Source organism: Misgurnus anguillicaudatus, chromosome 2, assembly GCF_027580225.2.
Source record: "Misgurnus anguillicaudatus chromosome 2, ASM2758022v2, whole genome shotgun sequence".
In the NCBI taxonomy this organism is placed as follows: Eukaryota; Metazoa; Chordata; class Actinopteri; order Cypriniformes; family Cobitidae; genus Misgurnus; species Misgurnus anguillicaudatus.
Window position 1 is genome coordinate 51,419,412 of NC_073338.2, and position 109,999 is coordinate 51,529,410.

Consider the following 109,999-nt stretch of genomic DNA (forward strand, 5'->3'; position numbering starts at 1 on the left):
CTCTCTCCAGTATTTCTCTTTAAAACATTTAAATTGGTGGTTACATTTAAATACTTATTTATCCTTATCCTTGCTATGATATATATTCACGAATGACGCTTTCTTAAAGCATGCCAAGAAGATATGAATGATTTATCATATATCATTAAAGCGCATTGCTCATTTAAACTACAATAGATGTCGCTTTTCATCATATTAATCTTTGTGAATCATTAGAGAGTCGCGCGTCATTTCACCTGCTCGCGTCCGAAGGGGCGTACGGAGAAACAGTCATGCTTCGGTTTATTTAAATAAGACTCAAACATGGAGAATTACCTTCAGCTATTATTGTGCTATTAAGTACATGTCTTTCCTTTGGCTTGTTACACCTCGTTTTGAGGATTATTAACATCTGTGCGCGTGAACATAACGCGCGCCCCCTCCTGCGTACAGTAGATGGTTTGCGCTGCTCTGCAGGTTTTTATCTCTTGTTTAAATCGGAAGTGCCGCGAGCGCGCAGACAGGCCGATGATGGAGTGATACGGTGGAATGATACAATGTTGATGGAGTGATACAATGTTGCACGAATGGTGGGAGTTGACATCGCGCACCGCTTCTGTCTATATCCGGGAATGAATCCGCGCGTCGCGTTGCACAGCTCGCACATTGTACAGTGAAACAGCAGGACGCGTTTCTTCACGGAGACGCGCGGAATGGCGCGTTTGTCTTCGTCTTGGTGATATTTGTGTCAGCACACAGCCTGAGGATGAGCACTCCTGTCAAATACATGGATTGTTATACAGTATATCTAAGAGCATGACTCTCAATCAGTCAGTATATTTATATGCATATGTTTGATTTTTTTAAACCTCTGCTATTGATAGGAATTAAACTCTTTTTTTAATGTAAATTTTCTATGAAATGACAGCAGTATCACAATTAAAGTTAAAAGCTACTAGTTGAGTGAACATGAGGGAGGTGTGTCGCATCTGTGCCCGCGAGCTGTGTGGTAACCAGAGGAGATGGATCTTTCATCCAGCTGGCAAACTGAAGCTGCAGGTGCTCTTGTCCCAAGCTCTGGGCTGCGACTTGCAAAGAGATGGCCGCTGCGAATTCATCTGCAGCAAGTGTGCTTTTATGCTGGAGCGCATGTACCGCTTTGACACAGTCATCGCCCGTGTGGAGGCTCTGTCCATCGAGCGCCTCCACAGACTCCTGCAGGAGAAAGAGCACCTGCGCCAGTGCATTGGCCTGCTTTATCGCAAAAACAATATACGTGGGACGTCCCCGGCGGACACATCTGACATCCGTGATGCAAAGTATCTCACGCTTCTGCAGGATGACATGGTGTACTCCATGTACGAGTCCTGGGCGGACGATGAGAACCAGACGCTGGAGTGTATCCACTATACTCAGTCCTCAACTTGCCGCCGTTCACGAAGTTGCAGAGGTTGCAGAACGTTACGCGTTGCCGACTCGGACTACGAGGCCGTGTGTAAGGTGCCCAGGAAGGTGGCGAGGAGCATGTCCTGTGGCCCATCCACACGTTACTCCGCGAGCGACACGGGAAGTGCATGCGGTGAGGATCGGACTGTGACTTCGAGATCTTCGGATGGAGATCAGACGCTCCGAGACTCGGTGGAATCTCTGGATAAGACCTTGGATGCTTCACCCACCACCACACTTCCCCAGGAATACGGAGAAACGGACGGAAGGAGCAAAGACAACCAAAGCTCAAGCTTTGTTTCAGAGGATCACATTGGGGTTGTCGGACGTCCATCAGAGCTCGAGCTGGTGTCACTACTTCAGAAATGTGCGTACAGACCAATTCAGAGCCCTCGTGGCAGTAAACTTCCTGTTTTGATAAAGACTGGGGTTTTCAGTGGACGAATTAAGCTGGACAGTACACAACTGTTTCATGATGGGACAGAAGAGACGGATCTTCCACATATTCAGCTGGATCCAGGGGTGAATCTGACTCAGCTTGAGGAGTTGTGGGGGGATTTACAAGATGAGTACATGCCCTTCTACGTCCAGAAAGTTCCAAAGGTGACGTGCTTTTTATATCATGGCCATAAATTTCATCTTCTTCAGGTTCACAAGACAACATTAAAGATGCAGTCAGTACCCACCAGAGTGTCTGCTTGTGTCTGACACGGATACAACCAGCTGGTTGACTCTTTAAACACAAGTTTATTTAACTAAGTTCGGGAGAAGCATGGTCATGGCCACCAGTCAGTGCAAAGAGTCCTCTTTATACACCTCTGTCCTGTGCTATCACGACATGTCTTTCCTTTGGCTTATTACACCTCGTTGTGAGGATTATTTACATCTGTGCGCGTGAACATAACGCGCCCACCTCCCGTGTACAGTAGATGGTTTGTGCTGCTCTGCAGGTTTTATCTCTTGAAGTGCCGTGAGCGTGCAGACAGGCAAATGATGGAGGGGAGTGATACAACAATGATATAGCCGTCCCTCACTTCTGTCCCGTACAGTTTTTTGCAGCATCCCATCGCCTCACTTTCAGCTGGTTTATCTATCCCAGTTAAGAAGGGAGGAGTACTCTGGGTTCGGGTTAATATTCAGAGCTCAAAGCCATCCCCTCGGACAGCACGCCAAATCTGCTTTATTTCATATTTGATTATATCTTAATGCAAACTCTTGAACTAGCTGCCAGCCTGCTTTGTGTAAAATTGCTATAAGACAGTCACCGTATTTAGGCTTTAGCTCATGGTGCAGTCACAAGAATCTCTGATTCATTTTAAAGCTTTAAACTTCAACTGTATCCACACAGATTGACAGATGAATGAAGGTGTTGTTGAGCTTTTCCAACACTAAATCAATGAACGCTTGTGTTTCTCTTCGCATCAGTCGGTGACATTCACTATATCCCTGAATTCTTCCTCATTTAACCCAAACCATGTTTTTCTAGTTAAATAGGTTAACATGGTGAATGTGGATATACTGTTGGCCTAGTTCTGTCACAAAGCCCTGGGGGAACAAACATACAAAGACAGACACGCACACACACACACACACACACGTTTATTACTTAGTTAATGGAGCTGAGATGCTTAAGAGGATTTTGAAGACAAACACTGTCAGATGTTTCACAGTATTTAGTAGGTCCTTTTACTGCCAAGGTTTCTAAAATTATGAACCTTGAATTGTATTAAATTAATTCAGTTATGTCCACACAAACACATGTATTTTTAAAACCACATCTTTTTTATGTGGTTTGGCCATTCGTCCACACATGAATGCAGTATCAGGTTACTGAAACAAACTTTTTGATTGGCCAACATGGCTTTATGGTTAGGTTTATATCACCACCTGTTGGTTTGGCATGCTATGCACAGTGCTTTATAGCTTGTTATTGCATTTTCAGATATGTGCACTGATATTTAGTTTTTTAAACCACACTTGTGTAGACAAGAATTTTTTAAACACCCGTGTACATGTGGCTTAGGCCTTAAAAAGTTTTTGCGCTGGCTGGAGGTGGTTTTTGACCTATGGGAAAAAGAGTAAATGTGAATAATTTGAGATGGAAACGCATTTGCCGAATAAATTCTGACATAGGGAACATTAAACCCATGTGACTGATCATCTAGCTGTATCAGCTGAAGTTGTCTTTACCATATATGGAGCTTGACATCATCATAATGCCCTTGCTGTTAGTGCCCGCATCAAAAATTCTTCATTCCTTCTTCTGTGCACAGCATTCAATTTGGCAATTACTGTACAAGCTGCACTGCTAATAAATTTAGAAAAATTTTGCCCAATCATAACTAAATGCAGTCCTTTCTCCATTTTCTAAGCATGCCTTGTTTTATTTTCTATTGGCTACCAATACCACCGTCATTCACTCAAATAACTTGATGGAAATGCACCTAAATGAAGTTTGTTTTTGTTTTTTTGCAAATTTTAAAAAGATTCACTTCACATTTCAATGGAAACCACTATGAGAATTTTTTATCATGTGTAGTCAATATTTATTTGAAGCAGGTAATGTAAAGCAGTTTTAGCCTCCTCTCTTTTTAATATTCAAATGTTTGTAGTGCATCACTGATGTCTTCGTCACATGAATGCAACACAGCTCATGCACATAAGAGATTCTTAGCAGCTGCAATGAGACAAACTCATCATGAATCAGTGCCATGAGACAACAAACATGTTGTGTGTTTTAGAGTCTGATGGAGGAGCAGCAGTCGCAGCTGAATCAGTACGAATGCGCAGCTGGACAGTGTGTCAGTGAACTGCAGAAAGCGCAGCTCCAGGTTCAGTCGCTGCAGCAGAAGATCCATGAAAGCGAAGCCGGCAACAAGGTAAGAGAACTGCATGAACATTTATTTCTGTATTTCTACAAACTAATAGAGGTTTTTTATATTTTCTGAGGAAATGAAAAAACATTGTGTTCTTAACCCTTTTCACTGCAAGACCCACAACAATATTTAAACAACAGTAATGCATTTAATGCACTGTCCCACAATCAATGTATTTTGATTATCTCACATTCAAATAACTTGCCATAACTAGACAAAATATCAGAAAACACTAAGAAATTGCTTGATTTATGGTTGTATTAGCTTATTTTATTGCTTGTTTTGTCTAATTAACTCTTTCCCTGCCAGTGTTTTTAAAAAGAAGTTGCCAGCCAGCGCCAGCATTTTTCATGATTTTCACAAAAGTTTAATGCCTTCCAGAAAATGTTCTTCTTAAAATATATAAACAAACAATATATCAAATGAAAGAACAGACTGTCTGCTTTCAAAAGATAACCTTCATTAGTTATCTTTTTATCACCTCTCAAATATGTTTCAAATAGGTTTCTTCAAAAACACCCAATCTGAGATAATTCCATTTTTGTGAAGGACTTTTGATAGAGATCAGATGCAGAGCGATCTTTAAAACATACACAGAGTTCTTTCTCTTTCACGTGAGGCGCTACTTCCGGGTTGTATAAGTTGCGTAAGTGCGCCGCCTGGTGAATAATAGCTGTATTGCGGAAAGCCGGAAATTCTCGTCATTGGCAGGGAAGCGTTTTCTCTTAATTGATGAGTTATCTCAGTAGGAAGCCCTTATCAATGTAAAATCATTGAGTCGGAGTCGTTTAAAATGTGCATTTAAAAAAAGCAACACTCATTAAACACAATATTCTTTATTATCATATAAATACCTGAAACAGTTTGAAGAACAGCGATATAAATATTCTTATAGACATTTCCTGGAATAGCGCTAGTAATGCTGCTACTTCTTCTGTGGCACAAAGGGAGTTCCTGGACGAGAGCGCCTGGTTTGGGATGTGCCGGGATTTCACCGTAATTCATTAAAATTAATTTATTGAGAAAACGCACATTTGCACGATTAATCGTTGTAGCCCTAGACATGCGTGTCTCTTTTATCATAAACCCTTCGAAGCGTCTGCAGCAGGCACTTCTTTTGACAAGACACATAATGCACATTGGCCTGGTCCAACCAGACTCTCGTACATTCATTCGAAATGAATGTACAGAGAGTCTGGCCACGCTCCATTGCAAAGCATTACTTCTGTTAAGGAGGGTCCTCTGTTGAAGTTTAAAACTATTGGATCTGCCCAGAGTCACTCAGGATCTGCCATAACCAATCGCTAACGTGTGGTCGTGACGTATATCTTGCACCGAAACCGGCTGGAAACAACAAGTCAGAATAATCAGACAAACAAAACCTAGCAAACCTGGTTCTTGCTCCGGCTTTAACTTCTGTATATTCGGCAGTTTTGCAACAACGGACCGAATAGCTTTTCTCACGTCTTTCTCCGCTGCCATTACTGAACTACAACTCAAACTGACGCACGAGCTCAACGTCATCGTTCTTAGCCACCCCCATCTGTTTGCTGATTGGCCTGCAGATTTTTGCAGGAGAAAACAAAACTTTACAGAGCAGTCCCAGACGTAGTACTGAAGCGAAATGAAAATTAAGCGGAAGCACGTAGGAGGGCGGAGCCAGGCTAGATGCACATAGGTTCACATGACGCAACAAACACATATTTTGAATTTGCGCCCCTCGGAAGAGAAGTCACCAGCCGCCACTGATTACAAATAATTTGAAGTCATCTTGAGAACCAGTGGTCATTAAAGTAAAGTTGCATTTAGCGTGAAATGTTCTTTTAAAGGACTTAAACTTTGATGCTAGTTCTTATTTAAGCAAACATAAAGCTCAAAACTCTTTTAGCTCTAGAAACATTTATATTTAGTGTTAACTGTGTGTGTTGTGTTGTACAGAAACTGCAAGAGAAACTGTGTGAGATGGAAACAGAGCTTCAGTCCATCAGGCAGGCGGCACAAGACCAAGAGAGAACCATCCAGAACCTGACAGACAGTTTGAGCACTAAAGACTATGAGGTGCTTATGAGGTCGCATGGTTTAAGAAGCGGATGAATATATGAAATATGGCACTTTAGTCACTTATGTAAAAGATACAAAGCACAATAGCATAAAAATAAAGAGCAGCGTTCTTGCCTTCAGTTTGTGTATGTGTGTTGTTCTAGACTCAGGAGTTGCATCATGTGATTGAAGTTCAGAACCAAACAATGCAGCACATGCAGGTAAACATGCACACATGAGTCTGACTGCTGTTCTTATTTTCACGTTATGTCGATAGAAGGTGACCTGACATTATTTCACTATGTTTGTGTCTCTCTGCAGACTCCAGTGGACTCGGTGGACTCAGTTATGGGGTTGCAGAGCTCTCTGTTCTTGTGTCAGCTGCAGTTAGAGGCGAGCCAGCGAGATCACAGACTCGATCAGAGACGCATGGAGGATCTGATGCGCTCTCGAGACCGACTGCAGGCTGACCTGCGAGACGCTCTTCAGCACAGAGAAACCACTGAGCAACACAATCAGGATCTGCATAAAAAACACATCCCCGTGTGTGAAACCTTTAGCTTCAGGCTTTGATGTGGGTTTACGTGCTGCTCGCAGGATCTGCGTAAGACGCTCGCGTGGTTGCGGTCTGAGCTGGAGGAGAAAACACGCGAGCTGAGAAATCACGAGATGAACGCTCGCTCAGAGATCACAAACAGAGACAAAGTCATCTCAGGACTCCAGCAGCGCCTGCATCACAAACATGCGCTGCTGCAGGTAACACGCATGCTTTCTGTTTCTGTCACTGGAGTAACGGATCGAAGTCGCCTGACAAACTGTGATTGTGTTTTATTGGCAGGAGTATTCAGAGCTGTTGGATCGCTCACACGAATCGACCGCAGCACCGAAGAGAGACGCATTACTGGACGCGCTGAGGAGTCGCATTAAAGACAGAGACAGCGCGCTAGAGGTGTGTGTTACAATCACAGTATTAAGGGCCGTTCACACTATAACAATAAATAGGGATGCGCCGAAATGAAAATTCTTGTCCAAAAACAGAAAAAGAGGAAACCAAGGCCGAAAACCGAAACGGAAACACCAAAAGAAATGATTATGGCAATTATAGGTACAATTGCATTTATGGTTATCACTGTGTACAAACTTTACTAGGGGTGTGTGACAGATCACAAATCTCACGGTTCGGATCACATTACAGTTTTGAAACTCGTCTCTCGTATGTGCACTATTGAGGGCACTTAAACGCGAGCACACACAGAGACAGAGGGTGAATCCCAAACAGCGCAGTATAAACAGTCGCTCCACATAAAAACGTTACGTTGTTTTTCATTGCTTTATTCGGCAAATGTATGTTAATGGATTACAGTATGAGACACATTTGTGCGACTCTCTCTTTAAGTTTACACATCAAGAGTTGATCTTTGAAGGGCATACTGTGATGATCACATCTGGACTGGACACATTCAACAGAAAGCTGCTCAGTTTATCACCTTTTTGCGGTTAAATATGTCCACAACGCAGACATGTTGATTTAGACAAGCACGTGCAGGTCGCGTTTTTTGTTTCGTCATCACAACATTTCAGCCGTATTGTTTCGGTGATAAAAGTCTTTCGGGCGAATTTTCGGTGGCTTGAATATTCGGTGCATCCCTAACTATAAAAATATACTTATAAAAATCTTTTTGCAGTAAAGAGAATAGCGGAGTTCACATTACAACTGTAACAATAAAGGTACAAGGAAAGATATCATTGGAATCCCTTTGGAGCCATTTTTTCCCAACTGATGAACGAAATTTATTGACAGGCAATCTATTTAAAGTCACTATTAAATAGAAGTATCGATTGTCATCTTTTCTGTATCGTGATGTTTATCCGAGTGAAACGGCTTCTGAAATGAGAGAAAAAATGCTTGATTTTGTCCATTGAGAATTAATTGGATCATTGGAAGTTGTTAATCGCTAATTGCTAATCGCTAATTGCTAATTGCTGCGATCTTTTCCCCGTCAGAAACAAGTTTCCGATAGCCCTGTCCTCGCGCTATAGGAAGTAAAGATAGGTCATTTCAACGCGTCTTTACATTGACTTAAAATTGAAATCACTTGCACTTGACGCCTCTAACACGGCTGGTCTGAACGCAGCATAACAACCGTAAAGCATTATAGCAACATCCTAATAACTAGATAACCACACCCTAGCAACCACACTCTAGCTTTTTGAGTTTAATTTAGTCACATTGTGTGTTTGTCTAGAATTCAATCGATGAGAAGTTTCGCTGTCTGGAAGAGAAAGACTGTGAGGTGCGTCGACTGCAACTGGCCCTCCGTGAAAAAGACCGAGATCTGGAGAGACTGAACAACATCCTGAACAATAACAACGACACGATCACGGTGTGTGTTGTCATGTTTCATAATACACAAACAAACCGTCTGTTTATCTGTGATTAAACCTGTTGAAATGTGTGTGTGTGAAGAGTTTGGACGGTCTGGTGCGCAGTAAAGAGCTGGATCTGGAGAGAACGCAGGAATCCTGCCAAAAACTCAAGAGTTTGAAACAACAGAGCGATGAGAAACATGCGCACGCAATACGAGAGCGAGACAGCATCATACACCAGCTACAGACGGCTTTACACACACACAGCAAACAGACCGAGGTAAACACACACAAACATGTTTGTCAAGCTGTATGATGTGTTGGCCAAAAGTCACTGTGTGTATTTCTGGATGTATTTTGTGTAGGAACTGAGGTCAGCGTTGTTAAAGAAGGCGTTGCCCGGCCCTGCTGACATCCTACACGACCTGCAATCTCATCTGTCTGTGAAAGAGCGTCTGTTTCAGGAAGTGATGTCAGAACGCAGCAGACAGGTGCAGGAACACCACAGACAGATCACAGAGCTGCTAGACATCATCAGCAGCAGAGATCAAGACACGCAGGTACAGACCACCAAAACAAAACATTCACAAAACTTTAAATGAACTTTTATGATTCAGATTTTTTGATTGAAAAAATTAAAATGCCATGAGTGGTTTGTTTCTTATTTCAGTCTTTGTCTGTCTCTCAGGATTATGGGATGCGGTTGGGACAGGTGATATCGGAGCGTTCGGATCAGGTGCAGGAATTGCGCCGGCAGCTTTTGTCACGTGAACAGGAGCTGAATGAAGCGAACCGAGAGCGTGAAAGAGATGCAGCTGTTCCTGTGACGAGAGAGATACAGACCCTAAAGAGTCTTCTTAAAGAGAAAGAAAACTTCATACAGGTAACACAAACACACACCTGACACCTCATTTATACCTCGTTTACATTTCAGGCGTTTTGGTGCATTTCTCAGATCACAGATTCATTTTATAAAACTGCTTTTGATTTCTCATTCTTTTGTAAAGTTTGCAGTTGATTATGTCCAATGTTCTGCTGTTTCTTACATTGTTATACTGGTTCTCTGTTGAATTGTCTTACCACCCAAAACATCTGGGCATTAATTTATTGTAAAAGTCATCCAATGCAGTATGATTAATCTATTTATTATCATCTGTCAATCATCATATCTATGAGACTTTACTGTAAGAATCTCAAATCATTCAACATACAGCATCTGTTCGTGTTCATAGAGATCCTGTATAAGGATGATTCTGATTATTGTGTTTTATTATTGCATTGAAAGAGGAATACATCCCAACAGACCGGGACAGGTCGAGCCGGATCTTGTCCAATCTCTCTCTTAAATGCGTCAATATCCCACAATTAATAATCTTATAAGTTTATACTTTTGAGGAATGAACGAAGGATTTACAGGCGTTACAGACGTCTGCAGGTGATCCATCATGTTGTGTTTTGAGAAATGCACCTACAGATTTGTGTAGTTTTAAGAAAAACTGTAAGATGCGCCATCTGAAGTGATGAGTGATCTTTCCATCAGATTTTATTTTATTATTTACTTCATTTTTATTTTATTGTTTAGTTTAGATTTTATTTTAATTTCATCTTTTTTTGTTTATTGCTTAGAAATGTTTCTTATTTGTTTTTTTTGTTATTTCATTTACTTAGTTTTTTATTTTATATGTATATTTCATTATTTTATGTTATTTTATTATATATATTTATTTTATTTTATTTTAATTGTATTGTTATTTTATGTATTTCGTTTATTGTTATTTTATTATTTTATTATTATTTTATGTCTTGATAAAGTCTCTGTGTTTGTGTTTGTAGGAGCTTTTGCAGGTTCAAAGTGAGGTGATAATAAGCTCAACACCAGCAGATACAGCACAGGGTGAGTTTTACTACGGTAAATTTACACTTTACTGTCATTGATTCGGTTCATTGTAAAACTCTTGTGTGTGTTTCTGATGAGCAGCAGTTTGTACGAGTGCCAGAGATGATCCTGAAATACAAACCATTAAAGAAGAATTACAGCTGACTCTAAAGAAATACAAACAGACTGAGGTAACACACACACACACACACACACACACACACACACACACAATATTTATATAAATTTAGTGCTATTTTATTGATGTGAAGTCTTTCTGTATTATTAATAAGAGTGTGTGTGTGTGTGTGTGTGTGTGTGTGTCTGTGTGTGTGTGTGTGTGTGTGTGTGTGTCTGTGTGTGTGTGTGTGTGTGTCTGTGTGTGTGTGTGTGTGTGTGTAGGTGGAAGTGTTAGAGTTGCGCTCTGCGCTGGCGGCAGCACATGATGGCACCTTGACTTCAGATTATCAGGTAACATCCCTCACACACGTGAAAGACATGAGAAAAACCACAGCCGGCCCGTGTACGTCCTCCGCTCGCAACAGAAATTGAAAAAAAAAAACGTGATCGGCTAAAGTATTGAAAATTAATATAACGTTGATTTTTACGAGCCACACACACGCCGTAATCACATGTGCTGCTACATCATGCTCTGAAAGCATATGCAAATTGAATTTGTGGGCACTGAAGGCTGTTTTTTGAAAAAACACAGAAAAATCGACAGACAACATAAGTAGGAAAATACAGCGGTTGAGATTAAACTGAACAAGCGAGCGTAGTAATATGTTATGTATAGAAATGGGTGCTAGGTTAAGCCAAAGTCGGCTGACTCCCAGGGGTGGAAAAAACCCTAGGAGAAAAACCCAATGGGAAAAGTCCTAGGGGGAAAAACCCAGATAAGGAGAATGGACGGGTTCAGCTGGTGGTGGTTTGGCAGACATCACGCTTAAAGGACGGCCATTGTGCCCTGCTTCTGAACCAAACTTAACCTTACCAGCGAGAGCACCTCTGCAAGAGTACAGGGGTACGGTTGAGACTCTAAATACTTAAATTAGTTTGCGATCTCAAATTAATTTTCATGTATATTTTACATTAAAGGTCCACAATGTTTGAAAAGCACTTTGGAAAAGGAGACGGGCCGACTATCAAAACACACTTGTAGCCAATCAGCAGTAAGGAGCGTGTCTACTAACCGACATCCTTGCCGGGTTGCGTATGTGTGAGGCGGGTCTATCAACAGAAGGTCCAGATTCTATTGGGGTAGGGGCGTGTTTGTTTAGGTGATTTCAAATATCAACATTGGCTTTTAAACATCATGGACTCCGCCTTTAAAGTCTTTAAAAGACAGTACAGGTAAGGTGAAAAAGCATTTAATGTGCAGTAGCATTAACCCTGCGTTGGCACAAACATTCGAAAAGCATTTTTTCTATTCAAATTATTATCGCAGACCCAATATTCAACCATTCGTGCACATCCCTAGTTGAGAGTACCGCATCACGGTACGGTACAGAACGATCACACTAGTCAAATGAACCAGACTTTAGGGGTCAGACGTTCTCGTGTGCGTGCAGTGGGAAAATGGGCTTTTATATAAACATGTTATGATTTTCACAAATCAGACATTTTTTATGTGATTAAAGCATCTAAAATGGTACAGATACTTGATGTTTTGTAGATGTGTGTTAAGATATGTGTGTCTGTTAGTGTTTCCTACAGCAACTCATGTCTGAACAGAAGATCCTGAACGAATCTTTAAGGTCCGAGACGACTCTTTATCAGAACCTCAGACGCATTCAGTGTGAGGGAGACAGGTCAGAACCCAGCAACAGCTGTCTCACAATCCCACACTGCATGATTCAGTATCAGATATAATAGATGTGTTGATCGGTGCTTCTGCAGGGAATGAAGTTGTGAATTTATCATTGTGTTTTAACCTGTGTGATGTGTCGACAGCGATGATCTGCATGAGGAACTGAAGTCACTTCAGGCACTTCGAGGGCAACTGGAAGAAGTTCTGGCGAGGACCCGAGCGACGGCTCTGGCTATAGACCGGGCCGCTAGTCTGACACAGACGGATTATGGAGGTGGGACACAGCGGCAGAGTTGGGGTTAACTCTTTATGAACTAATAACTGAAGCATGAACAGAGCTGTCGTTCAGTGTACTGTATGTTTCTGTGTGTGTGTTTGATATTTCTTAAACTTGTTTGCCTTGTTTTGTGTAACGATTGTTTTTGTTTTTAAGTGATTTCATCCATGATTTTCAGACGATTCAGACATGCTTGCAATTATATAGACATCATCTCTCCTTTATAAAGATCTGAGCTGATGTAAACTGTGCTCCATCTTTACACTAAAGCAGGGGTTCACAAACTTTTTGCAGCCAGGGACCCCAAACTTTCCAAGGACCTCCTTAAAATTCAAACAGTTACTAAGCATATTCTAACTAAGAAGCATATTTTTACACTTGTTTCATAATGTTTAAATGCATGTGTTTTTTAGAGTAGTTGTTTTGCTAGGGCCCGAGCATTGAGGTGCGAGGACTCTATTGTTATTCATGAAGTTATTATTATTATTAACAGTAATACTTTTAAAATGCTCTTAAAACAGTGGCATGATTCTTTAATGTAAATATCCCCTTCCTAATAATACAACACAACTATATAATTTATAACAAATGACTTTATGAACCCCCTGGATAAGCATTAAGGACCACTGGGGTCCCTGGATACCTTTTTGAGAACCTCTCACTAAATCAACATGTCATATTTTAACTGTGTAATTACTAAAGCAGTTTGCATGATGAAGGGTTAGTTCACCCAGGAATGATTTTTTTTGTCATTACTTTCTCACCCTCATGTCCTTCCACACCCATAAGACTTTCGTTCATCTTCACAACACAAATGAAGACACTTCTCATTAAATCTGAGATCTTTCTGAGCCTAAATACACTGCAATGCAACTCAATGCCCAGAAACGCAAGTCTTCGACACATTTTTACAAAAGCAGGATAAAATATATCTTACTTTGTGTGTTATGGGTGTGTAACTAGTTTTTGAATGGGGGGGGGGGGGGCGGGGTGGTCCCGGACCCCCTCTAAAAAACAAAAAATTATGGGGCTGCCCTGGTTTTATTCAAATTCAAATACTACATGAATTAAAAATTATCGTGCTGCGCTGCCACAAAACAATTCTGTCCATTATTTGTCACAATAAACTAAATTTAGAAAATTTCTGTCTGAAATAAATGTAAACTCTTAAGTGCACCTCACACAGTTTTCTGGAAGATTTGACAGATTGTTAGATTTAGGATTGGGGGCTTTTAAAAAAACATTCTTCTCAAACTATTATTTCACACTAATTTAAGGGGTTATAATGGTTAGGGTTTGAGTTGAGGGTAATTTGGGGTTTCTTTAATTAAAACATTGATCCAGGATCACATCTGACGGGGGGCTTGGCTGAGGCACCCCCATAATCTTTCACATAATTCAAACACTGTTTGGAACGACATGAGGGTGAGTAATGAATGTTAAAAACGATTTGTTCTGGAGTGAACTAACGCTTTTAAGAGTTGAACAAACATTCCTTAATATCACAGCTGGTTACGCTTCACCATTTCATTTGTTTCATTTCTGTTAATGGATAATATAACTCATCTATTTAATGTATATTCAAAAGAAAAGAAATAAATCTAAACATTTCTTCCATGGCACCCACTTTTGTATTTTTTCATTGTTTATTATTGTCTGTATAAGTCAGTTTTCATTATTATTGAACACACAATAGATTACTACTGGAGGACACACACTTTTCTTTTGCATATTTTTTTAGAAAACAAGCTAAAAATGCATTTGACATGAAAACACAACAGTAAGTGAAGTTTAAATTAATTTTATATTTTAAAATTATTAATATAAATTTTATATTAAATTACTTTGCAACACTGAAATATTTTATAGTATATACATTATAATCCATGTCTCTTTAAAATGTTAAATTCAGTCAGTATACTTTTCAGTACACTGCAAAAAATGACTTTCTTACTTAGTATTTTTGTCTTGTTTTCAGTAGAAATATCTAAAAATTCTTAAATCAAGATGTATTTTCTTAATGAGCAAAATGACCTGAGAAAATAATACTAGTTTTTAGACAAAAAATATACAATTTAAGTGAATTTCTGCTCAAAACAAGCTAAATTATCTGCCAATGGGGTGAGAAAATTTTACATGACTTAAGTGTTTAAGAAAAAAGAAATCTTGTTTCACAATTTTTTTTCTCACCCCATTGGCAGTTAATTTTGGTTGTTTTTAGGACAATTTCACTTAAATTGTGTATTATTTGTCTTAAAACTAGACTTATTTACTCATTTTGCTCATCAAGAAAAAGCATCTCAATTTAAGAATTTTTAGATATTTCTACTGAAAACAAGACAAAAATACTAAGTAAGAAAGTGATATTTTGCAGTGTAATCAAATGTATTTAGGATTGAAACAAATCAGATTAATTCTGTTGATGTATTGAATCTGTCTGTGAATCACACATGCATGAAGAGTTCTTGCATTGCAAATGTCTGCATGACTGTTACTGTGTGTCAGTTTCAGATAAAGATTACAAACACGATTACATTAAACTACAAAGAAAATATCCATTAACTGTTAAACCAGTACTGACTAATAGCCTTTCAGTGATCTGTCATTTTCATGAAAGCACCAGGTCAGCAAAACTTAAAGAATCATTATTTAGTCCATAGTTACTTAGCAGAGGGTTTGTACAATGTATATATTGCATATTAAATATAAAATGATTTATATCAAATAGTGCTGTTCTATCTGTTGAGTACATGTGAGAGAAAAGTTTAATCCTAAACTATAATAACATCCTAATCTGTATTAGTAAAACCAAGGTGATTTATAAAGCTTTAAACACATGTGGTGGTTTCCCACACAGGGATTAGACTAGTCATAGACTAAAATAAGTGTAAGAGCTGTCCAAACTGAAAACAACTTGTACTGACATATCTTAAAATACATCAGTGCCCTTTGTTTGCCTCAAAATGCACGCCAGTTTTTTTTTACTAAGGCATGTTTGTTCAAACTTGTTATATTTCATATTTAAACTAAGGTCTAGTCCTGGTTTAAGGTAATCCCTGTCCGGGAAACAACTCATTGATGTTTTTACTTGTAAATAATTTATCATTGAGAAGCAACTGACACAACATACATCTATACAGTTTATCACATTATGTCATTTATTCATGTTTTTTTTATGAAATAAGGAAAGTTTATTTTTAAATAACCCTATTGAGACGACCACAGTTAATGCTGTAGTTACTTGTGTGTTAATGTGTTAGCATTACTATAGTGAATTTAATTAGAACCTATTATGGAAACTCACAGTAAATGACAAACTGTGGAGAAAATGTAACTACAAATGATTCATGCTTTCATGTAGAGAGAGTGAGAGAGAGACAAAGATGAAGGAGGAGAATACGATGAAATGAAGAAAAATAATGAAAATATGTGAGACTTCATGACCTTCTGTTGTGTTTCCTCTAGAATCCAGCAGTGATGAAGATGAAGATGAGGAAGAGCATGAGAGCAGCAGTGAGGCATTCACAGACAGCATCGAGGATGAGGATGAGGATGATGTCGGACTCACAGCTCAGAGTTTGAGCGATCCAACGGTAACATGAAATATTTCATTCAGCTGCTGTTTGCTCATGGAAGCCATTTTTAATCACACAAAACTACTAAAACTTTATTATCAATAGTTATTTTTTGTAAGCAAGGGTTTATTTAGCAAACCTTTAATCTGGGCATAAATTTAACCCTTTGACCAACCCATATGTTTTACCGCTTCAGCAGGCTTTACATGTTGCACTTTAATTTAAATGTTTGTGGGTCTAGTTCAGGTCTCTTAGATTGGAGGTCTTCTATATGACTTTGTATTGGGGTCCTGTGACCTCTAATCTACTCTACATCTATCTCTGTGCTATTATGGATAAAACTCAATTTTTCTAGAGAGAAATGAGCACAAAATAAAGTTTCATGAGAAAAACAATGAAAATTCACTCAAACATACATGTTTCATGACAAATCAGTTAATTTTTGATGCTTTTCTTACAGAATGCCGGGATGTTTAGTGGACCAATGAATGTAGGGTTGTTGTCCCAAAATACAAAAGAAGGGGGACAATGTGAAGATGTAGAGGCGGCAGATGTGATGAATCGGGCCGAATGCTCTTCACACACTAACTGCAGGTACCCACATCCATCGCATACAACCTCAATTGTAGTTCATTTGCCATCAGTTGTAGTTTTGATGTGTTTTGGTATCATGGTTCTCGTAGAAACACTCAACCCAGTCTGCATGAAAGAAGAGCTGCGCCAAATCAAAGTGAAACTGGATTACAACTGAGATGTGAATTAAAATCTGGGTCAGAATTAAGAGCAGTGGATGAAGTATCTGTCAAGTGTCACAATGAAACAGATCGGATGAACTCCCATGAGCTTCAGAGAGGCTACCAGGAGGAGGAGGAGGAAGATGAGGAAGATGATGATGAAGGCCAAGATGATCAGATTCCTCTGGGCAAGCGCAGACCTCCGTGGATAAAGCTGAAGGAGGGGAGGTGGAAGAGGAGGTGCACCAGACCACATTCTCTGGACCTCGGAGCGCTGCTGTCACACAAACCTACAGATCATTGCAAAGCTCAGGTGATCATTCTCCAGCCGTGGTTATATTCACAATAGATGTGATACACCCACAGCATCAGTGTAAATGAATATTCCGCGGGTTTGTATTTGTTAATCAGGATGAGGTCGAGGGGGACTGCAAGGATTCAGGTGCTGGAGGTGGAGCCAATGGGTTCTGGCAGCACGTGGAGGCGGGGCTTCGGGAGCAGGCTGAACATCTTCGTAGTGACCTCGCCGTGAGTCGTCAGGAGAGTCGTGATCTACAGGAGAGACTGATGGTGTCTGAGGCGACGGTTCATGCGCTCAATGAACAACTGAAAGACTACAGGGAACTCCTGAGTGAGAACACACACCAACATTTAATCATTTAACATGATAGATGAAGGGTATCATGTCAGATCATCTAAAACTACTACTCACACAAATCTATGGACAGATTTAAAGTAAAACATGAATACATTTTTTATACAGTAAGGTCCACTTCAAATGCTTATTCACTATTTTTATTGAAATGATTGACAGTCCTTTACAACAAACATGTCTGTGTTTCAGCGGAAAGTGCCGTTCAGAGGGACAGTAAACAGGTTCAGGTGGATCTTCAAGATTTGGGTTATGAGACGAGTGGTCGAAGTGAGAATGAAGCTGAGAGAGAAAACACCAGCAGCCCAGGTAAATAACACACATATTAACTCTTTCCCCGCCAGCTTTTTAAAAAAAAAAGTTGCCAGGGAGCACCAGGATTTTTTGTGATTTTCACAAAAGTTTAATGCTTTCCAAAACATTTTTTCTAATTTAAATATACAGTATAAACATACAATATATCAAATGAGAGAACAGATCCCCTTCATTTGTTGTCTTTTATCATGTCTCAAATATGGGAAGATTTCTTCAAAAATACCACATTTTGAACCAAATGTTGAGATAATTGCGTTTTAGTAAAGATACAGAGCTATGATCAAAACATACACAGAGTTTTTACTGTTTTTGGATCAGTGGATCCTTAACCGTGGGTTCACACAAGCCGCGTTTGAGGCGTCAAATTTGCATCTACTGCATCTAGTTTGCCGCTTGAACATTTTGAGTTTACTGGCTTCATTCACGTGTGAAAGCCGTGCGTGAAATTCTAGTCATCGAGACATTCACACGGACATTCTCGTCATGGGAGGGGGTTCTGTGACTCTGCTAGCTTCCTGTAATCACGTCACTACTAGAGCAAGCTCCTGATTGGTTAACGTGGCGCGTTTTTCCGCAAAAAGTTACATTTTTCAATTGCACTAAACGCCTCATTCACGCCCACGAGACCTCCAGACGCGCGTCAACGCATCTTTACATTGACTTAACATTGAAATCACTCGCGCTTGACGCCTTCTAGCGCAGCTGGTCTGAATGCAGCATAAGTGTTTTTTTATAAGTTGTGTAAGAGCACCACCTAGTGGATAAAAGCTGAAGTATGAATTGCCATAAAAACTCGTCATTGGCAGGGAAGTGTTTTCTTTTAATTGACGAAGCGACAACAAAATACAGTGCTACAGTAATATATCTGCTGCAAACATCAAACGTGCATCTGCATCATCTGTACTGTATCTGCACTTCATTTTTTCTCCGGCAGAACTGGACGAGTCTGAGATGTGCATCTCACTCTCGGGTGTGGGGAGCAGATGGCGTGGATGGCATAGTACTTCGATGGATGATGACCCCGCTTCTCTGAAGTGTTTGGTGCAGGACCTGCGTGCACAGCTCTCTCGCTGCCACAAAGTCATCCGCAGCCTTCAACTGCGCGTGCGCTCGCTCTCGTCGACCTCAGACTACGCATCAAGTCTGGAGCGCACGCCACGTAAGGTAATCTTGCGTGAAATAAACATTAAAAGGGTTTTGTCCACCAGATATATTTTGTAATATTATGTTAATTAATCCGGCAGGTGAACTGGGAGTTTCAGGCCTCGACTGTTGTCAGTGCTGTAGATGAAGATGAGGGATGGCAGTCTGACGGGCCGATGAAGCCCAGTAAAGAGCTTCAGGAGCTGGTGAGTCGTGTGGCCCTGCTGGAGACCCAAATGAAAAGCTCGAAACTGGACGGGGAGAGTCGATCGGAAGAGGGCAAATGTGCCACTTGGCCCGGGTGAGTCCGTGCAAAGATATTTAATATTAACAAGATGCATCACTGCTATTGCTATGAATGGGGGAGATCCCAACGGTCAACACGGTCCCGCCTTCGAGTAAAAAGAGCCAATCATCAACCGTTAAAGAATGACATCCTCTGGGGGAGGGACTTTGCACACATTTAACTAAAAAAAACATTCCTAATTTGTATAATTTGATATAATCCGCACATGCACATAGCCGAGGTTGCCAGATCCACATAACAAAATCGCCCAATGGCCATTCAAAGCTAGCCCAAAAGCATCCCAAATATCAACATTATTAATGAATAACTCAGACTTGAATAAATAATAATAAAAATAACTTCCTGTTTTAACAGGAAGTACAACACACTGATCCAGGCTCAGGCGAGGGAACTGTCACATCTGCGTCAGAGGATGAGAGAGGGGCGGGGCATCTGTCACATCCTCACGCAACACCTGAGCGACACCACCAAAGGCTTTGAAGAGCTGCTGCGTGCCAATGACATCGATTATTACATGGGTCAAAGCTTTAGAGAGCAGCTTTCACAGAGTTCCTCTCTCGCTCAGAGAGTCAGCAGCAAGATCAGCGGATGTAAGCATGCAAACACCACACAACGTGATTTATACAGACACATTCAGATTCATCATTTATTCACAGCTGTGAATGTGTGCTGATTTATTACAACACTTTTGTTCAGGTGATCTTTCTGAGCAGCAAGAGGAGAAAGCACGTCGACATGAGCTTCTAGCATTGAGGTGAGCATCTTCTCTTGAATAAGAGTCATTATTTTGATGGCTGTTAAGAGTTGATCTTCATGTTCTCTGTGACATCAGCAGGTTGAGTAAGGAGCTTCAACAGAAAGACCAAATCATCGAGTCTCTCCACACCAAGCTTCGACGACGACCTGACACACCCTGCAGCAGCCACGCCCCCTCTGAGACTACAGACCAATCAGATCACGCTTCGTATGTGTCTGATGAAAGAGTCTCCACCAATGAGGATCTGGATCTGTGTTCAGACATGGATGTGACCAGTGAGTTTGTACAGGAAGAGGTGGAGCCTAGACAAAAAGATACAGGTACAGCAACCTTTACATCTGTTTAAACACACAAACACTGCAGCTTTGTGTATATTTTGTTATTTTGAAGGCATGTAGACACAAAATTAATGTTGTACAGCCAACTCATGTAACTTATTAATAAAGTTAATCATTAATACTCTTTATAATGTATATAATTAACATCCACTGTAAACTTCAAAGAGTAACAATGCAATACAATATTATATCATATAACTGAACTTTATATCAAACCCACATTTTTTTCTGCAACTTAAACATTTTTTTAAATTTAACTCTTTATGGTAAAAAAACTTTACACTAGCAAATGTTTTAAACTTTATCTCTTTACAGTAAAAATGTTTTAAACTTTAACTCTTTATGGTAAAAAAAACTTTACACTAGCAAATGTTTTAAACTTTAACTCTTTACGTCACTTTTTTTTTTTTAAACTATTTACACTGTTTTTTAAACTTTAACTCTTTATGGTAACATTTTTAAAAACTTTAACTCTTTACAGTGAAAATGTTTTAAAATTAAACTCTTTACGTTACTTTTTTAATTCTTTACGGTATTTTTTTAAAACTTTAACTCTTTAGGGTAAAAAATCTTTACACTAGGAAATGTTTAAAGCTGTAACTCTTTATGGTACATTTTTTTAACTTTAACTTTTTACTGTACTTTTTTAAACCTTTACAGTCATTTTTTCAACTTTAACTCTTTACAGTAAAAATTGTTCAAACTTTATCTCTTTATGGTAAAAATGTTTTTTAAAAGTTTAACTCTTTACAATAAAAATGTTTTAAACTTTAACTCTTTACAGTAAAAATCTTTACAGTAGAAAATGTTTTAAACTTTATCTCTTTACGTCACTTTTTTAACTCTTCACAGTAAAAATGTTTTAAACTTTAACTCTGTACGTTACCTTTTAACTCTTTACAGTATTTTTAACTGTGTTTTTAACTCTTTATGGTAAAATTTTTGTAAACTTTAACTCTTTACGGTAAAAAGTCTTTACACTAGGAAATGTTTTAAGCTGTAACTCTTTATGGTACGTTTTTTTTAAACTTTAACTTTTTACTGTACTTTTTTAAACTCCTTACGGTAATTTTTTAAAAACTTTAACTCTTTACAGTAAAAATGTTTCAAGCTTTAACACTTTACGGTAAAGATGTTTTTTAAAAGTTTAACTCTTTACAACAAAAATGTTTCAAACTTTAACACTTTACGGTAATTTTTAAAAAAAAAATTTAACTCTTTACAATAAAAATGTTTTAAACTTTAACTCTTTACGTTACTTTTTTACTCTTTATGGTATTCTTTTAACTTTAACTCTTTATGGTAATTTTTTTTAAACTTTAACTCTATGGTAATTTTTTTAAAGGTTTAACTCTTTACAATAATTTTTTTAAAACTTTAACCCTTTATGGTAAAAAAGTTTTAAACTTTAATTCTTTATGGTAAAAAATCTTTACTCTAGCAAATGTTTTAAACTTTAACTCCTTTACCGGACAGGGTTTCAAATAAGCTTCAATCTTTATTAGTTAGTCATGTCTTAAACATTCTCTAAAAACACATATTACTGTAGATACAGACTACTAACTCCTGAATTAGAATATACAGGATTAATTTAAACCACCTGTGCAAATCAGAATGAGCCAGATTGAGGTTCAGAAGGTGGTGTTAGTATTTAAAGTTCTGTTAAAACTTACTGTTTGCTGTAATATCTACAGGTTTATTTTTCGGACCCATGTCCAGTTACCAGCCCCTGACCCCAAACCAGTACTGGTCTGCTAACCTGACCTCTGACCCCATCTCCTGTCTTGCTCTAGAGGGCAGGACTGTGAACGGTCACAGGCCACCAATGAGAAGTGAGCACACATGTTTGAGCATGTGTGTGTGATAGTGTGTGTTTTTATTTTACCTGACTGATTAACACACACCTGTGTTGTGTGTAAATTACTGCATAACCAGCCCTCAAACACAGCTATATATAAATTGTACTTGCTAGTTATGAGAGCTTAATTTAACAGTCATTTAACAGATTGTCTTTGATTTTCACCCTGAATATTGATAAACATGAATGACAGCAGCTGCCTGTGAAGACACAGTGGTGTTGTGATGTGGGTCACTGACCGTTTCAATTCGCAGAGTCTGTGCGTGGCTCTCCTGAATTTGCCAAGTGGTTTTACATTATGTTGACCCTGGAACAACATTTCAATCAACCAATGAGATTTCAGAAAATATGTTTAGAGTTTCAAGTTTAAGCTTACAACCAGAATTAGGTGCTTGTTTTTCATTTATCAGGTCCCTCGGATTTTAGGGTTCAGTTATGGTTAGGGTTTGGGGTGGTTTTAGGTTTTATTTACAAAAATGTTGTCCTTGGATCAACACAATATGTTGACTTGAGGACATCTCTCACTTGGCAAAATCAAGTCGAGTGTCTGCGCATCTCTTTAAACTGAATTCCTTCTTTGTCCTTCAGCTTTCAGCGCCCCTCATTCACTCTACAGCTATCAGCACCCAGCGCACAGCCCTCATTCCTTCAGTTATACCCCACCAGTACCCCATCATGCACTGGGACATAGTGGTGGCTCATCTCTACAGACACACACAAACTTGATGGACAGCAGTGCATTGTGGGGCTTGGGAAATATACAAGGCTTTGATGGATCATATTATTTACAGCCTGGGAACAGCCAATCAGGTGTGTGTGTGTCATCCACGTGTAGCTCATTTAAGTGTATGATAAAAAGAAGGAACAACCAAAAATTAAATTGAATTGAGTTAAATTCTGTCACATAGATGGTCAAAGTCTCTGTGTTTATAGACATAAAGGTTTCTTATAATGGTCACCAGATGTGATGTTGTTGACAGGTGTGGATGTGATTGAGGAACATCTGCGAGAGATTCGTTCTCTTCGTCAGCGTCTGGAAGACTCCATCAGAACCAATGAGAGACTGAGACAACAGTTAGAGGGACGTCTGTCCACGGTTGCACGAGAGACAGGTGTGTGTGTACAGTATGTACAGTATTAAAAACATTATGTCTATGGAATGTCCTCATATAACAAGGAAACACAATATGCCATAGACATAAAGTGCTATGGAAAAAACATAAAGTGCTATGATTGTCGTATCAATCAGTAATAAATATACAAGCGTATTGTTTCTTATGATTGGAATTCACGAAATGGATTTAAACCACCTCTGTGCAGCAATTAAGTCTTGCAAGGTATGTGAGCCTTCTTACGTGTAGTAAAATCTATCTAAATGAGTCAAATTAAACCATAATTTAAAGTCCCTTGTAGTTGATAATTTTATCCCTAAAAATTCATCTTTAAGCTTTATAATAGCATAGGGCTGAGCGATATATATCGGGGATTGCCATGCGCATCTCATTAGTAAAGCCGGTTCCTTGATTAATATAAATCGCCATCAGCTGCTTTTAGATGGAGCGGCATTTACTACACAGAGTCATAGTTCGCTGACAGTCGGGGCAATTTTGCATTAATTATCGACCCTTACACCCTTGCCTGACTTAGTATATGCGGAACCGTAAATATGCAAATGAGTCCCCACCTCTATTTAATCGCACCAGATCAGACATAGATATAAATGTACACAGATCCTGGATTTTTGCAGTTCCATTCATGTGGCGTTTGCAGCACAATTTTTTTAGCGCTGATGTAAAGCATTCACCCTGCATGTGTGCGCATTGCACGCTCGCATCACAGAAGTCGAGCTGAAACAGCAGTGCTGTGATCGTTTCAGTGCCGAGTCTATGCAGCATGCATACATAAAATCTATGACTCAATCCACTCGTTCAGCAGTGATAATGTGATTGGTTGCATGTTTGTGAGGCCATTTCCAACAGTTGTCTGTCTTTGGGAAAACTTTAATTGTATGGAGAAAATACTCAGCAATGTTGTTGATTGATGAATTTGCACATGTTTTTTTCTTGAACCATATAAAAAACACAACATAGACAAATAAACAACAATAAAAAAAAACTCATTCAAGTGGACTATAAAACTTGATTTTCACCACATGGGGTCTTTAACAATATCTCTTAACATCTTATAATGTGGTCCTTATGCTAGTGCATACACATATTCACTGAGGGGCAACCTTCCGATCTCTTTGGTGAAGTCAACAGGAAAGTGACTTAAACTGCAATTTATCGACTGGCCACTAGAGGCTCCAAAAGAGAGTCAATTCCCATAGACCTCCATGTTAAAAATGCCCAACTTTACAGTAGAAAATAATATGTTTACAGCCTGGTACAACATTTTTTTTTTTTGGTCGGTATAGCTAATGTTGCCCTTCATGACAACTGTGAGAGGGTTGATTTTTTTTGTAACTCATTCATTTAAATTATATTAAGCCTTAAACTTCTGCATAATTAAGGGCGTTTTTCGTGAGATGGCGACGGCAGGCAATGCCTACTTTAAGCTTCAAAAAAACGATTTTCACAAACCATTGGGTGACGTCACAGACACTACGTCCATATTTTTTACAGTCTATGATATTCACTCATCATTCTGAGGCCTTTCCATGGACCTAAAGGCTAGGGCTCATGTTATAATTTCAACTAATAGTATCATCTGGTATTATAGTGAGCAGTGAAGAGGTGGAGCAACTTCGTGAGGCTGTGCTGTCTGGCCGTGCTCGACTCAAGCAGGCGGAGTTAGAGGCGGAGCAATGGAAGGAGGAGTTAAGGAGGCTGCAGACGCACAACTGTGATCAAAGTCAGCAAATACAACAGCTGCGACAGGAGCGACAAAACACTCAGGAGCAAAGCAATAGGTCTAAAAACCACACACAACAGAAATACAGACTGTGCTTATACACACAACAGAACAAAACACAGTATGATTGGATGAGTACTGAGATGAGTCAAACTCTTTTGTTTTATGGCAGGCTGCAGCATGAGGTGAGTTTACTTCAACAGCAGCTCTCAGAGAGCAGACAGCTCTTACGATCTCTACAATGTGAACTCCAGCTGTATGAACGCGTGTGTGGAGGAAGAAAGAGCGCCCCCGCAGGTAATGCACTGAAACTGCATCATCATCAGCTTGAAAAGATGTTTTTTTGTAATTAATCTGAATCATTCTTTTGATTTTGTGGTTAGGGTGCGTGTGTGAGGTGCAGTACCCGTCAGTGGAATTGCGGGAGTTGTTAGTGGAGATTCGGGCTCTAAGGGTCCAGCTGGAGCACAGCGTACAGGAGAACAGCGCTCTCCGCTCTCAGCTACAGAAACAGTTGGATCAGTCCATCGAACAGCGTCCGTCTCCCATCATTCCTGCCAGCCCGCTGAGAGATGCACTTTACCGCAGACAGTTACTGCACGGTAACATGCATACAAGCTCTTTTTTCTTCATCTGTCTTGCTGTGAACACTGTGATTCATGTTGTAGTCTGAGAAAGTATTTAAAAATATAAAGTTTCACAATAAAGTGTCTGATTTGCACGTTTTGAAGTGTGTATGTTGGATGTGTGTGATCTCCACAGACCCGTCTCCTTCTCCTCCAGTCAGAGATGTTGGTCCGTTTCCAGCTGGACCTCTGTATTCACCATACTCAGAGCTGGAGGAGAACACACTTAACACTAACGGTGTGTGCAAATATATCATAACAGTTCTCACTAAAACAGGCTGATGAATGAATGTAGATCAGTGTTACACTTCAGTACTTTACAAGAGTGACAACCGCATTTTACTACAGAATTAATTCCTGCATCTTTGCTACAGAATGCAACTAAACACACTCGTACACACTGCAGCTAAATTAAATTCTCACTTCACCTTTTAATGCTTATTCCTGTTCTGTTCTCTCACACACACACACACACACACACACACACACACACACACACACACACACACACACACACACACACACACACACACACACACACACACACGCACTTCAGTCCTTTACAGGAGTGACAACTACATTCCACTACAGAATTAACTTCAAACTGAACAACTAGTTGTTGATGAAGTATTTAAACGTGCATCATGGACTCTTCTGAAAAATTAAATGCCTAGAAGATGAAAATGTCTTCTGTATGTGCTTTGCAGAAACAAAAATCCCAAGATAAACCGAAATAAATTAAAATGCTTTACCTCAAAGATCAAAATATTGGGACAAGCACCTTCACACTTTAATTCTTTCCCCGCCATTGACAAGTTATCTTGTCTTTGACAGGGATACGTTTTCTCTTAAAGTGGACATATCATGAAACTTTTTCCATGTTTAAGTGATATAATTGGGTCCCCAGTGCTTCCATCAACCTAGAAAATGTGAAAAAGATCAACCCAGTAACTTGTGGCTCCCCTTGTGATGTCAGAAGGGGATCTTATTATAATAATACCACCCCTTAATCTGCACTATCCATCCACGCACTGCCATTTAGTGCAGAGATCAGCTCATTTGCATTTAAAAGGACACACCCAAAAACAGCTAATTTTTGCTCACACCTACAAAGTGCAATTATAACATGTATAATAAATGATCTAAGGCCTCATACACACCGCAAACTTTCGGGAGTGACAACTGCATTTAAATGCGGGAGTGAATCCCCTAAATGTTCGTTTCATGTTTGTACAGAACAAGACTCACTCCCAAAATTGTGATGATTGTCACAGAGATAACCATAGCAACGCTCTGCCGTCTTGCTTGCTTATCACTCACAGCTTTGACCAAAATTTTTAAACAGCGTTATGTTTTGCAGTAAACCTCCAGCTTGACTTTGTGTATTGTACGCATTTGTGAGGCTGCTCCACGCTGTCTGTAACGTTGCCAGGTCCTCGTCTTTTTTGTACTTGCATACCGTTTTGGCGCTTAACTGTTTATGGCTTTTGGCTCATGAAGCGATCAAGTTTTTGATGTTATTAAAGTGTAAAGATTCCGGTCACAATATTTTGATCTTTGAGGTAAAGCATTTGGATTTATTTCGATTTATTATTGGATTTTTTTGCGGGAGTTAATTCAGTTGTAGAATGCGGTTGTCAGTCCCGTAAATTACTAAAGTGTGTGTGTACAGAACAGCAATAAGTATTAAAAGGTGAAGTGACAACCGAATTAATATGCATTGTGTACGGGACCTAAATGTACTTTTGAGCTAAAACTTCGCATATGTACTCTGGGGACACCAAATATTTATTTTACATCTTAAAAAAGTCTTCTGAAATGTCCCCTTTAATTGATGAGTTTTTACAGCAATCTATATTTCTGCTGTTATCCACTAGGTGGCACTCTTACCCAACTTATAAAACACTGAAGCATCCACTGATCTAAAAAACAGTTCAAATTCTGATCTCTAACAAAAATCCTTCACAAAAATGCAATTATTTCAGCACAAAATTTTGTATTTTTAAAGAAACCTACCCATATTTGAGAGGTGATAAAAAGATAGGATGAAAGTTTATTTTTTGTTTAAGGCCAGTTGGACCCGTTAACAAGCATTCAAAATAAATCATCCAAATTGTAAGGAATCAACCATTGAAATTGACCATGTAAAATCAAGATTGGTGTAATAAAAAATAAAGGCGACTTGACTTCAACAAGACTTGTTAAAATCCATGTAAAGTCATTTCAGAGAATTATTTGTAAACACATTATAAATGTTAGAAATGTATTGCTAAAACACGTTACAGACTCAACTATGTAGTACTCAAATTGGGAGTCAAAACAGCTTTTCCAGATTTCTGTGTTCAGGATAATTTGGGCGGGGCTAAAGCGGTGGCTCGATGATGCACTGGAGCCACCATGCATGGCCCCACCCCTAACACAATCACGAGCATCCATTCAGGTTGTAGAGCTATTTAAAAAATTAAGAAAGACGGCAGCTTTTGCGCAGGGAGCAGAAAAAATGGTCTGGTTTTTTATATTTTAAAAACTTTATTTGGCGTTTTTAATCATTCTAACCTGTGAATCAGCTGTTGGTGTTGTTGTTTGATGACGTTTACAGCTGTGACAACATGAAAATGAATCTTTCCCTCAGATTCTCTGGAACCTCACAGCGATCTGGAAGGAGAAGCTCCGGACGGCTCGTTCGCCAACCGTAACGGGCGTCACGCGATCGGGCACGTGGACGATTACAGCGCGCTGCGGCAGCAGGTGTTGGAGGGAAGCGGTCTGACACGGCGGATGGAGGCAGCGCTACAGTCCTGTCTTAACAGTGCACTGCTGGAGATCAACACTGGGAAGGTGATGCTGATGAACGGCCTCTGATGAATGAAGCACTCTGAACAAACAGCAGATATATCACATGTTCTGTGTCTCTTTAAGGCACTGGAATACAACACAGTGAAGACGCTGCTCTCAGACACCAAGACTTTACGTCAGATTCTGGACGAGGCCACATCTTTACTCAAGATGTTCTGGCGGGCGGCGCTACCGAGCGGTGACGGCCCCGCCCATCTCATCCAGAAGGTTCGAAGCTCAAACTTATTTTAAAATGATTGCCACATTCACTAAACAGTTAAAGCAAAATGCAATGTAAATGTGGTTTGACACAGGAACAGACCATGCGCAGCGAGATCCAGTCATTACATCTGAGGATCGCTGAACAGGAGGAAGTTCTGCAGGGAACCGTCCAGCGTTTGCGGAGTACCAACCGCACTAAAGAAAGCATGGAGACATTTATTGTTAACCAGTGTGAGTTTGAGTTTCTAGACCGAGATCAATCCAGTTCTTCTTTGTAGTTATATTGTAGGTTTTGGGTGTTTAAGCTTTAATGATGCATTTGTTTTGTAGTGTCCAGGACTCGAGATGTGTTGAAAAAAGCCAGAGCCAACCTTGAGGTGAGATGAATCTCTGTCAGCTAGTGCTTCACCAGTATATGTCGCTGTTAACCCAGTTACAGTCATTTCTTTGTGATTTAATGTTATATATCTTAAATATTGACTGAGAAAGGTCATGTCAAAGATTAAAATCAAACTCCTCTTTAGATTATGAGACTTTAGCCTAAATTTCACAGAGAGGGTGCGTGTGTATATTTCAGGGATTTCACATATATGGGCTTTTAAAGATGAGCTGGTGTCATTATATGAATGGAGGATTCATTGATGATATCAGTTTGTATTTGTCCTTGATTTTTGTGTGTTGATTTTTTTCTCTGAATGTTTTTAGAAGAATGAGCTCAGGATCTCCTCTCTAAGCTCCTCCTCTTCCTCTCATTGCCATGGTAACATTCTGTCTCGTGCCATGTGCATATCTGTGCTTAGCTCATGCTGCTTATGAGACTATCAGGTTACATTATTATGGGATGGATTACATTGTTGTATAATTGTTTTGACATGGTTATGATAAGGGTGAATGAATACAGGAAGACTGTTTAAACACATGTCCACTTTTCTATCTGTATTTATAGTGGTTGTGTTGAGGTTCTTACCGTATAGATCTTAAGTTCCTATTGAGTTTTTGTTATATATGACCCAGTCTGTGTAAACCCAGGTAAAGTCATTTATTTATGGCAAAAAATAAATTTCTCTGGCTAAAAATATGTTTTAAATAAATGCTAAATACATTTTGTAGAATGTAAAGCTTTTTAAATTTGAAAATATATTTAGTTTTATTCTTCAAACATTATATTTCAAAATGTATTTCAGGGGCAATAAATACATTTCAAATTTTTACAAACTGTAGAGCAAAAAATATATTGTATATTATATATTTATAGTATATTTTTGCAGTTGAGTATTTAAATGAAATGTTTACAGGTTTGTAACATACAAAGTTTTTTTTTCCAATGCGATGCTAATATAAATGCCTTAAAATATATTTATTTTTAATATATATATCAAAATGTACAAAAAAACTGCCAAAACATAATTCAAAAAATATTTTAGCACACATATTTTTTGGCAATTTTTTGTATATTTTGAAATAGTATTTTTACTAATATTTCAAATTATATTTCAAAATATTTTGTTGCTGTACAGTATGGGTGTGATTTACATAATACTTTGTTTTCTACATAAAATCATAAAGTAAAGAACATTCTGTGACAATATTACCTTGATAGTTTTAATATTGACTGAGTAAGATCCTATCAAAGATCACTGTTGGGGAAAGTTACTTTTAAAAGTAATGCATTACAATATTAAGTTACTCCCCAAAAAAGTAACTAATTGCATTACTTAGTTACTTTTCATAGAAAGTAATGCTTATATTACTTTTTAGTTACTTTTTCTTGGCTGAGGCTTGATCTCTTTCAGGCCTTGCAGTTGTTTTTTATGACTGAGAAGTTCTGCATTCAGAAATTGCATATTTCCATCGCAAAAATGTCGAACTCTGGCCTGCCATCTCAGTTTCTGACTCAAACTGTTCCCACACAGGCGTATACGTATAGAGTGCATAATGTGACTACGCTTAGTTTAAATCAGTAATCTTTTTTTAATAGAATTAATTAAACTAAAAAAGTAACTTGCATTACTTTTTTTAAAAAGTAACTCAAATATTAATGTGTACATTTATAAAGTAATGCGTTACTTTACTCGTAACTTCAGAAAAGTTATATTATTACGTAATGCAAGTTAATGTAATGCGTTACCCCCAACACTGTCAAAGATTAAAATCGAACTTTGATGCTTTAAATTTAGTCATTAGATTATCAAGACTTGGATTTCAGAGACATGGTGTTATTTCGTGTGAGCGTACAGTAAAGAGTTCATCCTAACCTTAAGCGTTTCAAGATGTTGACCAGTTCTTATAATACAATTGCTTAACAAATGCAAACATTTCCGATGATTTAAGGATATTCGACTGAAAACACTAAATGCTGCAGTTGTTTAAGTTTATTTATAATCTCATGACTCTAAACCTTCAGACCTTTAACTGTCATGCACATTTACTGTACACACATGCTGCTTACTATCATTCTGCATTTCACATAAGCACTAACAGAGAAATCATCTGAATCCATTCTGAATTAATTTAAGATTAACTTATTTATTACTTATAAACTTAAACTAACTTATTAACACTTACATTTATGCATTTGGCAGGCACTTTTATCCAAAGCGACTTTACAAGTTATCAGCATGTGTGAGCTCGAACCCTTGAGATTTGTGCTGCTAACGCAATGCTTAAGCAATGAGCTTTACAGGAGCACATATCAAGTCACTATAGGTATGTTTACATGCAACCAAATAACCCGTTTGTTGATGGCTCAATCGGATTAAAAAGTCTTCAAACACCTTAATCAATACGATTGAGGTCGATCGGATGCAAATTTGGAACGTATTGAAGGGGGTGATGTAATCTGATCTGTGATCCGATCATCAGAAGAAAAGTACGCATGTAAACGCGTGAATTGTAGTATTTACTCAGTAAGATACAAAAATACCTTCTGCACATGCGCAGAAGAATTGTGCTCGGGTTCACATTTTCGGATTAAATCCAGAGATAAAGCTTGAACACAAAAAGAGATGCTGTGCGTTGCCAAGTCTTTTGCTTTTTGCAGACTTCAGATTTGGGCTACTTTTCAACTGTTTCAGAGAGTTGATTTTGTTCTGCGGTTTAAAGATGAAAGGATTTTGTTTATTGGTTATTGGTATTTGGGTTGTGAGTAGTCATTGGAATGTTGTTGGGCTAGTTTTGAATGTCCATTGGGCTGGTTTTGATACGCGAATCTGGCAACCCTGGCTGTACGCTTGCGCAGACGTTTGGTTCGGATTATATAGAATGTAAATTTTAATCAGTTTAAGGTGCATGTAAACTGTATTGTCGTGACCTGCAATCGGATTAAATTCAGTCAGATTGACAAAATTTTGTGCATGTAAACACAGCTAATGCGTGTGAATGCAATTAAAAAAATCATTTTAGTCTGGCTGGCTGTTAAAGTAGTATTGACTTTATATAAATAATAGAAAATATTGATTTTAATCATGTTTATTTCACTTTGTTACGCAGGAAAAATCCTCACAGGACCTTCTGATAGGGGTCATGTGACCCACTCTCGTTCTGCGATCACCATGACAACAGCCAATCACCGCCGCCTGTGAAGAAGTGCAGCACGGTAAACCAGCAGCCTCACCTCCTTCATCGTGACTTCTCTGTCCCTGATCTCACAGACTGCCGCTAAATTCCCTCCAGTATCTGAGGGGATTCATGCAAAAACAAAAGGACAGGCACAGTTAAAGCAAAAGCTTTTGAGTTCTGTCTCTGATAAATAACGTTCTGCTTTCGCACGCTTGTTATAAAGATTATTGTAGTTGGCATTATTTAATGCTATTGACTGAAATGGTATGTGTAGTATTTGCATGTCATCATAAAAGTTATAAAACTAAACTAGCGCCAGATTTCGTGAGGTGAGCTTCACCGGAACGTGCCAAATTTTTGGATTTAGTTTTTTTACATTTTGCCTTAACAGTGACAATGCTCAAGGTGTCAATGTAATGATAAACACTAACATCATATTATCAACTTTGTTAGATTGCTGAAAATAACCTTCAGGTGTATTGGCCATTGTATATGCATGCCGCCTTAAGTGAATAACTGAAATCATTAGAAATGTAAGTGGCCATTAATGAATGTAAATGGCAACCCTTATTCAAATCTCTGCATTTCTTATTAAGATGACAAACTTTGGCAAGATGTTGGTCAAACAAAACAGTCTAGCCAATCATAGCCAAGATGTGTTCGATTCATGCTGTGTAACGTTACTGCTTACACAGATAATGTACATACGTTATGCGATTGTTGTATTAGTTTCGTGGTTCACATATTCATGCGATATAGCAGGTTTTTAAAACATGGGAAACTGTGCAATAGCCATTTGAAACATTGACTGCTGATTGTACTGAATGCATCAATCCAAGTATTAATTGTAGTATTTGCCTGAAACATTATGGAGTTGCCTTGAAAACCTAAAGCTTGCAAGTGTCATTCCTAGTGATTCTGTTTTGCCTTTCACCAGCCATCTACGCAAGCAAAAACTCTTCAGTGAGAAATGCAATAACAAATTTAGGCCTTGTGTCTGTGCCATAGCATTCGTAATTTGCCAAATGGTTTTAAAAGTATTATCTTACTGAATGGAGAAAGGCCAAAGCTAAAACAGGGGAAAATACTATAAAGGTCATGTCGGTTCGGAAACTAGAATGTATAGTATGTATATAATGCTTAAATGCTCCGTTGTTGGTATAGTTATATATGACTGTGTAATGTAATAAAATGTGCCGACACATGAGACAAAACAACTCTGTGTCTGAAGCTGAAATCTGCCTTTTGAAATTAAAACATGAATAAACAACTGAAACGCATTCATGCTTTTCATTTTGTGTGCAAGCTCAGGTAAAAAAGTATACTTGAATACTAAAAATATACTTCAATATATATATACTTCAAACCAACAAGTACATTTTTAGTACAATTGTTATTTTTCTGCTAAATAGTGTAAAAGTTATACACTAAAATGTACTGATTTAAAGTATACTTCTACTTCAGTAGTAATTCAGTGCACTTGAAATGAGTCCCAGTTAGCAAGCAACCATTGAAACAATGTTAAAATTGTTGATTTGTCAATGTTAATCCTATTGAATTAATATCACGTTTGCACCCTCCATTAATACTGAAAAATATTGATATATTAACAAACCACCATTGTGGTGATCAGTGTTTGCTTTAGCTGGGTCCTTGACTCTTGTTTTTAATGTTAAGTTTTCTTTGCAATAGCAGGTGTATTTTAAAACACTGCTTCAAAAGCCAAAGAAAACTAAGATATATTATGATCAAGTAATTTCATCATTGTATATTCTCCTAAAATATATTTCTTGTGTGCTGGGTTCATAACGTGTAAAAATGTAATAATATTTTAGCGCTAGTTCAGCAAGGTCAGGGGCCTCATTTATAAAGCATCCGTACACACGGATTTGATCGTAAAGTGTGCATATACGCAAAAATTTACGGCAAAGTCCATATTTACAAAAACTGTCTTTGACATGGAAAAGTGCCACTGCCAAAAGTAAGAGCAGACATACTTACTTTTGCTTGTCCGATTGCTGCAGGTTTTTGGCAATATAGCAGCATGCATACCAGTTAATTATTCTATCTGAATTAGTTTGATGATTGTCACCATTATTGAGATTTTCAGAATGAGTAATGATGTCTGAATGTGTCAGTAATGCTTTTGGTTTACGTTGTCCCAGTGCATTTACAAACCAGAACAATTATAACCAGGGCCTGAAGTTAACTTTTTTGACCACCAGCCACTGTGGCAGGTGGATTTAGAAATCCACCTGCCACAGAGACTTTTTACCAGCCAGTTTTTTTTTGCCTGAATAGTGAATTATAACGCTGTCTTTATTGTATGAATTAAAAATGATTTTTTTCAGAGCTACAAAAGTGAATTTCTCTTTGTCTTAGGTTGTTTGATTAACATTAATGACACAGACTTAAGTAGGTTAATTGAGGTTACTGTCTCTTTAAGACCAGCACAGAATGGTTTTTGACTCTCTATACACTTAAGACATAAAGAAATGTTTTATTAGAAAATTAATACTGTTGAGATCATTTTGTTTATATGTGCCCCGTCAAGAGCAGAATACGTTGTTTTTCATTACTATATTCGCAAAATGTATGTTAATGTACTACAGTATAAGGCATAGTAGCGCAACTCTCTCTAAAGTTTACACATCAAGAGTTCTGATCCGTCACAGCAGCACTACACATCTGTGCAACTGTGATTGTACTGTAGCCTGTCATCCAAAAATATTTTAATGATATTCATGCCGCGGTCAGTCGGTCGAGTTTAAAAACTATTTTGAACAATTGCGGGCGGGTTATAGTGACGGGTCGTTCGCGAACGAGGCGGCTCTAAGAGCTGATTCTTTGTAGCGAACCAGCAGAGCCGAATCTTCAAACGCAGGCTTGGGTGGGAACGTAAGAGGCCAGAAGAGCCGAATCTATGAAAAGAGCCGGACTGCCATCACTAAAATGTAGAGCCGGAGCTGGAGCCGAAAGAGCCGAATCTATGGAAAGAGCCGGACTGCCCATCACTAGCGGGTTAGTTGAAAATGTCGGTCGGGAGTGGGTTGTTCATACAATGACCCGCGCATCACTGATTTGCATTGGCTACCCGCCAATGTGGCTGGTAGATTGACAGTGTTACCCGCCAATTGCAAAATCCACCCGCATTTGGCGCGTGGTCGGGTGTTAATTTCATGCCCTGATTATAACAGTCAAAAAACAATCAACCTCATCATAAGGAGCTTCATACCCATCTTGACATCTTCATAAAAAGCAACCAATTTTAACTTAACTTTGAAACCATTTCAAACACAGTTGTCTTTCTACTTAAACACATACAAACAATGAAAAAAGAAAGATTTGACTAAGTGAAAGTCAAGAGCTTAATTAAAGCAAATATTGATCACCATAACGGTGGTTTGTTGCATTTCAATCTTTTTTCAATATTAATGGGGGTGCAAACAAGATATTGATTCAATGGGAGTTAAACTGACAAATCAACTATTTGTTAGCATTGTTTTAATGTTAGCTTGCTATCTGGTATACTACCAGTAATACTTCAGTTTTAGTGCATTCGATTCAATGGTGCCTCAAAATAGCACACTTGAATACACTTAAATGTTCTTAAATTTATCTTAAGACGTACTAAAGATTCATTTTATTTGTACAGTATAGGCCAAAGGTTTGGACACACTCACTCATTCTTTATTTATATATTTTTCCACATAACAGAATAATAATAAACTCGTCCAAACTATGCATAACACAAATGCAACTATGGGAATTATGTTGGAGACTGAAAGCATCCAAAATAAATCAATTCTCTGTTATATTTTATCATCTGAAGTGCAGTCACCCTCTGCCTAGAAATTGCAAAACCTACTCGTCATTTTATCAAGAAGCTTCTTGAAGTTTTACTTTAGACTGAATGTTAAAGAATATTGAAGGACTTCATATTTAATCTGGGCTCTTATTGACAGATTTTTCTTAAATATTCAATGCAAGTCATCTATTTAAAAAATAATATTTTAAAATAAAATTTTAGTTTTCTAATAACAGAAATTAATCTGTTTGGCACAGGTTTAGTTTTTTTCTAAACGTAATTTCGTGCATTTAACAATACGCCTTCAAATTAAAAGATTTTTAAAATCATAGTTAACATTTTAGTCAAGTGTGTCCAAACTTTTGGCCTGTACTGTATATGTTGTGCAAAATTAGTGCATGACAATAGCACTTTTAATAAGGGTCCTTTGTTACTTGGGATGTTGCATGGATATAAGAATTAAACAATTTGTAATTTGTCATACATTAAAAAAATGTAAATCAGAAAATCTGAATGCATTTTTTTTATTTTAAGAAGTATCGCCCATCTTTTAAAATGCATAACTGCTCAAACATTTCTTCAGTGCATATATAAAAATCACACAAATTAAATTCAAGTTTGTGGATTTTTCCTCAAAAACTATTTGGTGTTTTGGCACTGCTCTTTCATGAGGACGTGACTATATTTCATTTGGGCTACAGTGCAACTCACACCAGTGAATAAATATAACAGCACACTATTTCAGCTCGCAGCATCAAAAAACATCAGCAGCAAATAAAAACAAACTCAAAACAGACAAATATATCTTGAATTAAATATAAAATATATATGTAACAGACAAAAAATTCATTGCTACATGAGAAAATGCAAACGTGTTCATCTACATGTTTGTCTGATTATTCGTTGTCTTAACACAGTTAAAGCACATCAGAGTAAAAGACAAAAAGTCACACAGTAAAACTCATAGCATCATTCCGTCATGCTCTTGATAAAGGTTTCTTTAAAAATATTTCATTCATATTTCACAAACCCTTAAAATATAACAAGTTAAGATAAATAACCGCGGTTCACCTTAAGATTGTATTCGCATTATGACCTAAGAGGACAAACTCGGTTGTTTAAAAACAAAATGGGTAAAAGATGTGCAACGAGAAATGACTAGTTGACAAATCTGCTGTATGTTTCAAGTGTTTGAAAGTGCAATCTGAGCTCTGATGGATGATGACTGAGCTCATTAAATGGGTTTGTACAGCAGAGAAGTCACGTATTTCTTCTTATAGCGGTGGGTTGCACTGAGGACCATCACACCATCCTGAAAGAAACAATCAAATAATGGCTGTTAGAGGCAGATAACTGGCTGTGATGCTTGTTTATTTATCATAACATTATATACTAGTCAATACATCAGCATATCGTCGCTGCCTTAGTTAAATACGCTTACTTTATTTAATATTAATTATACATTTATTAAATGTCTCTTGCAAACCATTAAGGGACAATGAATCAATACACTGACATGGTAATTCTACACAACAGGGGCGTCAGTTTGTGTTGAAGTGGGGACAAAAGATCTTATAAAAACATTACTGCAGGACGGGAAAAATATTGAATAATGAGCATCAAAAATGGGCATAGCGTAGGCCAGTCAACAACAAGAAAATACTCAGCATAAAACCCTCAACAATGTCGACTGCACACATCACACATATAACAGTCCCTGCAACACCAGCTCAACCGAACAATGCCAAAGCACCATACCGTAGAAAACAGCAGCGCGTTTAATAAATGATTACAATGAATTTCATTACAAATGTACAAGAAAACACACCATAAGCATACAACACAACATATGTGACACTAGACCACAAAACCAGTCTTAAGCATCGCTTGATTTTTCAGAACATTTTAACCAAATGTTTTCAAAAAGTGGTGGGGAAATCCCCAGCGTAAATATCACCAATGCTCGACAGATACTTTGTTTGCACAGTCCTACCGTAATTAAGTAACTCCTAGATGTTAGTCTGGCGTCCGGGGGAAACGTTTACCTCGATGAAGGAAAGTCATTGTCATGTTTATTCGGCTATATCCAGTGCTGAGCTTCGATGAAACTTTACGAGACCGGCGAGATGCTTCACAGGCGGAAGATATACGGCGTGATTGACAGCTTTGACACAAACGGGTACGTGAAAATCAGATGACATGATTTCACAAGTTTTCATTGGCTATTTAGGTATGTGACGCATACTGTATATGGAAATGAACCTGGACATTCAATCTGTCGAAAAATCTCAAAATCGGCAAAATGAACATACGTGAGTTTCATCGGACAGCGACGATATGTAACTTATGTAATGTTTAAGAGCACACTGCTGGTAAAGAGATGTATAACCTTTATTGAGAGCGCATACAGATGGTTCAGCATGACATGGTTTGGTTCAGGCAGCAGGGCCGGATCACACTGACACAGAGAAAACACAAAGAATCAATGCACAATGATCAGTTTATCAACTGTCACACACACAATACACATCTGTCCGCAATTATTGCATAAAGACATTCATATTTTTAAGGGTAAAAGATAGAGCAAGAGAGAACGTGTGTTTGTAACTTTTATACCCTACCTTTCAAAAATTAGGGTCACAAACTCATTTCTATTTTTCATACATAAACTGCAGCATTGATCTGTACAATCTACACATATATTTATTTACACTTTATTTATTCTACCTTTCATGTACCTCTCTTCAAAATGTAAACATTATTAAACTGAGTGAAAGAGAGAGACAGACACACAGGGGCTGTGTCAGAAATAGCCCCCGTCCCCTTATACACCTACAATAGTCCACTAATATAGTTCACTTGAATGACTAAATCAAAATGATTGAGTAAATTTGGACACTTCAGCTACAGCACGGGCACCATCATCTGCCGAGAAGTAAAAATGCATTCGCCGCGAGCTTTACATCAGTTGATCACTCATTATTATGGAAGCCCTGAAGCGCAACGTTAAAAAATTGCTCAAGTTCTTCCTTCCTGTACAGAGCCAAGTCTAAGATTTTCTCTTTCAAAAGTTTTTTCCCTCTTTCAATTTTTTTTCTCTTTCAACTTTTTTTCTTTTTTTTTAAATCTTTTAAATAAAGCTTTTTCTCTGTCAATTCTGTTCTATTACATTTTTTTCTATTTCAAATATTAAGGTGTTTCTCATAGATTTTTTCTCTTTCAATTTTTTTTTCTCTTTTAAAGTTTTTTTTCTCTTTTAAAAGGTTTTTCTTCTTAAAATTTTTTGAAAGATAACAAAATGAAAGAGAAAAAAATGTGAAAAAGAAAAAAATTAAAGAGAAAAAAATCGTATGAATTATTGCGGTGCATATGCCATATTCAGTTCGCTCAAGTTCTGCCTTGCTGTATAGACTAAGTCCTAAGATTTTTCTCTTTCAAAATTTCTTATCTTTCAAAAACAATTTGTCTTTCAATTTTCTTTCTCTTTAACATTTTTTCCTCTTTGCAAAAAAAATGTTCTCTTCAAAAAAATTCTCTATATATTAACTTTTTTATATATTCAATAAAGCTTCTTCTCTTTCATTTTTTTTCTCTTTAAAAATGTTTCTCTTTCAAATTTTTTTTTTCTCTATTAACATTTTGTTTCTCTTTAAAAAAAAGTTTAATTTTCTCTTCAAAAATATTTTTTGCTCTTTCAAAATACATTTTCCCTTCAAAAAAGTTTCTCTTATAAAATGTTTTTTTCTTAGATTTTTTTCTCTTTAAATATTTTTTTTTCTCTTTCAAAAGTTTTTTTCTCTTTCAAAGTTTTTTTTATCTATCAAAGATGTTTATCTTTCAAAAAATTCTCTTTCAAACATTTTTCCACATTTTTTTCTTCTCTCAATATTTTTGTGATGTCACCTGGTGGCCAAGTTGGTAGCCTATTGGATGCAAAATTTTTAGCTAGTAAGCATTTTTCCTTGTGTGGTCTTTTGAAGAGAAAAAACTTTTGAAAGAGAAAATAGGGAGACAAAAAAGAGAAAAAAATTAAAAGAAAAAATGTTTAGGACTTGTTTTTCTTCCTCATGTTTTTTTTTATCGTTTTGCTTCAGGGCTTCCGTACATTTTTGCGGTGTATACGCTATATTCAGTCTGCCGCCATGTTGAATCCAAACCGAGGCTGAATAAGGCGTATTGTGAGGTTGAATGAGTGCACTCAATAATGTCTATTATGATTTTGGATATCACAAAAAATTCCCATTCCCTCATATATTGCACTATTTAAGTGTAGGGGGCTATTTCGGACACAGAGAGTGACAGAGAACGAGTGATGTTCTTACTGATATGTTGGTGTCTTTGTTGAGGATGACTTGTAGGAGGTGAGGCGGGAGTATGGGTGGAGCTTTGAAGCGTTCCTCAGGTTTAAACATATGCACGTTCTGTCCGTATGGACCGGGCGGTGAACTAGACAGGTCTAAACAAATGTACAACACATAACACTATGCTGCATGAACATTCACTATTGAGCTTTGACATCTCAATTTTATCTTTATCACAATACAATAAAGTTTCAAGCTGTGTGACAGACAGATCTCACCTGATGTGTCCGAGCACTCCAGCGAGTCCACCTGCAGCGCGTCAAACACCTCAAAGTCTGATTTCTTCACATGCATCAGATTATTAATGGTGCCCATCTGACTGGTGACAACAGGCTGAAGAGACAAAATCTCTATCAGTTTTCTTCAGAATTAGTTGGAAACATTTGGAATAATGTAAACACACAAGTCAACAATTGTTCCAGGTTTTTTTTTCAGTTTCATCTTTCCAGTGCTTGTATTAACCTAGAAAATGTGATATTTAGTGCAGAGAAAAAAAAATAACTGACAGCACAATTGAGTTTCAATTTCAACAAACCACTATTATGGTGATCAGTGTTTGCATTAAATTAGCTCACTTGCATTTTAAAGGACACACCCAAAAACAGCAAATTTTTGCCCGCACCTACAAAGTGCCAATTTTAACATGCTGTAAAAAATGATGTGTGCGGTAGTTTAAGATAAATACGCACTCTGGGGACACCAAAGATTTATTTTACATCTTTACAAAAATCTCATAATATGACCCCTTTACAAGTCAAATAACATGCAGATGATTTTACCTCAGAGGGGTCATGAAGCCACTGTCCATCTACAAAGAATTTGTACTGATGTTCACCCTCAGGTAGATCCAATACTGCTACAAAATCATTATGGCTTAAGAGACAAAACAAGAGATTATAAATATTTTAAGAATGATGTGTGACATCACACTGATATGAGGAGAAAGCTGTAGGACCTTTTATTAAGTGGGATCTTGGTGCTCCAGTTATTAAAGGACCCTGTGATGTAGACCTCTTTCCCTCCTCCTGCCCAGCGGATCACAGTGGGTCGGGCCTGAGGACTCGTCTTTACCATGTCATCTAAATCTGGAGGATCCTTCTCACCTGAAGCCTGACAGCACAATTTTAAATAACAAATGCCATCTAATATTAACACTGCAAAAAATGACTTTCTTACTTTGTATTTTTGTCTTGTTTTCAGTACAAATATTTAAAAATGCTTAAATCAAGATTTATTTTCTTGATAAGCAAAATGACCTAAGAAAGTAAGTCTAGTTTTTAGATAAAAACAAAAGTTTAGTGAATTACGTACAGAAAGATGGCATGAGGGTGTAAAATATGGGATCATCTTCAGTTCGGGTTTAACTATTCATTTAAAGCTTTAAAGTTGTATTCAACAGTAGATTTAATCATTTATGTTTAATGAAAATGTACCTGATGTAGTGTCAGTGGAATAACAACACTATTATGATTTATTTCATTAGTAAAATTTGATATAAACAGAAACTTATTGAATACTTTAGATTCTGGTCCACGTGTGTTAAAGATGTTGGGGTCGTCAGTGCTGTCCATCATTTTGCTGGGCTCAAGATCTTTGTGTCCACCTCCACTCTCTGAACGATGAGGTTTTGATCCATGCCGATCAGCAGACATTCGATCACTTGTGTTCCCCATGACTGATGGATCCTGATTTACAATCTGTTAAGGAGACATTTATTAGGATCTACAAATATTATGAAGACATGTTGTCTCATAATCCTGAGTTTTATGAGACGTACTTGTTACGTATACAACCACAATCATGGGCGTTTTATTAAGAAGATAACAAGTATGATCAGTAAACATGATATCACATCATCCAGTGAAGCCAAGGTGATCTTTATGGCTGAATAACAAGTGTGTAGATTTCGGTCAAATACTGAAAGAAATGGCTACTGTAATGTGATGGGTAGGCTGTGACATTTTCTGTGTCAGGTGGTACAACCAAAGTAAAACTAGACAGAATGCCATTTTATCAAACACATTTTAATTGTATTTAAAAAAGTACATTTATGAATTTGATATCACATGCAAAAACTTATACAAGCATCCAAGTAGAAGTCAGAGGTCAGGCGGTGCAACCAGAAAGTCAAACTGCTGTGAATGCCCCAAGAAATAAAAACATTAAGCTAAATACTTGTATTAATCTAATAATTTCTCTAATAATTTTCGTTTAATAAATGCAAGCTAAGGTTTGTAGTATTAGGTTATTTACGGTAGTTTTGGAATACACAGGAAACGGTAGTGACATATACTGTGTGTGTTACGGTACTGGATATATAATAAAGAGCTATCAGAAGTTATGGCTGGTTGTCGCGTCGTCCTCCATCACAAAGGCTGTCGTTGTGCCTATTAAACAACAGAACATGGTGTCAGAAGTGCAGAAAAGCAACTTTTAAGTGAGTTATTGAAGTCGGGACATTGGTTTCGTTTCAGTTTCGTTTTGTCCTGTCGGCCGAAGGGGGGCTGTCTGGACAAGTTCACGGCATCATCATGAATCAGTTTCAGGTTTCTCCGCCTGAGAAATTCACATTTAAAGCGGATGATTGGTTGAAATGGATAAAACGCTTCGAAAGATTTCGGATTGCGTCTGGATTGGAGACGCAGGCGGACGAAAATCAGGTGAATGCTCTGATTTACGTGATGGGTGAAGAAGCAGACGACATATTAACTTCCATGCATTTAAGTCCCGAGGATGCGGCTGATTATGAAGTTGTTAAGCAAAGACTGAATGATAATTTCATCGCTCGCAGAAATGTGATTTTTGAGAGAGCTAAATTTAATCAGCGACAGCAAGCCGTGGGTGAGTCTGTAGATAGCTTTATAACGGAACTGCACGGTGAGATGGTAAGAGATCAACTCGTCGTGGGTCTGACAGACAAAAGGCTGTCAGAACAATTACAACTAGACCCTGAATTGACACTTGAGAAAGCTGTTGTACGAGTTCAACAAAGTGAACTAGTAAAAAAACAACAAGAATTGCTCAAGTCCAACTTTAAAGGGGAAATCATAAACGAACAGTTAGACAGCGTGCAGGCTAAACAGTACAGCAATGTGAAATCAAAACAAGTGAAGCCACATTATGTACAATTTGCAAAGAAACCACCTCATGAAAAATATAAAAAGGGGATTCAGTGTTCTAGATGCGGAGACACAAGAGGCCATAACCTGCAGCTATGCCCAGCAAGAGATGCAATATGCAAACGGTGTCATAAGACAGGACATTATGCAAAAATGTGCAAGTCAAAGAAAGTGCGCGAGGTAAATATTGCCACAATAACTGAGGATGCAGATGGAGACATTGCATTCCTAGGCTCAGTAACAACAAATCTGGCTGGAAGCCCATGGATGACTGAGATAAAAATTGACGATTTGGATATAGTGTTCAAAATTGACACTGGAGCAGATGTTACAGTTGTTCCTGTGACGTTGTACAACCAGGGCCGGTTCAACAAACTGAAACATGCTGGTAAAATTCTCCAGGGGCCAGGTGGAACGTCATTAAATGTAAAAGGGAAATTTACAGCCACCCTCAGTAAAAACAACAAATGCACAAAACAGGACGTATATGTTGTTGACGGATTGTACATGCCATTGCTAGGCAGGCCAGCGGTCGCTGCACTTCAAATAGTAGCCAGGCTGGATGATGTCAGCTTAAGCTCAAAAGAAAGAGTGGAGCAGGAGTTTCCAAAACTCTTCAGCGGCTTAGGCAAAATGGAGGGGGAGTACAGCATCGTGCTAAAGCCTGGGGCAAAACCTTTTTCTCTGTCAACACCTAGACGCATTTCCCTCCCTCTTTTACCAAAAGTGAAGGAAGAATTAACCCGAATGGAACAGCAGGGGGTTATATCAAAGGTCGAAAAACCGACAGAGTGGTGTGCTCCCATGGTCGTAGTGCCGAAGCCGACTGGGAAAGTGAGAATCTGCACAGATCTCACTGAACTGAACAGATCAGTTATGAGGGAAAAACATCCTTTGCCTTCGGTGGAGCACACGTTGGGACAACTTGCTGGAGCCAAAGTGTTTTCCAAGTTGGACGCCAATGCTGGCTTTTGGCAGGTTCCACTTTCTAAGGAATCCTCTTTGCTCACCACCTTTATTACTCCATTTGGACGATACTGTTATAACCGTCTATGCTTTGGAATCTCTTCAGCTCCTAAGCATTTCCAAAAACGCATGTCCAGAATACTTGAGGGTCTGGAAGGTGTCGTCTGTCAAATGGATGACGTGCTTGTCTGGGGGTCCACTCAAAGTGAACATGACGAGAGGCTGCGACGGACGCTCTCAAGACTTCAGGAAGCAGGTGTCACTCTCAATGAGAAATGTGAGTTTTCCAGGAGTAAAATCAAGTTTCTTGGACAAATCATTGAGGAGACGGGGGTGAGTGCAGACCCAGATAAGGTGGAAGCAATAAAAGCCATGAAACAACCATGTAATGTCAGCGAAACAAGGCGGTTTTTGGGAATGGTCAACCACCTTGGTAAATTCTTGCCACATTTGACGGAGAAAACACAACCACTCAGAGACTTGTTGAGAAAGTCCAATATGTGGGTCTGGGGATCACCTCAGCAGGTGGCTTTTGAGGAAATCAAAGAGGAACTGACAAAACCTCCCGGTTTGGCGCTATATGATACAAACAAGGATACAGTAGTTTCTGCGGATGCCTCTTCATATGGGCTGGGTGCTGTTCTCCTACAGAAGCAAGCAGAGAATGTGTGGAAACCTGTTGCGTATGCTTCAAAGTCTCTCAGTGATACAGAGAAACGGTATGCGCAAATAGAGGAGGCGCTGGCCACCACATGGGCTTGTGAGAGGTTTGCCAAGTTTCTCATTCGGAAACTTTTCCACATCGAGACTGATCATAAACCTTTGGTTCCTCTGCTTACCTCAAAGAAATTGGATGAACTCCCTCCACGCATTCAGCGGCTTCGCATGCGGTTGTTGACATTTTCGTACACCAAAAAACATCACATGTGGCGGGTAAAAACATAGCAACGGCGGATGTGTTGTCTAGAGCTCCCATTAGCGATACAGCAGAAGGGCTCTCTGAAGAGGACATCAATCTGTATGCTGATTCTGTCATGTCGAGTTTGCCGGCTACAGAAAAAAGACTCAGAGAGATCCAGAAACATCAAGATGATGATTCTACACTCCTGCAAATAAAGAAATATTGTGTGTCAGGATGCCCAAGTAAATTCTCAATTGAAAAAGTTTTTCAGCCTTACCTGTCATTTGCAGGGGACCTTTCTGTGCAAAATGGACTTTTGTTGAATGGTATCAGGATTGTGATTCCAGCGTCACTCCAAGCCGAGATGCTACAGAAACTGCATGAAGGTCATCTGGGCATCACAAAGTGCAGGGAGAGAGCTAAACAATCGGTTTGGTGGCCAGGTCTTAGTAAAGAGCTGACGAAAATGATTGAGAACTGTGACACATGTGCACGAGAGAGAACTAACCTCAGAGAACCAATGTTGCCTACTGATTTTCCGTCGAGGCCATGGTCCACAGTTGGAGCAGATCTGTTTCATAAAGACGGCAAGGTGTACTTGGTCGTTGTGGACTACTTTTCTAGGTTCTTTGAGGTTGCAAAACTGACGTCGACAACTTCAGAGGCTGTGGTTGAACACTTTAAATCCATCTTTGCACGTCATGGAATCCCTGAGGTTGTGCGCTCTGACAATGGACCACAGTTTGCTTCAGAGTGTTTTCGTGTATTTGCACTGGACTGGGGTTTCAGCCATGTAACATCGAGTCCTCATTTTCCGCAAAGCAATGGACAGGCGGAGCGTGCGGTGAGGACGATTAAAAATCTTCTCAAAAAGGCAACTGATCCCTACCTCGCACTTATGGCTTACCGTGCATCTCCTTTGGCTAATGGTTATAGTCCTGCTGAGCTCCTCATGGGGAGGAAGATAAGAACGCGGGTTCCTTTGATCCCTTCTCAGCTTAATCCAAAGTGTCCAGATGTGAAAAAGCTGGTGACGAAGGAGCTGATATACAAATGTAAACAGAAACAAAATTTCGACAGAAGACACAAAGCACATAACATGACACACTTGCAGCCTGGGGAACATGTTTGGGTCAGAGACATGTCAGAAAGGGGTACTGTGGTGTCTGCGGCTGGCACACCCAGATCTTATCTTATAGAGACACCAGGAGAAACAGGTTTCACCTCTCACCAACTCCGACTGCTCCTGTGGTCTCTTCTGATCTTCCTGACCTGACAGAGAGCCAGGTATCTCCACACTCTTCAGATTTAATGGTCACGCCAGAAAGTCCGAAGGTTCACCAGCCGACGGCACAAGCTGCCAGAAGATAGCCTACCAGGATTAGAGCACCTCCTGGGTATCTGAAGGACTTTGAATGTAGTTAGCGATACCCTGGATAAACACTGAGTGGCCAATGGGGCAGAATAATCCCCACACTCGGTTGAAGGTTTTGGGCAGTCCACCCCATCCTTCTAGTTAGGAAAAAAAGTTGTATTGTTCAAAATGTAGAATTTGTTATTTAAACCGTAATGTTTGAGAATGTTTATTGTTTATTGAAAAGATAAATATTTCTTTATTTCAAGTTTATGTTGCATCCCTAAAGGATTAAAAGAAAAGTATCCTTATTTGGAAAGGGGGATGTAGTATTAGGTTATTTACGGTAGTTTTGGAATACACAGGAAACGGTAGTGACATATACTGTGTGTGTTACGGTACTGGATATATAATAAAGAGTTATCAGAAGTTATGGCTGGTTGTCGCGTCGTCCTCCATTACAAAGGCTGTCGTTGTGCCTATTAAACAACAGAACAAGGTTCTCTATAAAATTGTTATTAAACTTTTATTTAAATTATTGTTCTTAAATTTATAGCTGTCAAAGTTAGTTTTATGTTAAGTTTTTTACACTTTGAAACTATTTTCAGGTTATTCATTATCAAAATAAACAAAAAATCATCATGACAACACAGGGAGCGCATTAAAACTTTTCTGACGAATAGACAATAATTGTACCATTTTATTAAATAGGGATATCAAAAATATTATGAAAACAAAACTTTTTAAACACATTGGTCCTGGGTCCGATTTATGCATTACATCTAGTTTTTACAAAGATTTTTTTTAATACGTTTATATACGTTTATATCTTGTCATTGACCCCTAATCTTTTTGTTACTAAATATACAGCGACACCCTAGAGCAGGCAACATGAACATAAAAACCACATGAAATAAAGAAAAAACTACACTTTTGGGGGGTAACGTTAGATGGTGGTTTTTTTTTTTTTAAATAGCTCTTAAAAAAGTGTCTTAGTTTACATTTTATATAAAATCTTGATGTTGCATAGAAAGTTTCCCCGCTACGATGCGTCATGTTAATCACACATCTAAAGCAAAAACACACTGTGTTATATTTCGATGTGTTATTTAGTAAGCATGTAAACTAAATCATTGTTATTGCTGAGTAGCTTGAGTCTCCGTAGCTGTTAGCATGCCGAGTGTTTCTGTCAAACTCAAACTGTCTTTCGCTCACATTCACAACATATCGTCACATCATGGACAACAAATATTCAAGCGTTTACTCTAAGTGGTTAAAAAAAGGAAGTGAAATAATGTAATCAGTACCACATATGAAGAGTTTTATTTCCGCTCCTGAGATACTTAAACAACATACTGCAGCTGTCTGCGCTACGGCGAGCCGGAAGGTCCTAAAGACCACAGCATTCCGAAACGCGCTGTAGCAAATCCCTGAACGGTGAATTTTAAACGGAACTATAAGGGTACTTAAGGGCACGCCGTATGAAGTTTTAATTTTATTATACAAATTCATAAAAAATGTTTTTGCCACAAAACAACGAACACATAGCAGTTATTCAGGTCGTTGATTTCAGCTTTGTTTTTAAAGATATGGAAACTTTCACAGTGATGCCAAATAACTATTTTTGGTTCCTCAAAGAACCATGCAGTCAAAAGTTCTTCAAATACATTTCTTTTATACCCTTTTATAATCTAAAGTACCCTTTATAAAGAACCTCTCTGATTCTCCGGATGTTAAGGTTCTTCATTAGATGTCATGAACTTTAGAAGAAATATACATTAAGGGCAACACTGGTATATTTTCTGAGATCTGGGATCTCTTCATTGTTTTTCTTTCTGAATATGTCAGTACTTATTCTTAGTGTGTGTCAGCCTAAGTATTTATTAATGAGTCATGGCCTGATTCTGGTAAGGAGTGTGTGATGTGCGGTGGTGGATACATGTATGCATATGCATAGATCCTTTTACTGTTTGTACACAATGATGACGTGGCAACGTATGTGTGCGCATTTAGGCAACAGAAGTATAGCAAGAATCAGCAGTGAACAACACAGACAGAGAAAGTTATTTTAAAAAGTTGACTTTATCAACTTTTTCAACACACGTTAGCGGATGACCAAAAATAAAGTTGCCAGATACATATATACGTATATTAGTATATTATATTAGTGCAAGCAAACACAACAACCAGACATTTTGATGCTGGGAAACCGTTTTAATAAATTAGGTTTTATAAACAAGGTTTAGGAGGAAGACTTTCAGGTAATCAAACACAGGTGGAAGCACTCAGCAATCAACCATAAGAGGGTACATATAAGCCGTTTCTCAATACCAAGTACGCCAAACTCGGACTTGTGTCCTTCGTAGTTCGAACTTGCAAGTTCAGACTCGGAAGAACGAACTCCTGACGCGAAATGCATTCTGGGAAACTTCGCTGTCATAAGTCCACACAAGTCTCCTCTGATGCATCCTCGATAAAATGGGCGGATCAGTACAGACAAGAACGCATATTGAGAAACGGCTATAGACTGTGGCTGAATCCCAAACCGCCTACTTCCACACTATATATGTGGCATGACGAGGGGGGAGAGTTTAGCTTCAGTACGGAAGCAAAGATCTTACATAAAATTCCGACTACGCCACCCTGGGACTTACACCCAGGGAAATATTCATTACACCCAAAAAGGGCAGTAAGGCACACAAGTTCGTTCCTCTTAAAAAGGAAGAGTGAGCAAGAGACGTGGGTATAGTACAAAAATAGACTTTTATTTACACATAACCCCTTTAAAATAAGCACTCCCAACATACATCAGTCACTCCACTTCAAAATGCATCACAATCACACACACACTCAAAATTAAGGTTAAATGGAAACAAAACAAACATATAATAACCAGCAGGGCTGAGGTTCCCAGCGGGAAGAATCACTTAATCACGACTGGTGTTTACAAAAAGGCACACACACACACACACACACACACACACACACACACACACCCCACTGTGCATTCAGATTACACAACCACACACTTCAAGTGTTACACAGCACCCACTGAGGAGGAAGCACCACCACCACCGGACAGATCCATCCACCCGTGGGACCCCAGCACCTGCAACAAATCAAAACAAAATGAATAATTGGGTCACACAAAACAAAATGGCGACGACCAGCCTTATTTCACAAAGCCGACGACCACCACACACACACACACACACACACACACACACACACACACACACACACACACACACACACACACACACACACACACACACACACACACACACACACACACACACACACACACACACACACACACACACACACACACACACACACACACACACACACACACACACACACACACATATGTGGTTTACGAGGTCAATGTGACTTTTTGGTGGTTTACGGGGACACACCTTTCCCAACATCCAATCGACATGAGAGTTATGTCAAAAAATTTCATTTGATCTACAAAAGACAAAACATGCTTCAAAATAGCAAATTCATTTTTACAACACACAAATAATAATTATGTGACATTTTACAGGCTTATGGGGTCTGAGCCAAATTGTGGTTTATGAGGACAATGTGACTTTTTAGTGGTTTACGGGGACACACCTTTCCCAACATCCAATCGACATGAGAGTTATGTAAAAGTGTTTCATTTGACCTACAAAAGACAAACCATGCTTCAAAACAGCAATTTCACTTTTACAACACACTAATAATAAGTATGTGATATTTCACAGGCTTATGGGGTCCGAGCCAAATGGTGGTTTATGAGGACACTCAAAGTTTATGAGGTTTCTCTACACACAAACCTAGCCCAGTGGCCGTTCTAGACAAAACCAAGGAGGTGCACATTAAAAAAGGGCAACAAATGATATTTCAAGATTATAGGGGTGGTTACAGGGATTAGTTTAAGCCAGGACTACACCTTTATTTAGTTATATTTAGGAAGTATAACTAGTTTTAACAAACATGCCTTACTAAAAACATTACTTGTGTGCATTTTAAAGCAAAACAAAGAGCACTGATGTATTTTAAGATTTGTCAGTGCAAGTTGGACAGCTCTTACATTTATTTTAGTCTAGGACTAGTCTAATCCCTGTCTTGGAAACCGCTCCTTAAACTTTATTAGGGCCCGAGCACCAAGGAGGTGCAAAGCCCCATTGTTTTTGTCCGGTTTCTTCTTTTTTTTCTCCGAAATGAATCGCATTTTTGGAGGTCTAAACATGCTCAAAAACTCATGAAACTTTGCACACAAGTAAGAAGTGACGAAAATGTACATGTGGTATAGGCATCAGAAGTTGGCGTGTAGAAATGACTCTATAGCTAACCTGCAAAATTTCAAGAGAACAGCCCTCCCGCTACGAAAAACAAAGGTGGCCAGAGACATGTCTACACAGGCACGGGCCACCCTTGGCCTCTGCATAGAACCGCCACTGACCTAGCCTCATCCTGGTTTAAGGGGACTGACAAACACAGCTCAATTTCACAAGTGGTCAAAGGTTTTCATTGCTTTTAAAACAAGTCTCTTCTATATATATATATATATATATATATATTTTTTTTTTTTTTTTTTTTTGATTGGTAATATATTATGGCTTCCACAAAAAATATGACCGTGAGTAATGATGCTGAAAATTTGACTTTCAATCATAGAAACAAATTATAATTTAATATATATTCACATAAAAAACAGTTATTATGAATTGAAAATATTTCACAAATTAGTTTTTATTGTATTTTTGACAATTAATTCATTTTGACAATAATGTAATGATGATAATCTTGGATAATTAACTCTTTCCCCGCCATTGATGAGATAACTCGTCAATTAAGAGAAAACGCTTCCCTGCCAATGACGAGAATTTCCGGCTTTCCGCAATACCGCAACTTATACAACCCGTAAGAAATGCCTCACATGAAAGAACTCCGTGTATGTTTTAAAGATCACTCTGCATCTGATCTCTATAAAAAGTCCTTCACAAAAATGGAATTATCTCAGCTTTTTGCTCAAAATTGGGTGTTTTTGAAGAAACCTTCCCATATTTGAGAGGTGATAAAAAGAGAACGAATGAAGGTATGATGAAACAGGTTTTTTTGTTTGAAAGCAGAGGGTCTGTTCTTTCATTTGATATATTGTTTGTGTATATATTTAAAGAAGAACATTTTCTGGAGGGCATTAAACTTTTGTGAAAATCATGAAAAATGCTGGCGCTGGCTGGCAACTTTTTTAAAACGCTGGCAGGGAAAGAGTTAAGAGAGTAAAAACGTTTAATAAAAAAATCATTTTTTGAATTTAAAAACTGTCAACATTACAATCTAGTGCTGCCAAATGATTAATCACGATTACATTCAGAACATTTTTACTTTGTGACGGGAATTTAAAAAACATTACTTTCAACAGCAATAACATTACAATCAGAAAAATTTTACTTAAAGGAACACACCCACATTTTAGCTTATTCACAGTATCCCCCAGAGTTAAATAAGTCCCTACATATTATTCTTATCTCCGTGCGTGCTCTGTCTGATGCAGCCCCCGCTAGCTTAGCTAAGCACAACGACTGGAAGTGAATGGCTCCAGCTAGCATACTGCTCCAAATAAGTGACAAAATAATGCGAACATTTTCCTATTTATGTGTCGTGATTTGTATAGTCACACCGTGTACAAATATCAAGGTCATATGAGACAGCCATCTTTTAACAGTATACAGTAGGGGTGTAACGGTACGTGTATTCATACCTGACCGTTTCGGTACAGGGCTTTCTGCACGATGCACATGTGCACCGAATGGCGAATGCAATCTTTTGTGTGCGGAACATAGGTGTAACATAATATGTTGTGTGCGTTTCCACACAAACATATTAAGTTGGCGGAAGTCTCCGCGTTCAGCGCAAGTCTTCTGTCAAACATATAACATAATTTGGCCCGCAGAAAGATTTTTATTTACTTAGTTGTATATTCGTTTGAGTATTGATTTAAACGTTTACGTGTCGCGTCTAAAAGTGCATGTTAAACGCGTGTTGCTGCGCTGTTTTGTTCTTTTTGTTCTTTCGTTGCTACGCAATCATGAGTCGCGCTTTCTGTGACACGCGAGAATAACGGAATGCGTGATCAGATTTTTCATCTGCACCTCACGTCAATCATATCATTGTCACAATGTGATCAGCTGGTCGGGACAGAGAAGAGCTGTAACCCGGGCTTACTCAGCTGTTACTCAGCTGCGGAGGGGTTCGTTAGTTCAAGTCACAGCTTACATTGGCAACACAAGCAAAGATTAGGAGAAACGTGCAAAAGGTAAAAGAAGGCTATGTATGCAACTCACCCATCTTAATATGAGTGTATAATAACTATATCATCATGTTGCTTGCTGTGCAGTTACACATAGAGAAGTAATATTATTTTTATACAGAGATGGTACATAACCAATTCAATACTGTGACTTAAAAAATCCAAAATAATTCAAAACAAAAACATTTTTGGTGGCAAAAATGTAGGCTAATCGTTCATAAATGTATTTTACTTTACTGTACCGAAAATGAACCGAACCGTGGCCTCAAAACCGAGGTACGCACGAACCATGATTTTTGCGTACCGTTACACCCCTAGTATACAGGGCTCAAAATAAACCCTTTTATTTGGTAGCACTGATGCTCCCAACTTTAAAGAGTTAGAAGCACCAAATTTTGAAGCACCACAATATGTATAGGTTTAGATTTATTTTATTAAAAATAAACACAACTGGGCTTTACACATCCTATGGCCAGGATTTGAATTTTTTTTTTGCAGATTCCTAAAATAGTACCCAAATGCTGTTTAAATAATAAAGCCGCAATAATAATTAAACAATTATAGGTAACATAATTATGATGACAATAAAAAATCTAGCAAACACGTAAAACACTGATTAATTGTGACATTACAAAAGGATGTTTGTCGGATGTCCCTCAAGCAGGATGCGCTCATACATCATCAAACACTATTTGATTTGATAGACAGGTCAGTGTCTCCTTCAATAATGAACACATTTGTCATGACACTTTTTGTGTTTTTGGCACTTTCGCCATGTTCAAGCAAGGTCTCGCGCTTAAAATGTGTGGATTCCGCCACCAACGCCGTTTTACCTGCAACCTCCATTAATACAGTAGTAAGATTGGCTGTAGTCGTCTCGTTCTCTTCATTCTCGTGGTTCGTTTTTTCACATTTTCGCGCTTTGCGTACCAACGTAGCACGGCAACAAGGAATGATTGACATTCATATTAACCAATCTGTGCTCTTCATTAAACGCAAAAACTTAATGGTGAAATTTGATTGGTTATGTAATGCTGGAGAGAACGCTGAACCTGGAACAGCACACAACATACACTATCTAAATCAAGTCACACCACAACAAAATAGGCAGTCGCAAAAATGCTCCCAAATATTTTTTAAGGTTGCACAGATTTAATTTTGGTCGCATATGCGACCAAAACAGTCGCAATTTCGAGCCCTGGTATACATACTGGGAACTATATTCTCAGAAGACGAAGCACTGCTACTTGGGCGGAGTGATTTGCACAACTCTGACCGAACTCTCTGCTCCTCACCAGGGGGCTTCTCGGGGGCTGCGAGCAAATCACTACGCCCAAGTAGCAGTGCTTTGCCTTCTGAGAATATAGTTCCCAGTATGTATTCGTTAAAAGATGGCTGTGTCTCATATCACCTTGTTATTTGTACATGGTGCGACTGTACAAATCACAACACATAAATGGGAAAATGTTTGTGTTATTTTGTCACGTATTGGGAGCAGTATGCTTGCTGGAGCCATTCACTTCCAGTCTTTGTGCTAAGCTAAGCTAGCAGGGGCTGCGTCAGACAGGGTTACAGCAGGCACAGAAAAATATGTATGGACTTATTTAACTCTGGGGAATACGGTGAATAAGCTAAATTCCCAAAATGTTGGCGTGTTCCTTCAATGACGGCAATTACAAAACGTTACTTTAAAATCAACAGCATTACATTCTGAACATTTTGACTCACTTTTCCATGCGCTTAAAGGTAAGCCCTCGGTTTCAAACAAACTCTCTGAGATTTTGCTCTGTCCTATTTTGTAGCACTGGATGCTCACATCTTTTACAGACCTCACATTCTCTCACTGACGCCAAGTGACCTTTGCTGATGTGAGATCTGAAGTGTCACATTACAGCGTTCACTGGGGCGGCAGTGGCTCAGTGGTTCATGTAGGTTGTCCACAAACCGGAAGGTTGGTGGTTTAATCCCCGGCTCCACCTGATCAAGTGTCGAGGTGTCTTTGAGCAAGACATCTAACCCCAGCTGCTCCTGATGAGCTGGATGGCCCCTTGCATGGCTCACACCACCGTCGGTGTATGAATGAGAGAGTGAATGGGTGAATGTGAGGCAAATTGTAAAGCGCTTTGGATGGCCATAGGTCTGTTAAAAGCGCTATATAAAATGCAGTCCATTTACCACTCACTTCAGCTTTTGTCCAGGGTTTTTTGAGCGTACCCTTTCCTCTGCCAGAGACTGAAAACAAACAAGATGATAAATTGTTAACATATCTGACTACCATTTTTTTACCTTTTAACCAGAACTGGTTCCCTGCCTGAACTAATATAAAGATTTGTTTAAGTAATGTTTACTCAAATTAAGCATGACAGTGTTCAAAGTTAAGAACAGGTAAGCCAACTCATTACATGAATGAAATAAAACCCAAATTTACCACACCATTGTTTTGAGAGACATTTATGACAAGTGTTTGTTCCTTCAGATGGGTACTTCAGGCATGGTTTCCTCCTTTTCAAAGGCTCTATGGAAATGGATAGGCAAATAATTGTTTTACAATGCTTTGTCTACATATAGAAATATTATTATTATACAATTTAAGTTCTCTGAAAAAGAGAGTATAAAACTCAAATGTCTGTAGACCTTTCACGACTGTTTTAAACACAGCTAATTATTTCCATTCGGGACGAAACAAATGATTGGCTTGCGCAACTATCACTCTCTCTAGCGACCATGGCACCACCCCTGTTGCTACGGGATCTGCCCACACATGCGCAAACCCGATTGATTATCCAGTGCACGGGGCACAAAATCTATGAAGAGCAAAAGTACTGCAGTGAAAGAGCATTAACTCACAGTACCTGAATATCCAGTCAACGAAGGCAAACGAGGCAAAAAAAGGAATAAACGAAGAAATCAAACGAGAGTAAATATCGCGTGGCTTTTCCTCGAGTCGACGATGCAGTAGTGGTATTGTCTCCGGAGTGTAGTCCTCATCAGAGTCAACAATGCTTTCATCACGGAAACTCTTACATGCAAACATTGTTTATGTTATGAATCTTCCACGAAATTCACCTTTATTACAGTGTAACTGATGGTAATGAAAAAACTTGTATCAATGCAACCTATTTTTAGATGTCTTATAGGCTAAATATAACTAACTTGTTCGTTACCGAATCAAACTAAATATATTTTAAACTTTTCCAGTATCGATATGCTTGCTTAATAGTGAGTACTAAAAGGCATCCTATTTGTTTATATTCATAGTGATAAAGTTAGGTGTATTATTACATGTGATTCTGACGTGATGTTACTACATGCACCGTGCTCCTTCCTCTCCGCTCGTCTGAGGTAAATGATGGTTCTCCCAGCAAAGCAGTCGCGCGTTCATGTGTTTTGGGGGCGTGGCTTTAGAAGAAACCCAGGAGGGAGGAGGTGGAGTGAATGGAAAAATGAGTCGTGAGAGGTCTACAGACACTCGATTTTATACTCTCTTTTTCTGGGTACTTACATTTTACTTATGTATTGAAATATAAAGACAGTTCAAACAAATTTGGTAAAAAGTATTTTAGACTTTTTAGACTTAAACCTGCCTACTCTGCCTTTAAGTGAAGAGGAAAGTATTTGTTGTTAAGTTTATTTATTGAACATTTTGACTTCAACGGAATTTTTTACTGTATACTGCCAGGTTTCCTAAAAAAAAGTAGAATAAAAAACTAACTTAATTTTTTTTTAAGTCTAGTAATTCAGGGCTCCAGACTAACTTTTTTGTTATTAGGAGTACTTAAAAGAAGTATTTTAAAATTTTAAAATGCCTAGAAGGGGAAAAAGTCTTCTTTATGCGCGTTGCAGAAAATGACAAAGGCACGAGCGTTTGCTGACTAGTGTTGCCAGATCTTACAGGAAAAAAAAGAAAAACAGCAAACAAGAAAAATCCAATAATAAACCAAAATAAATCCAAATGCTTTATTTCAAAGATCAAAATATTCGTACAGGCATGTTTACACTTTAATAACACCAAAATCTTGATCGCTTCATGTGCCAAAAGCCATAAACGGTTAAGCACCAAAACGGTATATAAGTACAAAAAAGACGAGGACCTTGCAACACCTCAAGATGTTGGGCGCTGTGAACACAAATGCATGCAGTACACAACGCCAAGACGGAGGTTTATTGCAAAACATAATCCTGTTAAATTATTTTGGTCAAAGCTGTGAGTGTTAAGCACGCGAGGCGGCAGAAGGTGGCTATTGTTATCTCTTTGTCAATCATCACATTTTCCTGAGTTTGCAGTGTTTTCGAGGCCAATGAAACAAGTCTGACAATGTTCTGCTCTGTATGTTCTGCTTTTATATTTCACATATAAGAAATTCAACCAATGGTGAGGCTTAACGACAAAGGGTGAGGTGGTAGCCAGGAAGTATAACGCTATCTAAAATATTGCCAAAGACGGTGTTACAGGGACGCAGGAAGTATGACAAGGGAGACGCAGCGTCTCGTTCCCTTCTCAGGGAACAACAGTTACATACGTAACCCAACACGTTTTCATGTGTCAAACACAACTATGCAAAAAAGCATTTTAGAATGAATCAACAGCTTACCATCTACTTGCCAAATTGCCGATGTTGCACGCCCTCTGTGAAGCCTAATGTGCAAACAGTACTGTTGTTTAAGATGCAGTTTCTGTTTTACATTGCCTAATGCAATTTTGTGTTTGGGAACTTATAGCATAGCACAGATGACAACATGTTTGCTTGAGACAGCGCAAGCTAACACAGGTAAAGCTAAGCTACATTATAGCGATGACGCTGTAGTGAATATTCTCTCAGACCAATCAGTGACCTACAGTGTTTTCGCGTCATGTTTGGTATCAGCTCGAGTCGCTTGGTACCCAAACCGAGGTGGTACGAAAAAAGTATTGGGTACTGTGTACTGCACCCAGTGGAAAAGCTCTCAAAAGTAAGCTGACCCGACCCAAACTAAACCAAACCGTGGAGTACTATGCAATGGAAAAGCGCCATAAGTATATCTTCTGTAAGGGGGTTTTCACACCTGCCTTGTTTAGTTCGATTGAATCGTACCAGAGTTCGATTGCTCAGTTGGTGCAGTTCGTTTGGGCAGGTGAGAATGCAGCAATCGAACTCTGGTGCGCACCAAAAGCGGACCAAACAAGCGGACCGAGACCAGCTTGCAGAGGTGGTCTCGGTACGCTTTCAAACGAACTCTAGAGCGGTTCGTTTGTGGTGAGAACAAGATCCGAGATCGAACCGACCTAACTGCAAAAGTACTGCGCATTTTGGACTAAACCAGCTGCCGTAGGCAACTGCGCAGTGCATTATCGGATGAGGAAGTGTTTGTTGACCCTCTCTGTTAGCAATATTAGCAAAATGACAAATCGCGGACATACCTGTAGTTGCAAGGAGGTGCGGGCGGAGCCTCGGATTTTTTTTGTCTTCGCCGTTTGTAGTGCATTAAACCTTTGTTTTCAAGCCGCGTCCGCGATTCATTCTGAAAATGAACAGTTTGTCTAGAGTGCTGTATACAAATGTATAACAACCACGGAGACATATTCACAGCGCGCAGCCGTTTGTCCATGGTGTCTGCTGTATTATCCTTCTTTTGTTTACTTCCGGGGGTTCCGTTGGAATTTCCCGCACGTTGTTCTGACCAATCGTGAAGCCGTTTAGGAAATACGTTCAAATACATGTGGCCAATGAGTGATGTTGATCTTATCACATGACAGAATTTTGGTTCGTTTCAATTGGTGCGGATCAGAGCAATCAGTGTGGTGTGAAATGGAACCAAATCTGCTAAAAAAGTTACAATGTATCATTTTTTGCTTTTGGTCCGGACCAAATGAACCGAATTACAGATGTGAAAACGCCCTTAGTCACACTTTCGGAAGGTTGGTCTGGACCATTCGTAAGCTCTCTCTTAGCATTGCTTGAGCGCAAAACGCTATCGCCGCCACTGTGCAGCAGTCTTTAGACATCAGCGCAGCGCAGTACAAGTCAAACTATGGTATGTTGACAATGATTTTATGTTATGGACATTTTAGGACTTATAATAATATATGTTTGCATTAGATACAGGACTTTTTATGCAGTTGACTTTATTTGGTATCAGAACTAATGAATCGAAGACGGCGCTGGTGTTGTTTCGAAGGTTGTTCCCCATTGAAGTCTGTTCCCTCTGTTTATAGCGTTTTCATCACGTTACATTTATAATTTATTTAGAAAGATTAAAGATTTGAATTGGTTATACTAAAAAGCAATAATATCATGTATTCTATTATACAATTTATTAAATATTTCATACATTTCACAGTTTTATATTATGGTATGTCTTTATTACATTATACTGTTTGTTTTAATACGTGCATACATAATAAATTTATATATTATACATATAATATGATTCATACTATAAAAATAACTGACTTACCATTAAGAACAATAAATGAAGAGTTTTGTTGCAAAACGAGATAACCACCGTTTTTTTAATTGTCCAGAAATCTCGTTTTTTGGTTGTGCATTCCAATTAATATCAATTCAACTGCAGTTAATTTGTTTTGATTTAAACCTTCATAACTTAAAAAATACAGCTAAGTAGCCCCATAAAACAAAATAATAACATGATAACATAATAATAAACATGTTTTGACAAAAATGTAAAAAAATGGATATCTCGTTTTGCAACGAAACTCTTCAAATATAGAAATGCACACATACATCTCAGTAGCCATTAAAGCCATTTCTTGTTGTAAAGTACCTATTAGTATTAAAATGTATTACATAATTTTTAAAAGTCATTAAAGTCATTAAACCCATGTCAAGAAGCAGCACAAGTGACAAGTGGTTCGTCTACCCGTATTACTGATAATTTAATTAATAGTCTATATTTTACGGATAACTTAAACTAAGTTAAAATATATGTTACTGGAATAATTTGAGTAATGTTCCATTTCTATAGAGCGTGTTGTCTTTTATAGCGCCGTAATGCACATAAAGTGGAAAATCAATCCCTGAGTGATCAATTCAAATAATTCAGCACCTTCACTTGGGACAGCGGCATCTTTAGGTCCAACTTAGAGGCAGCATGTTAAGAAGCTTCCTAAGGGACACTTCGGGGAACACACTTAGGAACATAAACAACTTTGGTAAGATATATCTTTTTGAGTCTTCTTAGGGCGCTAAGAGTGAGCGTTATTGGGGAACCGCGCCCTGAAATCTGAAAATATTTCACTTTTTTTATATGGTTAATGAACTTAAACTGAATCAACACTGAACTGAATTAAAGGGTCATGAAACCCCAGACTACTTTGCACATCATAGAAGACAATGTTAGCATCTGAAAGCTGGTTAATTTTGAGCTTTCTGTGCTATTTTCATCTTCTGGGTTTAAAATCTACATTGTGTTGACGTCACATGTGGCAAAGAACTAGTACATTGATAACGCTTCAGTGTCTATAAAATTATTCATGAGACTGCGTGTTCTTATCCTATGAGAAGGCCCTTAGCTTAAAGGGGCGGTGAAGTTGTCGATTTTATTGTTTTATACTGTTGTCTGATGTCTACTTATGATGTTTGCGTGGTTTTTACATTTAAAAACATCAAAAGCAATAAGTAATAGGCTATTTTGTAACATGGATTAGTGGCTGTCTGGAGAAATGGTTTGTTTGAAGGGGCAGGCCGCACTGAAGACCTGGACGTAACACCCACTGCTATGATTGGACAGCTTCATTCCCCGTCATTACATGTGGGGAAATGTTTTAAAAACGTTAATGTGTAAAAATAACAGCCGAACACAAATATGTTTGAGCCACAAAAGATTCTGGGTGCTAAAAATGATACACATAAATGACAATACGTATAGTAAAGTAGAAACAAAAATTTAAACTCGACGTGACTAAATTACCGTATATAACACAGTAAGCGTGCATTAGAATCTAAACTGCGGCTGATAAATCCTTCAATCCATCAATAACTTTGCATATTTCTTGTGTGCTTGTGAGGTTGCTCTGACATACACGTAACGTTACATACCACAGTTATATGATAAAAAAGCTTTGTGGAGTGTTTGACCTTTCAAACGCAACTCGCCTAAATTACCGTATACAACACAGTAAGCGGGCATCAGAAACTGCGGCTGATAAATCCTTCTTTATCACTAACTTTGTATATTTCTACCGTTAAATTACAGTCGTGTTGTTAAGTGTTGTACCTTTATTAATCGTTTAATGTTTTTAGTACATTAAAACAGTCAAACATACGTGTTTAGACACGAATGTTACAACAGACATATCAAGCGATCTCTTCTAACAAAGCAATAGTGAAACGCAGTAACTTAAATAAACTTAGTGTATACTGCTGTGTCATTTTTGTCAGATCCAATATTAGTGGTGTTTTTAATCACAGTCTCTCTGCAAATCCAGCATCGACTTCTTTACAAATGAATCCGTGTACACAACAAACACTCCCCACGCGAGCTGGAACTTCTTCAAAAACAAACTTTATCCACGCATTCCTAATGTTGAGCCTCCGTTATCCAGCGTCTGTGTTATTCCCATAGACGGTTCTTCCACAACCGAAAATGCGTTTCCATGGTTACTTTAGATCACCGTGTCAAAATAAAAGTCTCTAAGAAAAAATGTATTTAACCCTCTGGGGTCTAAGGGGTTTTTAGGGCCCTGGGGAAGTTTTGACATGCACTGACATTTGTGCTTTTTTCAGTTGCTTAAAAACATATTAATGGCAAAAGTCTCATAACACTGCGTTCAGCACAAACTGGGCTACAATATCATATAATCAACATGTATGTACATGTTTGTATTTTTGAGAGAAAAATGTTTATGCGTGGTTTTTGAAAAAGCAAAAATTTTAAGTCACTGATATAAGTCCACAAAACTAATTCTAAACATGTTTTCCCAAGACTTTCCAAAACAGGATCTAGTAGTCTAGAGTTTTTTCTTCAAAATGATGTGAAAATCATTCGGCCTACTCGTTCACATAAAGCAAGATATTGATTTACAATTTCTAAGACACTTTTGCTTGGGAAAGGCTGTATGCGTGGAGGCGGGAATGCTCCTGAATAATCAGTGATTGACAGCTGAGAGACAAAAGGGTTGCATAATGAGCCACATGAGCCTTGTGGGGATGTTCAACAGGAATGTAACTTTCTCTGTAGTAAAACCATGATGGTTTACTTTTCAATTTAAATGTAAATACACACACACACACAATATATATATATATATATATATATATATATATATATATATATATATATATATATATATATATATATATATATATATATATTAATTTCACATGTAGGCTATAAGTTACCTTTAAAAACCATAGTAGCCTAATCAAAGTGAACACAGGGTTTGTGTGTGGCAAAAAGCTCAAAAGAACAACTGCCTGTCGTTGTTTGGACTCTTAGTTGTGTTTTTGTAATCATTATATCATTATAGTAGAAACACAACAAGGGACAAGCATGATAAACTTGCTCAATGTTTGTTTACAGCCGCCGCCATTACCTCACGTGTTGCTCATGAAAGCAGTCGGCTTGTTCGACTTCATGCGGCGCTGCAGGGATCGACAGCCGGGTGACGTCAAACTACCGCGAGAGTGATCCGCGAAATTATATGGAAGAGGTTGCTTTTAAATCGCTCTCGCGAGACTCTGACGTCATTCGGCTGCCGGTTCTTGTGGCGCCGCATTAAGTCGAACAAGCCTATTAACTTATGTGTGCACATGCGAGTGATCCTGTGTTTAATAAACGTGCTGTACGGAGATATATGCTTAGACGCAACTAAATAAGGATTGTACTGTTTGCAGTCGCGTATTTTATAAGAATACCAAAAACCGCGTCGATTTCCTGACTCGCGTGTTTGTGCATGCGTTTCCCATCGCGTAAACTGTTTGACGGAAGACAAAGAAAACACTCGCGTCTGGAGATAGTGACACACATACGCAAGTAAATAAGGATTGTACTGTTTTCAATCGCGTATTTTATAAGAATACCAAAAACCGCGTCGAGTTTCCTGACTCGTGTGTTTGTTTACGTGTGTTCCCCTCGCGTGAAATGTTTGACGGAAGAACAATGAAAACACTCGCGTCTGGAGATACTGACACACATACGCAAGTAAGTAAGGATTTAGATGTCATGTTTTGGTGCAATCGGATGAAACAACAAGGAATAGAGAGACTGGGTTGTGGACTGGATTGCGTATCCATTGACTGCAGGAGGCACAAGTTATGCATATGGATGTCTCTGCTCATTCACTTCAATGGCGCGGGGGCGTGGCGATCTCTTCTCATTACAGATAATCAGGTAACATTAAAAAGACGGTCCCTCTCCTATTTCTCATACAGTTTACACCGAATGACAATATATGTTTTCGATCTCACTTACATCATTTAAAAGCTGACATTCCAAGCATTATGTAGACATTTATCTTTTGTTTATATGACATGTATTCGTGAAGTTACAGTTAATTTTCTGACGCGTTTCTGAAATGACTTCACTGAGGGAGAGAGAACAAAACGCGCATCATGTTTATTTTCTTAATTTTGCGAAAAGCACAACATTCTGTTTTTATTGGGAGTGGACAGAAAAAAACTAGACACTTTAACGTTTTAAATGATGTATAAATCATATCTGTATGTCCAAAATCAGCAGAGTTATCTAAGTCTCTTTACGGAGTGATTGAAAAATAATCATTTTGGTTACATTTGGCAATCTTTAAAGACATGTTTACTTATTGTTGAGACACACGTGTCACGCGAAGCTGTGGGAGGGGCTACAAAAGTGTATTTGGCTATGGGGAGGTGCTTCAATTCTACTTTGACGTCATATTTTTTGGAATTCCACACTCGCTTGTAATACTGGCTTGGTGCCAAAAACTGTTATATTTCAGTAGCACATTTCAGTTCTGAAACTTGCAGAATGTTCATTTAAGTATGATGACCTCTTATATAACAAATTATCAAGTTAAAATTAAGTATTTGATTCACCGCTCCTTTAATTATTCACAACAGCATGTTATGACAGACGCTTTAGACTGTGAGATCACATACATTAACTGAGAGAAACGTTCATGAATCGAAAGAGAATGTTTGTTTTTGCTTTGTAATAAGAGTTCGGCACAAATGTTATTCATTCATTTTAGTGAGTGATTTTTACAACTCCTTGACACAACCCGTCAAAAGGCTTATATAAATGCCACAGAATAAGCCTTAGATTATCAAACTGCAACAGTGGTTTTATCTATACGTTTTCAATGCAGAGTGCCAATGGCTGTGCATTTATTGTGTTTTTAACTCAATGGAAGCGAATTGAAACTGTCTGAATCCTAAGTTGTCTGTCTGTCTCCCCTCTTTCCCCTCCTTTCTGCATGGCACCACGTCCACTTTTTAGTTTTTTTAGCATAGCTTAGCATAATCCATTGAATCTGAACAGACCATTTAGCATCGCGCTAAAAATAACCAAAGAGTTTCAATATTCAATATTTTTCCTTAAAAATTAACTAAGTATTTTAATTTAGACTTCGTGGACTCTGTTTTATTTTTTTTAAAAGGAATTTTCTTACCATCATTGCCACTGCCTGGCCTTCTAGCTTCCTGCTGGGATCTTACCATTATTACCTTGAGGGGAAAAAACAAGTTCATGAAAGACATAGAGGATAAAGATATTAGTGATGAGCTAATTTTCAAAACCAGTATTGAAGTCGCTTTTGAATGAGCTGGGAAACTGATTGAGATAAACCAGAATTCTATTTTTTGACATAAATCATTTACACAAATTCAGGCACTGCACAAAAGCCTGTCAAGTGCTTTTTAGAGAATAGCGCAGACGTGCTTCACATCGTGAGCAGGCACGCGTGCCACACGGCTGAAGTGAGAGAAAGACGTGGTTCTTGCAAATGTAATGCAAGTTAGCTGGTGCAGGGCTTGACATTAACTTTTTGAGGAACTTGTTCTTCGGAATAAATTTATGTTTCACTTGTCAATGCACAAAAGTCACTTGTCCGGGTAAAGATTTGTAATATAATGTATTTTTTGTGTTTTGCTAATCAGTGGCGGAGCCAGGGATTTTTCATAGGGCTGGCCAGGCAGGTGCCAGTTACTCTGGGGTGGCACATAAAATCTCTATCATGCAACCTTAAAATACTATTAAGTATTATAGATGCAATAATCACAATGATGTATAACATACAATTTCTACTTTCTACAATTTTAATTAAAATGAATTGAGATTAACATACAATTTATAGTCATAATTCAACCTATTTTTTTTTACTATTTAATCAAATAAAACTTTTGAAATTTACTTTGAAACCAGAATTTATATCTCCAATTGCTGAAAAAACAATAGAGACCAGAAAATCACGTGAATTTTGTAGGCCACTGAAATGTATTTTACTAAGATTCATTTGGCTGCTTCTTGGTACTCTTTCTGAAGAATGATGCTATATCTGCTGCTGCCTTTCTCTTCATTTTTTCCCACATTTCAATGATCTGACATTAAAACACTAAAGCAAAACATTAAAACATTACCATGTTTTAAAAAACTTATTAGGGTAAATGTATCTAGATTATCTGTTATATATAAAATAAATTTTAAACCTAGCATTTACGCTGTAATGTTTGTGTGGGATTTTTAATGTACAGTGACGAACTCTGTCAGATTCAAATCAGCTGTCGCGCAGCACACACACATAGGCGCACTGAAAGAGAGATTCTCATTATAAAACAGATTCTTAAACAAGATTTCAAGCCCATTATGTGTTTTTACCAAACTTTAGAAGAGATAAAATACGGACTTAAATCGGCTTTTTTGACACACAGTGATGAAAATGCGGTTTCAAAATCATTTATATTCACACCGGAGCCTGAAGAAACATCACTCTCCACTCCATGCCGTCTCGCTCCTCCATGTTCGGTGATCAGGTTTCATGCGCGTGCAGCTTTTTAGTAACAACATAAGGTGTAAACGTGCGTTTGTGTGTTTGTCGGTGCACTGTGCTCTCTGTTCAATATTCCGCTCTGTGTTTGCGCTGCGCGTTCTGCTCTGTCGTTAACGGCACATAACGTTAAGTAACATTGTTTGAAATTTAACTTCTCCAGTCGGACAACTAATTTTCTCTTACACTTGTCCTTCAAAAAATCCACTTGTCCCAGACAAGCCTTAATGTCGAGCCCTGTGGTGATTTTGTTGTTTGAGCAACCTAGCTAGGCGGCACGTGCCTGATTCGCTCTTGCTCACGTTATTTATGTGCATTATTTACATGCTACAGTAGCTACACTCCTTTAAGATAATATAATGTTCTACAAAATCTGCTTCAGTTTGTGTTTATTAACCCTTAAGTTTCACTTCATCACGCAGCTATTCCCGTTAGAGGTATCTGTTAAAAACATTTAATTCATTAATAATCTAGTATGTGTTCATTTTCTGTCAGTTTCTTCAAAATTAAGTTTTATTTTCCTTTTCATCATGACGTGTACCCTTTGATTACCACGTCCATGGAATTCTACACCTCTGCTAATTTGGCTGGTGACACTTGATTTTGATGGTACACTTTGGACATTTTACCAATTATGAGTAGCTTTGAAACTACTTATCAACTACCAATCTTTAGAGAATTAGTAGACTGTCTGCTTAATATCTACTAACACTTTATTGTGATTAAATCTCCTCAGACATTTAACTGTCTACAACAGGGGTTTTCAAACCTGTCCTGGAGGACCACAAGTACTGCACATTTTGTGTGTTTACCTTTTGTGACACACCTCATTCAGTTACCTTACACACCCAGTTCAGGTCTTACAGTCTCTACTAATGAGCTGAAGATTTAAACCAGGTGTGTCTAATGACGGAGACATGCAAATTGTGCAGTACTACTGGTCCTCCAGGACAGGTTTGAAAACCCCTGGTCTACAAGTATCTTTGCAGGTGCATGTCAACTTATTCCACTAACCCTAACATCTTTCCTAACCCTTACAGTCTACTAATACTTTAATGACAGTTAGTTGATGTATAGTTGCAAATTAATGAAAGTTAGTTGACATGAAGTTGCAAAGTTATTTATACAGTTGAAAGAAAAAGTATGTGAACCCTTTGGGCTTACTTGGATTTCTTCATAAATTGGTCATAAAATGTGTTCTGATCTTCATCTAAGTCACAACAATAGAGAAAAACAGTCTGCTTAAACTAATACCGCACAAACATTATATGTTTTCATAGTGCAGGGTGGAAAAAGTATGTGAAACCCTAGGCTAATGAGTTCTCCAAGAGCTAATTGGAGCCAGGAGTCAGCCAACCTGGGGTCCAATCAATGTGATGAGATTGGATGTGCTGATTAAAGCTGCCCTGTCCAATAAAAAACACACACCAGTTTTGAGTTTGCTGTTCTGAAGAAGCATTGGCTGTTTCTCAATATGCGTTCTTCAGCGATCTTGCGTCCTCGTGTCCTCGCTCTACGTCATCATTAACGGTCGAAGTTCATTCCAATTCTCAAGAACGCAAGGACAGAGGACGCATGAAAATACCCGGATGTGTTCTTGATATCGAGGATGCATCGAGTGCAGACTTGCTGAAATCGCTTTACGCCCCAGAAGTCATTGCGGCAAAACTTCCGAGTTCGTTCTTCCAAGGTCGCCTGGCAAGACCGATCTCCACGAGGACGCAAGTCCGTTCTTTGCGTTCTTGGAATTGAGAAACAGCCATTGTCTGATGTGAACCATGCCTCGCACAAAAGAGCTCTCAGAAGACCTACGATCAAGATTTGTTGACTTACATAAAGCTGGAAAGGGCTACAAAAGTATATCTAAAAGCCTTGATGTCCATGTGTCCACGGTAAGACAGATCGTCTACAAATGGAGAAAGTTCAGCACTGTTGCTACACTCCCTAGGCGTGGTCATCCTGTAAAGATGACTGCAAGAGCACAGCACAGAATGCTCAATGAGGTGAAGAAGAATCCTTGAGTGTCAGCTAAAGACTTACAGAAATCTCTGGCACATGCTAACATTTTTGTTGACAAATCTACAATAAGGAAAACATTAAACAAGAATGGACTTCATGGGAGGACACCACGGAGGAAGCCACTGCTGTCCAAAAAAACATTGCAGCACGTTTGAAGTTTGCAAAAGAGCACCTGGATGTTCCACAGCACTACTGGCAAAACATTCTGTGGACAGATGAAACCAAAATTGAGTTGTTTGGAAAGAACACACAATGCTATGTGTGGAGAACAAAAGGCACAGCACACCAACATCAAAACCTCATCCCAACTGTGAAATATAATGGAGGGGCCATCATGGTTTGGGGCTGCTTTGCTGCCTCAGGCCCTGGACAGAGTACTGTCATCGATGGAAAAATGAATTCCAAAGTTTATCAAGACATTTTGCAGAAAAACTTAAGACCAACTGAAGCTTAACAGAGGATGGACGATGCAACAGGACAACGACGCAAAGCATAGAAGTAAATCAACAACAGAATGGCTTCAACAGATGAAAGTACGCCTTCTGGAGTGGCCCAGTCAGAGTCCTGACCTCAACCCCATTGAGATGCTGTGGCATGACCTCAAGAGAGCGATTCACACCAGACATCCCAAGAATATTGCTGAACTGAAACACTTTTGTAAAAAGGAATGGTCCAAAACTTCTCCTGACCGTTGTGCAGGTCTGATCTGCAACTATAGGAAATGTTTGGTTGAGGTTATTGCTGCCAAAGGAGGGTCAACCAGTTATTAAACCCAAAGGTTCACATACTTTTTCCACCCTGCACTATGAATGTTTACATGTTGTGTTCAATAAAAACATGAAAACGTATAATTTTTGTGCGGTATTAGTTTAAGCAGACTGTGTTTCTCTATTGTTGTGACTTAGATGAAGATCAGAACACATTTTATGACCAATTTATGAAGAAATCCAAGTAAGCTCAAAGGGTTCATAAACCTTTTCTTTCAACTGTACTTAGTAAAATAAAGTGTAACCATTTGGTTAATTATCTGAACCTGCTCCTCCTTAACTTTGTTAATAAAACATCATAAAGTAATTCCTCAAATAAAGACCGGTATTCAAATAAACGCCGGGCCTCTGATGGTGGCCGGGGGCGTGGACATCGTGGACAAATAAATCCCAGTCTCAAATTAATGCCAGGGACAAATTAGTGTGAATACCTGCAATCTCCTAAATGCATTCAAGTTCATCATTATGCACAGCTGCTAATAGATGGCAGTAGCTAAATTGGATGGGTCTTATTTAATGCTAGTGAAGGAGTTTTTAAAGGACAAGTTCGGTATTTTACACTTAAAGCCCTGTTTTCAGATTGTTTATGATGAAATAGAACGGTTTTGACTGAAATTTGGACATATGATGCTGGGCCGAGAATTTTAGGGTGCTTTTGTATCATGATCCCCACCTCTACAATGGCTGCATAGGTGGACTGGAACAATCCTTCCTAAAATGCATTAAATGAAAGTAAACGAAAGTTTAATGCATTTTAGGAAGGATTGTTCCTGTGCACCTTTACACCCATTGTAGAGGTGGGGGTGATACAACAAACACCCGAAAATTCTCGGCCCAGCATCATATCTCCAAATTTCAGTCAAAACCGTTCTATTTCATCATAAACAATCTGAAAACAGGGCTTTAAGTGTAAAATACCGAACTTGTGGAGCATGGCACCCAGAAGAAAATTTGTTTTTAAATTTAAACAAACTTGTGTGTGTTTACAAGTGTTTTAAGTTTGGTATTTTACACTTAAAGCCCTGTTTTCATATTGTTTATGATGAAATAGAACGATTTTGACTAAAATTTGGACATATGGGGCTGCCCCGAGATTTTTTGGGTGTTTGTGTTTCACTTCCCACCTTTACAATGGGTTTAATGGTGCACTGGAACAATCCTTCCTAAAATGCATTAAACTTTCGTTTACAAAGACGTGACAATCACCGAGTGGTCAGGGGTGTTCACTGATATGCTCACACAAAAATCCTTTTAGGAAGGATTGTTCCAGTGCACCATTAAAGGCGGAGTCCACGATGTTTGAAAAACGCTTTGGAAAAGAAGACGGGCCGACTACCAAAACACACTTATAGCCAATCAAATCAAATCAAATGCCGGGTTGCGTATGTGTGGGGCGGGTCTATCAACAGAAGGTCCAGATTCTATTGGGGTAGGGGCGTGTTTGTTTAGGTGATTTCAAATATCAACATTGGCTTTCAAACATCATGGACTCCGCCTTTAAACCCATTGTAAAGGTGGGAGGTGAAACACAAACACCCAAAAATTCTCGGGGCAGCCGCATATCTCCAAATTTCAGTCAAAACCGTTCTATTTCATCATAAACAATCTGAAAACAGGGCTTGAAGTAGGGCTGCACGATTCAGAGAAAAAATCTAATTGCGATTTTTCTGATCAAAATTGCGATTCGCGATTTAAAGTGCGATTCATTAGTATATAATAAAAGAGGTACATCCAGGTTTGTTGTGGTGGTTTTAATAGCACCAAAGAAAGATGCTGTGCTACTGTTTATTTAAAACCTCTTAAACATTGTACCAAGTTGTCTGCAGGACTTCTAAGAACATTAAAAAAATACAATTTAAATTTTTTTTTTTGAAAGTTTTATTTAAAATAACATATAGGCCAATGTATTTTGGCTGTCACTACAACAATGCATCTGACAAGCAAATGTTTAGTTTTTCTTTTAATCATAAGACTATACTCATCTTGTTTTACTTTTCAGGCATCTGTAATAAATGTAAATATATTAGTTATTTGAATCTATGATTTAACATAAGCAAAAAATACAAATAAAAGACTGCACAGTCCTCACTGTAGGATTTTAAATGAGGATCTGCAGAAGCGTGTTCAGTAAAAAGTAAGGAGTGATATTAAATTTTGGTGAGTAATAAACATTAATTACACAGAAAGCAACAGGCTACTCTCACTTTACTGCACAAGACAGCTTGAAAACTGCACTGTTTCAATATAGCCTACTGATAAACATCCAGCTGTTTATGTTCACTTAGACAAGAAAGAAAACTTAAGTTTAGTGATCACGCGTGTGCTTACTGCTCTCTGTGTGCGCGCTTCATGAACCCTCATGCATGTAAATATTCAAAGCGGTGCAGATGTGTGCGTGCAAGAAAGTATAATGTACCTGTTTCGTCTGCTGTGTTCCGGGCTTTAATGAAACCTGCTTATAGTCTGATGAGGCGCTTGTCATTGTTTGCGTTGCATGACGAGAAACGGACGTATATACACCTTTCTTTAAGTCCAACATTACACAAAAGGGAAATGTTTTCGCGCATTTCTGTCCTTTCATTTGCCGGTTAATGAGTTATAATGGCTTTTTAAAATGACTGAATCCAAAAACTGCCAACTTCATGACATTCCGCGTTGTGGAGTTAATTCCATTTGTATTCATTTCGCTATTCTGTATGTGTTTTCCGCATCGTGGAAATCATATGGCCGTACACTTTGTTGAGGAGTTGAACTGCTGCTCGCGCTCATGTTTTCCAAATGGTGTGATGACGTGTAGTCAGCACCTCAGTGTTCATGCACTCTATTGGTCTAAACTGCATCAAACGTAAAATGCGCATGAAGCGAACTGTCAAAAACTGCGTACTAGATGATTGTTATATTTAATAGTTTTGAATCGAAATAATCGCATTTCTTGCGATTCAAAAATCGCATCCATTCACATCGCGATTTCGGTTTAAAAACGATTAATCGTGCAGCCCTAGCTTGAAGTGTAAAATACCAAACGTGTCCGTTAATTAACAAGTTAACTGCTGAATCACATTTAGTAGGAATTAGAAAATTTCACTTCAGATCAAATTATAACACGTGTGACACAAATTTGACAAAATTATTAACAAACCTCTTTAAGAGATGTGACTTCACTTCCTGAAGCGACAGGCTCATGGACGAGCTGGAAGACCGAAAAAAAGAGAAATTAGCTATAATGTGACTTAGCGGTAGACTATAAGTTTACAACATTTGTGTGTGTTCACTCATGGTTTATGAGGACACATGTGACTTTTGTACATGACTCAGCAAGTGGACTATAACTTTACAAACTTGTGTGTGTTTACTCATGGTTTATGAGGACACATGTGACTATTGTACGTGACTCAGCAGTAGACTATAACTTTACAAGACTTGTGTGTGTTTACTCATGGTTTATGAGGACACATGTGACTATTGTACTTGACTCAGCAGTAGACTGTAACTTTACAACACTTGTGTGTGTTTACTCATGGTTTATGAGGACACATGTGACTATTGTACTTGACTCAGCGGTAGACTATAACTTTACAACACTTGTGTTTGTTTACTCATGGTTTATGAGGACACATGTGACTATTGTACTTGACTCAGCAGTAGACTATAACTTTACAACAATTGTGTTTGTTTACTCATGGTTTATGAGGACACATGTGACTATTGTACTTGACTCAGCAGTAGACTTTAACTTTACAACACTTGTGTTTGTTTACTCATGGTTTATGAGGACACATGTGACTATTGTACTTGACTCAGCAGTAGACTGTAACTTTACAACACTTGTGTGTGTTTACTCATGGTTTATGAGGACACATGTGACTATTGTACTTGACTCAGCGGTAGACTATAACTTTACAACACTTGTGTTTGTTTACTCATGGTTTATGAGGACACATGTGACTATTGTACTTGACTCAGCAGTAGACTATAACTTTACAACAATTGTGTTTGTTTACTCATGGTTTATGAGGACACATGTGACTATTGTACTTGACTCAGCAGTAGACTATAACTTTACAACACTTGTGTGTGTTTACTCATGGTTTATGAGGACACATGTGACTATTGTACATGACTCAGCAAGTAGACTATAACTTTACAAACTTGTGTGTGTTTACTCATGGTTTATGAGGACACATGTGACTATTGTACTTGACTCAGCAGTAGACTATAACTTTACAACACTTGTGTGTGTTTACTCATGATTTATGAGGACACATGTGACTATTGTACTTGACTCAGCAGTAGACTTTAACTTTACAACACTTGTGCGTGTTTACTCATGGTTTATGAGGACACATGTGACTATTCTACGTGTGTGTTTACTCATGGTTTATGAGGACACAAGCCTTTCCGTATACTGTTAACACACAGGTGTTTTAGGATGTTAACTGCAGAATCACATTTAGTAGAAATTACAATTTCACTTCAGATCAAATTATAACACGTGTGACACAAATTTGACAAAATTATTAACAAACCTCTTTAGGAGATGTGACTTCATTTCCTGAAGCGACAGGCTCATGGACGAGCTGGAAGACAGAAAAAAAGAAAAAATGAGCTATAATGTGACTCAGCGGTAGACTATAACTTTACAAACTTGTGTATGTTTACTCATAGTTTATGAGGACACATGTGACTATTGTACGTGTGTGTTTACTCCTGGTTTATGAGGACACATGTGATTATTGTACGTGACTCAGCAGTAGACTATAACTTTACAACCCTTGTGTGTGTTGACTCATGGTTTATGAGGACACATGTGACTATTGTACTTGACTCAGCAGTAGACTATAAGTTTACAACACTTGTGTGTGTTGACTCATGGTTTATGAGGACACATGTGACTATTGTACTTGACTCAGCAGTAGACCATAACTTTACAACACTTGTGTGTGTTTACTCATGGTTTATGAGGACACATGTGACTATTGTACGTGTGTGTTTACTCATGGTTTATGAGGACACAAGCCTTTCCGTATACTGTTAACACACAGGTGTTTTAACATGTTAACTGCGGAATCACATTTAGTAGGAATTAGAAAATTTCACTTCAGATCAAATTATAACACGTGTGTCACAAATTTGACAAAATTATTAACAAACCTCTTTAGGAGATGTGACTTCACTTCCTGAAGCGACAGGCTCATGGACGAGCTGGAAGACAGAAAAAAAGAGAAATGAGCTATAATGTGACTCAGCGGTAGACTATAACTTTACAAGACTTTTGTGTGTTTACTCATAGTTTATGAGGACACATGTGACTATTGTACGTGTGTGTTTACTCATGGTTTATGAGGACACATGTGACTATTGAACGTGACTCAGCAGTAGACTATAACTTTACAACACTTGTGTGTGTTTACTCATGGTTTATGAGGACACATGTGACTATTGTACGTGTGTGTTTACTCCTGGTTTATGAGGACACATGTGACTATTGTACGTGTGTGTTTACTCATGGTTTATGAGGACACATGTGACTATTGAACGTGACTCAGCAGTAGACTATAACTTTAAAACACTTGTGTGTGTTTACTCCTGGTTTATGAGGACACATGTGACTATTGTACGTGTGTGTTTACTCATGGTTTATGAGGACACATGTGACTATTGTACGTGTGTGTTTACTCCTGGTTTATGAGGACACATGTGACTATTGTACGTGTGTGTTTACTCAAGGTTTATGAGGACACAAGCCTTTCCGTATACTGTTAACACACAGGTGTTTTAGGATGTTAACTGCAGAATCACATTTAGTAGGAATTAGAAATTTCACTTCAGATCAAATTATAACACGTGTGACACAAATTTGACAAAATTATTAACAAACCTCTTTAGGAGATGTGACTTCACTTCCTGAAACGACAGGCTCATGGACAACCTGGAAGACAGAAAAAAAAGAGAAATGAGCTATAATGTGACTCAGCGGTAGACTATGGGGTGGTTTCCCAGACAGGGATTAGCTTAATCCAGGACTAGGCCTTAGTTTAATTAGGAAATATAACTAGTTTTAACAAACATGCCTTACTAAAAACATTACCTGTGTGCATTTTGAGGAAAACAAAAGGCACTGATGTATTTTAAGTAATGTCAGTGCAAGTTGTTTTCAGTTTGGACAGCTCTTAAAAATGTTTTAGTCTAGGACTAGTCTAATCCCTGTCCGGGAAACCGGCCCTATAAGTTTACAACACTTGTGTGTGTTTCCTCATGGTTTATGAGGACACATTTGACTATTGTACATGACTCAGCAAGTAGACTATAACTTTACAACACGTGTGTGTTTACTCATGGTTTATGAGGACACATGTGACTATTGTACTTGACTCAGCGGTAGACTATAACTTTACAAGACTTGTGTGTGTTTACTCATGGTTTATGAGGACACATTTGACTATTGTACTTGACTCAGCGGTAGACTTTACCTTTACAACACTTGTGTGTGTTTACTCATGGTTTATGAGGACACATTTGACTATTGTACTTGACTCAGCGGTAGACTATAACTTTACAAGACTTGTGTGTGTTTACTCATGGTTTATGAGGACACATTTGACTATTGTACTTGACTCAGCGGTAGACTTTACCTTTACAACACTTGTGTGTGTTTACTCATGGTTTATGAGGACACATTTGACTATTGTATGCGACTCAGCGGTAGACTTTACCTTTACAACACTTGTGTGTGTTTACTCATGGTTTATGAGGACACATGTGACTATTGTATGCGACTCAGCGGTAGACTTTACCTTTACAACTCTTGTGTGTGTTTACTCATGGTTTATGAGGACACATGTGACTATTGTACATGAATCAGCTGTAGACTTTACCTTTACAACTCTTTTGTGTGTTTACTCATGGTTTATGAGGACACATGTGACTATTGTATGCGACTCAGCGGTAGACTTTAACTTTACAACTCTTGTGTGTGTTTACTCATGGTTTATGAGGACACATGTGACTATTGTATGTGACTCAGCGGTAGACTTTACCTTTACAACACTTGTGTTTGTTTACTCATGGTTTATGAGGACACATGTGACTATTGTACTTGAATCAGCGGTAGACTATAACTTTACAAGACTTGTGTGTGTTTACTCATGGTTTATGAGGACACATGTGACTATTGTACTTGACTCAGCGGTAGACTATAAGTTTACAACACTTGTGTGTGTGTACTCATGGTTTATGAGGACACATGTGACTATTGTACGTGACTCAGCAGTAGACTATAACTTTACAAGACTTGTGTGTGTTTACTCATGGTTTATGAGGACACATTTGACTATTGTACTTGACTCAGCGGTAGACTTTACCTTTACAACACTTGTGTGTGTTTACTCATGGTTTATGAGGACACATTTGACTATTGTACTTGACTCAGCGGTAGACTATAACTTTACAAGACTTGTGTGTGTTTACTCATGGTTTATGAGGACACATTTGACTATTGTACTTGACTCAGCGGTAGACTTTACCTTTACAACACTTGTGTGTGTTTACTCATGGTTTATGAGGACACATTTGACTATTGTATGCGACTCAGCGGTAGACTTTACCTTTACAACACTTGTGTGTGTTTACTCATGGTTTATGAGGACACATGTGACTATTGTATGCGACTCAGCGGTAGACTTTACCTTTACAACTCTTGTGTGTGTTTACTCATGGTTTATGAGGACACATGTGACTATTGTACATGAATCAGCTGTAGACTTTACCTTTACAACTCTTTTGTGTGTTTACTCATGGTTTATGAGGACACATGTGACTATTGTATGCGACTCAGCGGTAGACTTTACCTTTACAACTCTTGTGTGTGTTTACTCATGGTTTATGAGGACACATGTGACTATTGTATGTGACTCAGCGGTAGACTTTACCTTTACAACACTTGTGTTTGTTTACTCATGGTTTATGAGGACACATGTGACTATTGTACTTGAATCAGCGGTAGACTATAACTTTACAAGACTTGTGTGTGTTTACTCATGGTTTATGAGGACACATGTGACTATTGTACTTGACTCAGCGGTAGACTATAACTTTACAACACTTGTGTGTGTTTACTCATGGTTTATGAGGACACATGTGACTATTGTACGTGACTCAGCAGTAGACTATAACTTTACAAGACTTGTGTGTGTTTACTCATGGTTTATGAGGACACATGTGACTATTGTACTTGAATCAGCGGTAGACTATAACTTTACAAGACTTGTGTGTGTTTACTCATGGTTTATGAGGACACATGTGACTATTGTACTTGACTCAGCGGTAGACTATAAGTTTACAACACTTGTGTGTGTGTACTCATGGTTTATGAGGACACATGTGACTATTGTACGTGTGTGTTTACTCATGGTTTATGAGGACACATGTGACTATTGAACGTGTGTGTTTACTCATGGTTTATGAGGACACATGTGACTATTGAACGTGACTTAGCAGTAGACTATAACTTTACAACACTTGTGTTTGTTTACTCATGGTTTATGAGGACACATGTGACTATTGAACGTGACTCAGCAGTAGACTATAACTTTAAAACACTTGTGTGTGTTTACTCATGGTTTATGAGGACACATGTGACTATTGTACGTGTGTGTTTACTCATGGTTTATGAGGACACATGTGACTATTGTATGCGACTCAGCGGTAGACTTTACCTTTACAACTCTTGTGTGTGTTTAGTCATGGTTTATGAGGACACATGTGACTATTGTACATGAATCAGCTGTAGACTTTACCTTTACAACTCTTGTGTGTGTTTACTCATGGTTTATGAGGACACATGTGACTATTGTATGTGACTCAGCGGTAGACTTTACCTTTACAACACTTGTGTGTGTTTACTCATGGTTTATGAGGACACATGTGACTATTGTACGTGTGTGTTTACTCATGGTTTATGAGGTCACAAGCCTTTCCGTATACTGTTAACACACAGGTGTTTTAACATGTTAACTGCGGAATCACATTTAGTAGGAATTACAATTTCACTTCAGATCAAATTATAACACGTGTGACACAAATTTGACAAAATTATTAACAAACCTCTTTAGGAGATGTGACTTCACTTCCTGAAACGACAGGCTCATGGACGAGCTGGAAGACAGAAAAAAAACAGAAATGAGCTATAATTTGACTTAGCGGTAGACTACAACTTTACAACATTTGTGTGTGTTTACTCATGGTTTATGAGGACACATGTGACTATTGTACGTGACTCAGCAGTAGACTATAACTTTACAAGACTTGTGTGTGTTTACTCATGGTTTATGAGGACACATGTGACTATTGTACTTGACTCAGCGGTAGACTATAACTTTACAAGACTTGTGTGTGTTTACTCATGGTTTATGAGGACACATGTGACTATTGTACTTGACTCAGCGGTAGACTATAAGTTTACAACACTTGTGTGTGTGTACTCATGGTTTATGAGGACACATGTGACTATTGTACTTGACTCAGCGGTAGACTATAAGTTTACAACACTTGTGTGTGTTTACTCATGGTTTATGAGGACACATGTGACTATTGAACGTGACTCAGCAGTAGACTTTAACTTTAAAACACTTGTGTGTGTTTACTCATGGTTTATGAGGACACATGTGACTATTGTACTTGACTCAGCAGTAGACTATAAGTTTACAACACTTGTGTGTGTTTACTCATGGTTTATGAGGACACATGTGACTATTGTACTTGACTCAGCAGTAGACTTTAACTTTAAAACACTTGTGTGTGTTTACTCATGGTTTATGAGGACACATGTGACTATTGTACGTGACACATCAGTAGACTACAACTATAAAACATTATAGTGTGTTTACTCATGGTTTATGAGGACACATGTGACTATTGTACGTGTGTGTTTAGCCATGGTTTATGAGGACACATGTGACTATTGTACGTGACTCAGCGGTAGACTTTAACTTTAAAACACTTGTATGTGTTTACTCATGGTTTATGAGGACACATGTGACTATTGTACTTGACTCAGCAGTAGACTTTAACTTTAAAACACTTGTGTGTGTTTACTCATGGTTTATGAGGACACATGTGACTATTGTACGTGACTGAGCAGTAGAGTATATCTTTACAAGTCTTGTGTGTGTTTACTCATTGTTTATGAGGACACATGTTAATATTCTAGGTGTGTGTTTACTCATGGTTTATGAGGACTCATGTGAATATTGTACTTGACTCAGCGGTAGACTTTAACTTTAAAACACTTGTATGTGTTTACTCATGGTTTATGAGGACACATGTGACTATTGTACGTGTGTGTTTACTCATGGTTTATGAGGACACATGTGACTATTGTACGTGACTCAGCGGTAGACTATAACTTTACAACACTTGTGTGTGTTTACTCATGGTTTATGAGGACACATGTGACTATTGTACTTGACTCAGCGGTAGACTATAACTTTACAACACTTGTGTGTGTTTACTCATGGTTTATGAGGACACATGTGACTATTGTACGTGACTCAGCAGTAGACTGTAACTTTACAACACTTGTGTGTGTTTACTCATGGTTTATGAGGACACATGTGACTATTGTACTTGACTCAGCGGTAGACTATAACTTTACAACACTTGTGTGTGTTTACTCATGGTTTATGAGGACACATGTGACTATTGTACTTGACTCAGCGGTAGACTATAACTTTACAACACTTGTGTGTGTTTACTCATGGTTTATGAGGACACATGTGACTATTGTACTTGACTCAGTGGTAGACTATAACTTTACAACACTTGTGTGTGTTTACTCATGGTTTATGAGGACACATGTGACTATTGTACTTGACTCAGCGGTAGACTATAACTTTACAACACTTGTGTGTGTTTACTCATGGTTTATGAGGACACATGTGACTATTGTACGTGACTCAGCAGTAGACTATAACTTTACAAACACTTGTGTGTGTTTACTCATGGTTTATGAGGACACATGTGACTATTGTACATGACTCAGCAGTAGACTATAACTTTACAAGACTTGTGTGTGTTTACTCATGGTTTATGAGGACACATGTGACTATTGTACTTGACTCAGCGGTAGACTATAACTTTACAACACTTGTGTGTGTTTACTCATGGTTTATGAGGACACATGTGACTATTGTACGTGACTCAGCGGTAGACTATAACTTTAAAACACTTGTGTGTGTTTACTCATGGTTTATGAGGACACATGTGACTATTGTACTTGACTCAGCAGTAGACTATAACTTTACAACACTTGTGTTTGTTTACTCATGGTTTATGAGGACACATGTGACTATTGTACGTGTGTGTTTACTCATGATTTATGAGGACACATGTGACTATTGAACGTGACTCAGCAGTAGACTATAACTTTACAACACTTGTGTGTGTTTACTCATGGTTTATGAGGACACATGTGACTATTGTACTTGACTCAGCGGTAGACTTTAACTTTACAACACTTGTGTGTGTTTACTCATGGTTTATGAGGACACATGTGACTATTGTACTTGACTCAGCAGTAGACTATAACTTTACAACACTTGTGTGTGTTTACTCATGGTTTATGAGGACACATGTGACTATTGTACTTGACTCAGCGGTAGACTATAACTTTACAAGACTTGTGTGTGTTTACTCATGGTTTATGAGGACACATGTGACTATTGTACGTGACTCAGCGGTAGACTATAACTTTACAACACTTGTGTGTGTTTACTCATGGTTTATGAGGACACATGTGACTATTGTACGTGACTCAGCGGTAGACTATAACTTTACAACACTTGTGTGTGTTTACTCATGGTTTATGAGGACACATGTGACTATTGTACGTGACTCAGCGGTAGACTATAACTTTACAACACTTGTGTGTGTTTACTCATGGTTTATGAGGACACATGTGACTATTGTACTTGACTCAGCGGTAGACTATAACTTTAAAACACTTGTGTGTGTTTACTCATGGTTTATGAGGACACATGTGACTATTGTACTTGACTCAGCGGTAGACTATAACTTTACAACACTTGTGTGTGTTTACTCATGGTTTATGAGGACACATGTGACTATTGTACGTGACTCAGCAGTAGACTATAACTTTACAAGACTTGTGTGTGTTTACTCATGGTTTATGAGGACACATGTGACTATTGTACTTGACTCAGCGGTAGACTATAACTTTACAACACTTGTGTGTGTTTACTCATGGTTTATGAGGACACATGTGACTATTGTACGTGACTCAGCAGTAGACTGTAACTTTACAAGACTTGTGTGTGTTTACTCATGGTTTATGAGGACACATGTGACTATTGTACGTGACTCAGCGGTAGACTATAACTTTAAAACACTTGTGTGTGTTTACTCATGGTTTATGAGGACACATGTGACTATTGTACTTGACTCAGCGGTAGACTATAACTTTACAACACTTGTGTGTGTGTAATCATGGTTTATGAGGACACATGTGACTATTGTACTTGACTCAGCGGTAGACTATACGTTTACAACACTTGTGTGTGTTAACTCATGGTTTATGAGGACACATGTGACTATTGTACGTGTGTGTTTACTCATGGTTTATGAGGACACAAGCCTTTCCGTATACTGTTAACACACAGGTGTTTTAACATGTTAACTGCGGAATCACATTTAGTAGGAATTACAATTTCACTTCAGATCAAATTATAACACGTGTGACACAAATTTGACAAAATTATTAACAAACCTCTTTAGGAGATGTGACTTCACTTCCTGAAACGACAGGCTCATGGACGAGCTGGAAGACAGAAAAAAAACAGAAATGAGCTATAATTTGACTTAGCGGTAGACTACAACTTTACAACACTTGTGTGTGTTTTCTCATGGTTTATGAGGACACATGTGACTATTGTATGCGACTCAGCGGTAGACTGTAACTTTACAACACTTGTGTGTGTTTACTCATGGTTTATGAGGACACATGTGACTATTGGATGTGACTCAGCAGTAGACTATAACTTTACAAGACTTGTGTGTGTTTACTCATGGTTTATGAGGACACATGTGACTATTGTACGTGACTCAGCAGTAGACTATAACTTTACAACACTTGTGTGTGTTTACTCATGATTTATGAGGACACATGTGACTATTGTACTTGACTCAGCAGTAGACTATAACTTTACAACACTTGTGTGTGTTTACTCGTGGTTTATGAGGACACATGTGACTATTGTATGCGACTCAGCAGTAGACTATAACTTTACAACACTTGTGTGTGTTTACTCATGGTTTATGAGGACACATGTGACTATTGTACGTGACTCAGCAGTAGACTATAACTTTACAACACTTGTGTGTGTTTACTCATGGTTTATGAGGACACATGTGACTATTGTACTTGACTCAGCAGTAGACTATAACTTTACAACACTTGTGTGTGTTTACTCATGGTTTATGAGGACACATGTGACTATTGTACGTGACTCAGCAGTAGACTATAACTTTACAACACTTGTGTGTGTTTACTCATGGTTTATGAGGACACATGTGACTATTGTACGTGACTCAGCAGTAGACTATAACTTTACAACACTTGTGTGTGTTTACTCATGGTTTATGAGGACACATGTGACTATTGTACGTGACTCAGCAGTAGACTATAACTTTACAACACTTGTGTGTGTTTACTCATGGTTTATGAGGACACATGTGACTATTGGATGTGACTCAGCAGTAGACTATAACTTTACAAGACTTGTGTGTGTTTACTCATGGTTTATGAGGACACATGTGACTATTGTACGTGACTCAGCAGTAGACTATAACTTTACAACACTTGTGTGTGTTTACTCATGGTTTATGAGGACACATGTGACTATTGTACGTGACTCAGCAGTAGACTATAACTTTAAAACACTTGTGTGTGTTTACTCATGGTTTATGAGGACACATGTGACTATTGTACTTGACTCAGCAGTACTCAACGAAGTAAGAGAGATTTATGGGTAGGGCTGGGTATTGGCAAGGGCCTCCCGATACAATACGTATCATGATACATGGGCAGTGTTGTAATGTAACAAAGTAAAAATACTTCGTTACTGTACTTAAGTAGAAATTTCACGTATCTGTACTTTACTTCGCTATTTAAATTTATGTCTACTTTCACTTTTACTCCACTACATTTTCTAGATAAAATGTATACTTTTACTCCGATATATTTTCACTAAGCATATTCGTTACTCGTTACTACAAAATAAAATCAGAACAAATGTGTGCGACCTAAATAAAGGAGGTTTTAGCGAATCAGTGCTTCTAGATTGATTTACGCATGCTCCGCACACTCAATAAGGGAGGTTTTGGCGAATCAGTGCTTCTAGATTGATTTACGCACGCTCCGCACACTCTATTTCACGCACACTCTTTTTTAGCGTAGTGTTGCCAAAGGATGAGGAAGCACAACTGTAAGTGCAACGAAAGCACCTACTGGAGGACCTCCCGTTATCGTAAACGATAGGGATGCTCCGATCAGGATTTTTGCAGGCCGATACCGATCACCGATTTGTTGTCTTCGTGATCGGCCGATACCAATGCCGATACCGATTTTTCAAGCTGATATGCAAGCTCTTTGATGATTGTAACTTTTAAAAAAATTTCTAGATAAAGTAAAACCACAGATGTTGTCTTTGTTATATTACTTGCAGTAATTAGGTATATTATTGTTTTATTATACCACGGGTCTGTTGAATGCTGCATTCTGATTGGCTGAGAAGTGTTCTATGGGTGTTGATTATTTTTCTGTAAACCGCACACCCAACTTTTCAAATGTCTTAAAAATAGGCACCAGAGCAATGTTTGTGGTAACCGTGGTATAAGCGGAATAATTGACTCCGGTCCTTTGAATTATTTGAAAATAATGCACACCTGCCGTGTAACAGCACTCCGCTTCGCGTCGTGCCGCATTACCACCTTGGTGTGCATTATTTTCTTATAATTCAATGGCCCGTCGTCAATTAGTCCTTACATAGAGAATCAAATAAATTAGCACAACAAATATTTCTTCTGCAAAGATAAATTTAATATGCCTTTAAAAAGGCTTATGTCTGTAAAAACTAATGAAAATAAAACAGTTAACAGTCTTTACTGTATGAATTAAATATACACGCATTCGTATGAAGTACAACAGTTCTTTAGTGAAGAGCAGAGAGTGATTTTATTGAGAGATGAATTAGGTTACTGTAGCTTTAAGACTTGACAGAGATCGCTCTGTTCACGTGCACTGATGACAGGCTGCTGTGTGTGCGCGCGGCGGGTGTATGCAGACGAGAGCAGCTGTGAGGAAAATTAAAGTTTAAACGCTCAAAACTTTAAAACACATGCAAATAATAAACTTTTGACATGAGGATGCAATTGTCTGCGATAGATATGTGTTGTATACGCTGTTTGATGGGGATGTGAAGACGGGTCGCGATGTTAGGACCGGACCGCGTCCGCGTCCTCATAGAAAATACACATATCTCTGTAAAGGCAAAGAGAGAAATGCAAATCTACACGTCGCTCATCAGCCACGGGTTATAAAAATGCTCTCACTGCGTAAAAATTGTCTCTACGTGCAGCCGCATTGAGGAGCCATATCATGACAGACAAAAGTAAACAGAAAGATCGGTTCACGAGATCGGCAAATTTAACGAGGACCAATCGAGTCATTTAATGCCATTATCGGCCGATACCGATCTGCGGCCGATCGATCGGAGCATCCCTAGTAAACGACCACCCCGACGATGAACAGGGTGAGAAAGCTAACGTTATACATCCGTGGCCGTATTTGTAAGAAATGTTTTTGTACATTGGAATTAAAGATTCCCGATTACTGAATAAAGTGCCTCTTATGCCTAGCGAAAATCACTTACATTTTGTCATTTAAAAACTCCCCGTCCAACCTGAAGAATCACATCAAGGTACGTTAAAATAATAGTTATTAAGTAAAGCCACAATGTCAATGTGATTAAACATTAGTTATCATAAGCCGTATTAGATAATTATCTGTCTAATGTGATGGCCAGGCGCACATGTTTAATAAACGTTAACATTACACCGCTGATTTCCCATGGATTTATTTAATTCACAGAGAACTCTCAACTGAAACACGCTTAACGTTAACTGTTTATGGTAACATTATAGCATAACTGCCAGCCAAATATTCCCTCCGGTAGGCTAATGTTAGATTGTTAAAAACATGTTAATCAGTGGCAGGTTAGATAGAAAGTGTTAAGGACTATATTCACGTCTTTAAAAGCATCATACGTTTTGTCAAACTTGAGATTTCCTTTATGTTAATTAACTTAAAACTCAGTGGTTATAGGATAATGTTGTGCTAATGTTATACATTGTGAATGTACGCTTGCATTGTATCAAAGTCACAGTGCTTTCATTGCCACACAACGAGTTGGCATTTTTTTCTTAGTAGAGCAGCTAACTTAAAGGGATACTCCACTTTTTTCAAAAATATGCTCATGTTTTGAAAGAAATAAGTTATAATGTATTTTTCATTTTTACCTTAAGTTCATACAAAAGTGAAATTTCTGCTTTTTTATTTGATGTCAGCTCTAAAAATATGCTGTTTGCTCTTTGAACTTAAGAGAATTGTGCCTAAAAAGTGCTGAAAAAAAGACAGATTTTTATTTGATGATTGAGATTAAGAAGATAATGGGAACCCTGAATATGCTTTACCATAAGAAAGCCACAATAAAGTTCACAATCAAAGTTCTAACTGCTTGGTTTAAAAAAAAAACTTTTTACTTTTACTTCAAATACTTAAGTACATTAAATATCAGAAAATTACTTTTGATACTTAAGTACAGTTTATATCAGATACTTTAAGACTTTTACTTAAGTAATATTTTAAAAGTCAACTTTCACTTCTACCAAAGTCTTTTTCTAGTACAATACTTGTACTTTTACTCAAGTACTGCTTTCTAGTACTTTATACAACACTGTACATGGGTCATGATACGATACGTATCACGATACAATACAATACGTTGCATGTTGCGATACATTGCAATACTTTTTCAAGCTGAACAGCTCTTTGAAAGCTGCAGGTATTTTTAAATTTTCTGCCATTTTCTCACTCCCTAACTTCTGAGACATTGGCTGAATGGCCGTATATGGCATACGATACGTATCACGATACAATACAATACGTTGCATGTTGCGATACATTGCAATACTTTTTCAAGCTGAACAGCTCTTTGAAAGCTGCAGGTATTTTTAAATTTTCTGCCATTTTCTCACTCCCTCTAACTTCTGAGACATCACGATAGTTAGCTGTATCGATATTTTTGCACAGCCCTATTTATGGCCAACACACACACAAAGAAAAACTTACCTTTGATGGGATTAATATATTTTCTGGTTATGTTGTCTTTGTCCTTGCCCTTTTGTTCATGGATTTCTGCATCTTTCAGAGGATTTGGTCCTCTTCTCCGATGACTCCGAATCACTACAAAATATCATGTCAAGTAAATCTTTACAGATAAACAGTATAATATTAATAAGTGCTTAAGTTGAGAGAATTTGGTAATGCTTTGTTTCAAAATGGCTGCTTTTTCATATTCATAGTTACTAATATAAAAGATTTCATCATTAGCTATACGTTATTCTAACTGAAATTGACACTGCATATATTTATTTAGTTGAATCAGTAGGGCTGTGCCGGTTTCAGAATTGGTGATGATGACGGTTATGACGCGAGTCAAATGTGACGGTTCGTCACATAACCGTCTGGGGGGGGGTTTGCTTGTTTAAATGCTCGTGGATTGACGCGAAAGTGTCATTTTACCATAAAATCATGAATGTCATGCCAAGTGTGTTTTAAACAGTAATGAAATTTAACAGAAAGCAATTAAATATTTAAAAAACACTGTTGCCAGAAGACTGCGCTGTCACTCTCTGCCCAGCATAAATGAATCCTCTATCTATCATTATCTTAATAATCTTCAGAGAAACAGATTTGTGCCATGGGCTTTTAATGTCTATTATTGTGTCTATATCTGTCATTACACGGACCAGAACAGCACGAAAACAATGTGGATTAAAAAGCGTCTTGAAGAGGTTTTGCTCATAAATGCATGTAAAATAAAGTAATGTGAACTTGAGATTGTTATACTGTTATTAACTGCGCAGTATGCGCTGCAAACGCAGCCGGTGTAAAAGCACAATGGCCACGCGCGGCAAACGTTCTCCGCATACGCGCTGCTCAGTGCTCATGCTTGCGATGTGAAACCAGCATTTGAATAAACTAAACACTGATTAGCTACTTGTTCTACGTTTATTTACAATTAACAGCAAGACAACTAGCAGTGAATGTGCTTTCAGGAGAGTTCGTAGATTAACATGGGAGGATTTGAACTTGAAAAGCGGGCGGAGCCTTTCTGCGGTTAAAACATATTATGGTCGTTCATGTTTATTTGAATAATTATTTATTGTTTATTTAAATAGAAGGAAGAGATGATTTGAAAGGTATATATATTTAATATTTTAATAACACGGTTTTGTCGGTTATAGCGTTTTAATGACGGTGTTCAACTAGACCCGTCGGTCTCACGGTTATGTAATAACCGTCACACCCCTATGAATCAGTGTTTGTGAATTCACAATAGCATTATGCATTATTATAATTTTTAATTAGGGCTGCAATAAACTATTATTTTGATAATCGAATAATCTATCGATTATTAGACCATCAACTGATCATCGATTATTTTGATGACTAATCAGTGCGTTTTGAACTATTATTCAGCTTTTTTAATCAGTTAAAGTTACGTTTTACATATTCTTACTAATAATAAATGAAAAAGAAAATCACTTCAGCATATGAAATAGTTGTTTTAATGAATTTTGGGCAGGTCATTCTCTTAAGTTTTCAGATTTCTGTCTAGATCAAATTATACACAAATGCTTTCTAAGCATTGTTTAAATATATTTAAAAATTAAAATAAACAAAAACTGAGCAGCATTACAGACAAAATATTTTTTAACCCAAACATCTCTTGTCAGCAGTATTAAGAACCTATTTTCTAAAACAGACTATAGTATCTAAAAGAGTTACTACAATAACACTATTTATTATCACTATCCAAACTCCTAGGCTCGATAAAGGCTTTAATCTTTGGAAAATAAATCATCACATTACTGTAATTATATTGGTAACATTTTATAATAAGGATCCATGAATCATGAACTGATGTAAATGAATTCTCACTGAAATATGAAGTAATGCTGAGCATGTACTAGTTATAAACTAATAATGAGTCATCATTAACTATAACATAACTCAACACATAAATTCATTGTTTATTAATTCATTAACTAACAACTAAAAAACATGTTATGTTGTACTTAATGACGAATCCTTATTAATTTATAATTAGTACATGCATTACTCAGCATTAGTTCAGGCTGAAGTAAAAATAAGTTCATTATGATTCATGGACCCTTATTATAAAGTGTAACCATTATATTATTAATGTTATTATTATTATAGGTAGTACTGCATTCTCATTTATCTAATAAAGAGATTTAGGGTATTACCTCCCACCTAAGTGCTCCAACATGCACCATGTGCTCCCGTGAAAGGCAATATCTGTCTTTTATGTATTACACACGACAGCATTCTTGGTTTTTAAGTGTTGTAAAACTTTCATTTGCACTTCGCCATAACCTGCGCTGTGTTTTTTCATCCATCTTCTTCTATCGCAGATTTGTTAGGGCTGCATTACACTCTAGCGCTACAGCGTCGTAGCGGTCAAATCACGATATTACATGCATTTATATTTGTTTAAGTCTAAATGAGATGAAAACGACCACTCGACAACAAAGATATGTGTCGACAATTTTAATCGTTTCATGGTTTTAACATATAATGCAGCCTTGGAAAACCGTCTCATAATGCTTAATGTTTTCTCATCCTTGAAATTCGCCATATTCGCCATGTTTTATGGTTACTGCCACGGGCAAAATCATGCAATCAATGTTTTTTTAATCGAGGTCTCAAATCAAATACAGAAATCGTGACATGGTGAGAAAATCGCACGCTCCGTGCCCAGGGGAGCGAGAGACAATTGCCCCGTGTAGAGTTCACCTCAGCCAGCTTCGCTCAAACCGCGTGAACTGCGACATTAGAGAAAATTGTGCTTACTCAGATGTCAAACTACTGTATTATTAGGAGTTTGTTAAATTATCAAATAAAAAAATATATCGCAGCATTGTTTTTTTTTAGGCCCCGTGACAGTCTGCTGTGCCCAAGGCCACTTTATTTTACAACGATATACTGTATTTCATTCAAATTGTATTTCTTAATGATTAATTTACCACATTAGTTGAGATCTACATCATCTTTGCGTCTGAGAGCTTATTATACATTAACGTTACAGTGCTACACGCCATTGCTAGAGTTTTAAGTTATTAAATAACATCAAATGAACATTTGACAATTGAAACTAACTACGAGTTTCAACTATTTGTAAAAAATAAAAGATATTACTTACTTTTATCCCCACAGATCCAGCTGCTGCGTTTGTTCTGCTGCAAATCTCCTTGACTGTTCCGTCAATGGCACTTGGCGCGAATTTGTGTGTAATCTGGCGCGAATATGTGTGTAATATGGCGCGAATGTGTATACCACGCAATACCAATTCCCACCTACAGGGGCACTGTTCCGAGTTCACACAGACACATCATGGTTTAAGAGGACCATGTTTATAAACGTCATAAAAAAGGTAGGGAGTGTCATAACAGTAAAATAGCGACAATACTTAATAAAAGTATTAATATAGTAAACATACAAGCATTAATAATTTTTAGAATTATTATTAGTCATTAATTATAACAATTCAAATTTCCAGAATTACGAGACCACACAAAATGGTCTCATAAACCGAATGGTCTTGTAATGCTGGTATGTAAACCTGAAAATTGGTCTCATAAACCACATATGCCTACACACACACACACACACACACACACACACACACACACACACACACAATAAGAGAAAATCAATTTATAACAATTAATAAAAGTAATTATACTAGTCCAAACCACAGGGAAATAGTAAGGCAGTACAGAAGATGTATACAATTAACAATGTTTTAGATCACAATTATGGACAAGCAAGTTTCTCGGGAACCAGCTATAATGAGCAGTCCAGAATGTCAAAAGCATTGCTCATAACCCAAAAACAGGTTTACAAACACAAATAATAATCCCCAAAAATAAGGAGAAACAAACAAAAAAACCACAATTGATGCATTAAAAGTAGGGCCAATGTAAAGCGCCTCGTTTCTCTCACACCGAGAGCGAACCACGGCTCTGAGATAGTAACGTCTCACGTGGAGCATAAACGCTAGGCTCACAACAGAACCAGACAGTACACAGTCCAGTGTGCAATGGCACAGATAATGACGTCGGTAACAGCGGTGCAACACTGCAGCACGAGAATCAAAAGACAGCGCAACGGGAGACGCAGCGTAGAACAAAAGGGAAAACCCTAGAACAAACAAATATAATATTAAAACTAATCGCTACACCATACACTCACACATTGACTTTGTGCTAGACACTTACCGAACAGTGGTATCACCCCAGACAATTTACTGTTTTATGGCGCAGGAAACAGCAGGAAAACCCATAGCCAACTGAGGGTACACCATCACGTACACCACTAACAGCACAAGGGCACCAGCACAACAGACACACTAAAACCAACACAACATTACTTTTAAATGACAAACATAGATTAAAACTGCTAGCCATAGCATGTTAGCAAGAACTCACCTGCCGCTAATGTTGCAAACCCCCAGGGGGAAGTCGGACATGACGCATTCAAAGCAACAGCCAATCACCGCTTAAAAGGGGACTGCCACTCTCTGATAGGCGATACCAGCTGTCAGTCACAGCTCACCTAATCCTGCTACATATAGTATGTAAAAAGCGCTACTTTGCGTACTATATAGTATGGAAGTAGGCGGTTTGGGATTCAGCCTGTTTCTCAATATGCGTTATTCAGCGATCTTGCGTCCTCGCTGTACGTCATCATTAACAGTCGAAGTTCAATTCCAATTCTCAAGAACACAAGTACAGAGGACGGGTAAAAATACCCGGATGAGTTCGTGATATCAAGGATGCATCGAGTGCAGACTTGCGCGCTGAAATCTGGGGAGGTCACGTGACCAGCAGGAAGATCGCTCACATCTTAATTCTCTGTGTTCTCGCGACCTTCTGAGTTCGTTCTTCCGAGGTCGCCTGGCAAGACCAGTCTCCACGAGAACACTAGTCTGTTCTTTGCATTCTTGGACTTGAGAAACAGCCATAGACTCAGCAGTCTTACCTCGATCTGTTGACAGTTTGCAGCATTAGTAGACTCCTTGGATCAGCTACTAGGTCTCAATCTAGCTCTTCATCAGACGAAGACGTAAACATCCCCAGGGATGCATTTTCGCATGTCGCCAGTAGTGATGGCCAAACGAGGCTTTCTGAACCACTGAGGCTTTCCAGCCCATTGGTTCGCCAAAAGGTTCATTTGCCCGAAGCCTCATGAAACAGTGTGCTCTCTAGTGACACCTGCTGTTCAAAGCAATGAATCACACACAAATCTATTCATTTTGAGCAACCAAATTGTCATGGTGTGGGCTTTTGAATAAAGTATATTAAATAAATTATTTCTGCTTGTGTTAACCCATGTACACACAACTCACACATACACAACTTTGTGTTCAACTATTCAGTAGTTCTTTGGGTTAGTGATAACAGTGTCACAAGTCGGGGCGGACCCAAATGCTATGGAGTCACGCCCCTTCTACTTTCCACCTCGAGGAGGTTCCCAAAGCCACCCCAATGACCAGACACACAAGGTAAGAATGTAATTTAAATTAAGACTTTATTAAATTATTTAAAATCGTAGGTTGGGGAGGGAAAAGGGGAGATTATAATTAAAGGCCTCTTCTGGCCTCCAGGCAAAGCTCTCTATAAAAGGGGAGGGGACGGGACTTTTCAGGGTTTCCTCTTGGAATCCGTGGCGCCCTCCGTGATCCTGGAGGCAGAACTTCAAGCGGAGCAACTGCAGCTATGGTCAGTACTTTTCGTTGGCCCGTTCACTTCTGCAACACCGTATGGTTAACTTGTAAATGATTGTGACTCTTACTCTCCCTCTCTCTTACTTGCAGGTAGCTGGCAGCAACGGATGTGGTAAATGTTATTACAGGTGTCGGTTTCGTGGTTTTCTTCTTCTAGAGGGCTCAGGGCTGCAACCCCAGATCACACTGCACCTTTAACAGCGACTTTCCTACTTGCAGGCAGCTAGTGGCGGTGGATACGGTAAGCACTTTTCAGGTAACTGGTCTGCAGCTTTCCTTCTTGACAGGGCTGTAACACAAGAGCACACTTCACCTTTAACGGTAGCTTCCTCTTACTTGCGGATGGCTAGTAGCAGTGGATATAGTAAGTATTTTTACAGGTAACTGGTTCATAGTCTTCCTCCTTTAGAGGGCTCGGGGCTGTAACACAAGATCACACGGCACCTTTAACTGTGACTTCTTTCTTGCAGGTGGCTAGTAGCAGTGGATACGGTGAGTACTTTTACAGGTAACTGGTTTGTAATTTTCCTCCTTTAGAGGGTTCAGGGGTGTCACTCCTAGCCGAACGCTGCCCTCTCCTTCCCACACGTGGGATTTCTGGACAGGGGCGCACCTTTGAAGAGGTTCAGTGACAGGCAAGTTAGTACACAACCACACTCCAGCAATACAGCAGCTTCACTCTCATATGAACCAGCACTCTGAATTGTACTCACAGATGACCTGGGGCCCGTTTCAGAAAGGTGGTTAAGTGAAAACTCTGAGTTTGTTAACCCCGAAATAAGGGAAACTCTGAGTTTTCCGTTTCAAAAAGGGAGGTAGGTTAAACCTGAGACAGCGGGGTAAGTCAAGCCTGTTTCAGAAGAAGAGGTAACTTATACTCGGAGTCTGTTTCCGGAGTAACATACTCTCTGAACCTAACCTGGTCGGGAGCAGGTTTTATCCTGTAAACTCTGAGTTTCTTGTGGTCTCCTCCCCATTTTTAAAGGAGTAGCGGTGTTTAATCTTGTTAGTTGCTTTAGTACATTCATTCATTGTGCACATTTTTATCATGTACACTGTAAAAAAATTTTTAGCTGTCTTTAAAGGCGGAGTCCACGACGCGTTGGAAAAGGAGACGGGCCGACTACCAAAACACACTTATAGCCAATCAAATCAAATCAAATGCCGGTTTGCGTATGTGTGGGGCGGGTCTATCAACAGAAGGTCCAGATTCTATTGGGGTAGGGGCGTGTTTGTTTAGGTGATTTCAAATATCAACATTGGCTTTCAAACATCATGGACTCCGCCTTTAAGTTATAATTAAATTGCCAGTGCAAACCATTTTAACTTACGACTTTATATTTTTATATATTACACTAAACTTTCAACAAAAACAGTAAACTGAAATGACTTGTAAAGCTAATATGATATACTTAGGTGCATAGATCGTCTTAGTGACTAAAATGTCAAGTAGTTTTTTAGAGAATCTTGTAGATGATGATGTTGCATTCATTTGTAGGAAGTTAAATTTATGTCCCGAGAGGATTTTGAGACCCCGAGTGGTTTTTGTCATATCCGCTTACATTTATGTGAGCGAAATTATTATTTTTTGCAGTCATTTTAGATATATAAATATCATTATATGACTAATATCAGTCTTTGTGGTGCTCTTACATTTATACAGTTGCCTTGACATTTCTTACATATCCACTCATCATTATTGCTGGTCTAGTGGGTAGTGCTGTGTGTAGTAGTTGGGCCAGACGTACTGTCGGTGATTGGAGTTCGAATCCCGCCTGGGCGAATTTTTTTTTATTCATGACAAACATTTGTAAAGTTCGTAGCCTTATATGACAAAGTATTATGCTTAATTTTAATTTTTAGCTGCGCTGCTGTCAACTTTTTGTCCATGGGATTGCATGTGCATGTAAATGAATATAATAACGTACAGTCCTCAGTTTATTTACTTTGGATATTTTAACTGTGATGAAAAATTAAATGTACGCATTTACTAGAGTAGCAATTTACAAAAACAACTCTTTTCTTTAAAATATATGCTCGTAGTTGCTGTACACTTGCAGTAACACTTTCAGTTTTAGTAGTAAAAATGATTAAGACCTCTTTGTCACGTGCTGTTGCCATGGTAAATCGTAATATCTGAGCTCCATTGATGATGGCTTTTCATTGTGGCTGTGCACGCGCTTAACTCAGAGTCAATCTACTCAGAGTCGATTGAACTAACTCAGATCAGCTTTTCTGTAACCGAAAACTCAGAGTTTACTCTCTCAGAGTAAATCAACTCAGAGTTCAAGTTTAAACTCAGAGTTGGTTGAACCTCCTTATTGAAACGGGCCCCTGGGCTTCCTGTACCCTTTTTCCACTCTCGATCGCTGAACAGCATGTAATGAACAGGCACTTCACTCGCCTCACGATGTCTTCTCCCTTCTTCCACAGCCAAAACTCTGACCCGTGATGGCTCCTGAGTTCTGACAAACAGGTACACAGCACTTCACTGCAATACAATCATGTGTACACACTCACTCGGTATAGTCAAAACTCACCCACGACACACTTTAAGTGAACAATAAGGTCAGACAAAGGTCTTCGTGGAGTCGGCCGGAGGGTTTGCGGGGCGCTGTAATGATGAAGGCCAGAGATTTAAAATGCAGCTGCTACGACAATCCTTACTCCTAGTGGTGCTATGTTTCCGGCTCACCCACCACTCGACTCCGTGATGGGGCCGCTATTTCGGTTTACTGAGGACTCACACACGTTAAGTATTTCACTCTTAATATGCACATTTCATCTGAATACTCTCTGTACTCACGGTGACTGAACACACTTCCTCTCCGGCTCCCCCACTAGCTGGTTTCCTTTCCGATAGCACGGAATCCAATCCCTATCGTCCAAATGTTGCACACACACATCTACGGGACAGGTAAGTCAATGTTTCCAAATATAACAGAGGTTTCCAAACATACTCAGCCAAACCGAATGTCCTCCGTCTTTGTTATCAGCCACTGTTTCGTTTTCTGTCTCCGTCCTCGGGTCCAAACATTCACTTCACTACTTCAACACAATGTTCCGCCTGCACCGCCACACTACACAGCCACACACGCAACCAAAGTCAAGCTGCAACTCCAACACCAACCTTCTGTTTTCAAGGCCTCTTTATCCTCCTTCGATTTCTTCTTTCCTCCAATCACAGACCGCTGTGTTCATTTGTCACACCTGCATCTCATTCGTTTGATTTCGCTTGCAGCGTTTTTCCGAAAGTTCCGGTGTTTTCGCTTCACCCTCCGGGTGGGGGCCATTTCCGGGCGGAACTAAATCTTCAGAATCTTGGTTCCGCCCCACGTAATCGTCACCGTGTGACAACAGTGAATGCACCAAATGAGTGTAAAGAAATTATTGTGAGTACACTGCAGTGCTGACTGGGAATGCAATAGTAGAGTGCTTATGGGACTGGGAGTGCAATAATGTAGTGCTTATTGAACTGGGGGTGCAATAGTGCTGTACTTATGGGTCTGTAAGTGTGGAACAGCAAACTGCAACACGAAAAATTGTTTACTGGTTTTTATTTAGAAACAAAAGTTTTTTAACAGTATTTGGATTGATGTCTGTTTTTAGAAAACACCCTTTCACAGGGCACCGATGATGCTGGACAACATAAGAAGGTCAGTGCCAGGCTGCCAGCTTATATAAATTGAGCTTCTGTTTGTTCCAATATCCCAATGGATCCTCAGTCCTTCTAGGCTATCCCTAATACAGTCTAGTCTTATAATAATAATAATAGTAATACTAACAGCAATAATATGTATAATAATAACACTACTACCAATATAGGCTATATATATTCTCTAATGATTTACTGAACTAGGCTATGTATAATTTACTCTAATAATCTACTAAACTAGTGTACTATAATATATAATACAGGCTATGATATATAATGATAACTATACCACAAACTCACTACACCTTGCCACTACTCGCTACTACATCCATAAGCGATTCTCAGAATGAAGCAATGACGTATTCAACAGAAAACGAGGCCTCGTTTGTCATCGTCACGTGATTTTCACGGAAACAATATAAGCGTCGAATCGGGGCTTCATCTGGAACGCCCCTTTTTGCTCGACACAAGCTCCGGAGCCTCGCTTCAGATGTCCCATCACTAGTTGCCAGTCCCACTGCCATTCCTGCTACGCCGGACGTCACACCTGAACCCAAGGCTTCTTCTCGTGGCCGCATACCGACCCGATCATCCCACCGTTCTCCAAGACGTCGAGGCCAGCCTTCGCCGCCCCCGACAAGACATCCATTTTCTTCCCCGGCTTCCTCATACTGCTTGGCCACCCTGACTATCCCACCCATCGGGAAGTGGACCGTAGCCTGCCTGAGACAAGCACTGGGTAACTCGGATATACAGGCTTCAAGAAAAATGAATAAAGCTGAGTTGTATGGTCTGTATGTCTCCCTACAGGCTACTCCCAAGAAGACCCACAGACAGAACAAAGCCCGCAGGGCTCAAAACTCACCTGTCCAACCACCTCCATCGTCTGCCCGTTCAGAACACAGCTCGCTTCACCAAACCAGTCACAGCAACAGGGCTCCAGCGAGTCTAGGCCACGTCCCAGCAGGTCCTTTTCCACCTCTCGACGAGACCCAGCCCTCTGCCATTGCCGCCGCAGCACCGCAAATGGCCGGGGTTAGCAGCCTCCCCTCAGCAGCTCAGTTTTATAACCCTCATAACCCTTTTCTTTTTCAGTGGCCTCCAGCTCCTGTCACAGACTCTAGTGTGAAGCTATCGCAGCTAGCAGCACAGGCTAATCCATATCAGCAGTCTCTCTACCCACCAGGTTACAACCTCGCCCACATACAGCAGTGTACCGCTCTACCATCTCAAACAAGCGTGGGCCCGCCTCCGTTTGCAGCTCAAGCCCACACTTCATCCTTTTGTCCTTCACACCTTCCAACTAACTTTCATTTTCAAACCTCTACAGGTCACCCAAGCACGATGCCGCCGCCGACATTCACAACTCTGGATTATACCCTTCCCAGCTCTTCCGCACCAACTAAATCACCATACTCTCTCTTTACAGCAACTCTGATGCCCGCGCCATCCAACGCAGTGGCCATGGAACCCCCACCGGTATCCCAAAACATCCGCACTCAGATTCTGTCGGGTGCAGATGTAGATCTCTTATCTCTGCTCTCTCTTCTCCCTGCAGCAGAACCAGAACGCCAAATAGACTGTGGTGATTACTCTGTTACCCTAAATAACACAAACACTCACTCATTTCGCACACTTTCATTTCCCGAATTTACAATTGCTTTTTCTCGTTTCACTGAAATCATCTGCTCAGTTTTCCCCCATAGGCGGCGCGAACTGAACGATTACCAAGCAATTATAGCAGAACTCGCGCTGTCCTATGGGGGCGGACATTTCTATACATACCATAAACTCTTTTCAGCAAAAAATGCTGTGTGAGTCGCACAATGGAATCAGTGCCCTTACTGGGGTGCACTCGAATCAGAACTTTACAGCAGGGTGTTTTTAGGCTGCAAAAACATTACCTGCGCAGTTTGCAGGTCAGTAGCACACTCGACAACATCATGCCCACAAGTTAACTCCTCCCCTCTTCCCCACACGGGAACAAGCAGCACTAAATCAACTAGCTACGTGCCTCGTGCAGCAACCACCAGCAAAACACATGACTCTGCATTTGATGAAAGCAGACAGCCATGTAACCATTTCAACATGGGCAAATGCCAAAGAGCGCGCTGCTGGTTTATGCACATCTGTAGCTTTTGTGGTGGCACTCATGCTCATCTTGTATGTCCAGTTTACAAATCTGTGAATAAACTAAATCTAAAAATTACTTGATGACTCCTGTTAATATTTCACGCATGCATTTTGAACTAGCTCACCACCCGGATGCCGAATTTATTGATTACCTGCTGTCAGGCCTTAAAAATAACTTTAAACACGGCTTAGAATACCCACTTTCACAAAACATCATATGTAATAATCTTCAATCTGCCTTTATAGAACCTGAAGTCGTACTGTCGTGGAATTTTAGCCGCATCAAATAATACTCACTAAGAGTCAAAGTCAAGGATCACACAGACACACTGTCGACAGAATTTTCTTTGTCTGAATTTTATATATTCTGCAGAATAGGCTCTCACCCCCATGGTGCTAGAAGTTTAAAAACCCAAGAGCCCCGATTGCAAGGTTGAACACACATTTATAGTAAGATGCTGAAACATGTGTAGTCATCAGTTTCTACGTCATTTAGAAGATAAGCTTCAATTTGTCAGTGATTAAGAACATAAACAGTTAAACACAAATCTAGTGAAATCATAAAACGTATGTCTTGTTCTCAGTACATGATGTTTAAGTCCTTGGACATTGTACTTTGCTCAGAAGACAGAAAGAGCATAATTCTGTACGTTAGCAGAAAAACATGATCTCCATATGAATCACAATTTATGAGCTTATGATTGTAATTAAAAAATGAAAAATAGGATGAAAAATAAAACATAATAATATGAAAATAAAAGCATAATAAAAGTCCTCCACTACACTCCTCCCTTTTTATGATTTATTCATAACTTCATTTACTGTCATCGTTACGTAGCTCTGGTTATTACCCTTAACCATAGTGTGCATATAGTTCTGTGCAGTTGCAAAAGCAAAAATGCGCACACACATAGTATGCTCATGAACCTCATTTTTGAAAGAAGAAAAATAGTTCGTTTTCTTGAAGAAATTGAGCACAGTTAGAGTTGGGGTCTTGAGCCCTTGATGATTCCGGATTGAGCACAGTTAGAGTTGGGGTCGTGAGCCCTGAGCACAGTTAGAGTTGGGGTCGTGAGCCCTGAGCACAGTTAGAGTTGGGGTCGTGAGCCCTTGTTGATTAATTTCCTTTGTAGGTTCGGGTTTGGTAGGACCACACGGTGCAGTCGTTCCAAGCTATCCTGCTTTCTTGTTCTAATGAAATTATCTTAGTGTCTAAATTAATGTGGGGTCTCAAAGCTGGTGTTGTAATTACCCAGACAGCACACGTACGTCTGCCCGACGTCGGCTCAAGAGCGTACGTCGGCCTCCTTATTTAAAACATCTAATAAGTATCGGCCACGCTTCTCTCTGTTGGTGCGTGCCCAGTTATTCCTCCCTTTGCAACCACCAGAGCAAAGGCAACATTATGGGTGTAAGTATGTACAAAAACTAAGTAAATGATAATAAGTGAAGAAAAATGGAATCCGTTAAGTAAATGTAAATGTTTTAATATAATATACAAGTAAAATAAATAATATAGCAGCGCCTTCTTTGCTTTTAATGACACACAGCTGCTAAGTTCCATTATTCCGAAGCAGAAGGGGGCAGTAATGTACATACGCTGGTTGCCAGCCGCCGTTAATAAGTAAGTTAGAGAAAATGCAACTGGGGAAAGTGAGGAAAAATAAGGAATTATTGGCTTGTTTTACACGTATCATTGTTTTGTGTTCCCCTCCTTCATAAAAAACAAATAATTCCACGTCAACTCGAACACGCAAAACCCCGGTATGAAGCATTGTCATGAGCATGCCAAACCAACAGATGGCGATATATTCCTTAACCCAGAGAAGCCACTCCAGTCTCGTCTTGCCATGAACAAGGAAAAAGTGCGGGAGCTGACTTCGCAAACGTCCGTGGTTCAGGTAAGTTTTCGACAAAAATCTTATATTAAATGTCTGTGACTCTTAAAAGTTAGTATAAGGCACTCCGTCTACTACAGCACAGCAAATAAAGTCATAGTTAGTAACATTTGTAGTACTTGCAGCGCTATTCAGACTTGAGGCATTTTTGCTAAAATGTTTGTGTATTATTATAATTTCCATTAATTTTTGTTGTTCTAAAATGTTTCTGTGAAGCAATACGTGTCAGCTTGTTGTTATGTATAGTCTGACCGACTAGAGGTAATGTTAACGTTGAGGACACAAATGTCATTTATCGTCTAGTTTTTTATACTATGACAAAATGTGGTACTTGAAATCAATCTAAATACCCTTTCACTTGTTCAGTATTGTGTTTTTGTTGCTATATAACGATGCACTTAATATAGGCAGATGGCCATTGCTTTTCTGAACAGCAGTTGGAAGTATTCTGAGATAATTTAAATTTTAGGAAAAAATATGAAGATGAGTATCGATGATTATATAATTGAGTTCAATAACATAGTAATTTTGGTTGTTTAATTTCTTTATGAGTGTTTGTTTGGTGTTTAAATTATCAAGTTTAAATCATCAAGCAGTTTTAGTTACTGTATAAAGTGTATTATTATGATCTGTATGATAGTTTGAGTGCTTACAATGGCAGCAAATTTAAAAGCAAAACAAACAAGATGTTTATGTAAGTTAGTTCAGATACTTTGACAACCATTTTGTTATGCACAGTGCAATCTGATTTACGTTATTGTATGTCAGATGTATGAAATGTACAGTGATTTAATGAACAGGTGTTTCATATCATAGTCATTTGCCACACTGTGTATTTTAAACACATCAAGGGCTGGAAATGACTGAATACATTTCTTGCCTTTTTCCTTAGCTAATATTTCCCTCAGCTAATATTTTCCTTATATATGTTTCCTCTCTTCTTGTGTGTAAACAGGTCATTGGCACTGCTGTGTAAGTATTTCACTGACAGACACCTCAAGACATTTTAGTGGGTGTAACTGGAAATCTTTTATGTAAATCTGTAATATTCAATTGTTATGTTTTATGTCTTTGCAAAACAGATCATAACATCATTTGCTGTAAGTTGTTTTTAACCAGCTGTTACAGACATTTTTATTATTTGACTTTAACCCTAAGTGTTTTTAATCTTAACCATACTGTCATATTAGTTTTATCGGAGAAAGGACATGCTACCTCTAAGCCATCTGTTTCTCTGTGCAGGGCATGTACATCTAGGATGCGGCCTATCCAGATGAGATTCTCTCCAATGCCAGCAAACCGACAGTGGAAGACACGAGCCAGCACTTCTCCCCCCACATTGCCTCAGGCTTTGGAGATAACCACTTATAACTGCTCCCTCTTCATGAGACCGGATGCTATGTTGGGATCACCGGGGCCTCCATCGCCCGGCATGTACACGCTACATCAGGTGTAGGTAAGACGCACACTCACTGCTTCCCTGGAGCTTGTGTTCTCAATGTTTCTGTGCAGGTGCCTGGGATAATGAAGACAATTTGGGTTGTTGTGTTACACGCCAGGTGAACAACATCAGAGTGCGGCAGTCAGAGATCCTAAAGAAGGACTCCATATGTTTAGTCGAGACAGTACGCCGTACATCTCTTATGACGAGGATATGTGTTTCAGGACCGCTTTCCCGATACTGACAAGGACATTTAAGGTTCAATGGACAACTTGCTTTCAATGAATGGTTAATGTCTGCAGCCCTTTTCAAACACACATTATGGAAAAAATACAGAGAACACATCCGGGAGTTGTTCGGGATTATTTGATTTTGGTCAATTCACGCTGCCAATAGTTTTCTGAATTTGTTTGTGCTTTCACACACATGCCATAAAGACAAGACATATTTAAAGTCTTGCACTTGGTAGGTTTTTTTTGTAGCATCTGTAGTTTGCTTATCCGTGATTTCTCTCTCGAGAAACCACACGTGTATGTTTTTGTTTGTGATAAGATCATAAAGGAGTGCGTTACACCAGTGCTTCCCAATCCTGGTCCTCGAGCACCCCCTCCCAAAAAGTTTTAGATGTCTCCTTATTTAACTCATCAGCTTGTTAGGGAGACACGTTTACCATTTTGGAAAGAGGCTGATAACTTGAATCAGGTGTTTTAAATAAGTTTTTGGGAGGGGTTGCTCGAGGACCAGGATTTGGAAGCACTGCGTTACACGCTGTTTTGTTATGCTGGTGAATGTTCATAGCTGATAGTGACTCCCTGATTTCTTCTTCAGTCCAGTCTGCAGATATTTCTCATTGTGAATGTTAATCTGCATTTAAATCTGCCATGTCAAAGGGGAAAAGGCTATATTTTTGTTGTGATGACACAATATTTTTGTTGACTAATTATCGACGTTGAAATTGAAACCCCCGATTCTATCGACCAAACGCAACAGCTCTAAGTCTAGCATACACATAATTGCATTCACTAACCTTTGCCTCAGGTTATAAATAACTTAATAATCACAACTATCCACTACCTAAAAAGCTATGAACAGCAGTCATGCAAATTTTCTCAATTTGCTTTTCTATTTCTACTAGCAATTATGTGAGCTGCAGTCTGGATCCTGCCTCTGTCAGATGACCTAACACAAATGGAAAGATGACATCGGCCCTTGCAAGGACTTCAGACGATGCCAGCACTGGACTACATACAGTGGTTATCATGTGCGTTTCATGTTTAACTTTATGCCTTTTGGAGATCATTTCATCTTCCCCTCGCTTAAATGTTTACATTAACAGATTTTTTTTTACCAGGGGTGCCCAAACTTGTGCATGTCACTGTACTGATATATACTATACAAATAATGTAAGTTGAATTTACTTATTTAAAACACATTATACTAAGCACTATACTGCAATGTTGTTTTTAACGTTTGTGCGTAATATATTATTTTTTGTCTTTTTCATTCATTAGATTTTCAGTAGTCTGTGTCAAATTTTATTTCAAGGTAAGATAGCTTTACATGTCTTTCATTGTGCTTTAGTGATCACACAGGCCCTGTTTATGTTCTTAACCGGCATGAGTTTATTTATTGTGATATACACAAAACAAGATATTTTATTAAATGATGTTAAGTACACAGCTGCTCATTTACTTCAATAAAATTTATTTTTCCTATTATGGAAGTCAATGGGTACCATCAACTGTATGATTGACATCATTTATCAGATTAAAGAATTTCTGGCAAGTTTATAACAACATGAAGGTGAGTAAATGATACAATTATAATTTTTATATAAACTTTTAGCTTTGAAGGATTATTTACTCAACCCCATGTCATCCAAGATGTTTGTCTTTCTTTCTTTGGCCGAGCACAATTAGAGTTGTATTAAATACTGTCCTGGCCAGTGGCGGCTCGTGACTGCTCTTCTGAGGGGTGCGAATTCAAAATAAGTGTTCAGAGTGTCATGTGTGTTGCTCGTGTTTTCAAAAATATGTGTTTGTTGCGTCATGTAAACCATGTGCATCACATGTCTTGTCAAGGGGAGTGCCTGCTGCACACGCGTCAAAACCGTGTATGATAAAAGAGATGCTCACATTCACAAAATACACACAACACATTCACTTAACATTAAACTCTGATTACGCATGAGAGAATGCAGGTATCTTTTATCATGAACCATTCAGACGTGTGTGCAGCGGGCACTTATTTTGACGTGACACCACGTGATTCACATGGGTTTATGCGATAGGCCTAACACATATTTTGAAATGACGAGCCACACACATGACGGGCTACATACATGTTGGGATGAGCTTCGCATTGCATTGTCTCGGAAAATCAAGTCATTGTCCGCCACTGGTCCTGGTTCTTCAATGCTTAATAATGGCATTGACTGGGCATCAGTGTTTTGAAGTTCCAGGAGTGCATCCATCCATCATTAAAGTGATCCATATATAACCTAGTGGGTCTTCTGATGCAAAATGATAGGCTTGTGGGAAAAGCTTTATATTTTAAGCTTTAAGCGAGTTACGATGCATATGCAATGTAAACAGACTACAACAACTCAATCGCATTGTTTCTCACGTATCTCTGTGTTTCATCACAATTCATATTACGACTAGTCATGAGATACATAACATCCAATGCGATAACATGTGCCGCCATATTTAAATTGTCTTTTTAACTTTGTAAATGTCTTGTCTCTATCACAAAAGGCTATAAATGTGAAGTTTTTCTCACGGACGTATGGTTTTGCTTCTGAAGACATTTATTAATGCATTGGGTTGTATGTGGATTACTTTGGTGATGGATGGATGTACTTTTGAGCTTTGAAAAACGTTGATCCCAGTCAATGCCATTATAAAGCAAAAATATAAATACAATATATAAATGTAAAGAACCAGGAAATTATTTAATATAACTCTGATTGTGTTCTGTTGAAAAAGTAATAGATCACTTCTTGGATGACATGATGGTAAATAATCAGTCAATTTTCATTTTGGTGGGAGGAGTAATCCTTTAACTCATTTGAGTCATCTTGTTGCTTTGACTGAATTCAGTTACAGATCAAAATCTCTGGTGGTAAATCAACACTGCTCAGTCTTATCTATTTAAGTACACTGATGATCCTGAAGGTGTGTTTAACATTAATAAAATAATGAAGTAATGCATAAAGTGATAATTGAACATTACTGATGATGTGTGCTGTTAACAAGCAGAAGGGTAAAGATAAACTAAAACAAAGACGTCAAAGCAACAAGATGACTTGGTTCAGACAACTTAACCATTTTAAAATGTCTTTTAGTTAACGGTGCATTTTATCCTTTATCTTAGACAAAGCAGACCATGTTAATTTCATTTAATACATTCTGGAACAAATCTGGGTCCACTTATCATTTCTACTTACAAATTAACATTTCTGTTCTGCTCCGTTTACAGTGTTTGGGTGAGATCTAGACAGAGGACTAAGGCGTATACTAGGACAGAACTAAGTGTTGTGGCCCACAGGTGAGACAAACTTTGCTACTTGCTATCTGTTAGACACAATACATTGAAGAAGGGCCCATTCATATTATACTTAAACTTGGTCCAGGACCATTTGATTTTTGGTTCATTCACACTGTCAAATGATTTTCCAGAATCTGTGTTTATGCCGTAAAGACACATGATGTGTTTAAAGTCCTGCACTTGATAGGTTTTATCCACAGTGTCTGAAGGTTTGTTATTATTGGATATTTCTCTCTGCAGAAGACTGGATTTTTGTTTATGATAAGACTATAATGGAATGCGTGATGCGCTGTTCTAGTATGCACATGAATTAACCCAATTTCAAAGTGGATATTTGAAACTCCCTGAACTCTGTCCTAGTCCAGTTTGCAGACATTTCTCATCGTGAATGTAAATGTTCATTTAATCCCCCGTTTTAAAGAGCTGAACGGTATATCTTGTTGCGATGACGCACATGTATTTTGTTTAATATAAGCTCATGTGAGTGCCTGACACGCTAGAACTGTTATGCTGGTAAATGATCTCTGCTTCAGCGTGGATAGTGACGAGCTCCATGATCTCTGCTTCAGTACAGTTTGCCGACCTTTGTAAAACCCTTGTTTTAAAGAGCTGAACCATAACTTAAAAACTACGCCATTGTTTCTGCATCTCATTCACAAAGAGGGCTTTCCAGGTATGTTACGGTAATGGTACTAGGTCCTCTTTCCTGGAACAATCCCAGAACATCTACGGCACATGTTTGTGTTCACACAAATGCCTGTCTGCCAATGTTATGGATATTTTCTGGGACCAAAGTGCTGTGTGAATAAGGTTATACTTTACTCGATTACACGAACACTGATGCAAGCACTTGTTCAACACAGTTTGGTGGTAAGCAAGTGGGTGACTGTTATCTTTAGATATCTTTAACAATAAAATGTATAATTTTCAAGACATTTGCATTAATTCCTCCTATAGCACTCATTTTAAGTATAGCTGAGGATGCAAAGAAGAATTAACTCTGTTTATAATGCACCGCCAGACATTCAGGAATGCAACAACACAGTAGACCAGATGTTTTATATGCTTACATAAAGTGCTGTATGCTTTGTGGGTCCACTTTTTGATTATCTATCCAATATACACGATTGTTCATGTTTGCCATAGGCACCTAAATTTAAATATAAAAATGTGAAATGTGATCGTATGATTAATAATTTTTGGGATGTTTCCATTTCAGGTGATCCTAAAGCAACAAAAGAGGAACAATGGATAGGAAGAAGTGGTGTCCAGATGTTTAAAAGGCGGCGTTCGGGACAGGAAACAAAGGCAACAAAGAAGACCTCTAAGGTTTAAAGGCGCTGCTTGCAGAGACAAGTGTAGGAAACAAAGACAGAAGACCTGACGAGAATGTTTTATGATTAAATGTTTTTGTTATGTACATGCACATTATTATTATTTACAATATATTTCTAAGATACATAAATATGTGACCTTGTATATGAAATCCAGGCTACTGTCTTAACATCTAATGACATCTAAAGTTTGAATTTACTGATTTAACATTGAGTTCAGTCTTTGGCATGACCTTACTCAGTCAGTATTGAAGATGTCAAGATTATATTTTCAGAGAATGTTTTCTGTATTGTGTAGGATGATTTTATGTAGAAAACAGTAAGTCACAAAGAAATACTTTGCTGGGTTTTCACAGGCTGTGTCCCATTTGTACAACATATGTGAATTATCTTGAGACTAAAACTTCTGAAATCCAAACTGTTATATTTTAGCATTTCAAATGCAGCCACCTTTTGCCTAGAATTTGAAATATATACCCTTGGGGTTTTTCAGTAATTTTTTGAGATCTCACCCTGAGATATTTTTAAAGAAATTTCCATGTATTATGGGCTTGAATTACTTGTTTATTTTATCATTTTGTCCAAGTAATTTGAAAAAAGTTTTAATTTAAATTTTAGTTCTCAATTGAAATAAATGTATATCTTGAGACTATTTTTGTCCACAAACGTAATTGAATCATATACCTTAAGAGTATATTATTTTGAAGGGTATAAGAAATATTTTAGTTAAGTGTTTAAAAACGTTTACACAGTAGTATAGCAGTATATAATAGTTACAGAATATGTAATTTATGTGTGACACATCTAAATATTCTGTTACTGATTTATTAATTTGACTTGTTTATGTGTTATATTTGTCAAATGAATAAATTTGCAACGGTTATTGACAGTGGTGTACTTGTTTTTAGTTGTTATTGCACAGAAGCACATTATTCTGAATAAGTGTGAATGAATAAAGGTTTAAATTAGTAAATAAATGCCCGGTAAAGCCCGTGCAGAGCGGCTGAAATTGCATCGTTTAAACATCGGCCCGAGGGCATTTGCGACGAGATGCCGACATCTAGACGACATCTTCCCAATGAGCAAACGCTCCCTGAGCGACATCTTGCCGATGGAACTTTGAAAGTCGGCACAACGTCGGCCAGATGTATGTGTGCTGTCTGGGTACAGTTATTAAGCTGCAAGCGTCGTGTCGATTACCCACATTAAAGATGTCGTGTGCGTGTGTCCAAACCAAACCCAGAATACTGGAGTCGTCCTCCAATACCTTGTGAGCTGTTGCAGTTCTCTCGTGTCGTTCTTCGTATAAACTTGCAGTATACAGGTATCTGTGGTTCCCACCAATACGAATGGTCCGTAGCAGTCGACTAGCCGTCCTCCCTTTGGTTTACACCTTTTAGTCCAGGACCAACCCTCCGGCAATGGGCAACGTGCACCCAGGTGGCACGCTCCGCGACCTTCACGGCGGTGTGAGTCGTCAGCAGAACCTGAAATGGCCCCTCCCACCGTCTCGCCTTCCAGGATTTCCTACTCAGGTTTTTCACCAACACGAAATCTCCTGGTTTGATGTTGTGCAAAGGTCCCTCTGCGGGGCGTGGTAGTGCTGCTTTAACCTGTTTCAAGGTATTTTGAAAGATAGAAGACATAGAAATACAATACTACAACATGTCATTTTCATTTGGAAGGGTATCGCCTGTCGCCCTGTGTGGTTCCCACCCCATATGTGGGGGTCTTTCAAAAAGTATTTCAAAAGGGGACAATTTTGTTCGGTCTCTGACCCTCATTCTCATGTACATGAGTACCAGTGGTAAGCACTGAACCCAATTCAATTTTGTTTCTTCACACATTTTGCTTAGTTTTGCCTTGATGGTGCCATTCTCTTTTTCTACTGCACCTCCACTTTGTGGGTGGTAGGCGCAGTGATTGGTCAAATTGATTTGCAAAAATTTACCCACATCTTTCACCACCTGAGCAGTGAAGTGTACTCCATTATCACTGGAAATTTTGTTTGGGATTCCCCATCTGGGAATAATGTCTTTCAACAGCATTTTTGTCACCCCAGCACTGTCTGCATGTTTGGTGGGCGTGGCTTCAGTCCACTTTGAAAACATGTCTGTCATCACCAAACAGTAACGTTTACCTTCTGTTGGTGTTAATTCAATGTAATCCATCATTACATGTGTGAATGGTCCCTCAGGAAATGGGATGCCCCACAGGTGCGGTTTTTACCCCTCTTGCAACATTATTACCCAGACATATATGACAGTTTTTACAATGTCTTTGCGCTACAGGAGAAAAACCCTTTGTGAACCAATTTTGTGCCATGGCTGTCAGCATTCCTCCTTTGGACACGTGGTCTAAGCCATGTGTCAACCTAACAAAATGGGAATAAAAGTGTTTAGGTAAGCAAGGTTTTTGATTTGGACCTATCCAAATCCCTTCAGGAGTTTTGGTAGCTCCACACGATTTCCATGGAGCTATTTCTGTTGGGAGAGAAAATGTTTGCATGCTTATTAGTGACTCCTGTGCTGTTTCAGCTTCCTTTTCCTGGGAAATCTGTGTAAGAGAAAAATCAACGTTAGTAGAAATGAGAGACGCTGCGTCCTCGCGTGCATTGCCTCTGGATACCACGTCCTGTTCCTTGGTGTGTGCTTTGCATTTACACACGGCTATTTGGGAAGGAAGTAAAATTGCTTCTAAGAGAGCGGCAACCTCATCTCCATTACGGATGAGCTTACCATCTGCTCTTAGAAAATTTCTGTGTTTCCACAGTGCCCCAAAATCTTGACAGACGCCAAAAGCATAGGCAGAGTCTGTATAAAATGTTATTGATTGGTTAGTAGCAAGGATACAAGCTTGTGTTAGTGCATGCAACTCAGCCACCTGCGCAGATTTGTGAGGTGGTAAGCATCCGGAGTCTACAACTTCAAAGTCAGACACAACTGCCCACCCCACCCTGTTTATACCTCGGTCATCTCTGGAAGAGGACCCATCCACATAGTATGTGAGGGTGCAATTAGGTATGGGTGTGTCAGCCAGGTCAGGCCTTGGTGTACATACTTCCCGTAGAGCAGACAAACAACAGTGTGGTGTACCTTCATCAGGTGTAGGTAACAATGTCGCCGGGTTCAGAACTGTACATATTTCAACTGTGACATAAGACATTTGTAACAATGCACAGGAATAACGCAGCCACATTGCTGCAGACAAGTGAGATGTGCGCTGTTCAAGCAGTATATGGGTGCGTTCACATGACAAAATTTCGGGAGTGACAACCGTATTTACTTACAGGTGTGAGTCTGGAAGTGTCCTGTTCAGACAGCAAATTAAAGACACAAATAGAACACTGCCTGTATGAACGAGCAACCAACCTCAAACCCGTATTCTAGTTACACGCGGCGCCTGTAACCATAGTGACGGACGAATATATTAAAAAAAGTATTATTTATGCAATGGGCAAACTTTATTTATGTATTTAACAAAAACAGCTGGCTGGTGTAACGCTTACCATTGTGCAGAGAAAAATAAACAAGGGTGGTTCCTTATTAAAGTTTTAATTTCCAAAATGAATGAACATAAAATCAGTTTCAGCAACTGCACGTTTTACCAAAGCAGATATATACAATATAAAAGTAATCATAATGACTTATGAAGCAAATCGATCCGTTTTTGCAAGAAATCGAACTTTATTTAAACCATTAACGCAGCCAAATAGGAGGTGCGCTTACGCTCCCGCTCTGTAGGTGGCGCAGAGAGTATGGTTTACCAACCGCAGGCAAAACCAGCCTCTTAGCACCACCTAAAGAGCGGGAGTGTA

At 38.6% G+C, this 109,999-nt stretch overlaps 3 protein-coding genes and 2 long non-coding RNA genes across 8 annotated transcripts; 1 reads left to right on the forward strand and 4 right to left on the reverse strand.

The window, feature by feature from the left end:
* Nucleotides 1–499: 499 nt before the first annotated feature.
* On the forward strand, nucleotides 500–33,720 carry LOC141351114 (myomegalin-like). Of its 4 annotated transcripts, none has more exons than XM_073857558.1 (39): nucleotides 500–2,028; nucleotides 4,167–4,304; nucleotides 6,240–6,359; nucleotides 6,506–6,562; nucleotides 6,663–6,857; nucleotides 6,936–7,097; nucleotides 7,180–7,290; nucleotides 8,588–8,725; nucleotides 8,809–8,988; nucleotides 9,074–9,268; nucleotides 9,397–9,591; nucleotides 10,542–10,602; nucleotides 10,687–10,775; nucleotides 10,987–11,055; nucleotides 12,289–12,395; nucleotides 12,538–12,668; nucleotides 16,137–16,264; nucleotides 16,707–16,840; nucleotides 16,930–17,293; nucleotides 17,392–17,611; nucleotides 17,825–17,941; nucleotides 18,882–19,111; nucleotides 19,192–19,391; nucleotides 19,752–19,987; nucleotides 20,094–20,151; nucleotides 20,230–20,474; nucleotides 22,187–22,324; nucleotides 22,939–23,160; nucleotides 23,331–23,462; nucleotides 25,072–25,261; nucleotides 25,376–25,500; nucleotides 25,587–25,805; nucleotides 25,966–26,067; nucleotides 28,462–28,667; nucleotides 28,749–28,892; nucleotides 28,979–29,117; nucleotides 29,217–29,263; nucleotides 29,592–29,646; nucleotides 32,376–33,720. In XM_073857558.1, the coding sequence occupies exons 1-39, from the start codon at nucleotides 949–951 to the stop codon at nucleotides 32,465–32,467; spliced, it is 6,771 nt and encodes a 2,256-aa protein (XP_073713659.1). In that variant the 5' UTR covers nucleotides 500–948; the 3' UTR covers nucleotides 32,468–33,720. The 4 variants fall into 4 exon arrangements, with proteins under 4 accessions (XP_073713659.1, XP_073713665.1, XP_073713668.1 ...); XM_073857567.1 differs by having other exon boundaries at nucleotides 501–2,028; nucleotides 20,233–20,474; XM_073857564.1 differs by lacking the exon at nucleotides 29,592–29,646.
* Nucleotides 33,721–36,760: 3,040 nt separating this feature from the next.
* Nucleotides 36,761–48,359, reverse strand: LOC141351115 (5'-AMP-activated protein kinase subunit beta-2-like). The gene is made up of 8 exons (XM_073857570.1): nucleotides 48,261–48,359; nucleotides 42,131–42,310; nucleotides 41,569–41,723; nucleotides 41,393–41,486; nucleotides 40,832–40,946; nucleotides 40,575–40,708; nucleotides 38,642–38,710; nucleotides 36,761–37,564 (listed from the first exon to the last, which is right to left on the reverse strand). Exons 2-8 carry the CDS (start codon nucleotides 42,284–42,286, stop codon nucleotides 37,487–37,489), a joined length of 801 nt encoding a protein of 266 aa, XP_073713671.1. The 5' UTR covers nucleotides 42,287–42,310; nucleotides 48,261–48,359; the 3' UTR covers nucleotides 36,761–37,486.
* A 6,268-nt stretch (nucleotides 48,360–54,627) lies between these two features.
* On the reverse strand, nucleotides 54,628–72,196 carry LOC129432293 (uncharacterized). Its single transcript, XR_012359326.1, has 4 exons — nucleotides 72,144–72,196; nucleotides 64,845–64,899; nucleotides 55,691–55,772; nucleotides 54,628–55,489 (listed from the first exon to the last, which is right to left on the reverse strand). It is a non-coding gene; the product is annotated as an uncharacterized lncRNA (long non-coding RNA).
* A 9,586-nt stretch (nucleotides 72,197–81,782) lies between these two features.
* On the reverse strand, nucleotides 81,783–89,094 carry LOC129432290 (uncharacterized). The gene is made up of 3 exons (XR_012359327.1): nucleotides 88,631–89,094; nucleotides 86,427–86,540; nucleotides 81,783–81,836 (listed from the first exon to the last, which is right to left on the reverse strand). It is a non-coding gene; the product is annotated as an uncharacterized lncRNA (long non-coding RNA).
* Nucleotides 89,095–98,508: 9,414 nt separating this feature from the next.
* On the reverse strand, nucleotides 98,509–109,389 carry LOC129413946 (uncharacterized). Its single transcript, XM_073857576.1, has 2 exons — nucleotides 107,383–109,389; nucleotides 98,509–99,145 (listed from the first exon to the last, which is right to left on the reverse strand). The coding sequence occupies exon 1, from the start codon at nucleotides 109,378–109,380 to the stop codon at nucleotides 108,376–108,378; it is 1,005 nt and encodes a 334-aa protein (XP_073713677.1). The 5' UTR covers nucleotides 109,381–109,389; the 3' UTR covers nucleotides 98,509–99,145; nucleotides 107,383–108,375.
* Nucleotides 109,390–109,999: the final 610 nt, after the last annotated feature.

Bases quoted from the DNA above. Each gene is read 5' to 3' on its own strand.
- LOC141351114 (XM_073857558.1), top strand. From the start codon at position 949: ATGAGGGAGGTGTGTCGCATCTGTGCCCGCGAGCTGTGTGGTAACCAG. The intron at 6,360-6,505 runs GTGCTTATGAGG...GTGTTGTTCTAG, and splicing joins TGAGCACTAAAGACTATGAG to ACTCAGGAGTTGCATCATGT. The intron at 16,265-16,706 runs GTAACATGAAAT...CTTTTCTTACAG, and splicing joins AGAGTTTGAGCGATCCAACG to AATGCCGGGATGTTTAGTGG.
- LOC141351115 (XM_073857570.1), bottom strand. From the start codon at position 42,286: ATGGGGAACACAAGTGATCGAATGTCTGCTGATCGGCATGGATCAAAA. The intron at 41,724-42,130 runs GTATTCAATAAG...TTGTGCTGTCAG, and splicing joins CACGTGGACCAGAATCTAAA to GCTTCAGGTGAGAAGGATCC. The intron at 40,947-41,392 runs GTAAAATCATCT...TTGTCTCTTCAG, and splicing joins GGCTTCATGACCCCTCTGAG to CCTGTTGTCACCAGTCAGAT.
- LOC129413946 (XM_073857576.1), bottom strand. From the start codon at position 109,380: ATGTGGCTGCGTTATTCCTGTGCATTGTTACAAATGTCTTATGTCACA.